General features: G+C 43.3%; 4 protein-coding genes across 5 annotated transcripts; 1 reads left to right on the top strand and 3 right to left on the bottom strand.

The window, feature by feature from the left end:
• Positions 1-244: 244 nt before the first annotated feature.
• On the bottom strand, positions 245-20,856 carry impa1 (inositol monophosphatase 1). The gene is made up of 9 exons (XM_078398506.1): positions 20,788-20,856; positions 15,820-15,907; positions 11,847-11,980; positions 10,641-10,745; positions 10,416-10,461; positions 8,707-8,815; positions 5,049-5,157; positions 3,736-3,887; positions 245-760 (listed from the first exon to the last, which is right to left on the bottom strand). The coding sequence occupies exons 2-9, from the start codon at positions 15,898-15,900 to the stop codon at positions 645-647; spliced, it is 852 nt and encodes a 283-aa protein (XP_078254632.1). The 5' UTR covers positions 15,901-15,907; positions 20,788-20,856; the 3' UTR covers positions 245-644.
• Positions 20,857-22,653: 1,797 nt separating this feature from the next.
• On the bottom strand, positions 22,654-44,315 carry zfand1 (zinc finger, AN1-type domain 1). Its single transcript, XM_078398505.1, has 8 exons — positions 44,240-44,315; positions 38,422-38,464; positions 38,291-38,330; positions 35,545-35,672; positions 35,372-35,463; positions 32,846-32,964; positions 29,390-29,545; positions 22,654-23,039 (listed from the first exon to the last, which is right to left on the bottom strand). Exons 1-8 carry the CDS (start codon positions 44,292-44,294, stop codon positions 22,869-22,871), a joined length of 804 nt encoding a protein of 267 aa, XP_078254631.1. The 5' UTR covers positions 44,295-44,315; the 3' UTR covers positions 22,654-22,868.
• Positions 44,316-44,534: 219 nt separating this feature from the next.
• On the top strand, positions 44,535-65,481 carry LOC144593071 (putative charged multivesicular body protein 4B-like protein CHMP4BP1). Its single transcript, XM_078398504.1, has 5 exons — positions 44,535-44,838; positions 57,695-57,872; positions 59,676-59,790; positions 61,562-61,682; positions 63,272-65,481. Exons 1-5 carry the CDS (start codon positions 44,589-44,591, stop codon positions 63,334-63,336), a joined length of 729 nt encoding a protein of 242 aa, XP_078254630.1. The 5' UTR covers positions 44,535-44,588; the 3' UTR covers positions 63,337-65,481.
• Positions 65,482-67,245: 1,764 nt separating this feature from the next.
• Positions 67,246-100,573, bottom strand: snx16 (sorting nexin 16). 2 transcript variants are annotated; one of them, XM_078397265.1, is made up of 8 exons: positions 100,425-100,573; positions 90,765-91,169; positions 79,365-79,451; positions 78,354-78,502; positions 76,210-76,279; positions 72,429-72,565; positions 71,019-71,135; positions 67,246-68,703 (listed from the first exon to the last, which is right to left on the bottom strand). In XM_078397265.1, the coding sequence occupies exons 1-8, from the start codon at positions 100,506-100,508 to the stop codon at positions 68,619-68,621; spliced, it is 1,134 nt and encodes a 377-aa protein (XP_078253391.1). In that variant the 5' UTR covers positions 100,509-100,573; the 3' UTR covers positions 67,246-68,618. The 2 variants fall into 2 exon arrangements, with proteins under 2 accessions (XP_078253391.1, XP_078253392.1); XM_078397266.1 differs by having other exon boundaries at positions 90,765-91,166.
• Positions 100,574-121,896: the final 21,323 nt, after the last annotated feature.

Raw genomic sequence — 121,896 nt, 5'->3', positions numbered from 1 at the left:
AGAGTGTCTCACAAGTGGGTATCATTTCAAAGTTGCTCAGGAAGAAAATTAAATATTAAATAAAGCTGAACCAGGTAATAGATTAATTATGGAATCAGAGCTCAAGATCAATGAGCTGAGATTGCAAAAATGTCCTGCAAGCTAGAGTTGATAGAATTAAAGATAAATTAGTTTTAAAAAAATCAATTCCCAGGTTTTCAAACTTATATTATCTGATAAAAAATACCAAGTGATTTTGACCTTGCATTAACTTTTATTATTACATAATGTTTGTGTTCATATTGATTCAAGACTACACATTAATTTTATATACTTATTTCTACACATTAAGTATCCAAAAATAGTTTTTTTTTCTACACCATTGAACTATTTAAAAAAATCCTGTACAGCAACCGGTAGTTACGGGCCAAATTTTGATTATATTACTCTAATCCATCATTTTGAGCAAGAGTAGAATTTAATATAGTAAAATACTGATAAAATTTATAATATTTAATGACGTTTTGATACAAGCACAATTCACATCAGTTACTGAACCTGACCATTTATTGGGTCCAGATACGTTCTGAGTACATATGCAAACAATGAAGATCTATTTAAACTGGATTAGTTATAATACTCTTGAGAAATATGTTTTATTCTCACTATTCCTGATCATCCCTCTGATATGGGATTATTTGAACTTCGTGTGCAATTCGGTTTGCAATTGCTTTGCTACTTGCAGCAATGACTCTGCGCGACATCAGGTCAAATGGGTCTCCTAAAGAAGAAATTAAAGAGTGTTAATGGCAACAGAAGGGATATTCACACAATTACATACTTTACAGCAGTATTTCCGTCAACCTTTAAACTATGAAGGAAATAAATATTAGTCTTATCGAGCAAGAACAGGAGCTACAAATCCAATATGAAATTGGAGTAGGAGGGAAATGCTCAGCGGGTTAGGTAGCATCTATGGAAAAAGCACAGATGTTACCTGACATGCAAAACAACTCCAGGATTTTCTAAATCTGTTAATTTACTCCAGGATAGACACAAAATGCTGAAGTAAATTAACAGGTCAGGCAGCATCTCTGGGGCAAAGGAACAGGTGATGTTTCAGGTCGAGACCCTTCGTCAGACTGAGAGTACAGGGTTTTCTACTTTTATTTAGTCTTAATTCTACACACAGTGTGTAAACCTATCAGACAATAAATCTCCTGAATGTTGATGTTCCTGAATTGTCATATTTTGTTGAATTTGATAAGCGAGCAACAATGTACAATTGATACCTTTAAGATAAAACATCTCCAGGCATTGCATACAAACCGTAGCAAAAACAAACCGAGACGAGTAATATATTAGAAGTGTCCTGAAACATGTACAGAGATTAATTTTTCAAGTGTTTTCACAAGTTATAAGAGTAGAATTAGGGCATTCGGCCCATCGAGTCTACCCCACCATTCAATCATGGCCTCCTAATCCCATGGTCGATCCTGCCTTCTCCCCATAACCATTGACACCCGTTCTAATGAAAAATTTGAATAGGAGTAGGCAGCATGGAAAAGAATCTCAGAGATAAGGGCTCCAATGCTGTAATCATGGATGCAAACTGTGGGACAAAGGGACGAGGCTGAATCAGAAATATGGAGGGAATAGAGATGATGTACAATTGAAAGTATTTAGAGAGGACGCTGAAACCATGAGGATATTTAAATACCAAATGCTGGAGTAACTCAGCGGGGCAGGCAGCATCTGCATAGATGGGATGGGTAACGAGGATCTTGATCCAAAACATCACCCATTCCTTCTCTCTAGAGATGCTGCCTGTCCCACAGTTACTCCAGCATTTTGTGTCTATCTTTGGTATAAACCAGCATCTGCAGTTCCTTCCTACTCAAGATATTTAAACATCTCCCCCCTCACCACCTCTCCAGAACCAGGCTGACATCACACACATAGCCCCCCCCCCCCCCCACCCCTACACTTGTACCGTTTACAATAAATGGACAATTTGCTACTTTTTTTATTCCCGAGCTTAACAATTCACAACTCTTTACCCTCTCGGACGCACATGTTTTTTTTCAGCCCTGGCCTTTGTCCATCACTCTGTCTATCGAATAACCCCCTCGCCTGTGTTTGCCGATTACTGCCCATACTCTGTCCTGCCCCTTCGCTATCCCGGCTTTCTTTCCTGTCCCTCCCCCTCCACCTCCACCCCCCCCCCCCCCCCCCCCATCAGTCTCAAGAAGGCTTATGACTAAAAAAAAATCACCTATCCATGTTCTCCTGGGATGGAGTCTAACCCACTCAGTTATTCCAGAAATTTATGTTTATCTAAGATATTTAAACACGTGGATTAGAAATTTAAACTTGAGGTATAAAAGAGCTGGAACAACCATTCCAGAGTGTTTGACACCACTGGGCCTATATTCGCTGGAGTTTAGAAGAATAAGTGAAAGGCTTGGATAGAGTGGATGTGGTGAGGATGTTTCCCCTAATGGGAGAGTCTAGGACAAGAGGACATAGCCTCAGAATTAAAGGAGATGAGGAGAAATTTATTTACTCAGAGGGTGGTGAATCTGGGGAATTCTTTGCCACAGAAGGCTGTGGAGTAAAGGCAGTGGATATATTTAAGGCAGAGGTAGATAGATTCTTGATTAGTATGGGTGTCAGAGGTTATGGGGGAAAAAACAGGAGAATGGGATTAGGAGGGAGAGATACGGCACGGTAGCGCAGCGGTAGAGTTGCTGCTTTGCAGCGAATGCAGCGCCGGAGACCCAGGTTCGATCCTGACTACGGGTGCTGCACTGTAAGGAGTTTGTACGTTCTCCCCGTGACCTGCGTGGGTTTTCTCCGAGATCTTCGGTTTCCTCCCACACTCCAAAGACGTACAGGTATGTAGGTTAATTGGCTGGGTAAATGTAAAAATTGTCCCTAGTGGGTGGAGGATAGTGTTAATGTGCGGGGATCGCTGGGCGGCACGGACTTGGTGGGCCGAAAAGGCCTGTTTCCGGCTGTATGTATATGATATGATATGATATGATACATCAGCCAAGATTGAATGACGTAGTAGACTTGATGGGCCGAATGGCATAATTCTAATTCTACTACTATCTCTTATGAACTTATGACCTTTTGACCATTCAACAGCAAGAGCAGGGCCAATGAATAAATAGGGCATGGAATGGAGTAGAACATGGGAAGCAGAAACTTGGAAGAGGTGGTATTTGGTGTGCTAGGCAGACCAACCAAGACAGCCTTGGTATAGACAACTGAAAAGGAAACAAAAAACTACATGAGTTGGAGTGCTGAAATAAAAATATTCAGCAGGTCAGGGAACATCTTTGGAAATAGAAACAGAGTTAATGTTTCTGGTTACAGATTTCATCTCCTGGTTGTAAGTTCTGAGGAAAGATCTTCCTATTTTTATCATTTTCTCACCCCTCCCTAGCAAATAATGTGTTCAGTTTCTCCATAGTTTAACTATGAGAAATTGCAGATCATCAGATATTGGACATAGTTAGAGTAGACACATTGAGAAAGGTGGCAGGCAGAATAGAGAGGGATGTTGTCAAATAATAATATCGATTAAGATTAGAGATCCAAAAGATAGTAAATTGGGAATGTGGAGATAATCGCACGCAGAAGAATATTCTAAATCCACTCCAGTAAAAGACATCCTTTTACTCGGAAAATTATGATCTGAAAATACGTTGCTAATACTCATATACAAAACGTTTTATTCAAAGCTACCTGATATATCCAACACAATGCCGCCAGCCTCTGTGACAATGAGTGCGCCTGCTGCCATATCCCAGCAGTGAATACCCATTTCATAGTAGGCATCTGCACCACCAGTTGCCACCATGCACATGTTTATAGCTGCAGATCCGAAAGCTCGAACTCTGAAACACATTCACAAAATATTTTAAAGCTTGATTTAACGTAAACAGTTCACATACCACTAGCTAAAATTTCTCTACCTACACTGGCTTTCAAAACAGTTCATCAGCAAGACCAGTAAATTATTACAGTGCCACATAAAATTGCCAGTAAATCCATCATTGCGCTCCAGCAACAAATGCTGTATGGAATTCAAACGTGAAACACCATCATAAAGTTTGCACACTCAATCAGTTGAATGGAAGATTTTATGGCTTTGAGAAAAATTATTTTAGTGTTTAGATTAATTTATTTTTCCTTTTTTTGGTGACGTTATTTAATCATTTTTTTACTGTCAATATATATTTTTTAATACTTTTGAACTTTGGGAACTTCCAGAAGCATTAAAATACATGTGAATGTTGAGAGGGAGTAAAGTTTGGAGTTATCGAAATTGGGGTTTGTTTTCAAGACTCCATTCCATCATGCAAAGCCTTGTTGGCTTCATAGATCAAGGCCATTAGGCTTTCAGTCGTAGTCATACAGTGTGGAAACAGGCCATTCGGCCCAACTTGCCCACACCTTCCAACATGTCCCATCTACACCAGTTCCACCTGCCAGCATTTGGCCCATCTCCCTCTAAACCCACCCTATCCATGTACCTGTAAAAGTTTCTTAAACGTTGCGATAGTACATGCAACCTTTTGGTTTTTTTTAAGTTCTTCTTTACGGATACATAAAAAATTGTAAGATAAATTTAGAACTGTGAATCTCAGCAGTCACTTGCACTTGGAAAATCCCGTTAATGTTTCACATTCTACTCAGTTAATTTACTGGGAATCAAGTTTACAGACCATCTAACATTCCTCTCATAATCTGAAAGATGGATGTCATGTACTAATTTTCCCCCTGAAGTATTAATTCTCTCCACTCTATTATCTTTAAACCCATGCACAAAACATTGGATTTGATGCTGGAAAAGCAATTCAAAAGAGGACCTTTTCTATCAGTGACTAAATAAAACAAGAGCCCATTAGTTAAGGCTAGTTTTGAAAAGTGGTACCACTCCTCAAAGCATTCTGAGTGTTTTTATCAAGGAAATTATACAGGCTAGCCATGACAAAGAAGTATAATCAAAATGAATAGTGAATCAGTTTCCTATTTACCTTGTGAAAGACACCTACCCATGGCTTGGAATAGAAATAAGTTTTTCCATATTTGAAAGTACTGTCTTCACAATTTCTGGCGTGCGATTAGATCCAAGCTCAGTTACAATGAGAGCTTTGCTTATATCTGTAAAATTTAAAGTAATACAATGGGAATGATCAAGGTATATAACAGTAGTCATGCATTAATACTAAAAACATGAGAAGTAAAAAGCACTTCTAGATGACATTTCATTTCCTCAAATTCTGTTTGGATTATTGAATTTTTTTCTTTAGGATTGTACGTTTATGACCACAAGCATCCATGACTGGCAAGAGTAAAAAATACTGTCCAAAGCTTGTCCAAGCTGTGGCAAATGCTCCTTTATTTCCTCTCTTTCCATCATTCATGAGCCCAAATATTCCTTGAAGGTGAAATAGTGACTTGTACATTTTTGAACTGAGCATAACATTCCTTGCTCACAAAGTGATCTCCTCTACAATAGGAAACCCAATGTTGAATTGGTTGACACTTTGTAGAGCATGCCTGTTTAATTTGCAAGAGTGACCCCGAACTTTGATTTGCCTGGTATTTTAATCTCCATTCCTTTTACACTATTCTCTTTAGCCCCCTTCACTGCTCCAATTAAACTCAATGCAAGCTCAAAGAGCACTGCCGCATGAATAATGAATTCATCCAGTTTTGATAATCAAACTTTCATGTCATGGTTTCTGGAGAAAAAGAATAGGTGACGTTCTGGGTCGAGTCTGAAGAGGGGTCTCAACCCGAAACGTCGCCTATTCCTTTTTTCCAGAGATGCTGTCTGACCCACTAAGTTTGACGGCACTGGTGCTGGAGTTTAGAGGAATGAGGGGGACTTCATTGAAATGTTCCGAATAGTGAAAGTTGGATAGAGTGGATGTGGAGAGGATGTTTCTACTAGTGGGAGAGTTTAGGACTAGACGTCAGAGCCTCAGAATTAAAGGACATTCCTTTAGGAAGATGAGGAGAAATTTCTTTACTCAGAGGATGGTGAATCTGTGGAATTCTTTGCCACAGAAGGCTGTGGATGCCAAGTCAATGGATATCTTTAAGGAAGAGATAGATAGATTCTTGATTGGTATGGGTGTCAGGGGTTATGGGGAGAAGGCAGGAGAATGAGGTTAGGAGGGAGAGATAGATTAGCCATGAATGAACGGCGAAGTAGACTTGATGAGCCGAAAGGCCGAATTCTGCTCCTGTCACTGATCTTATGACATGAGTTACTCCGGCATCTTGTGTCTATCTTCAGTGTAAACCAGCATCTGCAGTTCCTTCCTACGGATTTCTAGTCATGATGCTGCCCAACTGAATATTTCCAGCACTTCTGTTTTTTTTAATCTCTCTGTGTTCACAAAAAATGACTGCAAAGAGTGAATTATTAAATTTAGCTCTTACCCTACTAAGTAAATCTATAACCAAATAAAGCAGTAAATATGTGCCTGCCTCTTGCTATGCAATCAGATATCAGCTAGTGCTACAATTTGAGAGTAAACTCGTATAGTAATTTTAGCCAGAGTTCTCACGCCTGCCAAAGAGGTATACAAAGCTGATTAAATTGGATTACAAAGCTTTCAACTATCAAGTAGTTCCCTGAAATGCTAAGCGTGCACATGAAGCTCCCCATATCTATAAGATACTGGGAAATTGCCTATATTCATGGTGTCATATTCCAGCATCAAAAAACTGAAGCATAAAATGGGATCAAAAGGGCGAATAATTAAACTTAAAAAAAAATGCTATTAATTTACCAATTTAAAAAAAATGTAATGCTCTTATTGGAGCAGTCTGACTTTGTCTGTGATTTAATATAACAAACAAAACATTAAAGAAAATCCCCAGATTAACCAGTCATTTAACAAGATACTGTTTGTAAATTGTTGCCATGTGTCCATTGAAGAGATATCCAGTCCTAAGTCATGTAGTGGCCAAGTCGCTGAAATATTTCATTGGCATTAAAGGATTTTGGAATGTCGTGAGGTTGCGAAAAGTTTTACATAATCCTACATTTCTTCATCTCTTAATGCACTGAGAAAATGGTAGTGATCTGTTTAAACTGCTGCAGTTCTTATGAAGATGAGTTCCCACAATGGGATTTTTAGATAGGAAATTGCACTTCAAAAGGACTCGAAAAATCACGAACACATAAAACGTATTACATTATATATTTCTATCAAATTATGATTACTATTTGAGGAAAAAAAGGGTTTCTGAAGAATAAAAATGGTGTTCTGTCCATAGGCTTAACTATTGCCAGAGAAATTACTTTATATTCATGAATGCAGGGCCCTGGTGAGACCACATTTGGAGTATTGTGTGCAGTTTTGGTCTCCTAATTTGAGGAAGGAATCCTTGCTATTGAGGCAGTGCAGCGTAGGTTCACGAGGTTAATCCCCGGGATGGCGGGACTGTCATATGAGGAAAGATTGGAAAGACTGGGCTTGTATTCACTGGAATTTAGAAGAATGAGAGGGGATCTTATATACAAGTATAAAATGATAAAAGGACTGGACAAGCTAGGTGCAGGAAAAATGTTCCCAATGTTGGGGGAGTCCAGAACCAGGGGCCACAGTCTAAGAATGAAGGGGAGGCCATTTAAAACTGAGATAAGAAAAAACTTTTTCACCCAGAGAGTTGTTAATTTGTGGAATTCTCTGTCACAGAAGGCAGTAGTAGGCCTATATGAATCACTGGATAAATTTAAAAGAGAGTTAGATAGAGCTCTAGGGGCTAGTGGAATCAAGGGATGTGGGGAGAAGGCAGGCACGGGTTACCGATTGTGGATGATCAGCCATGATCACAATGAATGGCGGTGCTGGCTCGAAGGGCCAAATGGCCTCCTCCTGCACCTATATTCTATGTTTCTATGAATCATTGTTTGAAAGGATCTCAGCAATTTATCGAAAATCATAAAAACCCAGTAATCTTTATAGATAAAAATGAATGAACATTAATAAATTGGAATTTATATCATGTGAAACAAATTCACACACATCTCATTCTGCAGGAATATCATAGTATAGATAGATCCCCCCTTCCCCAACTCTCTGTCAATGTTGATTTACACATGATCATTGTGCACATATCCAGGTTTCAACGTGGATATCTAAGATTTTCATATATAATTTTTTTTTTACATTGCAAAAAGCCACGAGATAAAGCAATAAAAGCGATAAAAGAATGTGCAGGTTTACTTCAATGTAAATTAGTAGTAAGAGCTTAAACCCAATCTGAGTTACCAATTTAAATCAAGCAAATCCAACAAATTAATTGTGTGTTTTTTTAAAGTCCAGATTGTGCTGGCCATTATATCAGTGGGATATTTATAGTCATACTGAAATAAGCCCTTTGGCCCAATTCGTCTGTGCTGACCAAGATTGCCCATCTAAGCAGGACAATTGTTTGGTGCATATCCCTTTAAACCTTTCCTATCCATTTTCAAGAATTTTCTTTTGAATATGCTTCATGCAACCAACATAAATATCCATTTCTCTCTTCACTAATTCAATGTCACAAAAGGACATCTGTACTTCTTATGGTGTTTTCTTCTAAAGCCCTGCATAGCAAGGAAGCCTCAAGCTCATTTCATAGTTGCCTGCGAAAGCCCAAAGATTAATATTCACGCGACCGTAAAGCTAGTTGAAGGCATTAACTTACTTTCCTGTCCAGAAACACTCAACTGGTGGCCATTGCAAAATGCCCCCTGCCCTCTTCGAGCTGTGTACATCTTGTCCTCCACGCAGCTATATATCACACCAACTTCACTCTAGGTGCAATGTACAGAAAATAAGATAATCAGCGCACTATAAAACTTTAAAATGACCAATTCAAAAAACAACATTTGAGGTTCACAACATGCATTCATAGTGCCACTTTAGCAAAATTAAACGCTGCAAGGTACTTAGTCATACAAAATACGGCACTATCCAAAGGAGATGACATTATCTATCTATTTATTTTTCCGGTCAATTCAATACAACAGATTAACCATACAGTTGTGAAAGTTAAATAATATGAAATCATTATATCAAAAATAAAACAATATAATCACACATATTCTCTGACTGAAATAAAATGTGTAGGCAGAAGCCAAAGCTTATTGTGCCTACCCTTAATACTTAACAAAGCATTACCCTAACTAGCCAAAATAGCAGTGAAACAAAACAATTAAACAAAATATAATTAAAAAAACACAACATCATAAGTCAGAAGCAGATAAACAAAACATAGAAAGAAACACAAATATAATTAAGAAACATAATTTCTGTCATGTCAGTCATTTCTCAGTGCTGATCACATATTTTGTATCTTTCAAATATAATATTTTTGAACATTTTCTTGAATTTACACATATTACTACACTCTTTTAATTCATTGTTGCAACTATTCCATAAATTGACCCCTTTAACCGTCACACATTTTTCACATTTGTCTTACCCTCTTTTTTTCAAACATATAATTTCCCCAGAGTGGATACCTGCTCTCCCTCACTGAAAACAAACCTTGGATACAGTGAGGAAGTGTTCTTTCTTTTGCTCTAAACATTATTTGTAGAATATTAAAGTCTACTAGGTCCATAAACTTTAGGGCATATGATTTCATAAATACTGGGTTGGTTGGGTCATTATAACCAGACTTATTGACAATTCTTATGGCTCTTTTTTGCAGATAAAGATTGAATTAGTGCTAGTTTTGTAGGTGTTTCCCCATACTTCCACACAATATGTAAAGTATGGAACAATGAGTGAGCAATATAAAGCAAATAGTGAATTTTGATTCAAGATGTCCTTAGTTTTGTGCAGTACTGCAATGGATTTAGCCAGTTTTGATTTGATATGTTTTACGTGATTTGATACGTGAGGTTTCCAACAGAGTTTTTGATCTATTATCACTACCAAGAATTTATTTTCATACGCTCTTTCAATTTCTACATCATTAATCATAAGTGTTACCTCAGAATTTATTTTACGATTTCCAAACACAATAAATTTTGTTTTACTTAGATTTAATGACAATTTATTGGTATCAAACCATGACATTATGATTGTGACAAAATGAATGGTCAAAGAGAGACATTAAATAACACCTTAAAAGGACGAGGTAGAATAGGCTGTTTGTGAAGAGCTTCAGAGCTGGATGACTAAAGACATGCAGAGGTAGAACAGTGCAAGGATAAGTATTTACATTTCTATAATTGCTGGTGTAATAGGGAGACAAATTTAATGATAAATATAACTGAACATTATCGGCAATCTAATTCTAGGACAAATGCAAACGTCACAACAGTCTTATTCTTTACAAATGTTTATAAGTTATGGAATAATAAAAAATGAACAATTGTATTCTGTTCATTACATTTGCATTACCTGCTTATTTACATAAAATCCAATAGAAACAGCTACAAAAGGAAACCTGTAAAATAAAAGTCTGAATTGAGCAAACAATTTTCATTCTATTAATTTCACATTCTTTTTTATGTGACTTCAAAATGTAATTGAATTTTTTTGTAATTACCACAAAGCAGTCCTAAACAGTTTGTATATGTATATGTTTATCCGTGAAAATAAACCTATTCCAGCCAAAAGCCATACCTGTGGACAAAATTAGTGGTCCCATCAATGGGATCAATTATCCACGTGGGATTATCTGTAAGTATACTTGTTGCTCCATCCGCCACAGACTCTTCACCGATAAAACTGAAATAAATAACAAATTATAGCAGAATGACGAAAGTTAAATCTTAACATTATCCGATAATCAGTCAAAGTAGGGTCCCGACCTGAAACGTCACATATCCATGTTCTCAAGAGATGCTGCCTGACCAACAGAGTTACTTTGTGTCTTCCAAAAAAAATAAATTGTTTTATGTTTTAATTTTAGAGATCCAGCGTGGAAACAAGCCTTTTGGCCCACCAAGTCCGCATTGACTTATACAATAAAATTGTGGTTATCTGACACTTCCCAAATAGTGCACTCCTGTATACAGTAAATTAGAGGGATAATCAAGGGGGAGTACTGATGCAGTACACTTGCCGACACTGAATTAAGCAGTATATTTGATTAACTGATACCAGTTGAATCTAGCAGACCACTCTTTTATAATAAAGGATGAACAATCTGCACCAAAGTAATGTTTAGATGAATTTGAAGTGAGATCGGCAGCTGGCCCTTCCATACAAGAAATGCGTCAAACCTCATTTTTATGGGAAACGCACTTTCTTCCTACAGTTAAATCATAGTAATTTATAGTGCAGAGGGAACATGCCTTGCCTAACCTTCAAACTATCTTTATTTGGATTTCACTGGACTTTATCTTGCACTAAATGTTACAGCCTTTACACTGTGGACAGCTTGATTGTAATCATGTATAGTCTTTTCACTGACTGGATAGCATGCAACAAAAAAAGCTTTTCACTGTACCTTGGTACACATGACAATAATAAACTAAACTAAGGGAAAACAATTTATTTGGACTATTTCCACTCTTGTTCCGCAAATTTTAGCAGTTTATTAAACACGAGGACTTCTTTCTCCACAACATTTTCAGATAGTGAAATCCAGATCCCCACCATTCTTTGTGGGGAAAAATCCTGAACTCTTATCCTTCTACCAACGACCTTAGTCTTTTAATATGATGGAAAAGACTAGCCATAAAGTCTAAACCAAATATAGATCATTGTGTTTTAAGGGATCAGTAAACTATTGTAAACAAAGCTCAATTGGAAGTATATTTTCGTGTTGCGATAATGTTGTGCTAAAGTGTACATTGTATTCAGATTACTTCAATAATCCTTTACCTGTGTGAAGGAAATTTTTCCTTTAGAATGCACAGAATCATTTTCTCTACATTTTTATCAGTCTCGGTCACCAAGTCTGCCGGAGAACTTTTAATCAAAACAGTCTGTTCATTTTTCAAAGCTTCGCGAATAACCTGCAGAGAGAATAGGGTGGATTTATCAAAGAGAACTGAATCCAATTGAACATTTCTTTAAACCTATAATTTCCATTTCTCTACCATTTAGCTCAATGTTGACTGATTAGAAAAAAATGTTCTTCTTGATTATTTCGGTTCTCTAGTACTGTAATAATCTTCTTAATCCGTTTTGATCTATTTTCTACTGCTTATGTGTTACTTCGCTGTGCCAAAATATTTAATTCTCCCCCACAAAACACAAGCAAACTTCCTGGGAATTTAACAATCTCAACTCTGTTGAGATGCTCCTTGGCCTGTGTAGATGCCACCTCGCTCAGCACTGGACCAAATGTCCAAGGAACCTTAAACCCGTCTTCCTGTACCATCTCTGCAGTGCACGTGCATCTGTACTACTTTTTTTATTACTGTAGTCACTGGTATGTGGCAAAGGAAGTAATCCAGAGCTCATCATCTTTAAGGTCTTACTTCAGAATCTCTTTCTTAACTCCTTAAAGATATGCCCACAGAACTTAAACCCCTTAAAAAAAAGATCCATTATGAAATGGGCTACAACTTTAGCTTCTTAGCTTCAGTTTTAGAAATGCAGCATGGAAACAGACCCTTCAACCCATCAAGATCATGCCAACCATTCACACTAGTTCTAAACTTATGCCAGTTTCACACCTGCTCCCTACACTTTAAGGACGTTTTTAAGCACAAGCCAAATAACCAACAAATTTACACATCTTTGAGATGTGGGAGGAAATCAGAGCACCCAGAAGAAACCCACAGTTGCAGGAAGAATGTGCAAACTCCACACAGGCAGCACCCACGGTCAAGATTGAACCCGGGACTCTGGCACTGCGAGGCAGAGTCCAGAATGTGATGCAGTTGATATCCTTACCTCTGACAGGAAAGAGCATCTGAAATCATGTCTGCAACTTCAGAAACAGTCGTCTGGTCAGGATAAAATACTGATCAGAGAGTAAGATGCCCTGAGGATCCTCCTGAACTACTTTCCTGCCCTTAAAAAATATTTCTTTGGCTGTCACATATTCCCTGTTGGCCTGAACTCAAGTTGCAGGGTAAACATCTCCTGCATTTGCCATTCATGAAACACTCATGTTCATGGATCACCATCACTCCCGCTCCTTGCCACCCAACGTCCCTTTCGTCATTAACCAACCTTTCAGTCATCTGCACCAACATAGGTCTATAATGCTTCATTGTGTATTAGGAGATTTGTGATGCATTACAGGACCGTCAAATAATACCTCAACATAATTTACATTTGCAAACTGACTTCACTTTTACTAGGTCTCCTTGATGTACAATCACTCCATTGCTTCCTAATATCAAGGGCAATCATCCTCTCCTCATCTCTGGAATTCTGTTGGACCAAGGCTGTGATGAGGAAAGAAGGTTGTAGCTCATCGGGTAAATGACAAAGAATATTTTTCTATTATCAATGAAACTGCAATATGATTCATTTATCGGAAACTCAAGTATAACAACTTTGGGATTAGAGAGGTACATGGATAGGACCGGTTTGGAGGGATATGGGCCAAACTCGGGCAGGCGGGACATGTTGGCTGGTGTGGGTAAGTTGGGCCGAAGGGCCTGTTTCCACACTGTATCACTCTATGAGTATGAGAAACTGCGACCAACGGTAATATGCCCACTGTAGAATTGAATAAAAAGGTAAATGGGCTGCTGTGAGCCAGGCAGTGGTGCACTGAGGAATCAATCCTTCAAAAGAGAAGAAATTATAAGGAGCCAAACACTAAGTGAATACTGGAGTTGGAGAAAGTATGAAAACAAAATAAAATGACTGCATTTCCTAGAAAAGTAAAATAATCCATCTTCCCACAGCAAATATAAACATAGCACAAAAAGTAAGGAAATTTGTGTTTGGTAGATTATTTCTTTGTTGTAACAATGCTTCTTGGCAATAAATCTTATACCGTTGGAAAGCCTGTTTATTTCCCTTTTAAATGGTGCCACATTTGTAAGGAACATGCATTTGTGGGATGAGCAGCAGAGCTGAGTATATGGGTTGCGCCCATGAAAAATTTGCCAAATCTTCTCTGCCAATGCCAAACAACTTATTCTGCTGTTGCTATTGACTCTTGTTTTGAGCTTCTGGTACCCCCAGGTGCTGACAATCAGGTGCCTGATTGGCACCTGACTGGCAGCATCGGTGAGCATGGGCCCTGCTACAGTGGTCAGTAGGTGTCTGCTCCAAGAATCGGCATGCCACGTTTGACTGATCTGGATAGGGCCCGTGCGATAGGGCAACTTCAAGCTGGTGTTCCGCAAAACCAAGTTGCGGCATTATTTGGAGTGAGCCCTAGTACCATCTCCAAAGTGAAGGCCAAGTTCCATATAACGGGGGATGTCAGGGACAGGCCGCGAAGTGGGCGTCCCAAGAAGACGACACCCGAAGAAGACCGTTTCCTCATCCTGTCAGCACTTAGGAACCGTAGGCTGTCTTCTACAGATTTGCAGTCAAGGTTTGCAGGACGATATGGCCGACGGCTCTCTGCCCAGACAATTCGGAACAGACTGCACGCAGCCGATCTCCGGTCTCATAGGGCTGCCAGGAGGCCTGCCATGACTGCTCTTCACCGTCAGGCCCGTTTGCGCTGGTGTCGGCAACACGTGCACTGGAACCTGAACACGTGGAGGAACGTTATGTTCAGCGATGAGTCCAGATTCTGCCTACGGCAGTTGGATCATAGGGTCAAAGTGTGGAGAAGACGCGGAGAACGCTATGCTGATTGCTGCACCGATAGAGTAACATCTTTTGGTGGAGGCAGTGTGATGGTGTGGGGCGGCATCTCCCTCACTGGAAAAATGAGGCTTGTCACCATTGGAGGCAATCTCAATGCAGAGATATCGAGATGAGATTCTGCAACCAGTGGCAATCCCATATCTCCACAGTCTGGGACCGAACTCTATCCTCCAAGATGACAATGCTCGCCCCCACAGAGCAGGGTTTCTCAGAGACTACCTCCAGAATTTGGGAGTGGAGAGGATGGAATGGCCTGCCAGCAGTCCTGACCTCAACCCCATTGAACACTTGTGGGATCAGCTTGGGCGTGCTGTTCGTGCCAGAGTGACCAACACAACCACGTTGGCTGACTTGTGACAAATGCTGGTTGAAGAATGGGATGCCATCCCACAACAGTGTGTGACCAGGCTGGTGACCAGCATGAGGAGGAGGTGCCAGGCTGTTGTGGCTGTGTATGGTTCTTCCACACGCTACTGAGGCTCCTGTTTATTAAATGAATAAATTGTTAAATTGCCAATATGTCTTGTTTCTTCAGACTTCAATCATCCAATCCACCAAACAACACCGAACAAGAGTCAATGGCAGAATAAGCTGTTTGGCATTGGCAGAGAAGATTTGGCAGATTTTTCATGGGCGCAACCCACATATTCATCTCTGCTGCTCATCCCACAAATGCATGTTCCTTACAAATGTGGCACCATTTAAAAGGGAAATAAACAAGCTTTCCAACGGTATAAGATTTATTGCCAAGAAGCATTGTTACAACAAAGAAATAATCTACCAAACACAAATTTCCTTACTTTTTGTGCTATGTTTATAACCAATTATCTTTACTGCACGCATGGTCATTTATCTTTGTTTTTTAAAGATATTCTCTCTTCAAAAACAATGAAAGCTTTCAATGCATTTTCTAAGGATTAATTATACACCAATTTAGCAAAATGAAATAAGTAAAAGCTTAAATTTAAAATTATTTTTCATGCCAAATTCTATACGATTAAAATATCATCTTTTAAAACAAAGTCAGAGGGATGTAGAAATTCAATTTCCATGATTTACTCACTGCACCAGCTTTCCGAGCAACGGCAACTGCTACTTCCATACACTCTCGCCATGGATCGGAGGCCCCACGGATATTTTCCATCTTCCTTCTGAAAATCCCCATGTCAAAAAGACATGGCAATATTAAAGAATTGTTTTGCTTTTTCCATATATATAACTCTAGCATCAAAGATTCATGCTAAATGATGTATGGTATTGAAACAGAAGCATATCTGGCCTAGAACATTGAAGCTTAGCCCAAACGTTGCAAAATGTGACTGGTAAATGTTAAGTGGTTCAGCAAAAACTATGCTCAATAACGCAAAAATCATCACCTAATACGAATACATTATTTACACAGTGTTACTGGTTGCCTCACGGCCTGGTACATCAACCCGAAAGCCTAGAAACGAAGGATATTATGCAAAGTGGTGGACACCACATGGTCCATCATGGGTACCGACCTCCCCACCGTTGAAGGGATCTACAGGGGACATTGCTTTGTAAATACAGACAGCATCATCAAAGTCTCGCACTACACTGGCCATGTTCGTATTTCAATCCTACCATGGGGAGAAGGTGGAGGAGTCTGAAAACAGTGGCCAACAGGTTCAAGAATAGCTTCTTCCCAACAACAACCATGTTCCTGAGCACTACATGACACTAACCGCAACTATGAACTGTTTTTTGGTTGCATAAGGATTTACTTTACTTTTTCATAAGTATTGGGGTTAATAATATATAATTTTTAAAAAATCAATAAATCATCTTTGTGTACAGGCCTGTTCATGCTGCAAGTAAGAATTTCATTGTTGCGTTGTTAGTACATGACAATTAAACTCTTGTTTCTATTTCTCAATACTGACTCTTTTCACAGATTTTGAGCAGAGTAAGCCATTTTCACCAGTTCTCTGATTGAACAGAGTAACAAAGCTACAGGACAAAATATACTGGCTACAGTGCCCTCCATAATGTTTGGGACAAAGACCCATCATTTATTTATTTGTCTCTGTACTCCACAATTTGAGATATGTAACAGAAAAAAAATCACATGTGGTTAAAGTGCACATTGTCAGATTTTATTAAAGGGTATTTTTATACATTTTGGTTTCACCAAGTAGAAATTACAGCTGTGTTTATACATAGTCCCCCATTTCAGGGCACCATAATGTTTGGGACACAAGGCTTCACAAGTGTTTGTAATTGCTCAGGTGTGTTTGTGCCTCCTTCAAGCAGGTATAAGAGAGCTCTCAGCACCTAATCTTTCCTCCAGTCTTTCCATCACCTTTGGAAACTTTTATTGCTGTTTATCATGAGGACCAAAGTTGTGCCAATCAAAGTCAAAGAAGCCATTATGACACTGAGAAACAAGAATAAAACTGTTAGAGACTTCAGCCAAACCTCAGGCTTACCAAAATCAACTGTTTGGAACATCATTAAGAAGAAAGAGAGCACTGGTGACCTTACTAATCGCAAAGGGACTGGCTGGCCAAGGAAGACCTCCACAGCTGATGACAGAAGAATTCTCTCTAATAAAGAAAAATCCCCAAACACCTGTCCGACAGATCAGAAACACTCTTCAGGAGTCAGGTGTGGATTTGTCAATGACCACAGTCCACAGATGAAACACGGTGGTGGGGGTGTTATGGCCTGGGCATGTATGGCTGCTGAAGGTACTGGCTCACTTATCTTCATTGATAATGCAACTGCTGATGGTAGTAGCATAATGAATTCTGAAGTGTATAGACACATCCTATCTGCTCAAGTTCAAACAAATGCCTCAAAAATTGGCTGGCAGTTCATTCTACAGCAAGACAATGATCCCAAACATACTGCTAAAGCAACAAGAGTTTTTCAAAGCTAAAAAATGGTAAATTCTTGAGTAGCCAAGTCAATTACCCAATCTGAAGCTAATTGAGCATTCCTTTTATATGCCGAAGAGAAAACTGAGGGGGACTAGCCCCCAAAACAAGCATAAGCTAAAGATGCCTGCAATACAGGCCTGGCAGAGGCATCACCAGAGAAGACACCCAGCAACTGGTGATGTCCATGAATCGCAGACTTCAAACAGTCATTGCATGCAAAGGATATGCAACAAAATACTAAACATGACTACTTTCATTTACTTGACATTGCTGTGTCCCAAACATTATGGTGCCCTGAAATGGGGGGACTATGTATAAACACTGCTGTAATTTCTACATGGTGAAACCAAAATGTAAAAAAAAGGCCTTAATTAAAATCTGACAATGTGCACTATAACCACATGTGATTTTTTTCTATTACAAATCTCAAATTGTAGCGTACAGAGGCAAATAAATAAATGATGGGTCTTTGACCCTAACATTATGGAGGGCATTGTAGATCCTATGACTTTTAGCTCGTATAGGCTTAAAAGGCCAAGTTCCCTGCCATGAGGAAAATTTCTAATTTGAGAATTCTCTTGATATCATATCATTTCTCAAGCATTATCAACACAGAAACATGACCTGGAGGCCTGCGACTAATGGTGTGCCTCAGGGTTCAGTGCTGGGCCCATTGCTATTTGTCATGTATATAAATGCTCCTGGGACACAAAGATGGGGGCAAGGAGAGGGACGATAGTTTGTTGGAACTGGTCCAGTACATTGAGAGTGCAGGCTGACAGGATTTTGGACTTTGAATAATAGTGCCAAAAATGGCGGCACCCACATGCGTAATATATACAAAATGAATTTCACTGTACAGTTGCATATGTGACAAATACAGCACTGTCGAATTATATTGAAATGATGTGGATGAGAATGTATAAGGCAAGATTAGTAAATTTGCAGATGACACTAAATTGGGTGGTATTATAGAGAGCGAAGATGGTTATCAAAAATTGCAGAGGATCTTGATCGGTTGGGCAGGTACTTGAGGAAATGGCTAATGGAGTTTAATACAGAGAAGTGCGAGCTGTTTCATTATGGGAAACCAAACCAGGGCAGGATCTACACAGTGAATGGCAGGGCTCTGCGGAGTATTGTAGTGACGAAGATTTCGGAGTGCAGGTATACACTTCCTTGAAGCGTTACAAGTAGATAGCGTGGTGAACAAGGCTTTCGGCACATTGGCCTTCATTGGAGTATTGAGTATAGAAGTTGGGACGTCATGTTACACTTGTACAAGACATTGGTGAGGCCACATTTATAGGTGTTCAGTTTTGGTCACCCTGTTTTCGGAAAGATGTTGTTAAGCTGGATAAGGTTCAGAAAAGATTTACGAAGATGTTCCCAGGACTCGAGGGAACTGAGCTACAGGGCTAGGACTTTATTTCTTGGAGAGCAGGAGGATGAGGGTAGAGGTGTATACAATCATGAGAATGAATAGATAGGGTAAATGGACAGATTGATTTACCCAGAGTAGGGGAATCAAGAACCAGTCATAAGTTTAAGGTGAGGGGGGCAAGATTTAATTGGGACCTAAGGGACAATGTTTTGACGCAGTTACACAATGGGTGGTAGATGTATGGAATGGGCATCCGTAGGAGGTAGTTGAGGCAAGTACTATTACCACATTTAAGAAACATTTGGACAGATACGTGGATAGGATAAGTATAGAGGGATATAAATAAGCCAAACGCAGGCAGGTGGGACTCGTGTAGATGGGGAATGTTGGTTAGGATGGGCAAGTTGGGCCAAAGGGCAAGTTGGGCCAAAGGGCCTGTTTCCGCGCTGTATGACTCTAACTTATTTTCAAAAGCATGCCATCGGCAGAAACAAGCTATGTTGGAATACTCCTGCATTAGAACAGTGATTAAACTTCATTGACAGTAAGGTGTGTTTACGAGACATTCTCGTCTTGTCTAAACTTATCTGGTTAATTATATCAAATGTACTAACTGGCTGCTGTGTTTTTCTGCATTCTCGTAACTGTGAAAAACATGCAAACAATTTAGATCGTTTCACTCAAGATTCGAGTATCTGCAGTCCCTTGTGTCTGCTTTCTTTCAACGCAAATTTATCACGTCGAAAATTGGCCAACAAGCCTCAAGGTCGGTGAGATGGACAAGGTCAGCTGCCTCTCCGAGATGATCCGCACCAGAGGGCGGGCAAGGGGGGGTGAGGGGCAGGGGTGATCTCTGTCCTTCCCCCTTGACCTGTTCACCCACAACCCAAGTCCCCTTCCCCAACCGCCTCGTCCCCCTCTCCTGTCACCCCGCCCGCCCACATCCCCTCTGCTCACCAGTCCCCCGCTCCACTCTCCTGTCACCCTACGCAAGGTCCCCTCTCTGAACCCCCCTTCCCTTCCTGACCCCACCCCCCTTCCCTTCCTGACCCCACCCCCATCCCCCCCCTGACCCTACACAACCTAGTCCCCTCCCCGACCCACCTATCTCCTCCTTGACCCACCATCCCATCCCCTCCTCTCCCTTACCCCCCCTCCCCTTCCCCTCCATTCTCCCCTCCCCCTCTCTAATCTTCTCTCCCTGCACCCTCCCTGTCCCCTCCCCCTCCTCTCCCTGACCCCCCATTCTCCCCCTCCTCCCTAATCTCTCCCTCACCCCCTCTCCTTCCTGGTCCCCGACCCTCCTTCCCCTCCCTGACCCCCCCCATTCTCCCCTCCCTTCTCCCTCCTCCTTAATCTCTCCCTGACCCCCTCCCCTTTCCCTCCCTGACCCCCCCCATAATCTTCTCTCCCTGCCCCCCCCCCCTTTCCCTGACCCGCCATTCTCCCCCCTCTAATCTTCTCTCCCTGCCCCCTCCCCCTTCCTGACCCCCCTCCCCGACCCCTCCATTCTCCTGTCCCTCCTCCTCCCTAATCTCCACTCCCTGCCACCCCCCTTTTCCCTACCCATCTACTCTCTCCCTCTCTCTCCCCCCACCCCACCCCACCCGCAACCGCAACCCAACCACCAGACACCCGCAGGGCCGCAGGGCCGCAGACCCCAGCAACGTCAGACAGTGCCGCTGCCCGCTCGCGGCTGCAGCCTGGGCCCGGGGTCGGAACGCGCGAGGCTGGGACTCACCTGCACCGCCCGACCAACCGCCTCTCCTCTCCTCTCCTCTCTCTCCTCCCTCCCGGCGCCGCCCACTGCCCATGCGCGCACACCCGGGGACCGTCTCCAAACGGGCAGGAAGCGCAGAACGGGGGGGGGGGGGGGGGGGGGACCGTCTCCAAATGGGCCGCGAACGCGAAGCGAAGAACCCGGGGACTGTCTCCAAATGGGCCGTGAGCGCCAAACGCAGAGCGGAGGGACCGTCTCTACATGGGCAGGGAACCCATTTGATCAGTACGGATGTCAAGGGTTATGGGGAGAAAGGGATTGAGACGGACAGATAGATCAGCCATGATCTGAAGAAGAGTCTCGACGCGAAACGTCACCCATTCCTTCCCACCAGAGATGCTGCCTGTCCCGTTGAGATACTCCAGCATTTTATGTATATCTTCGGTTTCAACCAGCATCTGCAGTTCCGTCCTCCACAGCCATGATTGAATGGTGGAGTAGACTTGATGGGCCGAATGGCCTCATTCTGCACCTATCACTAATGAACATGAGCACTATGCGGTAAAGAGGGCAGCCTGCACACACACAGGTCACTTACACTGTGCTTCAGCCGGTACCCCCCATCACCAATCCCAGGCTTTGTCATCTTAGACCACATTGAACACAAAAGGTGGTGAACACTGCCTAGTCCATCATGGATTCTGCATCAAAAAAATTTACAGGCGTTCCTGCCTCAAAAAGCCAACCAGCATCATCAGTGACCCACACCACCCTGGCTCTGCTCTCATTTCTCAACTACCGTCGGGAAGAAGATATGGGAGCCTGAAAATTGCAAAGTCCAGGTTCGGGAACAGCTTCTTCCCTACAGCCATCTGGCTATTAAACACTAAAACCTCCAAATAAGTTCTGAACTACATAGACTTAGGGGCATAGGTTTTGTCTTTTTGTGCGTGCGCGTGTGTGAATTTCATTGTTCTATCTGGGCCATGTGACAATAAAACCCTTGAGTCTTGTCTTAATGTGCAACTCTCAGCTCTGAAGGAAGTGCAGAACCCTGCAACCCTCCCCTTCCGTCTAGCATTCATCTTTGCAAGGTAGAAAGTTTGATCCTGTGTTCCATGCTAACTTCAAGGAGAGCAATTCCATTAGTCCACCCGCCTTGTAGAACATCTGTAATTTCTTACATGTCCATCAACGTCCTTTAAAAAAAATAGATACAAGGTGCTGGAGTAACTCAGCAGATCAGGTAGCACATCTGTATCATTTCTTTCCCCACAAACTTTCATTGAGGGTTATTTATTAAGGCCAGTTACCCTTCCAGCCTGACATTGAGATGGGAGGGAGTGAAATGGAGAGTAAAGTGGAACACTCAACAGAAACTCTTGCAATCACAAGGAGAGCAAATAAATTCCATGAGATAGCGCCCCAAAAAAGGTCAAATCTGGGTTTCTGGAGCTCTGAAGTAGCAGCACTAAGGGTATTGTCAACAATGCCCAGAACAGAATGGCCAAGCAGTAGTGATGGTGGCATAGTGGTACAACAGTTACTGCTACTACTTCAGAGCACCAGAAACCTGGATTTGACCTTGAAGTTGGGTGCTATCTCTAGGGAAAAGACTGATCTGGTAGCAACATTGTAAGACACATTGGGATAATGAGCAGTATAATCACTCTGCGTCACTGTTCAGGAAGGATTGAGCCTGGAACGCACTAAAATGGAACGAACAATCATGGCATGTTCTGAGACGGTGGTTCATCAGGATTTTCCACTGTTGGTACGGAACGATAATCATCAGTTTATAATATCCTGTAACAGGTGCCAAATTAAAGATTTGAAAAAGTGCACTAAAACTTGCAACAGAAATAAGCGCGTTCATTTTTGGTTCCAAATAATAGTTTAATTTAACTTGCAGTTGCCCATAACAAAGTTAACAATGGATTAAAGGCTTTTTTTAATTAAAAGGCACTAACCTGGTCATACAATGACATATTATTTACACCTTCTTTTTGACAAAGTTATAATACATTAAATATATAAATCAGTTACACAAATTTTCTTGAGGACTTCCCTATTACAATATGTTTTGTTCATTGTTGTGATTATCATTCCATGTACGAGCTGGTGGTTCCCAATGTTAAACAATCATTGTCTAAATACTCCAGGATAACTGTTGTACCGTTTTTCAGTAGGCAGTCAGTCCTTGTAATACACCATTCCAAAGTATTCTCCATGGGTAATACAGCTCCAGATTCGCTATGACACAGTCTCAGTTTCTGAGGAATTATAAAGATCAATAAGATGGGGATAGAAAAAGAAATCATTCATCTCTCTAAAACTGGTTCCCGTCGCATAATGTGCCACAAAATGGCAGTCATTAGAAAGTCTATACATATTTTCAACTTTATCACTTTGATGATTCCAAAGCACATATAGAAAGTTAAAAAGGGTTTTACTTGATAACTTTTAATTTTCCTTTTTAATAATTTCTTTCATTCAACTGCAATCTCTTTGAAGCAATCAATTTACCCTGTATACATTAAGATTTTATACATGTTATAATGCCTCAATCAACCTCTTTCTAAATTACAGCACTTCAGTTTCATTAATATTTCCATTTAACTTAATGCCTCTGCTCTTTGATGATGATGCATCCCTTTTTTTGGCAATTTTTTTTTGCTTAACTTGTGCTACTGGCTGAACGGAGAATCGTGCCTCTATTGCATTTTCAAGGTCTCTTTAGCTCATCATTTAATAATTTAACCCACCTCATTGTTTATACAATTTCCCGCCCCAACTAATCAACTTATAATATTTCAAATGAATCAAAGTCTATTTGCAATTATACTTTACCTGCTCAATTTCATAACAGAATGAAATATTTTTGGACTTTCTTCAATGATCATTTGTTTTTATCTTTAAAGCAATCAGCAGTAGCAGCAGTAGCAAGCAGCACCTAGCTGTGTTGCTTGGGAAGTAGTGTGTGGGGATTGTGTGGGGATTGTGTGGGGATAGTAAGGAGTAAGACCTGTGTGATCTCCCGGACTAGTTTCGATCGCCTAGCTTGGGGTCGGAGAGGAATTTCCCGGATTTTTTCCCAAATTGGCCTGGGTTTTTTATCCGGTTTTTCGCCTCTCCCAGGAGATCACTCAGTTCTTTTGGGTGGGCGGTTGGAGCGGTTGGAGTAGCGGCCGGGCGGTAGGTTTAGTAACCGAGCGCGGGGCTTTGTTTGGAGAGTATGACTGCCAGGGCAGTTTTTTGTTCTGGGTGTCAGATGTGGGGAATCTGGGAGTCTGATAGTCTTCCAGACATCCACATCTGCGCCAGGTGTGACGAGATGGGGCTCCTAAGGGACCGTATTAGGAACCTGGAGCGGCAGATTGATGACCTCCGTCTGATCAGGGAGAGTGAGGAGGTTATAGATAGGAGTTACAGGGAGGTGGTCACTCCTAGACCACGGGAGGTAGACAAGTGGGTCACTGTTAGGGGGGGGCAAGGAACAGAGGCAGGGACTAGGGAGTACCCCGGTGGCTGTACCCCTTGGAAATAAGTACTCCTGTTTAAGTACTGTTGGGGGGGACAGCCTACCTGGGGGCAACGACGGTGCCCGGGCCTCTGGCAAGGAGTCCGGCCCTGTTGCTCAGAAGGGTAGGGAAAGGAAGAGGAGAGCAGTAGTAATAGGGGACTCTATAGTGAGGGGGTCAGATAGGCGTTTCTGTGGACGCAGTCGGGAGACCCGGATGGTGGTTTGCCTCCCTGGTGCCGGTGTCCGGGATGTGTCTGAGCGTGTCCGGGATATCCTGAAAGGGGAGGGAGAGGAGCCAGAGGTCGTGGTACATATAGGTACCAACAATATAGGTAGGATAAGGGAAGAGGTCCTGAAAGGAGAATTCAGGGGGCTAGGAAGAGAGTTAAAAAAAAGGACTTCCAAAGTAATAATCTCAGGCTTACTGCCTGTGCCACGCGATAGTGAGAATAGGAATGGAGTGAGGTGGAGGATAAATACGTGGCTGAGGAACTGGTGCAGGGAGCAGGGTTTCAAGTTTCTGGATCATTGGGACCTCTTCTGGGGGAAGTATGACCTGTACAAAAAGGACGGGTTGCATCTGAACCCGAGGGGAACCAATATCCTGGCGGGGAGATTTGCTAAAATAACTGCGGAGACTTTAAACTAGTACGGTTGGGGGGAGGGACTCAAACACAGATAGCTAATAGGCAGTGTGTGAGGCAGGAGGCAGAAAAGGGAAACACTCAGACCCAATATGTAGGAGAGAAAGAAGGGAAAAGAAATAAACTGAGAATAAGAAATGATGGGTCCCTTAAATGTGTATATTTTAATGCTAGGAGCATTGTAAGAAAGGTGGATGAGCTTAGAGCCTGGATTGACATCTGGAAGTATGATGTTGTGGCGATCAGTGAAACATGGTTGCAGGAGGGTTGCGATTGGCAATTAAATATTCCAGGATTTCATTGTTTCAGATGTGATAGAATCGGAGGGGCAAGAGGTGGGGGTGTTGCATTGCTTGTCAGGGAGGATATCACAGCAGTGCTTTGGCAGGACAGACTAGAAGGCTCGATTAAGGAGGCTGTTTGGGTGGAACTCAGAAATGAGAAAGGTTTAGCAACACTTATAGGGGTGTATTATAGACCGCCAAATAGGGAACGAGAATTGGAAGAGCAAATATGTAAGGAGATAGCAGATATTAGTAGTAAGCACAGAGTGGTGATTGTGGGTGATTTCAATTTTCCGTATATAGACTGGGAATCACATTCTGTTAAAGGGCTGGATGGTTTGGAGTTTGTAAAATGTGTGCAGGATAGTTTTTTGCAGCAATACGTAGAGGTGCCTACCAGAGAAGGGGCAGTGTTGGACCTCCTGTTAGGAAATGAGATGGGTCAGGTGACGGAGTTATGTGTTGAGGAGCACTTTGGGTCTAGTGATCATAATGCCATTAGTTTCAATATCATTATGGAGAAGGTCAAATCTGGACCAAGGGTTGAGATTTTGGATTGGAGAAAGGCTAATTTTGAGGAGATGAGAAAGGATTTAAAAGGAGTGAAATGGAAATTGTTGTTTTATGAAAAGGATATAATAGAGAAATGGAGGATATTTAAAGGTGAAATTTTGAGAGTACAGAGTCTTTATGTCCCTGTTCGGTGGAAAGGAAAGAATAATAATTTGAAAGAGCCATGGTTTTCCAGGGAAATTGGACACTTGGTTCGGAAAAAGAGGGAGATATACAATAAATATAAGCGGCAGGGAGTAAATGAGGTTCTTGAGGAATATAAAGAATGTAAAAGGAATCTTAAAAAGGAAATTAGAAAAGCGAAAAAAAGATATGAGGCTGCTTTGGCAAGTAATGTAAAAGTAAACCCCAAGGGGTTCTACAGATATGTCAATAGCAAAAGGATAGTGAGGGATAAAATTGGTCCATTAGAGAGTCAGAGTGGACAGCTATGTGCTGAGCCGGAAGAAATGGGGGAGATATTAAACAATTTCTTTTCTTCGGTATTTACCGAGGAGAAGGATATTGAATTATGTGAGGTAAGCGAAACAAGTAGAGTAGTGATGGAAATTAGGAGGATTAAAGAAGAGGAGGTACGGACACTTTTGAAGAATATAAAAGTGGATAAGTCTCCAGGTCCTGATAGGATATTCCCTAGGACATTGAGGGAAGTTAGTGCAGAAATAGCAGGGGCTATGACGGAAATATTTCAAACGTCATTAGAAACAGGGATGGTGCCGGAAGATTGGCGCATTGCGCATGTTGTGCCTTTGTTTAAAAAAGGTTCTAAAAATAAACCTAGCAATTATAGACCTATTAGTTTGACGTCTGTGGTGGGAAAATTAATGGAAAAGATACTTAGGGACAATATATATAATTATTTGGATAATCAAGGCCTGATTAGAAACAGTCAACATGGATTTGTGCCTGGAAGGTCATGTTTGACTAATCTTCTTGAATTTTTTGAAGAGGTTACCAGGGAAATTGATGAGGGCAAGGCTGTGGATGTTGTCTATATGGACTTCAGTAAGGCATTTGACAAGGTTCCACATGGAAGGTTGATTAAGAAGGTTAAATCGTTGGGTATTAATAGTGAGGTTGCAAGATGGATTCAACAATGGCTGAATGGGAGATACCAGAGGGTAACGGTTGACAATTGTATGTCAGGTTGGAGGCCAGTGTCTAGTGGAGTGCCCCAAGGATCTGTGTTGGGTCCACTGTTGTTTGTCATTTACATTAATGATCTGGATGATGGTGTGGCAAATTGGATTAGTAAATATGCAGATGATACTAAGATAGGTGGAGTAGTTGATAGTGAGGTAGATTTTCAAAGTCTACAGAGAGACTTGGGCCTTTTGGAAGGGTGGGCTGAAAGATGGCAGATGGAGTTTAATGCTGATAAGTGTGAGGTGCTGCATTTTGGTAGGACAAATCAAAATAGGACGTACAGGGTAAATGGTAGGGAATTGAGGAATGCAGTGGAACAGAGGGATCTGGGAATAACTGTGCATTGTTCCCTGAAGGTGGAATCTCATGTGGATAGGGTGGTGAAGAAGGCGTTTGGTATGCTTGCCTTTATAAATCAGAGCATCGAGTATAGAAGTTGGGATGTAATGTTGAAATTGTACAGGGCATTGGTGAGGCCAAATCTGGAGTATGGTGTGCAGTTCTGGTCGCCAAATTATAGGAAGGATGTCGACAAAATGGAGAGGGTACAGAGGAGATTTACTAGAATGTTGCCTGGGTTTCAGCACTTAGGCTACAGAGAGAGGTTGAACAGGTTGGGTCTTTATTCTTTGGAGCGTAGAAGGTTGAGGGGGGACTTGATAGAGGTTTTTAAAATTTTGAGAGGGACGGACAGAGTTGACGTGGGTAGGCTTTTCCCTTTGAGAGTGGGGAAGATTCCAACAAGGGGACATAGCTTCAGAATTGAGGGACAAAGGTTTAGGGGTAACATGAGGGGGAACTTCTTTACTCAGAGGGTTGTGGCTGTATGGAATGGGCTTCCGGTGGAAGTGGTGGAGGCTGGCTCGATTTTATTATTTAAGAGTAAATTGGATAGGTATATGGATAGGAGGGGATTGGAGGGTTATGGTCTGAGTGCAGGTAGATGAGACTAGGTCAGGGAGAATGGTCGGCGTGGACTGGTAGGGCCGGACAGGCCTGTTTCCATGCTGTAGTTGTTATATGTTATGTTATATGTTATATTATTGCATGGAAAAATAATATCAAGTTCAAGTTTAGAAAGTCAGTGCAAGGTAAGTTAAGTCCAGTAGGAAGAGTGAGCAGAGAGAGGAAAGGGAGAACGAAAGGGACAGTGGCCTTAACTGCATTTACTTTAATGCAAAGAACCCCATAGGCAAGACAGATGAGCTATGAACATGGATCACCACAGAGGATTATGAAGAAACAAAGAACTGCAAATTCTGCTTAATACAAAAACACCACACAAAGTGCTGAAGTAACTCAACGGGGTCAGGTAGCATCTCTGGAGAACATAGATAGGAGACGTTTCAGGTCGAGGCCTTTCTTCAGACTGATTGTAGGAGAGGAGAGAAGAAAGCTAGAAGAGGGGGCAGGCAGGACAAAATGTAGCGGTAATAGGTGGACACAGGCGAGGGGGTGAGACAGGATTGTAGAGTTGGAAGTGTTGTGACTTGTGAAGCCCAAGGGAGGAAAGTAATATGTGTGTGTGTGGGGGGTTAATAGGTAGGAGTCCAGGATACATAGTTTAGGGAATAGCAAATAGCAGGAATGGCAACTCGACATTTATAGGTGTCACAGTTTCAGAAGTGACAGAGAAGGGCTGATTAGGGAAAACGTTTCGACAGGACTGAAGAACATCCTTGAGCGATTGGTCAATGAGGCTACAAGGGTAGAATTTAGCAATAAGAGGGGGATGGATCACTTTGATGGGGTTTATACTGTAGGCCCCCCAGTAGTTAGCGGAAATTAGAACAGATGTGTCGGCAGGTTGCAGAAGGGCGTACAAGCAATAGGATTGTATTAGTGGGAGATTTTAACTTTCACAATTTTGATTGGGGTTGCCCGAGTTCAAAGGGGTTAGATGAATGAATGCTTTATTGTCATATGTGACAAGTCTCGGTGAAATTATTTGCTTGCATACCCAAGGTAGTGTAATAAAGGGCGCTTACAAAGTTACAAAGTACCCCCACGCCAGATCTCCCTTTGTTCTCCCCCTTCATAATTTGTAAAATATACTGAAGAGGACTTTCTGAGCAGTACGGAGGGAGTCCTATTTGGAAGGGACCTGCACATCGGATTGAGGAAAATCCTAAAACCTTTTATTAGTATATTAGAAAATATAGGGTAGCAAAGGAAGGAATAGATCTCATCAGTGACAAGAGGGATTATCTATTTGTGGAACAAGGGAATCTTCAATGAATATCTCATCAATATTCACCAGGGCACTCTATATTACTGCACCACTTTGTTAGGTTTCTGTTTTTCTATCTGAGACTAGATAACCTAAGTTTACTAAAACATGAAGCAAAACAGTGTAATGTGTTAGCTAAATAATGAACATTAACAATAAATGTAAAATTGGTTCAATATAAATAAGGTAATGTACAACTTTTATATGTTAAACCAGGTATTACCTTGCATGCCAAAATATTATTGTTGTTCCTCAGGTTCAACATTGAGGCTGCTTTGTCCACCATTTTCCCAATACTCCATTTGGAACAGAAGAACATTGGTCTGCTTTTCTCTTTATTTCCTTGCGGCAAAAAAACTTGAAAATAGACACGTTGATTCTGCAAAAAACAGTACCAGTTCAATAATGATTTATGGTGCACAAAAGGACACAAAGGGGAGGGGGGGGAGGGGAGAGAGAAAGTGGAGTTGTGGGGGGGAAAGGAGGAGTGGGGAAGTTAGAGGTTACCTAAAATTAAAGAGTTCACTGTTCATACCATTGGGAAGTAAGCTACCCTAAGCAAAATATGAGGTGCTGTTCCTTCAGTTTCTGTGTGGCCTCACTCCGGCAATGGAGGAGGCCCAGGCCCAAAAGGTCAGTATGGGAATGGGAAGGGGAGTTAAAATGGTTAGCAAACAGAAGATCCATTTGATTTGTGGCCATTGGCACATTCACAGTTTAAATTTATGTTTGGCTTTTTAATGTTTTTTTAACTAAGATGGCACAGCTATCACAAAACATACATACCAAGAAAGTTTCCTTACTTCGTATAGTTTAACTTAACTTAAAGATGCAGATTGTCTTAACAAACTCTCATAAATAAAATTATATTTACCTACTTCACACACACAATATTAACACAAGATTCTGATACTATTTCAATCATAGATATATGGTTTAGGGAATAGCATGTCTGGCAACTCAACTTTTATAGGTGTCGCAGTTTTAGGAGTGACAGAGAAGGATGCATGGAAGGGGACTTGGAAGAAGAAGGTGTGATGGCTAAGTTTCCTTAGCTCATGTAGTTTAACTTAAAGATGCAGATTGTCTCATAAATAAAATTTTATTTACCGGCTTCACACATACAAGATAAAAAGCCTTTTGCCAAACCCATTTGATAATTGAGCTCCGCATGTTTGCATTCTAGCTTACTGATGGAATTGACCTTTTGCTACTTTGCTCAATGCTAAATCACTTTCAATTATGTAAATATACAATTATCACAAAGAAAATTTGCACAGTGGCGCAGCGGTAGAGTCAAGTCAAGTCAAGTTTATTTGTCACATACACATACAAGATGTGCAGTGAAATGAAAGGTCACACACAGTCCAGCAATAGAGCAATAAAAATAAACAATTTCACATACAATCACAACCAACACAAAAAAAAAAAAAGAAACATCCATCACAGTGAGCCCCTCCAGTCACCTCCTCACTGTGATGGGAGGCCAGAATGTCTTTTCTCTTCCCCTGCCGTCTTCTCTCGCGGTCAGGCTGTTGAAGTTGCCACGTTCCAGGCCGCGCCGGACGGTGAAAGGTCCGCAGCGAGCCGACCCAAGCCCCGCGATCCAAGCCCCGCGATCCGGGGCGGGCAAAGATGCTGCCGCTGCACGTCGGGGCTCCCGACATTGAAGCCCCCGCCGGGCGGAGAAAATCCCGCAGCCTATTTCAGGCCACTGCCTTACAGTGAATGAAGCGCCGGAGTCCCGGGTTCGATCCCAACTACGGGTGCTGTCTATGCGGAGTTTGTGCGTTCTCCCCGTGACTTGCATGGGTTTTGCAAGTACAGGTATGTAGGTTAATTGGCTTGGTAAATGTAAAAAATGTCCCAAATGGGTATAGGATAGTGTTAATATGCGGGGATCGCTGGTCGGTGCAGACCCGGTGGGCCGAAAGGGCCCGTTTCCGCGCTGTATCTCTAAACTAAAAGTGATTTAAAGAATAACTTGTTCAGCAACTTCTTACCAACTCAATTCTCTCCAAAGTTAAGATGTTTAAAGAAGCAGGTGATGTTTATTACACTAAACAGTTAATAGAGGTAAATTCCACAAATAGCAAAGTAAATTTCCACCCTTGTGTTGCAATTCCTTAAACTCTGCTTGAACTCCACTTTCTCAACTCAAAATTTGTACCATCTACTGTGACTTGAAATATGAAGTTTGATTAAGCCTGTGTCCCTCAGTTTATTGTGAAAATGATGGGTCACTATATTTGGTACACAGCACTTAAATCTTCTTATTTTACTTGTATGAATGATAGATTGGCTAATGTCATCATTGTACCCAAGGTAGGGAAGAATCCTTAAATCCAACAATTCTGACGTGCAGTGACCTCGACAGCAAACAGGGTGTATTGTCTCTAATATGTAGCCATTTTGCAGTCTGCTATATCACCATTACTCTCTTCTTGATGAAATACTGCCTTCACGTGCATTGCAGGTGCCTGTTATGTTGTGGAAACTGCAGAGTCAGCAACATCTGTTCTCCTGCACAGTGCCGGTTCATCCAACTAGCTAACATTGTGCTTCTGAAGGTCAGCAAAGCTAAAGCTCCCAGTGTCTCTGAATTCCCATCTCGGCCGTTCTGGATATGTCATCTGCCTATCCAATTCCAGGTTCCCCTGTTCCTTAAGTAAACTTTTGAAAATCATTGCAATTTAGTATTATTTTTCTGTAATCTTGCTGCCTTGTCCATAGCTCAGCCTCAAATGTTATGAAGTGTATCCCCCAAATCACATCAGCCAGGTGATTTTGCCTATGATGCATTGTGTTCTTTTTCAATCGATGCCTTCTTACACCAAAAGGTAGTAATACCCAAAATGTCAGTTATCCAACAACCCAAGAATTTTAAATAATAACCAAATACATTTCTAAAAGCTGCATTTGCACACAGCATGGAGAGACCATTTATTTTGAAAAAAATGATAATAACTTCACACCACATTTCAAGAGGGGAAAATTGTTAGCTTATCTTTTGTAAACATATATGTCTTTTGTCTATATATATGTCTTGTTTGATTTAAATCAAAAGCCAAAGCCAGACACAAAAAGCTGGAGTAACTCAGCCAGTCAGGCAGCATCTCCAGAGAAAAGGAATTGGTAATGTTGTGTGTCTCAACATTAAAGAAGGGTCTCGACCCAAACTGACACCTATTTCGTTTCTCCAGAGATGCTGCCTGACTCGCTGAGTTACTCCAGCTTTTTGTGTGTGTTTGGTTGAAAAACCAGCATCTGCAGTTCCTCCTTACACTAAATCAAACGCCAAACATGGTTACATGAATTCACACTTATACAGTTGTTTTCTTCAGTAGGTGGTCTCAGGAAGAACAAGCTTAACAATGTTAACAACGAAGTAATTTCAAATTGATACTTCTCTGTTCATTTAAATGTTATGAAACTCTCACCATTTGAGGCAGGAAATCCTGCTGCCTACCCAATGCACGTAAAAAAAGAAAGTAGCACAAAATGGCCAGCGGCCAAATGACACAGCTGATTTTTACACTACATCTGCCTGTTTCAAGAAAATAATAAACTTTAAAAAGAATCAGGTATTACCTCAAAAGAAAGTAACTGCGCCATTGGCATTATCTCCATTGAGCCAACGTCATTGAAAATTTCACTTCAAATAGATTGACTCACATACCTGTGGAATAGACTTGTCACCAACAGCATGTAGCTTCAGTTTCATCAGGGCCACTTTTGCAGCTGTTGCGTCATTCTTTGCTCCACTTCTTCCTTTCTTCACCGGGACTGTTTTCTTGGCTTTTGATTTAAAAGAAAATCAAGCAAGACATATAAATGACCCTGGGATAAGCTAATTGTCCTCTCCTTTTAAAATCACTAAAATTATTAGTTTAGTTTAGTTTAGAGATACAACGCGAAAACAGGCCCTTCGGCCCATCAAGTCCACACCGACCAGCGATCCCTGCACATTAACACTATCCTACACACACTGGGGACAATTTACATTTATACCAAGCCACTTAACCTACAAACATGTACGTCTTTGGAGTGTGGGAGGAAACTGATCTTGGGGAAAAAAAACACGCGGTCACAGGGAGGACGTACAAACTCCATACAGACATCACCAATAGTTGGGATCGAACCGGGACTCTGGTGCTGTAAGGCAGTAACTCCATATTCTTGTACAAATATATTCTATTTCCACCCATCCCGATAAACTCCCTAACCGTGCTCGTATTGTGCATGTTAATAGTGGGAGAGATCGTGCACAACTCAATCTTTTTGCGCCAACCTTTTACAGTCACATGGCTCCCAACATCTTGGAAGTACCACACGGTTGCAGCCATTCTACAAGATGGACTAGTCCACAAGTGGGATTGAGACCTGCACACATGGACTGTCATGATAACATTCTGAAAGCTTAATGTTAATTAACTTACACAAGTAATTTAAATCAAATATTATTTATTAAAATATTATCTAATAACTTTGATTATTTAAATGCATTTCAAATATATCTAAGTATTGCTGATGGTTGGAGGTATTTTGAGATGGTGGCAATGGTATTTAGTTCATATTACTTGTTAACTATTATTATTAATTTTAGGATTTAATGAAACCTCTTACCTTCCTATTTTTAATATGAGCCCATTGAAACTAAATGGGGGCCATGCTCAATTGCTGAGGGGCTAGATACGAAGTGCATCTAGACCTTCGGCTAGATATGTAATGAAACTGCCGTGGTAGGTCAGGTGAACTGCCTGTAACATCCAGTGCACAATTTGGCCACAGAGTAATTAGAGTATAGGAAGCGTAGTTAGGGGGCTGAGAATGCTTCCTTGTAAGGCATCAGTGTTGAGCATTCTAATGGGGGATTTTTTGTCACCTATTCTTACTAATTCTCCCAGGGAGAATGCTCGTGGGGATTCTCCCGGGGAGCCGCGCGGGCACGGTCCACCCGCCAAACAACCGCGGTGCCCCGGTAGGCCCGGCTCGCCCCACAGGCCTCCCAGGGGACTGCGGAGAAGCCGGGCGGAAAGGACTGCCTGGGTCGAAGGAGTATCAGCGGCGGCAGCGGGAGACTCGGCGGCAGCTTGAGCCTCGGTGGTGATGGGGCCTCAGCGGCAACGGGAGCCTCGTTAGCAGCGGGAACCTCGGCGGCAGCGGGATCCTTGGTGGCGGTGGAACGTGAGGGGGCGGCGAATTACAATGGAGGACCCGGTGTGGGGGGACTGGATTGAAGAACAATGGAGGGCCCGGCGTGGGGGGACTGGCGCAAAGAACAATGGAGGGCCCGGCATGGGGGGGGACTGGATTGAAGAACAATGGAGGGCCCGGCGTGGGGGGACCGCCGTGAAGAACAATGGAGGGCCTGGCGTGGGGGGGACCGCCGTGAAGAACAATGGAGGGCCTGGCGTGGGGGGACCGCCGTGAAGAACAATGGAGGGCCCGGCGTGGGGGGACAGTTGGAGAACAAAGGGCGACCCGGTGTGGGGGAGGGGGTCACTTTAGTTTTAGAATCCTCTGCTCAGGGGATAAACCTGCTTTCGTTTGTTTGTTTGTTTGTTTGTTGTTCGTTTCGGTTCGTTCCAGTTTAGACGCTGTGCACACGGCAGCCAGCCGTCAGTCGCTTGTCCTTTTCTTTTTTTTTGCACTTTTAATTTCAAGTGCAACACACCTTCTTGTGACTATTGACAGACCAATTTCCCTCCGAAGATGAATAAAATGTTATCGTATCGTAATTGCAGTCAATGGGCTACCGAGTCCTAGGTCCGGGATGAGAGAGAAGACTCTGCTGTAGATAGCAGACGATTTTCCAAGGTGCTTGAAAAATCAGAGATATCCAGCCCATTATCAATAAAACAATAATTAAAGAGATTATGTAAGTATTGTTCCTGTCATGACACATATGGGATTGAATTGGATCTCAGCCAGACAAAAGCAGAGTAGTTCTAAAAAATGTTAGGAAATGGTTAATCTGTAGATGCCATAAATCTACCAGCAGTTCGCCTGTATTTAGTTCAAAAACAAAATACCTCATCCGAAAGGGAGTGTCTGGCCTCACCTTTTGATCACTGATCAGCACGCAAGACATTCCCAACCAGAAAATTGCGGTAACTTCCTGCTTAACCACAACATGGAATTTATAATTATTATTTTAGTTTAAACTACAATGCCATTTACGTATAGAATGACAAATACTTGCCAGCACCCTCTTTTATTGATTGCTGAATTGCAACCGAACGGGATTTAGACACCTCTTGATTTTCACAGTCATGGTCTGATTGGTGCCGATGCCTATGTAAAGAAAAGGTCAACACATTGAAGTGTAAATCATACCAATGTCTGCATCAAAATTTAGCTTCTGCAAATACCCACCTCAGACAAAAATGCTTATTACAATCCGCGCAAATGATTGGCACAAGTTCAATTGCCTTACAGCTTTGGTGACTGCAACTGTAGGATGAGGTCCCTTCTGACTGAACTGGTTCTTTTCTTAAAAGCACCTGAAATTTGAAATACAGATCTTAAGTATATAACTCCCTTATTTATAGTACTGTATTTAGTTTTAAGTTTTTGAGATACAGGTCATTTGGCCCACCGAGTCCGCGCCAACGAACGATCTCCGCACACTAAAGCTGTCCTACACATACAAGGAACAATTTACAATTATACCAAGTCAATTAACCTACAAACCTGTATGTCTTTGGAGTGTGACAGGAAACCAGAGATCCCGGAGAAAAGCCACGCAGGTCACAGGGAGAACAGGGTCACGGACAAGCACCCGTAATCAGGATTGAACCCAGGTCTCTGATGCTGTAAAGCAGCAACTCTACTCCTGCGCCCCTGCGTTATGGTGTTAAAATAAACTAGCTCAACTTAGAATGAATGACTCGTTGTAATTAGGCACATTGATAAGAGAATAATATGGCTCGATCATGCTCGATTCAATCCATGCCAGCACATCCCCCACTACTACTGCCCTTAACTGCAGTGGACTGTGTGACAAGACCAAGCCAAATGCGTCCATTCTGAAGCCCTGTTGGCAACTTGCCTCAAGAATTCCAGGCTTTGTCCCCAGCAAAACCTTAAGTCTTTGACAACTCACTGTTGTCAAAGGTATATTTCACTGTTAAAAGTCTCTGAAATTAGGAGACAATTAAAACCAGTCCAAATTGATAATAAAAGCTTTTTCAAAAGGCAATTAAAATAGTGAAAAGCATATTAACTTTAATTAAAAATCTAAAGAAAAAGCGAACTAAAGAAAGGTAGACTAAAATAATGTGTAAAAAAGAACTGCAGATGCTGGTTTATGCCAGAGATAGACACAAAGTGCTGGAGTAACTCAGCAGTCAGGCAGTTTCTCTGGAGAAAAAGGATGGGTGACGTTTTGGGTCGAAACCCTTCTTCAGACTGAAAGTAGAGGGAGGGAACTAGTGGTAGGAAAAGGCCAGAACAAATCAAAGTTCTGTTGCCGCCCCCGAATAGTTCTGGGCTTTTCCTACCTCCAATTCCCTCCCCTCTACTTTTAGTCTGAAGAAGGGTTCCCACCCAAATTATCACCCATCCTTTATCTTCAGAGAGGCTGCCTGACTCGCTGAGTTACTCCAGCACTTTTTGTCTATCTTAGACTAAAATCATCTCAGCTAAACTGACCTTTTCAATTAAAGTCAGCAACTCCAGGGGTTGCCACTTTCATGCTAATTTGTGGTGTTCTTAAAGCTGGGAGCACTGTGTGAAAAGTGCTGACTTATTCACTTTGAAATGTCTGACTACTTCATTATATACTTCCAAACTGCTGTATGCAGATGTGAAAATCAAGGACGCATTGAAAAGCAACGAGTAAGTGGGCAAGTATGATCTGGGCAAGTATGATCTAGCCAATTATGACTACCGATAATAAAAATCAAACTTTTATTAAATGAGATTCAATATTATTTCCAGTGCTAAAGCAATTCCATTCAATAATTTTATCAATTTCTCTGTGAAAATCATAAATATTTGGTCTTTAGCTTCTATCTCTTCAAACTGAAATATCAGAGCAAGCTTGAGCTAGATATCTTTAACAATACTAGTGGGAAGAACTTTCAGTTGGATCAGTCTTTGGCCTATCTAGTCTCTTCAATTGAATCAGCAAATAGAATCTTTTATAAATTCTCTTAACTGGAAAGGTCAGTTTTATTGTACGTCCTAGTTTTGAGAGGGTGATGGTAATGAATACTTCCCTTAAGTCTTGATGTTCCTTGTGCACCAAGCCAATTAAATGGTCCAGAGGTTTGATATAATTGGGTATAAAGTTATGAAGCTCGGTTGCATTACAGTGGGATACATGTGGATTCTGCAACATGATATGAACATCTTTGGCCTTGGAAGACCGTGGATTAAAGATTTTTTGAGAAAATGGGGTAGAATACAAGATTCATGCAGTGCATCCTGTAAATGGCCATGCACAATTTAAAAAAAAATGTATACTTTAGTTTCCCAATTCAAATTTACATTAAATTTTTACGAGGTCAGTCAGTATACCATTGCATAGTATTCATTTTCGCTGCTTATTTTTACGATCACAATTTAAAAAAATGTTCTTGTTATAAAAAAGTCCACTTAATGTTTTTTACAGCCTGCGTTATTTGTCAGTGAGTGTGAGATAATGACTTTTCATCTTCCTGCTAAATATTTCCTGTTTCCCTTCAGCAGATTTTGAAATGAAACAAGAAAACTTTCCTATTAAATTTAGATTGTGGGGGCATCTTCTCATCTTCATTCATTTATCATATAGATACGTAGTTTATTTTGAAAGAGAGGATTTTATAAGAAAAGGTAATGTTACTAATAAAGTGTTACATTTCATTTCCCAGGAAAAAAAATTTGGTTTAGTTTCGTTTCGTTTTTAGTTTAGATATTCTGGAGTAACTCAGCGGGTCAGACAGCACCTCTGGAGAAAAGGAATAGGTGATGTTTCGCGTCGAGACCCTTCATCAGTCTCTGCGATGTCTGAAGAAGTGTATTGACCCGAAACGTCGCCTATTCCTTTTCTCCCGAGATGTTGCCTGACCCGCTGAGTTATTCCAGCATTTCGTGTCTATCTTAACATGCATGCTTATTGGTTTAGTCCATAACTCACCCCAGAACAACCATGAGCATCTTTATTTCTATGTTCAAGGCTAAAGAAAGAGGAAAGTTATAGTAGTTTGCATGTATGAAAGCGGAGATTGCAACAATTTGGAATATGTAGTAAAAATTAGTATACTGTACCAATAGGTTCCTGAACAGGCATCACACACAAATGGTAGAAAATCTGAAAGATGGTAAAGAATAAAGTTAGTTGAGCAAAACTCAGTTATTTTATTCACACATATATAATAGTGAATAAAGCATCAAAGATATATCCATACACTAAACCTCTTGTTTGTTTGTTTGTTCCTGAACTACAACTAAAACAGTACATGATAGCGCGACAATTTTAGGCCCATCTTACTCACCGTCGTCCCTTTGGTGCTAATGGAAGGTTTCATTGAAATCGGTGTTATATTTTAAAAGTTATTCACATTTTAAAGTTTAAATCTATCTCCGAGGGAGGGAGGGGGGGGATGGAGCAAGGGGGGAGAGAAGGGGAGTGGGGGTGAGTGGGGGGGGGGGAGGGGAGGGGAGGGGAGGGAAGGGGAGGGTGGAGTGGGGGAGAGAGGGGTGCTGCACCAATGCAGGAGAGGTTTGGGGCCAACTTGGTCTAGTTGACACTTAAAATTACTTCAGCATTTACCTAGAATGTTTGGTCAATGTATTTTCCAAAGGCAAAGATACAACTTGATCACAACTTCATTTGAAGGTGTGATAGAAAAAAACATTTTTCATGAAATCTGGACCGCAGGTAAAAGGCCAGGCATAATTTTGATGAATGGCAGAGTAGGTTCACAAAGAAACAAGTAACCTCAATTCATATGGTTTCATTTTGTTATGTTACCAGAATCCGTATGGTAAATTGGGCTTTAAGAGTCAGCCAGGGTATAGATATTACTTAAAGGATGTGTGTTCATAGTTGACACCATTTACTCAGAGATTTTAACATGATATTCTCGGCTATACGTCCTTCGGGCATATAATGTTCAACCACTACAGATGCCATCATTTACAAGGCATCACACTGAGACTGGGAGATTGCTGCAAACATAGAAACATAGAAAATAGGTGCAGGAGTAGGCCATTCGGCCCTTCGAGCCTGCACCGCCATTCAATATGATCATGGCTGATCATCCAACTCAGTATCCCGTACCTGCCTTCTCTCCATACCCCCTGATCCCTTTAGCCACAAGGGCCACATCTAACTCCCTCTTAAATATAGCCAATGAACTGGCCTCTTCTGTGGCAGAGAATTCCACAGATTCACCACTCTCTGTGTGAAAAAATAAAAGTTCTCATCTCGGTCCTAAAAGACTTCCCCCTTATCCTTAAACTGTGACCCCTTGTTCTGGACTTCCCCAACATCGGGAACAATCTTCCTGCATCTAGCCTGTCCAATCCCTTAAGAATTTTTGTAAGTTTCTATAAGATCCCCCCTCAATCTTCTAAATTCCAGCGAGTACAAGCCGAGTCTATCCTGTCTTTCTTCATATGAAAGTCCTGCCATCCCAGGAATCAATCTGGTGAACCTTCTCTGTACTCCCTCTATGGCAAGAATGTCTTTCCTTAGATTAGGAGACCAAAACTGTACGCAATACTCCAGGTGTGGTCTCACCAATGCCCTGTACAACTGCAGCAGAACCTCCCTGCTCCTATACTCAAATCCCCTCGCAATGAATGCCAACATACCATTCGCTTTCTTCACTGCCTGCTGCATCTGCATGCCTACTTTCAATGACTGGTGCACCACAACACCTAGGTCTCGTTGCATCTCCCCTTCTCCTAATCGGACACCATTCAGATAATAATCTGCCTTCCTGTACTTGCCACCAAAGTGGATAACCTCACATTTATCCACATTATACTGCATCTGCCCACTCACCTCACCTATCCAAGTCACCCCGCAGCCTCATAGCATCTTCCTCGCACCTCACATTACCACCCAGCTTTGTGTCTTCTGCAAAATTGGACATGTCACATTTAATTCCCTCGTCTAAATCGTAATATATATTGTAAATAACTGAGGTCCCAGCACCGAGCCCAAGTCACTGCCTGCCATTCTGAAAAGGACCCGTTAATTCCCACTCTTTGCTTCCTGTCTGCCAACCAGTTCTCTATCCATGTCAAAACCCTACCGTCAATACCATGTGTTCTATGTTTGCACACTAATCTCTTGTGTGGGACCTTCTCAAAGGCTTTTTGAAAGTCCAGATACACCACATCCACTGGCTCTCCCTTATCCATTCAACTTGTTACATCCTCAAAAAATTCTAGAAGATTAGTCAAACATGAATTCCCCTTCATAAATCCATGCTAACTTTGACCAATCCTGTCACTGCTTTCCAAATGTGCTGCTATAATATCTTTAACAATCGACTCAAGCATCTTCCCCACTACTGATGGCAGGCTAACTGGTCTATAATTCCCCGTTTTCTCTCTCCCTCCTTTCTTAAAAGGTGGGATTACATTGGCTACCCTCTAGTCCACAGGAACTGATCCAGAGTCTATAGAACATTGAAAAATGATCACCAATGCATCCACAATTTCTAAGGCCACCTTCCTTGAGTACTCTGGGATGCAGACCAACAAGCCCTGGGGATTTATCTGCCTTCAGTCCCAACAGTTTACCTAATACCATTTCCTGACTAATGTGGATTCCCTTCAGTTCCTCCTTCCCACTATCCTCGGTCCCCTTGTATTTCTGGGAGATTGGTTCTGTCTTCACAAAGGAAGACACAAATAACTCGTTTGACTGTTCTGCCGTATCCTTGTTTCCCATTATAAAATTACGTCTCTGATTGCAAGGGACCTACATTTGTCTTCACAAATCTTTTCCTTTTTACATATCTAAAGAAGCTTTTAGTCCGTTTTTATATTCCCCGTAAGCTTTCTTTCATGCCCTTTCCCCCCCTCTTAATTAAACCCTTTCATCCTCCTCTGTTGAGTTCTAAATTTCTCCCAATCCTCCGGTTTTCTGTTTCCTCTGGTCAATTTATGATTTTTCCTTGGATTTAACACTATCCTTGATTTCCCTTGTTCGCCACAGTTGAGCCGCCTTCCCCGTTTGATTTTTTCGCCTGATGAACAATTTTTGGAGTTCATCCATGCGGTTTTAAATTTTTTGCCATTTCATCTCCACCGTCAACCCATTAAGTATAATTTGCCAGTCCATCCTAGCTAATTCCCGTCTCATACCTACAAAGTCTCCTTTCTTTAAGTTCAGGACCCTAGTCTCTGAATTAACTGTCACTTTCCATCCTAATGCAGAATTCCACCATATTATGGTCACTGTTGCCCAAGGGGCTTTGCATGAGAACGCTGACTAATCCTTCCTCATTACACAATACCCAGTCTAGGATGGCCTGCCCTCTAGTCGGTTCTTCAACATATTGGTTTAAAAAACCATCCCGTCTATAATCCAGGAAATCCTCCTCCTCAGCGCTGCTCCCAACTTGCTTGGCCCAATCTATATGTAGATTAAAGTCACACGTGATAATTGCTGTACCTTTGCTACACGCATCCCTAGTTTCCTGCTTGATGCTATCCCCAACCTACTGCTGCTTGGGGGGTCTGTATACAACTTCAACAAGCTTTTTCTGCCCTTGGCTATTTTGCCGTTCTACAGCATCCAAGATAACGTCTCTCCTTGCTATTGCATTAATCTCTTTAACCAGCAATGCCACCCCAACTCCTCTTCCTTTCTGTCTATCCTTCCTGAATATCGAATACTCCTGCACTTTTAGCTCCCAGCCTTGGTCAGTCTGGAGCCATGGCTCTGTAATTCCAACTATATCATATTCCTTAACTACTAACTGCACATTCAATAGTGCGGGCCTCAGCGTCGACACAGTGTGGGAGTAACTCAGCGGGACAGGCAGCATCTCGGGAAAGAAGGAATGGATGACATTTCAGGTTGAGACCTATCTTCAGACTGTGTCAGAGGAGAGGGGAGTTTAGAGAGATGGAAGTGTAAGGCGTGAAAACAATAGATCAAAGCGGACAATGCTAAGGAAACGCAGGTTGGTTCATTGTTAGCTGAGAAGGGAAGGTGACAACCAGGCATACAAACATTAAAATTAATCAGGAATACAGTGAAACTAGTCGGAGAACTGGGGTGGGGGAGTGACGGAGAGGGAAAGCAAGGGTTACTTGAAGTTAGAGAAATCAATATTGTAAGGAGTTAGTGGTGGACTTTAGGAGGAGAGGTACACCCCTGTCTCCATCAATGGGGTGGATGTGCAGTTTACCAGGGAGTACAAGTAGGTTGGAATGTACCTGGACAGTAAACTGGACTGGTCCAGGAATGCTGAAGCCCTGTACAAGAAGAGACAGAGCCGGTTGCACTTTTTGAGAAGGCTCCGCTCCTTCAACATCTGCAGCACGATCAACAAACTCATCAGGAAGGCTGGCTCGGTCCTGGGAGCAGAGTTGGATTCATGGGAGGTGGTCTTGGAGAGGATGATGCTCTTCAAACTGCGGAGCATCCTGGACAATACAGCTCACACCCTCCATGACAAACTGGTCAACCTGAGGAGTACCTTCAGCAACAGACTGGTTCCACCAAGATGCAGCACAGAACGCCAAAGGAGATCCTTCTTCTCTGTAGCTATCAAACTGTACAACTTCTCCCCATTCTGTTGTAGGGTAGACTGAGACTGACTGACATAATCAGTCAGCACCTATGTCAGTAGCTCCCCTCCCCAAATTTGCACATCCCCAATCCTTTCCACTCGTCACTTTAATTTCATGTTTCATGTATTTTGTGTTTTTATGACTGAGCAGATCAATTTCCCTCCTGGGATAAATAAAGTTCTATCATATAATATAAGGCTGGGTTGTAAGCTGCCCGTGAAATATAAGGTGCTGTTCTTTCAATCCGCATGTGGCCTCCCTCAGACAATGGAGGAATCCCAGGACAGAAAGGTCAGATAGAGCTCTTGTTAGATAGAGCTCTGGGGGCTAGTGTAATCAAGGGATATGGGGAGAAGTTGGGCACAGGTTACAGATTGTGGATGATCAGCCATGATCACAATGAATGGCGGTGCTGGCTCGAAGGGCCAAATGGCCTCCTCCTGCACCTATTTTCTATGTCAGTGTGGAAATGGGAGGGGAGTTAAAGTGTTTAGCAACCAGGAGATCAGGTAGGTTTAGGCAGACTGAGCAGAGGTGATCAGCAAAACGATCGCCGTTATATAGGAGACACCACCTGTAACAGCAGATGAGGTGCATGAACCTCTGACTCACCAGCGATAAGGTGAGGGTGGAAAGATTTAATAAGAATCTGAGGGGTACCTTTTTCATGTTAAAGGCTGGTGGGTGTACGGAACAAGCTGCCAGAGGAGATAGTTGAGGCAGGGACTATCACAACGTTTAAAAAACATTTAGGCAGGTACATGGATAGGACAGGTTTAGAGGGATATGGGCACAATGTCGGCAGGTGGGACTCGTGTAGATGGGACATATGGGTCGGTATGGGCAAGTTGGACCGAAGGGCCCGTTTCCACGCTGTAAGACTCTGAGCTGAAAGGACTGTCGGGGTCCCTGGACAGAATTGAGGAGGTATAGGGGCAAAACAATAGGTATAGGGACAGGTGTTGTATCTCCTTTGGTTGCAGGGGAAGGTACCTGGGGAGGGTATTTATTCACAAAATACTGGAGTAACTCAGCAGGTCAGGCAGCATCTCAGGAGAGAAGGAATGGGTGACGTTTCGGGTCGAGACCCTTCTCCTGACCTGCTGAGTTACTCCAGCATTTTGTGAATAAATAACTTCGATTTGTACCAGCATCTGTAGTTATTTTCGTACAGTACCTGGGGAGGATATACTGCTGTGTATTGATTCAACAGCTGATACAGGGACAGTGGACTCCTGTATCCTTCCACATATTTCACAGTAGCAATCATCTTCCTCACATTGTCAATGAACACGACGATGAAGCCCTATCCCCGGGTCCATACCTAGCTGCCGGCAATGTTGTTCATCGCACCGCGCACCCAACTCCAGCTCCGCCATTTTGTTTCCGCCCCGTCCCCATCTTTCGTCCCCCCCCCCCCCCCCCCCCGTGGTCCTCCAGCCCCGCCCCCTGCTGTGTGACGGGTGGTCCTCCAGACCCGCCCCCAGGTGTGTGACGGACAGCTCTCCAGTCCCCGCCCCCCCCAACCCTGGTGAATAACAGGTGGTCCTCCAGATCCCGCCCCCTCGTTCAGTAACGGGTGGTCCTCCAGGCCCGCCCCTTGTTGAATGACAGACAGACAGACAGACAGGCGGCCGTGAACCGCGAGCAGCTCGCGCTCGCGCTCGGTCGTTATGAGTAAATTTTCAAACTGGTTCGGGGGCGGCTCGACCTCGGTCTCCGGTCCGGGTCGGGGTCCTGGCTCGTCCTCGTCCCCCTCCCGGTCCCGCTCCAAGAAGCCGGGCCCGGGTCCGGGTCTGCAGGAGGCCCTGCAGCGTCTCCGCGACACCGAGCAGATGCTGAGCAAGAAGCAGGAGTACCTGGAGACCAGGATCGGCAAAGAGCTGGAGATCGTCCGCAAAAACGGCACCAGGAACAAGCGAGGTAGGACACGGGGACTTGGGGGGCACTGGCACACTGGCACTGCCACTGGCACACTGGCACTGGCACACTGGCACACTGGCACACTGGCACTGCCACTGGGACGGTTGCTGCAACATGTCACTCTGTCTGTGCCAGGTAGTAGTACCCGCAGTCAGATGCGGGTTTAAACCGAAGACGGACACAAAATGCTGGAGTAACTCAGCGGGACAGACGAGCATCTCTGGAGAGAAGGAATGGGTGACGTTTCGGGTGGAGACTTTTCTTCAGACTACAGCACTGTTTCTGCCAGCAACAACAACAACGCTGCTGGACGCCGCACCTCCCCTGATGCGGGGTATCGACCCGAAACACCGACCACTCCTTCCCATCCACAGGTGCTGCTCGACTTGCTAAGTTCCCCCAGCAGGTTGTTTTGATGCTCCAGGTTCGAGCACTTGCAGTCTCTTATCTCTGCGTTGATCTAGGGACAGGGTCATTCATTGCACTGAACTTGGGGCAGGGTCGCTATTAGGTGTTACACTGTGCATTGTATTAGGGGCAGGGATATTACACTTACACTACCAGGGGCAGGGACATTGCACTGTTACACTGTACTAGCGGCACTGTACCAGAGGCAGCAAAATTGTACTGAACTAGGGGCAGGAATGTTGCACTGTACACTGTGTTAGGGGCAGGGATGTTACACTTGCACTACAGGGGCTCTTCCACATCCCGCGGCTCCGCTCTTGCTCCCCCTCCTCCCACTCGTAACAAGGACAGAATCCCCCTCGTTCTCACCTTCCACCCCACCAGCCAGCGGATCCAACAAATCATTCGCCAACATTTCCGTCACCTACAACGGGACCCCACCACTGGCCATATCTTCCCATCCCCTCCCCTTTCTGCGTAACTCCCTGGCCCACTCGTCCCTTCCTACCCAAACCACCCCATCCCCAGTCACTTTCCCCTGCAACCGCACAAGATGCAACACCCCCCCCCCCCCCTTTACTTCCCCCTTCAACTCCATCCAAGGACCCAAACAGTCGTTCCAGGTGAGACAGAGGTTCACCTGCACTTCCTCCAACCTCATCTATTGCATCCGCTGCTCCAGATGTCAACTTATTTACATCGGCGAAACCAAACGCAGGCTCGGCGATCGCTTTGCTCAACACCTGCACTCAGTCCGCATTAACCAATCTGATCTCCCGGTGGCTGAGCACTTCAACTCCCCCTCCCATTCCCAGTCTGACCTTTCTGTCATGGGCATCCTCCAGTGCCACAGTGAGTCCCACCGGAAATTGGAGGAACAGCACCTCATATTTTGCCTGGGCAGCTTGCAGCCCAGTGGTATGAACATTGACTTCTCCAACTTTAGATAGTTCCTCTGTCCCTCTCTTCCCCTCCCCCTTCCCAGATCTCCCACTGTCTTCCTGTCTCCACCTATATCCTTCCTTTGTCCCGCCCCCCTGACATCAGTCTGAAGAAGGGTCTCGACCTGAAACGTCGCCCATTCCTTCTCTCCTGAGATGCTGCCTGACCTGCTGAGTTACTCCAGCATTTTGTGAATAAATACCTTCGATTTGTACCAGCATTTGCAGTTATTTTCTTACTGTATAGGGGCAGGGTCACTGTTACACTACGTGGGTAGGGACATTGCACTGTAACCCTGTACCAGGGGTAGGGATGTTGCATTATTACACTGTACTAGGGGCAGGGATATTGGACTGTTACACCGTACTCGGGCATAGAAACATGGAAGGTGCAGGAGTAGGCCATTCAATATGATCATGGCTGATCATCCAGAATCAGTATCCCGTTCCTGCTTTCTCCCCATATCTATTGATTCTGTTAGCCGTAAGAGCTATATCCAACTCTCTCTTGAATACATCCAGTGATTTGGCCCCTACTGCCTTCTGTGGCAGGGAATTCCTCAAATTCACAACTCTTTGGGTGAAAAAGTTTTTCCTCATTTCAATCCTAAATGACTTATCCCTTATTCTAAAACTGAGACCCCTAGTTCTGGACTTCCCTAACATCAGGAACATCATTACACTGTAGGCAGGATCATTGCACTACCAGAGGCAGCAAAAAATTGCACTGTGGTAGGGGCAGGGTCAATGCACTGTTGTAGGGACGGGAATATTGCACTGTACACTTTATTAGGGGCATACACTTGCACTGTACAGGGGCAGGGACATTGCACTGTTATACTACCAGGGTAGGGACATTGCACTACACTGCACAGGGGCAGGGCACTGTTATCCTGTACTAGGGGCAGAGACATTGCACTGTTACCCTGTACTGGGGTAGGGATGTTACACTGTACATTGCACTAAGGTAGAGGCATTGCATTGTTACATTGTACTAGGCAGGCATATTACATTGTACACTGTATCATAGGCTGGGACATTTTGCTACACATAAATTTAGTTTAGAGATACTCTTTGGCCCACAAAGTCCATGCTGACCATCGATCATCCATTCCCACTATATTATCCCACTTTCTCACCCACTTGCTACACACTAGGGGCACTTTACAGAGGCCAATTAACCTCCAAACCCACTGTGAAAGGAAACCAGAGCACTCTGAGGATTTTATTATCTGCTTGTGTTGCATTTACGGTCAGCTGTTCAGCTGCTTCAAGAAAGACTTTCATTGTTCCGATGCCGGTACATGTAACACACTCTCTTGACTGTACTGGGATAGGAACATTGCACTCTCCATGACCCAGGAACATTGCATTTTTTTAAAGTTCCATCTTTGTTACATCAATTTTCAGTCTCTGTTATTCAAAGCAACCATTGTTAAAGAGTGAGTCAATTCACACAATTTCTTGTAGTTACTTTCAATTACCATGTGTAAATAATTTATCAATAACATTATATTACTATTAAAACACAACGTACGTGCTATAACACCAAGCTAAGCGCTCAACTGAGGAAACCAAGCCCAATATCTGAACTGCTGAAACACACTTATGCAATAGAACTCACTCCATATTCAGTAATAAGCTACCTTCATGTTAACAAACACACTAGCTAAATGTTTAAACAAGAAACCCAATTCCAATGCTACATGAGATTCTAAGATGCTTTTTCAACTGTGGGACAGGAAGAAATTTGTGCTAAACTAGAATAAACCTAAAAAATAATAATATTTCAATCAAACCATGCTGTCTGCGACAACATAATGTATGGATTATTAAGAGTCTGCTACTTCTATCTCCTATCACCAAGCCAATATTGTATCCAGTTAGCCAGCTCATCTTGGATCCCATGTGCCGTAACCTTCTGGACCAACCACCATACAAGACCTTGTCTTATTAAACTCTTTTAATAATCAGAAATATTTGACCAGTGGCCCACACTGGATCAGTGCTGAGACTCTTGTTGTTTGTGATTTATATTTAAGGACTTGGGTGTGAATAAAGGAGGTATGATTAGAGAGTTTACAGATGAAACAGAAGTTGATGGTGTTATGAACAGTGAGAAAGTTGCCTACGGTTTCAGCAAGAAATAGATCAGATGGAAAGTTGGGTGGAAATTTGGCAGGTGGAATTTAATCCCATCAAGGTTAAGGAGACTTATTTTTGGAAAATGAATAGGGATAGGACTTGTATAGTAACTGATAGATCGATAAGAAATGCTGACGAACAAAGTGACCTTGGGGTTTAAGACATTTATTCACAAAATGCTGGAGTAACTCAGCAGGTCAGGCAGCATCTCAGGAGAGAAGGAATGGGTGACGTTTCGGGTCGAGACCCTTCTTCAGTCTGAAGAAGGGTCTCGACCCGAGACGTCACCCATTCCTTTTTCTTCTCTCCTGAGATGCTGCCTGACCAGCTGAGTTATTCCAGCATTTTGTGAAATAAATACCTTCGATTTGTACCAGCATCTGCAGTTATTTTCTTACATTACATCAGGCCATCATCATAATACAATAGTGCCATCTTTATCTACAATACACTCGATTCCCCCCCCACCCCCACCCCCCATGGCGACCAAAGTTCATGGAAGGCTTCTAGAGTCCCTGTGGACACTGTGTTCCCTCTCGAGGGACTCGCGAGCATGGACGTAGGCCCAGAAGAGGGACAGGCTCTGGTGTGACCAACTACCCGCTGCCTGGGCTCGTGAATGGCCATCTTGGCCAGGCCCAGGAGCAAACCGACAGGGAGATCCAACCCTCCCGATTGACCTTTCTCACTCCCTGCCTTGTGCCCAAATACCAAAATAGTGGGACAAAAATGCAACCAGAACTTGAGGAACAGCCCCTTCAAATGTTCGTACAGGGGCTGCAATCTTGCACACTCCAAATACACGTGAAACACTGTCTCTTCCTTGCCGCAGAAGTTACAGGTGGCTGGCGAGTCTGTGAACCGACTCAAGATATTCATTACACACCACAGCTCTGTGCAACACTTTCCACCCCAGGTCCCTGATGTAAAGGGGGAGGACTCCCTTATAGAGAGACCTCCACTGGGGATCTGTCCTGCTGTCGGTGGTAACGCAGATCGCCAGGGCGTGTCTGGATGGAAGACGAGGGCGAGGAAGTGTAGAGTGTGCAGGAGCAACCTGTACAGTAAACGTCTCTCTGCGTCAAGGAACGACATGGAGTATTGTGTGTAGTTCTGGTCTCCACTCAATGGGAGGGAGGCGGCTGTGTTGGAGAGAGTGCAGAGGAGATAACGCCTGGATCATACCTGGATTGGCAGCTGAGTTATGGGAAGAGATTGAGTAAGCTGGGCTTGTTGGGATGTACTGCGGATGGGGCCAGGTGGTGAGGGAAGGGTGGAGTTGGGAGACAGGCATGTGGGTGATATGTGGAAAAAGTGAAGGGGAAAAAAGGGCAAATGGAACATGATGGGGGAAGGGGGGGCAGTTGCTGGACGGGTTAAACAGACACAAAGGCTACCAGTGCTGGAATCTGATAAGCAAATAAGGTAATAATGGGAACAGTTAAGAAAGTGATGGTGAACAGGTGGAATCATATGGGGGAGAGAACTGGTCCAGGTAAAATGTGTGACTGGCAGGTGAATGAAACTAGGAGAACATGTGTGATGGAAGCTGGAAGAGGATGGGAATGGGGTAGGGAACAAAAATGGAAGCAGTGGTGGATTGGAAGGAAAGGTGTGGGGAGGTAAGGGTTACCTGAAATTTCATCCTGCCTCTGTCTCCCAACCCCTCCCCCCTCCCATTATCTCATCTGCCCATTAACCACCTCTGGCCCTTGTCCCACCCTTCTCCCTCGTCTCTTCATGCTGGCGATCTTTCCACCACTCTCACTCTTGATGCTGGGTCTCGACCCAAAATGTCGGCAGTTCCTCCCCCTCCCCCACAGTTGCTGCTCAACCTGCTGTGTTCCTCCAGCAGTTTTTTTTCCTGCTCCAGGTTCTAGTGTCTATGCTCTCTTATGTCAGTCATTTTGGTAGCACAGAAGAATGGTCCCAACACACATTACAGGCAAATATTATGCCAACATTGTGACCAATATGTTCCACTTTCCAATGGTCCCTTGCAGAAAGAAAGAGTGGTCCTCAGGAATAGTTTGTAACGGGGAACAAAAACTCTAGTCTTGGTTTTCCCAGTCTGGAGGAAAACTTCTGCTGATGCAATGGTGTATGTTGGAAAATATAACTGACAGCTGAGAGATGATGGAAGATTTTGTGAAATTCTACTGTAATTTGGATGCTGCAGTGCAGCAATTTGTGGATGAAAAAAATAGATGGAGACCAAGGCTAAATTCTAAGAAGACACCAGGCAAAACGATAAGAAAAGCCTCCGCAGTTGATTCTCTGGCTAGGAATGAATAAATAAGAATAGACTCGTGTTTGCGTGTTCCCATCTAGCTGGGCAATGGTGGAGATGACAGGTGTAGAAGGCCAAGTGAGATTACACGTTAAAACGGATGGTGATGAGTATGAGAGTATGAATGAGTGTGATGGCAATGGCCTAATTCTGCTCCTATCACTTATGAACTTATGAGAGGGCAATCTAGTTGGTGAAAAAGATTAAGACGATAGAAGGCCAGTCCCCAAACATAGTTTAGTTTAATTTCATTTAGAGATACAGGGCCTTCGGCCCACTGATTCCACGCTGACCAGCGATTACCCTGATTACTAGCACTATTCTACACTAGCGACAATTTACAATTTTTACCAAAGCCAATTAACCTACAGACCTGTACGTCTTTGGAGTGTGGGAGGAAACTGGAGCACCCAGAGAAAACCCACGCGGTCAAGGGGGAAACGTACAAACTCCGTAGAGACAGCACCTATTGTCAGGATCGAACCTAGGTCTCGGGTGCTGTAAGGCAGCAACTCTGCCGCTGCGCAGTGGTGCAATATGTCTGCATGATCAGTTGAAATCATTAAGGATGAAAAGTTAAAGAAAAGAGATTGAAGGAAAAAGGAGTGAATGTACCTAGGAGGGAAAATAATGTACTTTGCTGAAAGGGAATGGGTGTTTTGTATGAGAGGTAAAAATGATAGAAAAAAGATAAATTGTTCAGATTCAGTTATGAAGTAGTCTACTTTTTGTGCCCCACTGACTCCCTTGTCAAACATTGTCAGTGAAAATAATGTCCTTTATTTTACTTCATTCAACAATCTTGCTGCAGATTAAATTCCTCAACTGTTTCCTAGTTCCTGTCCCTTAACCTTTTTGATGTTACTACATCAACATTGCTGTTAGTTTGTTTATGTTGCATTTTCGTAATTGTTTTGTGTAGTTTTAAATTCTTTAATTTCCTATTTGTTTCAGTAAGCTGTGGCACTCATTTGCCAAATGTATAATCCTTCAAATATTGATTAACATTTTAGAGCATAACTTCCTTTGATCAACAAGATATTTTCCTATTTGCACTATTAAGCATCCATTTACTTTCTTGATAAAGGACAAGTTTGGTATGGGAAGTGCTTCAAAGATTTTGTGGCCAGGGTGAGAGGGGTCAGAGATGATCTTGCCCGCTCGCTTCCTGGCCCTTGCAGTGTACAGTTCGTCAATGGGGGGATGGTTGCAGCCAACAACCTTCTCAGCTGATCGAACGATCTGTTGCAGCCTCCGGATGGCGTGCTTGGTGGCTGAGCCAAACCAGACCATGATGGAGAAGGTGAGGACGGACTCAATGATAGCAGTGTAGAATTGGACCATCATTGTCTGTGGCAGATTGTGTTTCCTCAGTTGCCGCAGGAAGTACATCCTCTTGGACCTTTTTGACTGTGGAGTCAATGGTGGCCCCCCATTTAAGGTCCCTGGAGATGATGGTTCCAAGGAACTTAATTGACTCCACAGATGTGACTGCGGTGTAATTGATACTGAGCGAGGGGAGGGGGAGCTCTTTGAAAGTCTACAGTTAGTTCTTCTGTCTTAAGAGCATTGAGCTCCAGGTTGTTGCGATGGCACCAGGATGCCAGTTGTGTCACTTCCCATCTGTAGGCAGATTCCTCCCCATCGTGGATCAGTCCAATCAGGGTTGTGTCGTCCGCAAACTTGGGGAGCTTGACAGAGGAGTCTGTGGAGGTGCAGTCGTTGGTGTAGAGAGAGTAAAGGAGAGGGGAGAGTACGCAGCCTTGCGGTGCTCCTATGCTGAGGGTCTGCGGGTCCGAGATGTGCTTTCCCAGCCTCACACGCTGCTTCCTGTCTGTCAGGAAGTTGATGATCCACTGACAGAGGGGTCCAGGCACAGTCAACTGGGAGAGTTTGTTGTGTAGTAGCTGTGGCACAATGATGTTAAATGCAGAGCTAAAGTCCACAAACAGAATCCTGGCATAGGTCCCCTTGCGGTCTAGGTGCTGGAGGATGAAGTGCAGGTTTTGTATCTCTGTCCACAATATTACACATATAGAGTCATACAGAAATGAGCCCTTTGCCCCAACTCGTCCATGCTGATCAAAATGTTCCATTTGCTCTCATTTGGTCTATATCTCCCTAAACCTTTCCTATCCATGTGTCTTTTAAATGTTATTTTTGTACCTGTCTCAACTACGTCCTCTAGCAGCTCATACCATTGACATTTGCAAATATATTAGGATTGTATGCTACTTGCATCAACTACTTATTGACCCTGTCATGAGTTGCTTATGTAATTTGCAATCTATTTCTATTGTATTTTTAAGGAAATAGAATTTGCAACTATGATTTTTTAAGTTTTTGAGAACCATCAAAATACCTAACAGTCCATATAGGGCACTTGACATTTGTTATACATTTATAAGGTGGAAAGCTTGAAAGTCAATTTGCATTCAACAAAGCTTTGCAAACAGTGGTCATAAATAGAAACATAGAAACAGAAAATAGGTGCAGGAGTAGGCCATTCGGCCTTTCGAGCCTGCACCGCCATTCAATATGATCATGGCTGATCATCCAGCTCAGTAACCTGTACCTGCCTTCTCTCCATACCCCCTGATCCTTTTAGCCACAAGGGCCACATCTAACTCCCTCTTAGAAATAGCCAATGAACTGGCCTCAACTACCTTCTGTGGCAGAGAATTCCACAGACTCACCACTCTCTGTGTGAAGAAATGTTTTCTCATCTCGGTCCTAAAAGACTTCCCCCTTATCCTTAAGCTGTGACCCCTGGTTCTGGACTTCCCCAACATCGGGAACAATCTTCCCGCATCTAGCCTCTCCAACCCATTAAGAATTTTATATGTTTCTATAAGATCCCCCGCATGGGCCGCATGGTGGCATAGCAGTAGAGTTGCTCCCTTACAGTGCCAGGGACCTGGGTTCAATCCTGACTACAGATGCTGTCTGTATAGAGTCTGTACTTGACTAAAGGTAGACACAAAATGCTGGAGTAATTCAGCAGGATAGGCAGCATCTCTGGAGAGAGAGAATGGGTGACATTTTGGGTCGAGACCCATCAGATTTACTCTAGCCCTTGACTGAGTTGTTCAAGCCTTTAGTGAAGTAATGGAGACTATTGATGTTATGCTGTTTGAGGACTTCAAAAAAAGCGTTTGATAAAGTAAAGCTTAAATAGGCACATTATCAAAATTATTTCCCATGGGATTAAAGGGACACCGACACCATGGATACAGTTTCAGCCAGGAACATAAAAGAATCATGAAGTATTGTTTTTCACAGGAAATATGTCTCCCGGTGGACAGTATTTAGAACCACTCCTCATTATTATAAATTGGTGACCTGAGTTTGGATATGTAGGCCACAATTTGAAAGTTTGCAGAGGATGTGAGATTTGTAAACTTAGTGAACAATGAGGTGTATAGAAGAAGTCATAAGGAAGGCGTAGGTAAATTGTCAAAATGGGTAGGTACAGATGAGCTTTAATGCAAAAAAAGTGCAAAGTACATTTTGATAAGAAGAATGAGCAGAGACAATATAAACTAAATGGCATACTTATAAAAAGGTGCAAGGGCAGAGCACTGAATATGTTTTGGACAGATACAGCATGGAAACAGGCCCTTCGGCCCACTGAGTTCATGCTGACCATGGATAACCCATCCTACCCAGCTACGCCACTGTGAATGTAGTAAATCTTTGAAGATGGTAAAAAACAAATTGAAATTGGTGAATTCCCCACAGATTTGCACTTTATTAATCCCAATTTCTCAGACATTCATCCCATCATAGGGTTAAAGTCATACAGCATGAAAACAGGCCCTTCGGCCCAACTTGCCCACACCGGCAAACATGTCCAAGCTACACTAGTCTCACCTGCCTGCATTTGGCCCATATCCCTCCAAATCTGTCCTACCCTGTCATCAGCTTTGTGTTCGTGAATCAAATTATTTCACAAACTCTCAGAACCCTTAACTTTATTAGATAATCATGTGATCTGCATTGGATGACAATGTTAAATAATTTTGTCGACCTCTCAACACCAGGTATTGCCTGTCACACAACAACTAGATACTGTATTTCATAATGTAATACGAAGGAACTGTACTTGCTGGTTTACACTATAGGTGGATGCAAAGTAACTCAGCAGGTCAGGCAGCATCCCTGGAGAAAATAGATAGGTGACATTTTGGGTCTGGACCAGTTGTTAGAAAAGGTTGCAACCCGAAACGTCATCTATCTATTTTCTCCAGTGATGCAGCCTGACCTGCCGAGTTACCCCAGCACTTTGAGTCCAACGAGCTATTTCTTCTGGCTTGTTAAAGTCATGTGCTATAACTTTGTGTTAATCGTCAACTACTTTAAAATTTCTTAAATTCTTCAACCTTTATTGTTTTTCTTTCCCTTCTCTTTATCCCCCCATTGTTCACTTTTCTTTCTAATCTGGAATCCCAATCACTTCTCTGGTGGTAATATTTCCCTGACACATAAAAGCAAGAGAAGTTTGTAAATACAGTGAATAATTTAGCAATAGGTGGAGTGATGAAATAACAGGGATTGCAAAAGTTGTGAAAGATATAATATGCTATAAATGACTCTTAAGACTTGTTTGGCTGTAAGTGGATAGTTTCTTGGGACCTTTTTGGCAGGCTTTGTAAAGATCCCTCCCAGTTAGAAGGGAGTAATGATGTTTGGCTGGGCTTCCGAGACTGTGCGTCTCCTAATTTTGTGCCTTTAATTATATGGATGAGTCCATGTAAACCAAATCTAATAACCATAAGATTATTTCAATTTATATGTCTGGAAAATGCCTCAAATGCAAATAATAAAGTAAATATATTTGGTTAGTTGTGGCACAATTAGTTGTGCCTCATCCTAAAATAATTATTCAGCATGTTATTTTCAGCATGAAATTACTAATCTAGTAATGGTTTTAACATAGAGCACTACAGCACAGGAACAGGCCTTTCAGCCCACAATGTCTGTGCTGAACATGATGTCAAGATAAACTAATCTTATCTGCCCACACATGATCCATATCCTTCCATTCCCTGCATATCCAAATCTAAAAGCCGCTTAAATGTTACTTTCCTAAAAGCCGCTTAAATGTTACTGTCCGAGCAGTAACAACATTTTACATAGAACAGTACAGCACAGGAACGAACCCTTCGGCCCACAATGTTTGGCTCGAAGATGATACCTGGATGAATGGAAGGATCTCGTCTTCCTGCAAGTGTTCCATATTCTATTCTCCGCAAATCCATGTTCCTATCTAAAAGCTTCTTAAACACCACTATTGTATCTGCCTCCACCACCATCCCTGGAATAGATTCATTCCCTAATTACTTCACTTTAGTTCAGTCGGAACACTCCAGAAAAGGCGTGATCATTGGGCGTATGCCAACTAATTTACTGAAGGTGGAAAGGTAGTCTTTAGTTGTCTGCATTTATTGAAGAATGTAAGATTGGGTAACAGCAACATTTTAGAGTGTACTTCACCCAGAATCAACCACATTTGGAATTGTACTAAAGACTCCATAAACGTGCAATAGCGCCTATTAAAACAAAAAGCATTTATTAATTTTATTTTAAAAGCTGTTTTATAAATCAAATACATATCTTGATGTATTGCCGCTATTAGAGATTACATCTGTTAACTGCAGATGCTGGAAATCTGAAACAAAAACAGGAAACAGTCAGCATTAGTGGAAAAATAAACAGCGTTAATGTGTCAGCTCAAAGACTATTCACCGGACGGAGTACGTAGTTTAAAGTTAACTGGCTGGATAGAGCTGGAAGAGCTGTTGCCCCGCAACTCCAGAAACCCGGGTTCAATCCAGATCTCTGAGCTCTCTGTGTAGATTCTCCATGACTGCATAGCTTTTCTCCCACGATCCATTACCTCCGCATTCTAAAGACATGTGGGTTAGCGGGTTATTTGCGCAATTTACATTGCCCCTAGATTAAAAATGAGTGGTAGATTCTGGGAACATGGGGAGAATGAAATGGGATTTACGTAGCATTTGTGTGAATGGGAGCATGATAGTCAGTGAGGATTTAGTGGGCTGAAGAAGGGCTTGTTTCCTTATTGTATGATCTGAAAAAAATCTAATGTTTTATCACTACCATATCTAAAAAAGAAAAATCAGACGATGAAATACCAAGCAACTGAGTTAATTTAATTATAATTGAACAGTAATGCTTTGTTTAGTCTTTACAGAGTGCTTTTCCATCACTTTTGGAAGATGTGACACGTGCAAAAAACAGTCCAGTTGGGAAATGTACCATGCGATACTGAATATTAAATAGAAATTAATATTCTATTTAAAGAAAATGTTTCTTTATTTAAGTTAATGACTATATAATTCCCAACTCCAATTTTATAACTACATCTTGTTTCCAAATATATGGGAGAAAATAAAGGGTGCCTGCTGAATTTTTAATTATGCTTGGTTACCTTCTGATTTGATTTTGCTGGTTTTAATTTGATTCTTACTTTTATCTTGACAGATCATTTCAAGTTTATTCACTTTCTTCATACTTGCAAAAAGAACATCTCCAAACTTTTTCCGTTTCTCTGGCCTGATCTGTGATACATGCTACGTAAACCTGTAATCCTTCTTTCTGTCAGATCATCTTGCAACTTGTAAGTCTCATTTGGTGAATGGTTTGAACTCTGGGTCTATTTTTCTCTTTTCTAGAAACTTTTCATTTTCATTTTTTTAAACATAATGTACATTGAAATAATAACGCATAATTCCTCAAGTTTTTGATCTGATTTCCAATATTTTTCGTTGTTTTACTGTTTACGGAGAACTGCTCAATGGCTGCAGATCTCGTCCATGCAGTTCCAATGCATACATTTACATCATCCCACCGAGTTGTACTTTTTTTCTTAATCTCTACTTATCTGGTAATTTGGATATTATTCCTTTCGTACTTTACTCCGATCATCATCTGGTGGGTGTTCAGAAATGTTGATTCTCAAATTGTAATCAATTGAGCTAATTCATTTCATTGTATAAGAAGGAACTGCAGGTGCTGGTTGAAACATTTCATTATTTACTCTTGTTAGTTGCTCTACAAGCACTGAAGCGGAAGAAGAGGTTGGAAAAGCAGTTGGCACAGATCGATGGAACTCTCTCTACGATTGAATTCCAACGAGAAGCATTAGAAAATGCAAATACAAATACCGAAGTATTAAAATCTATGGGCTATGCTGCAAAGGCTATGAAAACAGCTCATGAGCACATGTAAGTGATTCATTGTTGTCATGTACTTGTGAGTATATTCCCTAAAGAGTAATCATTGGACCATAATGTTATTAAAAATAAATTAGTCTGTATAATATGCCCCAGCAATGATGCATTAACAGTTGGAAAAGTAGGAAGAAAAAGATTTAGTTTGAACTGTGATTCACCACACTATTGGAAAACATCATCTATTTACCTTTCCCATTATTTTCATTAGCTTATCACTTCCTGCAACCTTTTAGATAAAGGTTTTAAAGCATTAAAATATACAATGTCTAAATGTCACCTTGTTGCAGAAGATGCAACCCATTATTATTACTGACTTTATGTCCTTATTGTTTCTATTTTTTAATTGTGAACTGTTGTTTCTGGAGATATAACAGAATCATGCAGTGCAATTAGAATTAGATGAGGTATATCAATTTTACTGTAATTCCTTGGATCTGAAGCTCAATCCTTCCGTTCTGTCCGAAAATGATAGAAGCACAATATGTGTGGTAATGTGGTAGATGTGAATTAAACAGTCTTCAAGTTGGTTAAGGCCAGCAGATGTCCACTATGTATTGAACTTTGGATCACCTCATTTAAGTAAAATTGATTTACAGTGGATGCCTGCTAAGCATCCCTGGGGAGCACACTTGTGATGAGCCTTTGCATGTTAGGATGTGATGTTGCCTTCAAGCAAGGATTGAGCATAAACTGGAAGCAGTTCAGTTGGGCATCTTGGTGTCTTTTTGTTGCTCATGATTCTAATATAGAATATGCTCTTCCCAGCTTCAAATTCAGCCTGCAGTCATTGCTTTAATATATGCCCCAGTCAAGTCTTCCATAGATGTGCCACCTGCATTCATCATAATTCAACTTTAGCACTGGAAAATGTATTTGCTTACATAAAGGACGTAACAATTTTGGGGTATGAGCTCTGCAAGATTTATTTCTCTTATTCCAATACCAGAGTTCTCCCTGTGACCACGTGGTTTTTTTTCTCCAGATTCTCCATTTTCTTCCCACATTCCAAAGACGTGCAGGTTAATTGTCTTCTATAAATTGTCACTAGTGGTACGATAGTACTAGTGTACGGGTGATCATGGTCGGCAGAGACTCGGTGGTACAAAGGGCATGGTTCCATGCTGTACATCTAAACTAAAGGAGGTTTATTTCCAGCAAATTCCTCCCAGCCATTTTGGAATAAAGACACAAAGTGCTGGAGTAACTCAACGGGTCAGGCAGCATCTCTGGAGAACGTGGGCAAGTGACATTTTGGGTTGTGACCCTTCCTCAGATTGAATTTGTTCAGAATTGAATCTGAAGAAAGGCCCTGACCAGAAACATCAACTATTCTTGTTCTGCAGAGATGCTGCCTGATTTGTTTAATTACTCCAGCTCTTCATGTCTTTTTTAAACCAGCATCCACAATTCCTTGTTCCTACCATTTTGGAATATTGGGAACATTGAAAAAATCTGCATTTTAGCAAATGGATTATGACTTCCTTATATTAATTTTATTTTATACTTTATTTACAGAAAACCTCTGGTATTATGGGTTTATTGTAGTTCTAATTGTGTTCTAAAACACAAATCAAATTAAGTATGACATTTTAAAAATCTGTAGGAAGGACATGAAGCCTAAAACAGTCATGAACTTGCTATATTTCATAAAGAAAAAAAACTGCATTAAAATTGTTCCCTTGGTAAGTATGCCATTTGAATAAAATGTGAGCCCACAAAAGTTAAAATCAGAAATGGCTTAAAGGAAAAAAATTGTTTGTAAATTATTGGCAGTATTATTATTTTTTTCTTCAGGGATTTGGATAAAATTGATGAAATGATGCAAAATATCTCGGAACAGCAGGAAATAGCACAAGAAATATCTGATGCAATATCCCGACCAGAGGCTTTTGGTTCAGAATTTGATGAGGTACATAACAAAATATTCAATTATTTATATAACAAAGTTGGAATTCATTTGCGAAGGGGAGAAGATATACACTGAAAGAAACTTTAAAAATCTACTAGACGACCCGTGGACCCGTTGGGTTCCCGTTGTTACCAAAGGTTCTTTAGTAACTTGTCAGTTTCTTTGTTGAACTAAATTATGGTGCATGTTGCAATCAAAAGCGTGAACAATTGGTTGGGCAGAAAGCAGCCAAAACGGTACATGATAGCGCAACAATTTGAACGAAACACGACCCGTTGGGTTCATGTTTTGACAGCGGGTCCCACTCCAAAATCCCAGGGTATATCCGAGGCTGTGGTGGCCAGGGAGTCTCCCCCGGGGATGGGCGGGGGGGAGAGGGCGGCCATCGCGGCGGTCAGCAGCAGGAGAGTGGCTGCAAGGCGCTGCCCCATGTTCGTCCTGCCGGTGGCCATCTTCTTTGACTTTCTCTCTGCCGCCGCACTGCACCACAGGAGGAAGGTCAGGCGTGAGGCACGCCGGGACGGGCGCCGGTTCCCCCGGTGCTGCTGCGAAGGGCCCGCCGCCGCCGGGCCCGGCAACCCTCCCTCAACTACGCACGCGCAGGTACTGGGCCCAGCAACCCTCCCGAAACTGCGCAGGCGCGGCTGCTGCGCCCGGCAAGTGGGAAAGCATTGTGCAGGCGCGACTGCCACGTTGAAACTTGGCCCATTCACAGTAAAAAGTTTATTAACGTTTATAAAGTGAATTACTTTTAAAATATAACGAAACTTAATTCTGCACACCGCAGGTGAATGGTGAGTAAGGTGCCCCTATAATTGTTGTGCTATTGTGTACCGTTTTGGCTGTGTGTGTGTGTATATATATATATATATAATTCATTTGCATTTTATATTAATAGCTCTTTTAGTTGTCGAGCTAAAATGTTCTATTATTGATGCATGTTGGCTACCTCTGTTTATTTTTAATCATCGGCTCTATGTTTTACGGTGATAATGACGTGGGTAAAATATAATCTATAAAATGTTTTTTTATTTTTGGGTTACCTAGAAACATAGAAAATAGCTGTAGGAGGAGGCCATTCGGCCCTTCATGCCAGCACCGCCATTCAATATGATCATGGCTGATCATCCAAAATCAGTACCCCAGTCCTGCTTTCTCCCCATATCCCTTGATTCCGTTAGCCCTAAGAGCTAAATCTAACTCTCTCTTGTATATGTTGTCCATAAGATGAATACAGAACAGCAGGTAGCAAGCAGTGTATTTCTCTCGAGTTGTTATTGGCAGGGAAATTGAATGGTATTAATGCAAGGAAGGATATGAATTATTTCATGCAAGTTGTTCCTTGTATATACCTGAATTGATCTGAGATTCATTTTCTTAATCAAAATAGATGATGTTATGATGCTTCAAATTATTACTTCAAATGCTTATTTCAAAGTTAGACACAAAATGCTGGAGAAACTCAGCGGGACAGGCAGCATCTCTGGAGAGAAGGAAGGGGTGACGTTTCGGGTCGAGGCGCTTCTTCAGACTGAGAGTCAGGGGAGAGGGAAAAGAGTAATATGGAAGGGTAAGGTGTGAAAACGAGAGATCAAAGGGGACGAAGTTCAAAGAAAATGTAGAATAGATCATTGTCACCAGCATCTGTCGTTCCTTCCTCCTTATTTCAAAGTATTGTCCTTCTGCCCTGTTATCACATTTTGTAAGCTGTGGGTAAATCTGAACAGTTTCTGCGTGCCATCAAGAATTTATTCACATATGTTGTTTCCAGGATGAATTGCTGGCAGAATTAGAAGAGCTGGAACAAGAAGAATTAAATAAGAAAATGACCAAAGGACTGCCAAAAGTTCCAACCACCAATCTCCCAACCACCAACCTCCCATCCAGACAAGGTGAGCTAATGAGAGCTGGGTTGAGGTTAATAAAACAGAAAAGATGAGTGAAAATCCATTTGGAAAATGCGTTTTGTAAATTTTCAAATTGCTTGGATGTCGCCCAGTTCTGGATGAGCAGAAACTTCTTGCAACTAAATGTCAGTTAGAACTGTTACTTCACTTGACATCAAGATCAACATTGGACCACATATCCGCACCATTAGTGCGATCTCTTATTTCTGATTCCGTAATACTGTTTGTCTCTGTCCCAGCTTCGTCTTATCTATAGCTACATCCCTTACAGACATCTTTATTAGATTAGAGTGCATTAGAGTAGCATAATCCAAAGGCAGTGAAGATGTATAAAAGGAATTTAACAAAAAATATGTTGAGGCTGGGATAGAGGGAGAGCGACAGTTGTCTAGTCTCTCATCTTTTAACATATAACGGCATGGTGGCACAGCGGTAGAGTTGCTGCCTTATAGTAAATGCAGCCCCAGTGACCCAGGGTCGATCCTGACTACGGGTGCTGTCTGTATGGAGTTTGTACATTCTCTCCGTGACCTGCGTGACCTCCCACACTCCAAAGACGTACAGGTATGAAGGTTAATTGGCTTGGTAAATGTAAAAATTGTCCCTTGTGTGTGTAGGATAGCATTAATGTGTGCGGGGATCGCTGGTTGTCGCGGACCCGGTGGGCCGAGGCAGATCATCCATAACTGCTATCCATGCCCTATCTTGTACCATCCCATTCATTCACCGTCCCCTTGCTGCTGATGTACATTAGCTCCCAGATAAGTTTTGTTTCAGATCATGTATTTTCCTATTTTTATGATCACCCCCCGATGAGATATCTCTCTTCCTTCTCATTCACTCCAAAAGTTTTATTTCAGCACAAATTTCCCTGATTTGCAATCTAATGTAAGCGTGCAATGTAAGTTTCACACCAAGATATCTAATTTTGGCATTTTAAAATACTGTATTTTACTTGTATTTGTTTATTTTTTAAATAACATATTCTGCCTGTAGAGAAGCCATTTTCAAAAACAAAGCAGACTAATGCCTGCACATATTTCCCATGTCCCTCAGACCATGTATGTTCTAACAAGGCCCTGGCTCTCCCGAGCACAACTTTCTCCTGCCCTCCCAATCTCAAACGCCGTTTGCCCTCTGGCTCGGTTGAAGCCACAATGAAAGTCAGTCAAAGATAAACGTGAAATGCTGGAGTCGGCAACTGCAGATGCTAGTTTACACCAAAGATAGACAAAATGCTGGAGTAACTCAGCAGGGCAGGCAACATCTCTGGAGAGAAGGAATGGGTGACGTTTCAGGTTGAGACCCTTCTTCAGTCTTGTCCCGAAACGTAACCCATTCCTTCTCCCAGAGATGCTGCCTGCCCTGCTGAGTTACTTCAGCATTTTGTCGATCTTTGGTGTAAACCAGCATCTACAGTTCTTTCCTACACATTAAAGTCAGCCACTCGCAGTTGGAGCAGGTTTGTTATGGAAGAGCTATTTTTACCATTTGGGCAATGGGGTTGGAGAGAATGGAGGTAAAAAATATATAGACTCGCCAGACTAAAATAACTTTAACTTTCTTCTTTCCAGCTAAAACTAAAAAGAAGACGCGTGATGAAGATGCAAGTAGAAAGCATTTGACTGCCTGGCTGTGATGATAAATAGTATTGCAACATATTATGTATAGGTCTGAGGCATCTGAAGTATGGTAGGCTATCAATATTCACATAGAATTCTAATCAGAGATTTGATCTTTGTGTATTACACTACATTTAACTTAAACTACATAGTGATTAGGTTTGGAAAATAAAATTTCTATTCCAGTCATATCTTATTCTGTATTTTGCCTGATAGAATATTTTGAGCAAAGAACTGATGACTGTCTTAAATTTAAAAAAGGCCTCGCCATTTAGTGCAAGAACCTTTGTAAAAACTAAGTAACAAAAAAGTTGGCAGTTAATTTGAAAGGAATCAGGCTGTCATTCCAATATTCCTTGGATTATACTCGTACAGCTTGGAAACAGGTCCTTCGGCCCATACTAACCAACCTGTCCCATCTACACTAGTCCCACCTGCCTGCGTTTTGTCTTTTTCCCTCCAAACCTGCCCTATCCATGTACCTGTCTAAATGTTTCTTAAACGTTGCGATAGTACCTGCCTCAACTCTCTCCTCCAGCAGCTCGTTCTATATATCCACCATCCTTTGTGCAAAATTTACCCCTCTGGTTCCTGTTGAACCATCCCCTCCCCCCTTAAACCCATGTCCTCTGGTTTTCAATTCCCCTATTCGGGGGAAGAGACTCAGTGCATTTACCTGATCCATTCCCCTCCCGATTTTGTACACATTTATATTTGGTCCTGAAACTTACAAGACTACAAGGTTGGCTGTTTCTCACAAGATGTTATTGTAACAAAGCAGATTGATTAATACAGTATGGAAATCAACCCTTTGGCTACTGAGTCTATGCTGACCAGCAATCACCCGTTTACACTAGTTCTATGTTATCCCAGTTTCACCTTGACTCACTGCACAGTTTACAGGCAAATTACAGAGGGCCAATTAACCTACAAATCTAGGATGGACACAAAATGCTGGAGTAACTCAGCGGGATAGGAACATAGAAAATAGGTGCAGGACGAGACCCTTCGAGCCAGCATCGCCATTCAATATGTTCATGACTGATCATCTAAAATCAGTACCCCATATCCCTTTAGCCCCAAGAGCTATATCTAACTGTCTTGAAAACATCTCTGGAGAGAAGGAATGGGTGACTCTGGGTCGAGAACCATTCGTACACATTTAACCCTCAAATCTGTAGGTCTTTGGGATGTGAGAGAGTCAGTGAGAACGTGCAAACTCCACACCAACAGCACCTGACGAACCCATGTCTCTGGTCCGACGAGGCAACAGCTCTATCAGCTGTGCCACTGCACCCACTGTTTTATAATTAGAATGGCTCTAACCCTCCATTTACTGTCATTTTTTTTAAAGCACAATATGTAAAGTTTCAGTTATTGTTCCACAATTCCTTCAACTGGAAAAAAAAGTCAATGTAACAGAGGCCATTTTGGGAACATCAGGTGCAGTAGGTGAGGTGCTTGTGAAATATCAAGTTGCAGCTTTGAGTTCATTGTATTCTTCAAGATGAACTGGCTCACTTATTGTTCCACAGTAAACTAGCCGGCATCCAGATCTTCACCATGTAAAGGTGGATGAAAATTAGTACTTATATTTCACATTAGAAGCAGAATAGCCTGTGGAGAAAATATATATCACTGCACTTTACATCACTGACCAAAATATTACTGACAAGAGCTTACCAAGAACATTTACACCAAACTTTATTCTATTGTCTTTTGTATCAGGAATTTGAATTTATTTAATACGCGAGAAGATTGAATACATGATTTACTCTGAGTAGATAGTTCTTGTTAAACCACTTGATTTTGTTTTTGTCAAATTAAACTATAATTTAAAACCAGGGAAAATCAAGCTTGTAAAGGTCTGATGAATTGCTTTTGTTTCTGTAATGATGCATTTAAACAATTAAATCTACTGTTCAAAAACAGTTTTAATTTACTTGATTATGCCCGAGTACTTTAAGCAGAGCTTCCAGTCTTTAAATAGAATCATTGTACATATTGATTTGGTTGTGTAGCTGATTACTGAAGATAAATGCCTGTATTTGGGGAATACAGAAATGCATTTTGTAAATAAAAGCATTTATTCAAGTCTGTGTCAAATATTACATTGTGTAAATTAAAGCAAAATGTTGAATAATGTAACAGGTGGATTTTTGGAAGACGAGCTATTTTGCTGATTAAAGTGGAATAGCACTAATCAAGGGTATTTCAGTTGCGTCTGATCAGATCATACACACATACATGGCAGCCTGAAAAATAATGATGCTCTGAAATTCTGGATTGTTTTCCATTTCCTGAAGCAGCACATGCAAGATTGCCAACATATTTCATACAAGGTGGAGATCGTAACTTGAATTTCCGTTGTTGGTATAGTTTCTCGAACAACGGTACAGGAAAAGGCCATTTTGGCATGCCTTGTGGTTCCTGCCCATGATAGACTTTAGAGATACAGCATGGAAAGCCCACTGAGTACATGCAGACCGGCGATCACCCCTGTATACTAGCACTATCCTACTACACACCAGTGTCAATTAACCTACAAACCTGTGTAGGAAAGAACTGTAGATGTTGGTTTCAATCAAAGGTAGACACAAAATGCTGGAATAACAGGGCAGGCAGCATCTGTGTCTTCTCTCCAGAGATGCAGTCTGGCCCGCTGAGTTACTCCAGCATTTTGTGTCTACCTTTGGTTTAAACCAGCATCTGCAGTTCTTTCCTACACAAGATATTGCTGACTACAGCTTACCAAGAAAATTTACACCAAACTTTATTGTCTTTTGTATCAGAGGAATTGGAATTTATTTAATACGCGAGATTGAATACAAATCAAATTAAACTATAATTTAAAACCAGGGAGTGTGGGAGGCAACTGGAGAAACCCCACATGGTCACAGGGAGAACAGACAGCACCCATAGTCAGGATCGAAACTGGGTCTCTGACGCTGTAAGGCAGCAACTCTACCGCTGCGCCACTGTGCTGCCCATGTAATGGAACACTTATAGGTTTAGAGGTGCAGTGAAAAGCTTTTGTGTGCTAACCAGTCAGCACACACGAGTGTCAGAATCTCTTTATCTGACACTCATGTGTGTGCAGTTCTGGTGTAACTTCCATTAAAGCCAATAAGTAGAACTGCTGCTATTTACTCCTATGCTTTAGGCTTTTAGATAGATCCAAGTGAACAACTTTGTTGAAACACCAGGTTTCAGATGTGCATTCTCAAAAGCAACCACCAGGGTTCAAGTTTACTTGATGACTGACCATAGAAATGAATTAACGCTCATTGTTCTGTCTGCAGACATAGCCGAAGCCTTGTATTTATTACAAATTGTGGTGTCAAATCATGCACCTCACAGCCAGCAGTTGCCATATTAAAAAATGGCAGGGTTGGTCCCTTCATCCACAATGGATTACTGACTGCTGCTTTGAATTCCTCACCACCCACCTTTGTAATTTTAATTTAAGTTATTAGAACAGTTAATTACAATGAAAGATAAAGTGCCCGAGTAACTCAGCAGGCCAGGCAGCATCCCTAGGTGATGTTTTGGGTTGTGGCCCTTCAGATGTTTTTAGATGGAAGCAGGCAGTGAGCAATACGACTGTTAGCTAACCAATTTCCCACCTGGGCTAAATAAAGTGGAGGGCAGATCTCCAGAGGTAATGAGACCCGCAGCAGTTCAGGAGGTGACGTTAGAGTTGCAGGCTGGGGAACGATAAGTTTGGAAACTGCAGGGCATTTATTTTACATAGAAGCAGGTAGTGCAGGGCTGGGGAACTAAGGTAATTATAATGATCAATGGTCCAGTGATCATCTTTCACTAGTCTAAGCCCCATTGTTTGCCTATGCCTTGCAGAAAGGGAAGTTGCAATTAGTTTTAAGAAAATGGCATTTTAAATAAACAAAAGCAAGGATCACTGAACATCAAATGAAAAAAATCTTTATTTTAAAATAAACCATCCTTCAATTGAAATACACATTTCAAAAAGCTATTTGTTTCCACACAAATGATCTTCACGTGGTGACAAGACATATAGTTGCCTGTAATTTAAGTCATGCAGTAAAATCTTCACAAATTTGGCACACAATGTAAATTAAAACATGACCCAAGACTTCCAGTGGAAGATTACAACCCCTCTCCAGTTAAAGGTCCATCTTTAGGGGCTTTGCAACTCAGTCTAAACTACTAGCATAAATTAAAAGAAATTCCTTTTTTTTTAAAAACAGGCAGTTCTGGTACTCTAAATATCCTATATCCTGGCTTTGTAATTAGCCAATAATAAATTCTCAGCAACAAATATTAATTGAAGCAGAACGAATGAAATAAGAGCAATTGACAAATGTGGTTACAGCTCCTGCAAATCCAGTAAAACAAGGCACTTAGCATAACCAAGACATGCAACCTTAATGAACCAACATTAATGAAGCAAAACTAGTTACTCTGATTGTAACAACAGTTAAAAGGCACCATATATCTAAAGTGTCTTCTACCAACAATACTTGATAGAACATTCAAACACAAAGTGCACTACAAGACCTGGTTCCTTTCCTTGTCAGAACAACCTACTGCCACATATATTGGGATTGTCGATTCTAACATCTTTTGACATTAACCTAGCTAGTTTGGGAAATGTGACAAATTTCACAACATTTGCTTACTACACAAATTCTGCAAGGTTCAGAGGAACAAAACTAAAACAAAACCACCTGCTGCACTTATTCCCGTTATCTGAAGCAACCCAATTGCTTAGATGACGTTCAAACATTCAACTTCAATGCAGGTCATACTGAGGCCCATTGAAATCCGGCACTTTGGCTTGGATGAAATCCCAATATCATTGGAAGTATACCGAACATTCAAACTCTTCCACTAACATTTTCCTGGCAAATAAAAACAACTTTGCTTTTGTAATATTCTGCAATGCAAATTAACATACTTATTTCTGCACATATTTCCAGATGCACACTGAAATGTACCTTACTGAAAACTGAAATGTTATAAAACAGAATGCATTCACGGTAGAACCAACAGCCCAATTAGTGAATAAGTGATTGAGCTATTCTTAATTGCACAAGGTAGCCTAGCAGAGCAGATCGATAAAACCTGTTGCATTAAGCAAACGTACTGAGATATCTAATTATGGAAGAATGGCATATCCTAAAGACATACACAAATAAAACCCAGAGACAAAGCCTTTATGCTGTATTCCAGCTACAGCTATTGTTATAACGTATTGCCAGCAAAGTTAACCATCAGCATCAACGTTTGCATGCCGTTCTATGTCTTCTTCAGCAGCTTAGGCTTCTTCTACGGACGAAGTTTCAGTTACAGAGCTGTTGTGGCAGGCTGCAGATTGCTCTTTATCAGACTCCATTCCCAAACTGAAATACAGGCAGTAATAAATGACAAATTAAGAACAGCAACGCAAGTCTCTTTTTGTTCAAAAAAAGGTTAAAATGAATCGAGCCAAAATTCACAAATGTTCCATTCTCCACTTACACTGACTGTTCTCTCTTACGTGTGTAAGGACATGTTCCATCTATCCGCTTCAAGCGGCATTTTATAAACGTATTTCCAATCACTAGGGCAGCACAGTGGCGTGGCAGCAGAGTTGCTGCCTTACAGCACCAGATTTCCGGGTTCAACCCCGACTATGGGTATTGTCTGTATGGAGCTTGTACGTTCTCCCCGTGACCGCGTGGGTTTCCCCCGGGAGTTCAGGCTTCCTCCCAAACTGCTAAGACGTACAGGTTCGTAGGTTAATTGGCTTGGTAAAATTGTAAATTGTCCCTAGAGTGTGTAGGATAGTGTTCTTGTGTGGGGATTGCCGGTCAGCGATCTTACATCAATTTTGAGAGCAAACTAATCTGCATCGCAAATTCATGGGTAGTGATGTGAATTCTGTCGGCAAATTTCCAAAATACAAAAGGCGACAACCAGGGGTTGCACATGGTTTACATACACTGTCCAAGATAATCACCAATGCCTTACAGCGCCAGAGACCCAGGTTCAATCCTGTCTGCTTGGAGTTTGTATGTTCCCCCCGTGACCACGTGGGATTCCCCCGGGTGCTCCGGTTTCATCCCACATTCCAAAGATGTGCAAGTTTGTAGGGTAATTCGACAGGTAAAAAATTTAAATTGTCCTTAGTGTGTAGGCTAGCGCACAGGGATCGCTGGTCGGTTCGGACTCTGGGCCGAAGGGCTCGTTTCCATGCTGTATCTCTTAAATTTGTAGTCAAATCTGTGGGCCGAAGAGCCCGTTTCCGCGCTGTATCTCTAAACTAAACAAAGTATGTCCAGCAGGAAGATATACAATCACCCACGTGTAGGTTGGGGACCTGGGAAAGGCTTGGGTGTGATCCCAATGTTCAGTCAGCTTGGACCCGTTGGCTTTTAACAGGATATTATTGCATGTTCTCCAAATATTATGTTTTGGGGTAGGAATCCCAAAGGAAGTTCCTTGACCAACATAAATACAGATAATTTCCCAAGAATACAAACGGGAGTGACCAATTTTGCTCATCAGCTTTCATATTTAAAAATCCAGACATCTTCAACTTTCCTACACAATTCCTATCCCAAAACACTCAATATTTGTGCCCAAAACCTCAGCCAAGAATTAACTGAATACCTGAACATCTACAGGTGTCACTTTGGAGAGAATGGCAAAGATTCATAAACCTAAAAAACCTAAGTGAAGAAAAAAGGCGCCACAGTGGAGTCGCTGCCTCCCCGTGACCTGTGTGGGTTTGCACTGGGTGCTTTGGTTTCCTCCCACACTCCAAAGACATACGGGTTTGTAGGCTAATTGGCTTCGGTAAAATTGTTAATTGCCTCAGTGTGTAGGATAGTGTCAGTGTGTGAGATCACTGGTCGGCACGGATTTTATGGGCCGAAGGGCCTGTTTCTGCACTGTATCTATCTAAACCTTTCATCTTATTCCTAAATGGACAACCTGTACCTGAAGAATTCAAATTATTAGAACAGTTAATTACAATGCAAGATAAAGTACTGGAGTAACTCAGCAGGTCAGGCAGCATCCCCAGGACAAGATGAATAGGTGATGTTTTGGTTGGGGGCCCTTCTTCATATTTTTTTAAAGATAGAAGCAGGCAGTGAACAATATTCATCTCCTTGCTCTAACCAGCAGGTAACACTATAATCAGCAGATCACCCTCTCCGAGCATCAATTCTATCAAACCTACAAGGACTTTTTTTTTTTAAAAAGGCTTGTATCAGAGATAACCTCTCAACTCGAGAATAGGCTCAGTTTGCATGCTGATTGGTTAGATTGCTCGCTCTTCATCCTCACAACTAAGCCTATGAATCACTGCTGTGAGTCCTTTCAAATATTCATTTTTGAGGAAAGTGGGTGTGGGCAGCATGGCACGGTGGCGCAGCGGTAGACCTGCTGCCTTACAGCGCCAGAGGCCCGGGTTCCATCCTGGCCACGGGTGCTTGTCTGTAGTTTGGGAGTTTGTACATTCTCCCAATGACCTGCGTGGGTTTCCTCCCACACTCCAAAAACGTACAGGTTTGTAGGTTAATTGCCTTGGTACAATTGTAAATTGTCCCTAGTGTGTGTAGGATAATGTGCGGGGAATCGCTGGTCGGCGCAAACTCGATGGGCCGAAGGTCCCGTTTCTAAATCTCTTAACTAAAACGCAAGTGGAAAGATCTGGGGCAATGGCTACCTGTCATCCTCTATGACAGCTTGGTCAGCTTCTACTGCAGAAGACTCAACTTCTCCACTATATTCACTCTCCTGGCCTGAAGGTCGCCGGGTATTTTCTTGTTCCAAGGCCAATTCCCTATAAAAAGACACAAAACGCATTTCAATACACTAATTAAGGCAATTTGCCGGTTCTTACTGCACACGTTGTATTTTTCCAATGAAGCAAAAAAAAAAAATACAAAAAGATGTAGCAAACTAACCAGAACAACTGAGAATTATCAAGGATAGACATAAAGTACTGGAATAACTCAGCAGTTAGGCAGCATCTATGGAGAAACTGGATGGTTGATGTTTCGGGGCAGGACCCTCTTCAAACTGAAAGTAATTGGTAGGGAGCCGAGGGTAAGAAGAGGCCAGAACAAGCAGGACCAGCCGAATTATCAAGGGATGGTTTTTCAATGAACTTGACTCATGGAATAAGGTGACACTAGTGGCAAGATGGTTAAGAGCAAATCAACTAGATTCCAAAATGGACATTACATGTAATTCTCTGTGGTTATTTTGAGAATTATTTTGAATTTGAAAGATTTTCTGTAATTATGTAGTCACGAGAAAGGGTAAAATGTGGTGACGCGGCCAGACTTCCTTTAAAACAGCGACTGGAAGTTATTAGCAGCCAAAAAAGGAGCAATATTTCCTCAGAGTTGACCTTGAAATTGCTGGACATAGCTCAAACTGATGAGAGCAAGTGTCAAACAGTCCCGGTATCCCAAACGTAAGAAGCCGACTATGTAAATTAACCACTTACAGATAAAAAATGGATAACCAAGTTGTTTAAACAGACATTAAAATCACCATCTGTGACATTTATAAAACTTTAAAAAAATCACAAGACTGAACAAGTGCCTTAATATGAAGGTAGACACAAAATGCTGGAGTAACTCAGCGGGACAGGCAGCATCTCTAGAGAGAAGGAATGGGCGACGTTTCGGGTCAAGACTCTTCTTCAGACTGATGTCAGGGGAGAGGGCGATACAGAGATAAAATGTAGTCGGAGACAGTAACACTGGAGAACGGGGAAGGCAGAGGGGATGGAGAAAGAAGGAAAGCAAGGTCTATCGGAAGTTAGAGGTCAATGTTCATACCGCTGGGTTGTGTAAGCTACTCAAGCGAAATACGAGGTGCTGTTCCTCCAATTTGCATTGGGCCTCACTCTGACAATGGAGGCGGCCCAGGACAGAAAGGTCAGATTGGGAATGGGAGGGGGAGTTAAAGTGCTGAGCAACCGGGAGATCAGATAGGTTTAGGCGGACTGAGCGGAAGTGTTCAGCGATACGATTGCCGAACCTGTGCTTGGTCTCGCCGATATACAGGAGTCCACACCTGGAACAGCGGATACAGTAGATGAGGTTGGAGGGTGCCTTAATACCTTATTCTACTTTCTAAAAATTCTATATGAAGATGTTTTTCATCCAGTAATTTCTTCAAAGCCTCTACTTCCTTCTGTTTATCAGCAAGTTCCTTCAGCAGTCTGTAGTTAGTTTCTTCCAAAGTTTCACAGAATGCCTATGGAAGACAACCAGAGATTTAAAACTCAACATTTTTCATCAAACACTGCTTCAATTGGTCATAATTGCAGAGTATTATTCCAAGATATGTCAAACAGAAAACAATTAGCATCTGGAGAACTGAAACTGAAATTAAACAATGGTATAATTCCAGTGTTTAGGATGTTTTAACTTTACTGTAGTTAACTTTCCTATATTGAAACCATCAATTACACAGTCTCAATCTGCAACCATATGACTGTTAACAAATTGTGAGAATAATTCTGAGTCCGGTTGCATGTTACATTTGTTACACCCACGAGAAGCCCTTAATTATAACCAGAGTTTTGAAGTGAGGTTATAATTCAATAAAAGCATGAAGCAGCAACCACCAAACACTGAAAACAGTTTGCGTAGTAGTATGTAGAAACGAGGAACTGCAGATGCCACCTTACAAAAAAATTACTGGAGTGCTGGAGTAATTCAACGGGTCAGGCAGCATCTTTGAAGAAGGGTCTTGACACGAAACGTCACCTACCCATGTTCCCCAGAGATGCTGTGTGACCCACTTAGTTACTCCAGCGCTTGGCTTCTTTGGGTAAACTAGTATCATCTGCCAGTTTCCACCCTTCATGATCAATACCTGCATTCCTTGTACACCAAACAAAATTAGGTTTGCTACACTTACAAAATGCCTGAACAGTGAATATTTTCTATAATGTCAGGTTTTCATCGATGCATAAAACTCTGAAAGATCATGTCTGTGCATACAATGGAACACTGACACAATGCAAACAAAATTCTTAATGAAATGTTGATTATTACTGGAACTTGGTTTCGAATTTTAAAGAGTACTTTTTGAAATCATAAATATGGCTTCTTAAGTGAAAGGACTCTTCTTTAGACTGCCACTGTGCTCATAGCTCCTGAAAACAGTAATAAGTACACGGCCACCACAGATTTTCTTGCAACTGACCTCCTTTAATCCAGACAAAATTATGAGCGCGCACTTGAAATTCCGACCGCAAGTCCCTCGGAAAATGTGGTGCCTAGGCCGGGTGAGGCAGCCGATTCCCACCTCACTGGGACTTCCGCGGCAGGTCAAATTTGCCGCCTGCGGCCAGGGCTCTAGAACTCAGCACCGGTTGGGGCTGGCGGATCAGTCCTCATAGGAAACTTCCGTGGCACAGATCTCGGCCTCCGCAGACCGTTCCACTCCTCCCGGAGACCGTGACCTCTGTTGGTCCGGCAAAACAGATCATCCAGAACGATTCTGGAACCAAGGGCGTCAGAAAATCAGTGGCGGTCCTGGAAACAAGGAACCGCAGTTGCTGGTTTCCAAAAAAAAGACACCAAGTGCCGGAGTAATTCAGCAGGTCAGGCTGCATTCCTGGAGAACATGGATGGATGACGTTTCAGGTTGGGACCCTTATTCAGACTCTAATCAGTTGACTAGAGACCTGATCAGTTTCTGTTGATGCTGATTAAGGAATAAACATTGGCCAGAACATGGGGGAAAATAACTGTATCATGTCATGGGATCTTTCACCGCCACTCAAGAGTACAAGCAGGACCTTTGTTTAATGTTTCATTGGAAAGACCAGCCCAGACAGTACACCCACTTCCGCAGAGCTGGACTGGAATGTCAGCGTGGATTTGTGTAACAGAAATGCTTTGAAGATTTTATGTGCACTCTATACTGCAAAGCAAGGAGCAGAGGATTAGTGCCAACATTACCACATGGTCGAAGGAGCACAGATTTCTTTCATATGTTTGGCTGGAGAACAGTGCATACACTTTAATGGACGAGGGAATTAAAGGGAATGCTTTTGGAAATAGAGAATTGTTACAAATCAGATAGGACTCGGGGTCTCTCAAATTCAACGTAATCAGATTATGTACACTCTCTCAGAGCACAGGTACATTGTAATTTCCAGTCTGGACATTGGTGCTGCGATAGGAAGTGCCAAATTATAAATCATTTTGAAGTCGTTCTTCAACCCCTCGAGTTTAGTTTGGGCTAGTTTAGAGATAGTGGGGACACAGGGCCTTGGCCCACCAAGTCCACACTAACACCACCCTACACACATTTACACCAAGCCAATTAACCTACAAACCAGTAGGTCTTTGGAGTATGGGAGGAAACCGAAGATCTCGCAGAAAACCCACCCAGGTCACAGGGAGACCGTACAAACTCCATACAGACAGCACCCGTAGTCAGGATCGAACCGGGTCTCTGGCGCTGTAAGGCAGTAGCTTTACCGCCACGCCACTGTGCCGTCCTGATAATTGGTTTTAACTTCCCTCTTTCCCATATACGGAAAGGAAACCAGATAGCCACACAAGTACAAAATTGAATTGTAAACAAAAAGCGATCAATACCAGTTGGACCAAAGGGCCTGTTTCCATGCTCCATGACACCACTGCTGCATTCTTCTGACCGGACACCCCCCACCCCAACAGTATCCAAAGAGGCATACCTTTTGTCAAGGGGAATGGCCACAGGGGGCTCCCAATACTATGTGACTACTGCTCCTCCTGGTGGTCACCCATCCATTTTCTGCCCCTACCCCAGGAACGACTATCTCACAGTAACTCTTTATCTATGACCTCCTCAGCCTCCCAGATGATCCAGAGGGCATCCAGCTGCTGCTCCAGCTCCATGATGCAGACTCTCTGGAGCCGCACGTGGACACGCCTCACACGGGTGTAGGCCTTGGGGACACGTGGTCACCCCGACTCACCCTATCCTGCAGCAGGAGCAGACCACTGCCCTAACCGCCTCCTTTACTGTGCCAAGGAAAGTTTACGAAGAAAGATCACCCCTTATCCCACCGGCACCCTCTACGCCGAAGCCTCTCAAGCCAAAGTCTCACACGTACTCTCCACACCGCACTTACCTCCTCCCGGCCGTTCCGCTTGCATCTACCTTCCTTTTATACACCCGCTAAGGAACTGTCACCCAAGGTTGTTTACAGTTTTACAGCCTTCAGACTGTCCACCAGGGCGGCGCAGTGGTAGAGTGGCTGCCTTAGTGCCAGGGACCCGGGTTCGATCCTGACTACGGGCGCTGTCTGTACAGAGTTTGCACGTTCTCCCCGTGACCTGCGTGGGTTTTCTCCGGGCGCTCCGATTTCCTCCCACACTCTACAAAGATTTGTAGGATAATTAGCTTTGGTAAAATAATAAATTATCCTTAGTATGTGTAGGATAGTGCTCGTGTGCGGGGATCGCTGGTCGGCGCGGACTTGGTGGGCCAAGCCATATCCCCAAAAACTAAATTAAAAAAACACGTCAGCCGGTAAACTGTGGGGCTTCATAAACAGGCTGGCCTCTATTAAAAGTCCCGCCCTGCTGCAACTGTTTTTAGTTTTGATTTTAGCTTGTCTGACTAAAACTCACCTTAGCTCGTTTAACTGTGAGTGGGTACCGAGATGGAGTGACAATACAAGCTCGAGTTAACATTCACAGTAACATTTCAGCCTTTTGCTTCCCTACAAAAACCTGGCAACGCCTATGACTCATGTAGCCCTGTGCATGGTTAAATTAGAACCCATTGTTATCAACCCCACCCACGCCTACATTCCTCAACGTGTAGAAGAATAAGGCCACTGCTGCAGGAAAACCACGCACACACACCCAGATAATTAAAACACAACTCACCCTGCTCTCTTCTAGACTGTCAAAGGGACCCGGCGGCTCATCCAGACATAAAAACTGTCTCACCGAAGTGCTGAAAAGACAAACAAATAATCAAAAATGTGAATTTTATTGCAGAAATGTACAGGATGCAGGTTCCATAGTAATTGACGCTAATTCTTTGAAAGCACCTCAAGCCTGGCAGGTCAAATATTCCAAGCGGAGGGCAGGATACGGCTACAAGTCACCCCCCAAGTCAGAAATATACATCGTGCTGGAATAACTCAGCAGATCGGGCAGCATCTCTGGAGAAAAAGAACAGGCAACGTTTCGGGTCGCGACCCTTCCTCAGTCCCGAAACGTCACCCATTCCTCTTCTCCAGAGATGCTGCCTGACCCGCTGAATTACTCCAGCCTTTTGTGTCTATCTTCGGTGTATGGCAGCATCTGCAGTTCCTTCCTACACAAAAATACACAAGTATACTGCTCCACTGATAAAGGGGCAAAATCCTCGAGCTTACAATCCGAGAGTTGTGTGCAACCCAAACTTCAGTGTAACGTTTCTTGTGCGTGGATTTCCTTTAACATAGAAAGTCTATTGTACACCAGCAGTTCACAAGAACATTGTCAGTGCAAAGGCTTGGCCAAGTACCAAATGGGTCTATCAAAGCCAATTAACCTACAAACCCACGTGTCTTTGGAATGTGGGAGGAAACCCACGCGGTCACAGGGAGAACGTACAAACTCCATACAGACAACACCCATAGTCAGGATCAAACCTGGGTCTCTGGCACTGTAAGGCAGCAACTCTACTGCTACGCCACTGTGCCACCACTCAATAGACAATAGGTGCAGGAGTAGGCCATTCGAGCCAGCACCGCCATTCACTGTGATCATGGCTGATCATTCTCAATCAGTACCCCGTTCCTGCCTTCTCCTCATACCCCCTGCCCTTCTTTACTGGTTGATCCACATAACCCGAGGGGTGGGGATTGTCAAGAGATGTTATAGTTGTCAGAAGAGAGCAGTGATCAGGCACTACACTGATCAACATTTTCTAATCATAAGGTCATAAATGATCGGAGCAGAATTAGGCCATTCGGCCCATCAAGCCATTCACTCATGGTTGATCTATCTCCCTCCTAATCCCATTCTCCTGCCTTATCCCCATAACCCGACACGTACTAATCAAGAATCTATCTATCTCTGCCTTAAAAATATCCATTGAGTTGGCCTCCACAGCCTTCTGTGGCAATGAATCCCAGATTCACCACCCTCTGACTAAAGAAATTCCTCCTCACCTCATGCCTAAAGGAACGTCCTTTTATTCAGAGGCTGTGACCTCTGGTCCTAGACTCTCCCACTAGTGGAAACATCCTCTCCATATTCACTCTATCCAGGCCAAGTAACCAGCAGCTTGGAAAACTCGTCCCAAGTTATTCCCAACTCGTCCCAGCTTGAAAGTTATTTTTAAAAATTCAGCACGTGCCATAACCAAGCAACAGCGTGTGTTTTTCATGCTTTTTATTTGTCGGTTGTAGGTGAACAAATTTAGTTATCCTGGCCCAGCTGATCATTCTCTACTTGTTTATTTCACAAAATGCTGGAGTAAACTCAGCAGGTCAGTCAGCATCTCAGGAGAGAAGGAATGGGTGACTGAAGTCTGAAGAAGGGTCTCGACCCGAAACGTCACCCATTCCTTCTCTCCTGAGATGCTGCCTGACCTGCTGAGTTACTCCAGCATTATGTGAAATAAACACCTTCGATTTGTACCAGCATCTGCAGTTATTTTCTTACATTCTCTACTTGTTTATCATTTACATGTTTCCATCTCTAATTTGCTCTGGACACACATTGAAATGCAGCAGTGCAAACTTTATGGAATTACCTGTCGAACATGGTTTCAGATTTCACATGCAATTCATGATGATTCTTTGAATCAATTAACAATGCAAATGAAAAACGGAACAGATTAAAAATGTTAAGCATGGGTAAAACTGAGGCACTCTGGAGTTGAATTATGCACAAAGGGGAACAGGGTTTGTGCCACTAATGTCTCAGTTAAATCAAAACGGCAGAGACCCGGGTTCGATCCCGACCACGGGTGCTGTCTGTACGGCGGTTATACCTGCACCACAAGTATACTTGCACAAAAGGTTTTCACATACCTGTTAGCGATATCTTTGTGAGCTACAAGATTTTGCAGAAATGCCTGGAGTCCGAGCTGACGTTCCTCCAGAAAGTTGGGGTCGTAATTATCCTTGAACCAACGTTTGGGAGGGAGCGCGAGGCGGAAACCAGGAAACATCTCCTTCAACTGGAAGAAATTAGAGGGATCATTTTATTTCCCAAAATTGCTCTCCAAAGCCCAACTCAATGATCAAAATTTTGGCCATCCACTCTGTTTTTCTTGAGCACCTCTCGCAAATTGTTTGTCAATGAAGATCTTTGTATATTTCACCAAACAGACTGTACACTTAAGAGATATCAATGTCAGCTAGTGAGATTTTTAAAAAAACCTTTAAGCTAAGATTTCATTTTAAATTGTGGGAACTGGCGGGGACAGTTCCTTCCCAGCTGTTATCAAGCAACTGAATCGCCCAAACACAACTAGAGAGCAGTGCTGAACTACTATCTATCTCATTTGTGACCCTCGTACCATCTTTGATCAGACGTTCCTGGCTTTACCTTGCACTAAACCTTGTTCCCTTATCACGTATCTGTACGCTGCCAATAGCTCGATTGTAATCATGTATTGTCTTTCTGCCAACTGTATAGCATGCAACAAAAGATTTTTGACTGTACTTCGGTACACGTGACAATAAACTAAACTGAGGATCTCTCATTGACAGGCTTGCCAGAGATCATGCCATCAATTCAGTTGGCAAGGAACATGGATAGGACAGGTTTAGAGGGATATGGGTCAAACATGGGCAGATGGGACCGGTGTAGCTGGGACATATTGGCCGGTGTGGGCAAGTTGGGCCGAAGGGCCTGTTTCCACACTGTATCACTCTATGACGATGAGGGGGAAAAATTGTATAGAAGTGTATATTTGGGAGATAGGGTACTTGCACCTACTCAGCAGTATTGTTTCTGATAAAATTAAATATGAACTAACAATATCTCTGTACTTTTTGCAAGCAAATAGAAAACAATTGTAAAAATGTGTTACCTACCTTATCATTTAGTCGTGAAAAATCTGTGTATCTCCTGAAAACCACCCAGTTTTCTTCCAGATGATTTTTCACAAGTATCTTGTAAACCTATGGCAAGACGACACAAACGTGATAAAATTGTAAACTCCCGTGCAGCATTTACAAACATAGATCAAGCACTAACGGCACTGCGGTGCAGAGGTAGAACTACTGCCTCACAGCCCCAGAGACCAGGGTTCGATCCTGACTATGGAGTTTGCACGTTCTCCCTGTGACTGCGTGGGGTTTCTCCAAAATCTTTGGTTTCCTCACACTCTCCAAAGACATACAGGTTCGTCGTTTAATTAACTTGTAAATGTAAAACATTGTCCCTAGATTGCGTAGGGTAGTTTTAATGCACGGGGATCGTTGGTCTGTGCGGACTCGGTGGGCCGAAGGGCCCGTTTCTGTGCTGTATCTAAACTAAGTCATGTCCAAATGATTGTTACGGAAAAATATTGAAGCCAAGATTTCTCTCTTGAATTAAACTAAGTAAAGCAGTTAAATAACCAGGCACCCTCCTCTGCAAATTCCACAAATTCGCCACCCAAGATGGCGTCGCAGCTGTTCCTGACTGTGCAGTTGTGAGTAAAGAGAGTAGAACAGGGGATAGGCACAAGATACTGGAGTAACTCAGCGGGACTGGCAGCATCTCTGGTGAGAAGGATTGGGGGACTGAGTATACAGCCTTAAGGTGCCCTGTATTGATGGTCAATGAGGTTTTCTTTTGCCAATTTGTACCGGTTGGAAAAAATGCAGCCACTGTATTGCACCATTGCAACACTATTAGATCAGGAACAATTTTTTTGGTTTGTACATTCCACTGCAGCCTTACAGTGGAACGGGATGCTATTGTAAAAGTAGTTTCCAATCATCTCTTGCATGCTTTTTCTGACAAAGCAAACTTCTTGCCAGGCAGTGAAGAAAGCTAATGGAATGTTGGCCTTCATAACAAGAGGATTTCAGTATAGGAGTAAAGAGGTTCTTCTGCAGTTGTATCGGGCCCTGGTAAGACCACATCTGGAGTATTGTGTACAGTTTTGGTCTCCTAATTTGAGGAAGGACATCCTTGTAATTGAGGCAGTGCAGCTTAGGTTCACGAGATTGATCCCTGGGATGGCGGGACTATCATACGAGAAAAGAATGAAAAGACTAGGCTTGTATTCACTGGAGTTTGGAAGGATGAGAGGGGATCTTATAGAAACAAATAAAATTATAAAAGGACTGGACAAGCTAGATGCAGAAAAAATAAGAGAGAGTTAGATAGAGCTCTGGGGGCCAGTGGAATCAAGGGATATGGGGAGAAGGCAGGCACGGGTTATTGATTGGGGACAATCAGCCATGATCATAATGAATGGCGGTGCTGGCTCAAAGGGCCGAATGGCCTCCTCCTGCATCTATTTTCTATGTTGCCAGAAGTCATCTGGGAACATCCAAGTGATTATTCCAAAAGTGAACCCAAGACATCTAATCAAGTCATAGAGAGTGAAAACAGGCCCTTTGGCCCAACTTGCCCAAGTCGACCAATCTACACTAGTCTGAAGAAGGGTCTCGACCCGAAACGTCACCAATTCCTTCTCTCCTGAGATGCTGCCTGACCCGCTGAGTTACTCCAGCATTTTGTGAATAAATCTACACTAGTCCCACCTTCCTGTATTTGGCCCACATCCCTCTAAAGAGGGAGAGATAGATCAGCCATGATTGAATGGCTGAGTAGACTTGATGGGCTATATGGCCTAATTCTGCTCCTATCACCTGGAGCTGTCTAAATGTTTCTTAAACGCTGCAATAGTAATCCAAGAACAAAAGCAATCACAAACGTGAAAGACATCTCCAGCTGAAATTTCTTCAACCAGTAGAAACCCCGGGGAACTTGTCATTTACAATGGAAGCTGTGATTGCAAAAATCAAATCTAGTCAACATTGATTTTTATTTTCAAGTCAATAATTGTACAATTAGATATTGAAACCAATTTGCAAGCATAATCCAGTTCGCTGTAAACCCCAAATGCTTGCAGTTCACGACTAAGAAAAGCACAGAATATCAACTTGTAAACACACCACTAGACAATTTCTCATAAGTTTCTGTAGGATAGCATTCCAACATTAAATTGCAGCTCATCACACATTACAGAAGGAAATCGGATGAAGCGCCACATGACCAGGACAGTTAGATCCCTGTGTAGGAAGGAACTGCAGATGCTGGTTTACACCAAAGATAGACACAAAATGCTGGAGTAATTCAGCAGAACAGGCAGCAGCTCTGGAGAGACGGAATGGGTGATGTTTCGTGTCGAGACCCTTCTTCGGACTGAGAGTGAGACTGAGATCCCTGCTTGATCAATGTAAAATAATGCGCACACAGGTTTTGGAGCATTGCACGCACACACAACTGCAGTGGACTGACACAGAAAGGATTAATTATTTAGCCTGAAAACATGTACCAAATACAGAATTATATCAGAGATAGACACAAAGTGCTGGAATAACTCGGCGGGTCAGGCAGTATCTCTGGAGAAAAAGGATGGGTGCTGTTTCAGGTCGGGACCCTTCTTCAGACACGAGTCTATGGTCCCAATCTTTCAAATATTCAGAGTACATTCAAAACATGTTAATTCTTTACAACTAAAAATCTATTTAAGGGATAATGGGGATTTAGGGAAAGTTTCACTGAAGTAAGAACGGCCATGACCTTGTGTAAATTGTAAAGCAGGCACAAGGGGCTAAAAATTCTACCATTTACTTACGTTATTCCATTCTCACATATCCTTGATACCTGGGGACTTCAGTTGACATGACAATGTGAACAGTTGAAAATCAAATCCACAGATCGAGAAAGGAAAATATTTATAAACCAAATGAGTTTTGCTTTTGGAAACAAAACACATTAGATTAGATTAGTTTAAAGTCATATACATGAGAGCAATGAAATGTCATGTTCACCTGAAGTTCATGGGTTAAACAGCATACAATAGTGTAATAAAAATAAATGCAAGTCTAAAAAAGCAGTGGTGAAAGATTGTAGTGGAAGAGAATATTAAAGTGCATTAATGGGAAAACCAAATGAGGTGGAGTTAGGAGTGCATGGCACTCCTTCAGAGATGGTGTTTAGGGGGCAGGCCATCCTAAACTGGGCATTGTGTAATGGGGAAGGGTTAGTTAGCGATCTTGTTGTGCAGACCCACATGGGCAACAGTGACCATAGTATGGTGGAATTCTGCATTAAGATGGAGAGTGACACAGTTAATTCAGAGACAAGGGTCCTGAACTTAAAGAAAGGTGACTTTGATGGTAGGAGACGGGAATTGGCTAGGATAGACTGGCAAATGATACTTCAAGGGTTGACGATGGAGATGCAATGGCAAAGATTTAAAGATCGCATGGATGAATCACAACCATTTTTCATGCCGGTCCGGCGTAAAAATAAAGCGGGGAAGGCGGTTCAACCGTGGCTAACGAGGGAAATTAGGGACAGTGTTAAATCCAAGGAATATAAATTGGCCAGAGTAAGCAGCAAACCGGAGGACTGGGAGAAATTTAGAATTCACCAGAATTCAAGGGGTTAATTAAGAGGGGGAAAATAGAGCATGAAAGAAAGCATGTGGGAATATAAAAACTGACTGTAAAAGTTTCTTTAGATATATGAAGAGGAAAAGATTAATGAAGACAAATGTAGGTCCCTTACGGTCAGAAACAGGTGAATTTATAATGGTGACAGTGACAGTATCGGTCAATCTTTGACAAATCTTCTGGAATTTGAGGATGTAACAAGTAGAATGAATATGGGAGAGCCAGTGGATGTGGTTTATCTGGACTTTCAAAAAGCCTTTGACAAGGTCCCACACAAGAGATTATTAGTGTGCAAAATTAGAGCACATGGTATTGGGATAGGGTATTGACATGGATAGAGAACTGGTTGGCAGACAGGAAGCAAAGATTCAGAATTAACGGGTCCTTTTCAGAATGGCAGGCGGTGACTAGTGAGGTGCCGCAAGGCTCGGTGCTGGGACCCCAGTTATTTACAATATATATTAACGATTTAGATGAAAGAATTAAATGTAACATAGTCAATATTTGCGGAAGACACAAAGCTGGGTGGCAGTGTGAGCTGTGAGGAGGATGCTATGAGGCTCCAGGGTGACTTGGATAGGTTGGGTGAGTGGGCAGATGCAGTATAATGTGGATAAATGTGAGGTTATCCATTTAGGTGGCAAGAACAAGGCGTCAGATTATTATCTGAATGGTGTCAGATTAGGAAAAGGGGAGGTGCAACGAGACCTGGGTGTCCTTGCACATCAGTCACTGAAAGTAAGCATGCAGGTACAGCAGGCAGTGAAGAAAGCAAATGGCCTTCATAGCGAGGGGATTTGAGTAAAGGAGCAAGGAGGTCCTACTGCAGTTGTACAGGGCTGGTGAGACCACACCTGGAGTATTGTATGCAGTTTTGGTCTCCTAATGTGAGGAAGGACATTCTTGCTATTGAGGGAGTGCAGCGTAGGTTCACCAGGTTAATTCCCGGGTTGGTGGGACTGACATACGATGAAAGAATGAATCGACTGGACCTATATTAATTGGAATTTAGAAGGATGAGCTTAGTTTAGAGAAACAGCGCGGAAACAGGCCCTTCGGCCCACCGGGTCCTCGCCGACCAGCGATCCCCGCATATTAACACTATCCTACACACACTATGGACAATTTTTACATTTATACCAAGCCAATTAACCTACAAACCTGTACGTCTTTGGAGTGTGGGAGGAAACCGAAGATCTCGGAGAAAACCCACGCAGGTCACAGGGAGAACGTACAAACTCCGTACAGACAGCACCCATAGTCAGGATTGAACCCGGATCTCCGGCGCTGCAAGTGCTGTAAGGCAGCAACATATAAAATTCTTAAGGGTTTGGACAAGCTAGATGCAGGAAAAATGTTCCCGATGTTGGGGGAGTCCAAAACCAGGGATCACAGTTTAAGGATAAGAGGTATGCCATTTAGGACTGAGATGAAGAACCACATTTTTACCCTGAGAGTTGTGAATCTGTGGAGTTCTCTGCCACAGAAGGCAATGGAGGCCAATTCTCTGGATGTTTTCAAGAGAGTGTTAGATATAGTTCTTTAGACTAACAGAATCGAGGGATATGGGGAGAAAGCAGGACCAGGGTACTGATTCTGGATGATCAGCCATAATCATATTGAATGGTGGTGCTGGCTCAAAGGGCCGAATGGCCTACTCCTGCACCTATTTTCCACATGCCGGACTGCCAGTTGCCAGAAAATCTGTGGTGGACGTGTACTTAATGTTTCCAGGAGCTATGAGCACAGCAAAGAAGAGTTCCCACCCGAAATGTCACCTTTCCATTTTCTCAACCCATTTTCTGTTTCTATAAGATGGACTGGATGGAAAGAGGTGGCGTGCCTGCGATGGACAGGCCTGCGTTCACACTCTGTAGGTTATGGCTGTCAAGGGCAGAGCAGTTGCCATGGCAGGCTGAGATTCATCCTATCATACTATAGCACATCAGCTTAGAGAATCCTTGTGGACATGCTAAACCCTCTGAGGCCCACATAAACACCCTGATACACAACAGATAAACACCGACGTCACCCAAGCGTTTCTCAAGCTGCTTTGAACAGATTTGCGGTCTTGACTTTCATTCTTGGCTCCTTGTAAAGTTAAAGTTTACATACAAAAACTTCAGTCACAACCCAAAAATATGTTCATAACAGGATACATTTGCAACGACACCACTGAGTATTTTAACCATTTAAAATATGTCAATATCTCTTAAAAATTGTGTTCTGAAGGGAGGGGTGGCACGGTGGTAGAGTTGCTGCCTCACAGCGCCAGAGCCCTGGGTTGTACTTTCGTACGGAGTCTGTACGTTCTCCGTGTGACCTGCGTGGGTTTTATCCGAGATCTTCGGTTGCCTCTCACACTCCAAAGACATACAGATCTGTAGGCTAATTGGCATGGTATAATTTTAAATTGTTCCTAGTGTGTAGGATGGTGTTAGTGTGTGGAGATCGCTGGTCAGCACGGACTCGGTGGGCCATAGGGCCTGTTTTCGTGCTGTATCTCTAAATTAAAATCACACCAGAACTAATGCAGAATTATTGAAAATAAACACAGCACCTGGCATGCTCAAGTCTGTGCTGGCTCTCATCCAATTCCATTTTACAGTTCATTCAGTGGAACACTTCCCTTTTCGTGCAAGTATCAATTCCCATTAGTCTTCTTCAATTACTCTTTGCGGCAAATTTTCGTACCCATCTAAAAATATCACAAGCTCTAGGGAAACATAGGACCCTAACTTTTTAAGTCTGAAGAAGGGTCTCGACCCGAAACGTCACCCATTCCTTCTCTCCCGAGATGCTGCCTGACCTGCTGAGTTACTCCAGCAATTTTTGAATAACTTTTTAAACACGTCTCTCTGTTTAACTCTTAATCATTTGCCGACAATTTAATGAGCTTGTACACCACTTTTCATCTCAGACACCAAATGCTGGAGTAACTCAGCAGGACAGGCAGCATCTCTAGAGAGAAGGAATGGGTGACGTTTCGGGTCGAGACCTTTCTTCAGACCAGTTAGGGCGAAGAAGGGACTTGTTCGGAAACATCACCCATTCCTTCTCTCCAGAGATGCTGAGTTACTCCAGCATTTTGTGTCTATCTTCAGTTTAAACCAGCATCTGCAGTTCCTTCCTATACTCTTCATCTTTACCATTGCGCGATTCTCCAAGTATCAAACTGCAACTTGAAGTTTGATTAGAAGAAATCAGAAGAGCTTATTGTTTTTGCATTCAATTTTAGACTAGCAGTGCGGAAACGGGCCCTTCGTCCCAGCGAGTCCGCGCCAACCTGCGATCGCACCGTTCACTGACACTATCCCACGGACTGGAGACAATTTACAATTATACCAAGCCTATTAGCCTAAAAACCTGCACGTCTTTGGAGTGTGGGAGGAAACCGGAGCATCCGAAGAAAACCCAAGCAGGGAGAACTTGCAAACTCCATACAGACAGCACTCATAGCCAGGATGGAACCTGTCTCCACACATAAAGCCCCTTTGCTCTTCTTCACAATTTTTACAAAAGATATTTAACTTTTCTTTAAACTCTATCTCACACATTTCCTCGTGTGTCATTTTCTCTACCTTCCATAGACTGTCCATTTGTACCTGCTAAATTGCTGCTGCAAAAGACAAATTTAAATGTTACTTCCCAGAGCACCCATTAATGGTCAATTCTCAACCATGACTGGCTCGGCTGTAAAGCAGGTTAGGGTGAATATGTGAGGAGAGCACGGATTGCTGCAAGAATAACGTGGCTTCAATGGCAGGCAATTTCAACTTTCCTCAGATTGACCAGCAACACCATATAGCTATGGGTGTGTACGAGGGAGAATGTGTTAAATGCATTCAGATAAAATCTATACACAACTTGCATATAAATCAGGTCATCTCCCTGTTATCAAGAGGGCGGCACGGTGGTGCAGTGGTAGAGTTGCTGCCTTACACTGCGAGAGACCTGGGTTCGATCCTGACCTCGGGTACTGTTTGTACAGAGTTTGCACGTTCTCCCCGTGACTGGGTGAGTTGTTTTCTGGGTGCTCTGGTTTCCTCCCACACTCCATGGCTGTACAGGTTCCTAGGTTAATTGGCTTCAATAAGTTGTGTAAAAAAAATTGGTCCTAATGTATAGGACAGTGTTAGTGGTCGATCGCTGGTCGACGCGGACTCGATGGGCCAAAGGGCCTGTTTCCATGCCTTGTCTCTAAAGTCTAAAGAGTGGTAACTGAAATGTACAATTTGGGAAAGCCTTACAAACAAAATGAAAAATGCATCCATATTAAATAGGTTTTGAGTTTGACATGGAGTTTGTATGTTCTCCAAGACCATGAGGGTTACCTCCCAGTGCTCATGTTTCCTCCCGCATCCCAAAGACAGGCAGGTTTGTAGGCTAATTAGCCCCTAGTGTGTAGGGAACGGATCGGAAAGTGGGATAGCATAGAAGTAGCGTCAACAAATGGTCGGCTTGGACTCGGTGGGCCGAAGGGCCTGTTTGACATTAAAGCAAGATGATATGTATTACTGAAGTTAAAGATCCAATTGTCAAGGGCTGTTTGAATAAGATTTCTTTCTTCACAAATACATGTGTCTATGTTTTTCAGTCAGCATGTCAGATTTTCTCGATGCAATAGTCCTGGCTGAGTGCATGCTTGTATATTTTACTGCTTAAATTGCCAACCATGTTGAGAGAGTAAATGCTTGACACAGTGGATTGAGAGCGCAGCTAATTTACTGTCAGTCATGGTGCAGAGGACTAAAACACACATCTGTATTACCTTAGACACTACTGACATTTTCAAACTTATGGAATCAAATCAAAGCTATGCTTCAGAAATTATTTCAACAACAAACGCACCAGGCAACATACTCTGGTGCTGAAGAACGTCTGTTGTCCGTTCCCTCCACATGTGCTGCCTGACCCACTGAAGCCAGAGGATTGGGACTCTTTTAAACAGCAACAGAAGATAACTAAAAAGGCAATACGGGGAGAAAAGATGAGGTACGAGGGTAAGCTGGCCAATAATATAAAGGAATCCTGCACCAGCACTCCAAAGTCCCTTTGTACCTCTGACTTTTGCTTTCCCTGCTTTCTCTACACTACCTGCCCCTCCACCTATTTTTGTATCATCCACAAACTTTTTTGATTTAGATTTAGAGATACAGCGCGGAAACAGGCCCTTCGGCCCACCGAGTCCGCGCCGCCCAGCGATCCCTGCACATTAACACTATCCTACATACACTAGGGACAATTTTTTAAAAACATTTACCCAGTCAATTAACCTACATACCTGTACGTCGTTGGAGTGTGGGAGGAAACCGAAGATCTCGGAGAAAACCCATGCAGGTCACGGGGAGAACGTACAAACTCCATACTTTGCCACAAAACGTTCAATCCCCTTGTCCAAATCATTAATATACAATTATTATTGTATATACAATTACTATTCTAGAGAGATATAGAACAAATGAATGAAAGAAATGCAAAAAAAGTACTGATAAAGGAAACTGGCCATTGTTGGCTGTGGGCGAGGTGAAAACTCCATCGGTTTACAAATCAAACCATGAGCAAAAATGAAAATGCAAGCTAGCAAGAAAGAAACCACAAGGATTTCTTGAAATACATGTAAACAGAACAATGGTCCAGCAGCTAATGTCAGCTGCATTTCTTTTGTTAATGCTTTCTCGTCACACCTCCGCAGAGGTCAAAAGTGGGTGGGAAGCCTTGGAGGGATGCTGCACATTCTATACCAACCACGAGGAAAGCAGAGCCATGCTTAGAAACGTGAGCCAACCAATGACAAACAAAGCAAGCAGGTTTTGTAAGCAAGAAGTTACAAGAACACACCAAAATATGCACTCCAACCAGGATCTGAAAAAGCTAATTACCCTAACGAGTTGCCAGGATTTGAGGGCCTGAACTATAGAGAGAGGTTGAGTAGGTTGGGACTCTTATTCCCCAGAGTGCAGGAGGATCATATAGAGGTGCATAAAATCATGAGAGGAATAGATCGGGTAGATGCACAGAGTCTCTTGCCCAAAGAACCAGAGGACATAGGTTTAAGGTGAAAGGGGAAAAGATTTAAGAAACTGAGGGGTACCTTTTTCACAGTGGTGGATGGATGGAACGAGCTGCTGGAGGAGGCAGTTGAGGCAAGGACGACCCCAACGTTTAAACAGCAATTAGACAGGTACTTGGACAGGACAGGTCTAGAGGGGTATGGACTGAATGCAGGCAAGTGGGACCAGTGCAGATGGGACATGCTGGTCGGCGTGGGTAGGTTGGGCCGAAGGGCCTGTTTCCACACTGTATGACTAAGTGTAAGGGCTCAAATTCAGCGTAGCCATGTGGGTTTTATTGCAGGGGTGTTAAAAAGGTGTAAAAGCTCCAGCTCGATTATGTTGCCAGGACATCCTGTTTATGGCTAAGGGTATCCTTTGATATGGGCAACTGGCTTTAAGGCTTTGATGGTTAGCCATCCTTTGAAGTGTTAAGAAGAACAACTTGCCATATGGACTGCCCTCTGTTCCCAAGAAAGAAGAGGTCACGATGGACACAACGGACACGGAGGTCCCGAAAGACACAAAGATTTATAGGACATTGTAAAACTTGCCATATAAGGTAGCAACAGGAAATGTACTGACACATGTATTTCGGGTATAAATATGTGTAATTGTTAGCATTCGGGAAGAGAGACTACACTAGCTTCCTAAGCGTTTCTAAACGCTTCGGTTTCTAGACTCTCTCCCACCTGGGTGAGTAGAATAAAGAGGTTAAACGAATTCGGTTGTCTGCCTGTTTTTTCTAATAGGCCACAGACTACAACATAAGTTTGGCATATTTTGCTTGGGCAGTTTACAACCCAACGGTATGAACAGTGATTTATCTAATTTTAAGTAACTCCAGCATTCCCCTCCCTCCCACCCTACTCGTCCTACCAGTTCCATTGTTCACATCCATGTATCTCTTGTTACCACACCGTCCCCAGCCAACAATGGGCCATTATGGGCTCCACCCTTCCCGAGGTCATCTGGTGCCAACCCTGATTTGTTCTGGCCCTTTCTCACCTCCAGTTTATTACAAACTTAGCCCGTCCAATTCTTCCCATAACTAAAGTTCTCAAATCCAGACAACATCTGGTGAACCTCCTCTGCACTCTCTCTAATGCAATCACATTCTTCTGTCCAGATGCTGTTTAATCAATGTTTTACCAAGTTTCCATCTAACAGGGCGGCACGGTGGTGCAGCGGTAGAGTTGCTGCCTTCCAGCGCTAGAGACCCGGGTACCATCCTGACCACCGATGCCACCTGTACAGAGCTTGTACGTTCTCCGAGATCTTCGGTTTCCTCCCACACTCCAAAGACTTGCAGGTTTGTAGGCTAATTGGCTTGGTATAAATGTAAAATTGTCCCCAGTGTGCATGTGGGATAGTGTTAATGTGCGGGGGTCGCTGATCGGTGCAGACTCGGTGAGCCGAAAGGCCTGTTTCCACGCTGTATCGCTAAACTAACCATCCCAACTTTTATATACAATGTCCACACATATTATTTGCCTTCTACACCATCATATCTTCCCGTGTTGCCACTATCATGGTGCAATGAAACCATGTTCTCTCTGTTCATCAACATTCCTTTGTACCGTACATTTTGCAGTATCCCAATATATTTTTCTTGTACTTGTTGGGATTAAATTCCATCTGCCATCACTCCATCCATCAGATTTACAGTTTACAATAGCCTTAGACAACCACATTTCCAATCCACGGCATTATCAATTTTTCATGTCAGCCACAGATTTAATTGTTAAATGAATCTTACTGTGAATTTTGCTCTTTCTTCCATAACTTCATATCCCAACATGGTAGGCGTGGGTGGTCTCTCATCCCAACTTGTTGAGTCAATCTCTTTCTCAGACTCCACAGGTCTGGAGGTGTATTCAATTGTTGGGTTTGTACCATTGAGCTTAGTTCTCAACAAGGGACTGTTGTTATTGAGCAAGTTTGTGGAAGCAAGGTGCTCGGACGTAACAGTCTTTCTAAACGCGCCAGAATGTAAACTGCCCACTTGACCTTTCGACGAGTTTGAACTGGTGGACGCACTGTCCAAAGACTGAAGGGAAGAACTCCTCCGACTTCTGTTTGCAGCTGTCCCAGAGGAGGAAGTCCCCACGGGGATTGGTATAGGAACAAACGAAGTCGTCATCCTTTCACCAGTTTCTCTCTGCTGGGCAAAAGAGAATACAAGTTATAATTAGCTTCTCCTCGCCACAAAATAAAGAATATACAAAAATGTCTACAGATTTACACCACGTTGCCATATTAAAAGATTAACACCGACATAGTTCTCCCTCCATGTATATATATACACACACACACACACACACACACATATATACAGTGCCCTCCATAATGCTTGGGACTAAGACCCATCATTTATTTATTTGCCTCTGTACTCCACAATTTGAGATTTGTAATTGAAAAATAAAATCACATGTGGTTAATGAGCACATTGTCAGATTTTATTAAAGGCCATTTTTATACATTTTGGTTTCACCATGTAGAAATTACAGCTGTGTTTATACATAGTCGTTCCCCCCCATTTCACGATGACCAAAGTTGTGCCAATGAAAGTCAAAGTAGCCATTATGAGACTGAGAAACAAGAATAAAACTGTTAAGAGACATCAGCCAAACATTAAGCTTACCAAAATCAACTGTTTGGAACATCATTAAGAAGAATGGGAGCACTGGTGAGCTTACTATTCGCAAAGGGACTGGCTGGCCAAGGAAGACCTCCACAGCTGATGACAGGAGAATTCTCTCTAAAATAAAGAAAAATCCCCAAACACCTGTCCGACAGATCAGAAACACTCTTCAGGAGTCAGGTGTGGATTTGTCAATGATGACCACCGTCCACAGAAGACTTCATAAACAGAAATACAGAGGCTACACTGCAAGATGCAAACCACTGGTTAGCCGCAAAAATAAATGGCCAGGTTACAGTTTGCCAAGAAGTACTTAAAAGAGCAACTGCAGTTCTGGAAAAAGGTCTTGTGGACAGATGAGACGAAGATTAACTTATATCAGAGTGATAGCAAGAGCAAAGTATGGAGGAGAGAAGGAACTGCCCAAGATCCAAAGCATACCACTCATCTGTGAAACACGGTAGTGGGGGTCTTATGGTCTGGGCATGTATGGCTGTTGAAGGTACTGGCTCACTTATCTTCATTGATGATACAACTGCTGATGGTAGTAGCATAATGAATTCTGAAGTGTATAGACACATCCTATCTGCTCAAGTTCAAACAAATGCCTCAAAGCTCATTGGCCGGTGGTTCATTCTACAGCAAGACAATGATCCCAAACATACTGCTAAAGCAACAAAGGAGTTTTTCAAAGCTTAAAAAAAAGTCAATTCTTCAGTGGCCAAGTCAATCACCTGATCTGAACCCAATTGAGCATGCCTTTTATATGCTGAAGAGAAAACTGAAGGGGATTAGCCCCCAAAACAAGCATAAACTAAAGATGGCTGCAATACAGGCCTGGCAGAGCATCACCAGAGACGACACCCAGCAACTGGTGATGTCCATGAATCGCAGACTTCAAGCAGTCATTGCATGCAAAGGATATGCAACAAAATACTAAACATGAGTACTTTCATTTATAAGACATTGCTGTGTCCCAAACATTGTGGTGCCCTGAAATGGGAGACTATGTATAAACACTGCTGTAATTTCTACATGGTGAAACCAAGATGTATAAAAATGGCCTTTTTTAAAAAGTTAACAATGTGCACATTAACCACATGAATTTTTTTTCTATTACAAATCTCAAATTGTGGAATACAGAGGCAAATAAATAAATGATGGATCTTTGCCCCAAACATTATGGAGGGCACTGTAAACACACACGTGTATATATATATATAAATAAATCCAGCATATATATATCTAAAACCTATATGTACATACATTTGATAAAACCTATATGTACATTATATTACATTAATATAATGTACATATATTTTTACATTATATTATATATGTTACATATATATCATAAAAAACTGATAGAACTATATCAGTGTTGATCTCTTAATGTACGTGTGTACACATGTGTGTACGTGTGTACACATGTGTGTACGTGTGTACACGAGTGTACGCATGTACACATAAAAATTTAGTTTCGTTTATTGTCACTTGTACCGACCGAGGTACAGCGAAGTGCTATTTGCTGCTTGCTAACCAGTCAGCGGAAAGACTGTACATGAAGAGCTGTGCACAGTGTACAGACACATTTAATTTTCAAAATCAATGCAAACCACGGCCCCATAGCAGAAGGGTCACATTGCAGGGCTGGAAACTGGAAATGTCCTGAGCTAATTCTGCTGCCACCATCATCTATTGTACAAGTGTCGGCTCCCACTGGAAGCTTGCGACCTTTTCAGGACGGACGATGACAGTGATGTAACATTTGAAATAGAGAAGATGGACACGAAAGAAGAAGAATGCAAACTATCAAAATACACATTAAATAATGGTTAAATAAATGCTCAGAAATTTGAAGTGTTTTGACATTGTTTGACAAAGAAACAATGGTCCTCCACATCTTGCACTTGACATGGCTGTGGGTTCCTCTGACTAACTGAGAAACACAGGGATGAATGCCCTGGGAGGTTGACGAGTAGAAAAAGTGGTACATCGGAGTAGAGCACTTTGATTCACAGCCAATATTCACATTTACAACTGGTAGATTGGAAAAGAATGAACATTATACAGTCACAGATAAGTATAGCACAGAAACATACCTTCCAGCCCACTGACTCCATGCCGAATGCAACAATTCCCTTGATTCCACCACTCACCTACACGCTTGGGAAAACTTAGTTGCCAATTAACCGACCAACCTACCTTTCTTTTATGTAGAAAGGAACTGCAGATGCTGGTTTAAACCGAAGATAGGCACAAAATGCTGGAGTAACTCAGCGGGACAGGCAGCATCTCTGGAGAGAAGGAATGGGTGACGTTTCGGGTCGAGACCCTTCAGGCCGAAGAAGGGTCTCGACCCGAAACGTCACCCATTCCTTCTCTCCAGAGATGCTGCCTGTCCCGCTGAGTTGCTCCAGCATTTTGTGTCCACCTTTTTTTGTGCAGAGAGGAAACACAGGTATAATTTGCCAACTCCAAGCCGAGTTTTGAGCCCTGGTACTGTGAGGTTGCAGCTCGACTAGGCTGCCCCAATGCACCATCCATGTATACTTCAAATCAAACTTATCAGAGTTGGCAGTTGCAAGATGGCGCTGGAATGTGGCACCCTCTGCGTGCTGTTCCAGATGAGGGTCTATTGTACTCATGCGCCGTATGATTTCATTGCATGCAGAACAAGCTCATCACTGTATCTCCATACACATGACAATAATAAACTCAATTAAACTGATCTTTTATAGAACATTGAGGGGAGGGCAAGCAACTTCCTGCTGACCTATTTAAATTGCAAGGGAGAAATCAAAATAGTGCAAAATGGCCAGTCAAATCAATGTGATCTACATAGCACTTTCATGTAGCAAAGCACTTCACAAAGCACAGAAAGTAATCCAAACTCCACCAATTTTATTTGCTCAAAACTCTTGAACATGTTTTTTTTTTAAGCTTTCAAATGCATTTCCATGTTTCCTACAAAGTGGTAGATGGAAATCTTCAATGCTGCCACCAGAAAAAAAAGAGAATCATGTACCCAACCCTGCCACAGCAGCCCAGCGGAGGATTTCCCACCTTAGTGTCAGAGACTCAAGTTCGATCCTGACTACGGATGCTTTCTGTACGGAGTTTGTAAGTTCTCCCTGTGACCGTGTGGGTTTCCCTCCCGGAGTGCTCCGGTTTCCTGTCCCATTTCAAAGACTTGCAAGTTTGTAGGTTAATTTGGCCTCAGTAAATTTCCCCCAGTTTGTAGGATGCAAAACTGGGATAATATAGAACAAGTTCACAGGTGATCGTTGGTCGGTACAAACTCAGTGGGCCGAAGGGCCTGTTTCCATGGTGTATCTCTAAACTAAAATCAAGGACAGAGATAGATAGATTCTTGATTAGTACAGGTGTCAGAGGTTATGGAGATGAAGCAGGAGAATTCAAGATTCAAGATAGCTTTATTTGTCATCCAATATTGGACGAAATTCAGTCACCCACAGTCCAACAATAAAAGCATTAAATAGGCATTAAAATTACACAACCCCAAAAACACACAAAAAAAGAAACATCCATCAAAGAAACATCCAGTCTCCTCCAGTCCTCTCCTCACTGTGATGGAAGGCCACAATGTCTTTTCCCTTCTCCTGCTGTCTTCTCCCGCAGTCAGGTTGTTGTGGTTGAAGGCCGCGCCGGACGGTCCGCAGCGGGCCGAGCCTAAGGCGAGTCCCAGCCGCTCCCGCAGCCTCCTTAGACGGCCGGCTCCGCTGATGATAAGTCCGATCCGGGGCGGGCGAACACGCTGCTGCTGTTGCTGCACGTCGGGGCGGTCGTGGCTCCCGACATTGAAGCCCCCGCCCAGCAGAGAAATATCCCGCGGCATATCTTAGGCCGCGCCGGACGGTGAAATGTCCGCGACCCAAGCCCCGCGATCTGGGGCGGGCGAACACGCTGCCGCTGCCGGAGCTCCCGATGTCGGCATCCACGCAGCCCGAGCCTAAGGCGAGTCGCAGCCGCTCCCGCAGCCCCCGAGGACGGCCGGCTCCGCTGATGGTAAGTCCGGTCCGCGGGCTCAGCGAACCGGAGCCCTGGAGGCCGCCAGCTCCAGGAGTTGGGCCGATGGTAGGCCGCAGCAGGAACGGAGACAACACCCAGAAAACAAAGGTCGGGTCTCCGTTCGGAAGGGACACATATTTACAATTTTACAGTTCCCCCCCTCCCCCCCACATAGTACACAAACACAAAAACACGACATCACAACTACAATTAAGACAAAAAAACAACAAAAACACTAAGACAAATGGACCGCAGGTAAGCCGCAGCTGCTATGGCAGCGCCGCCATTTTGGAATGGGGTTAGATCAGCCATGATTGAGTGGCCGAATAGACTTGATGGGCCGAATGGCCTAATTCTACTCCTATTCCTTATGACCAAATCAGAATTGATGCTCGGCACCATGAGCAAACTCAGAGACTCGCGCGGCCCATGTTCATCTACACCAGTGGCTCGGGGCAGTGTTCGGAGAAGGATCCCCAGCTCCCCACTATTACTTCAGCTCTTTGCGCAAACCAGCATCTGCAGTTTGTTTCGAAGACACGACACAAAAAACTGGAGTAACTCAGCGGGTCAGGCAGCATCTCTGGAGAAAAGGAATAGATGACGTTTCAGGCCGAGACCCTTCTTCAGACTGAGAATCAGGGAAAAAAGAGATATAGACGATGATGTAGGGAGAAGTAGAAGAAACGAATGAAAGATATGCAAAAAAGTAACAATGGTAAAGGGAACAGGTCATTTTTCACTTTATCATCATTACTTTTTTGCATATCTTTCATTCATTTGTTATATATCTCTCTCTCTATATCACCGTCTATATCCCTCGTTTACCTTTCTGCCACTCTCAGTCTGAAGAAGGGCCTCGACCCAAAACGTCACCTATTCCTTTTCTCCAGAGATGTTGCCTGACCCGCTGAGTTACTCCACCATTTTGTGTCTATCTTCGGTTTAAACTGGCATCTGTAGTTCCTTCCTATACATTTTATCTGCAGTTTGTTTCCTTGTTCCCACCAGATCAGTAATGGACGAGCAAAAATCACCAACTATGGAGCACAATCAAAGCTGACCACAAATTCCTCAAAGCCATTCTTTTCCCTGGCAACCACAAATCTGAACCTAACGATTCCCATCTGTGGTCTCATTACGGCACGTGACAAATCTTCTGACCACACCCATGCCAGATTACCAAACCATCATTTTGGGTCACTCGCTAACAAAATTCTTAACCAAGTCTTGATTCCAAGTTATGCTATTCAAAATAAATACAGTAAACACGAGTATAGGTCTTTCTCCAGTCACTGTATAAAATTCAATACTTTATCTTTTCTCGTTCGATGCAGAACAGCAGTGCAGCAGGTAGACCTGTTGCCTCACAGCGCCAGAGACCCGGGTTCAATCCTGACCTTGGGTGCAGAGTTTGCACATTCTCCCTATGACCGCACAGGCGGCACGGTGGTGCAGCGGTATAGTTGCTGCCTTACAGCGAATGAGACTCAGGTTCGATCCTGACTACGGGTGCCGTCTGTACGGAGTTTGTACGTTCTCCCCGTGACCTGCATGGGTTTTCTCCGAGATCTTCGGTTTCCTCCCACATTCCAAAGACGTACAGGTTTGTAGGTTATTTGACTGGGTGAAATGTAAAAATTGTCCCTAGTGTGTGTAGGATAGTGTTAATGTGCGGGGATCGCTGGGCGGCGCGGACTTGGTGGGCCGAAGGTCCTGTTTCCGCGCTGTATTTCTAAATCTAAAAAAAATCTAAAACCCACATCCCATAGACGTACAGGTTTGTAGTTTAATTGGCTTGGTATAATTGTAAATTGTCTCTAGTGTGTGTGGGATAGTGTTAATGTGCAGGGATTGCTGGTCAGCGTGGACTCGGCGGGGCTGAAGGGCCTGTTTCCGCTTTGTATCTCTTAACTAAACGACTATTGCAGTAAAGCCCTGCCTGATCTTTCACCACCACTCACCACACTATTGAGGTTAGCCAAAATTCTATCACTAACTCTCACTGAATTTGGTTTGCTCATCACTTCTATTCAGTTCAGCAGCTATTTTAAAAGTGCCCTACTTATTTAAAAACAAAGGTTACTTTGAACTGTTACCAGTCTAGTTTAGATACAGCACGGAAACAGGTCCCTTCTGCCCACTGAGTACGTGGTGACCAGCGATTCTCGCACACTTACACTATCCTACACAGACATGGGACAACTTGTGTTTATACCAAGCCAATTAACCTACAAACCTGTATGTCTTTGGAGTGTGGGAGGAAGGTAGTTCCTTTACATTAGCAAGCAGAATTATATGGGACTCAAAATTGTATCAGTGCTATTAAACTTATTTTTTATTATAGTACTGTCAATGTTGCAGTTACCCAAGAACAAACAAAATAATCTATAATCCCAATAAATTTTAATTATTGTCGAGTCTACGAGGGTACCTCAATTCCTGGTTTAGTTTAGAGATACAGCATGAAAACAGGCCCTTAGGCCCACCGAGTCTGCACCGACCAACAATCACCCACACATTAGTTTCTATGTTATCCCACTTTCGCATCCTACACACGAGGCATTTTTTACAGAAGCCAATTAACCTACAAACCTGTACGTCTTTGGAGTGTGCGTGGAAACCAGAGATCCCGGAGAAAACCCACACAAGTCACGGGGAGAACGTACAAACTCCGTACAGACAGCACCCATAGTCAGAATCGAACCAGAGTCTCTGGAGCTGTAAGGCAACAACTCTACCGCTGCGCCACCATCTCTAGTCACTTTTCCTTTAGCCCAAGAAAACCTTCACAAAAACAATTGACAATTGGGGTTTCAACTGCTGAAGTTCTGAACTTTGGAATTAAATACAAACATTGCATGTAGGATACAGCTCAAAACCTCTTGGATCAGGCTTTAAGATATGGATCCTTGAGACAACTTTATTTTTAAACAGAAGGAAACTAACCATATTAATAGTTAGGCACGGTAGCGCAGCGGTAGAGTTGCTGCTTTACAGCGAATGCAGCGCCGGAGACTCAGGTTCGATCCTGACTACGGGTGCTGCACTGTAAGGAGTTTGTACGTTCTCCCCGTGACCTGCGTGGGTTTTCTCCGAGATCTTCGGTTTCCTTCCACACTCCAAAGACGTACAGGGTATGTAGGTTAATTGGCTGGGTAAATGTAAAAAATTGTCCCTAGTGGGTGTAGGATAGTGTTAATGTACGGGGATCGCTGGGCGGCACGGACTTGGAGGGCCGAAAAAGGCCTGTTTCCGGCTGTATATATATGATATGATGATATGATATAATAGCCCCACAAACAATTATACTGTGACAGTAAGCAAGACTTAGAGATAGAATTGCAAATATTAGCAATGAGAAAACAACAAAAAAAGCAGATTCCAGAGATCTTAAACGATAGAAAATGCTAGGAATAGCAAATTCTTTGCTCTGATGAAAGACCCATAATGTTAACTCTCTCCCCACCGCACACAGCTGCTGTCTGGTGAATATTCCAGGCATGTTTTAAATGCAGGACTCGGTAGGCGGAAACAGAGCCATCAACAGCGCAACTATGGGTCAGATGAAAAAGGCCTCAATTGGGAGGACATTGCAGAGATAAAGGGCAAAGTTACTGATTTATTCGGTGAGGGCACTATCTGGGGCTCGGTTTTGATGCCTCAACAGATGGCACCTCCAACAGAACTTCCAGGGTCTTTGCCATCCTTATCTCGACCCGGGTGCAACAGTGAACTACTGAACAATTCTGTAAATAGTCGATGGTGTCATTTGTCACCAAATTCAAAACACCAAGCCACCTGCACTCCGCCCAACTGCAGATATGTAAATACACGCCATCTTTCAAACCTTCGGTTAAGTTCCAGCAGGGAGTAAGTAACTTGTGCAAAACACACACACGTTAAGTGGGTCAAATCTTTCTGTGCCCAATCCAAAAAACCCAAAGATTAAAGAGGTTAACGTGCCAAACAAACACAATCGCCGCGTTAAATGAGTTTGCATTCAGTCATGCAAACAGTTTTGTTACATTCCACAATTGTCATGCAGGGCTTCTCTGTTTAGGAAATCTTGCAACAGTAAGAGTACAAGGAGAGGCATAAAACGCAGACTAGTTATGTAAACATTGAACGAGGTTATTACCCAGAGCAGTTACGTGTGTGTGTGTGTGTATATATATATATATATATATACACATACGTCTTTGGGTTACTGTGGCCCGGCCTAGACCACTAGCGGCTCGCGTGGCTGCGGGTTTGGAACGTGGCCCGGGGGGGGCGATAATAGAACGTGGCCCGGGGGGGGGCGATAATAGAACGTGGCCCGGGAGCCCCGGCTATGGAACGTGGCCCGGGGGGTGGGGGCGATAATAGAACGTGGCCCGGGAGCCCCGGCTATGGAACGTGGCCCGGGAGCTACGGCTATGGAACGTGGCTCGGGAGCCCCGGCTATGGAACGTGGCCCGGGGGCCCCGGCTATGGAACGTGGCTCAGGGGAGGGGGCGATAATAGAACGTGGCCCGGGGGCCCCGGCTATGGAACATGGCCCGGGAGCCGCGGCTATGGAACGTGGCCCGGGAGCCGCGGCGCGAGCTGTGGAACAAACAGCATCACGCGCACTGCCTGGGGCAACAACAACAACGGGGGCCACATCCCAGCCTCCGGTGCAAAGGCACCGTCAATCCCGGCGCCCTCTCCTTCTCCCCACAGGAGAGGGAGAGAGTAGAGGGGGTATGCATTACTTACCGCTGAAAGCGGGCTCCCGCAATCACCTCCCGCTGCTGCGTCAACGCATCCAGCAACAGTGCTCTGGGTGGCCTGGGCTTCCATTCATCGTGTGACCTGCCTGCTCCAAAAAAACATAAAAACGCTCCTGCTGATTCGCTGCTGCTCGCCAAACTCTGCCACTGTGAGAGGGAGGTGTTGAGAGCAAGTTGCCGCCCACTCGAGGCGCACAACCCGCTTATTGGATGCAAAGAAGAAACCAACGCATCAACCCCCTCCATCGTTTTCCTGGAGCGTCCCAATTTTTTTAAAAAAGAATTATATTCCTTGACGTTATTGTGAGTACTCTTTGGAAACCATCACGAACGTATATCGTTTGAATATTTTTTTTAACGTTTAGTTGGAGATAGGTGGAAAGAATTGGCTGGGTGGTTAAGGCAGGAGATCATGTGATTAAACTTCCAGGAATACAATCAGCTCAGTGAGACACTGAATCTCATAATAAAAAAAATGCCGCAAACGATATGGCCACGTGCTGCACAAATCTGCTGTACAATAATCAGATGAGATTATGAAAGATAGCGAATCCAGCCGTTTGGATCAATTAAAGATGCAAAGTGCTGGAGTAACAGCAGGTCAGGCAGCATCTGTGGAGAACATGGCTAGACGACGTTTTCGGATAGAGACCCTTCTTCAGATATTGTATGAAGGGGGTGAAAGCTGGAAAAGGGTTGGGGGTGGGACAAGAAGAGGTCGCCTTTCCATGTCCTCCAGAGATGCTGCTGAGTTATTCCATCGCTTTGATTTATTTTTTGTAAACTAGCATCTGCAGTTCTTTATGTCTACATCTTGGATCAATTAGTCTTGTGAATCTATTTGGTGCTTTGCACGATTTTCCACATGCCTGGCTTCAATTAACCCTTGAGTAGCTTGCAACCCATCCACTCCCTACACACCAGAGGAGATTTACAGAAGCCAATTAATCTGCAAACCCGAAGATAGATACAAAAAGCTGGAGTAACTCAACGGGACAGGCAGCATCTCAGGAGAGAAGGAATGGGTGACATTTCGGGTCGAGACCCTTCAGACTGTCGGGTCGAGACCCGAAATGTCACCCATTCCTTCTCTCCAGAGATGCTGCCTGTCCCACTGAGTTACTCCAGCTTTTTGTATCTATCTTCGGTTTAAACCAGCAAGCGCAGTTCCTAACTACACAATCTACAAATCCACATGGCTTTAAATTGTGGGAGGAAACTGACACCTGCAGAAAACCTGCGGTGGAGGCCCGGGTTTGATCCTGACTACGGGTGCTCCAGATTCCTCCCACATTTCAAAACCAAACAGATTTGCAGGTTGACCCAAAATGCTGGAGTAACTCAGCGGGTCGGGCAGCATCTCTGGAGAAAAGGAATAGTTGACATTTCAGGTCGAAACCCGAAGAAGGGTCTCGACCCGAAATATCACCTATTCCTTTTTTCCAGAGATGCTTCCTGACCCGCTGAGTTACTCCAGCATTTTATGTCTCTTTGGTGTAAACCAGCATTTGCAATTCCTTCCTACAGATTTGTAGGTTAACTGGCTTCTGTAAATTGTTCCGAGTAGGATAGTGCTAGTCTACGGGGTGATTGCTGGTCGGCGTGGAGTTGGTGGGCCGAAGGGCCTGTTTCCATGCTGTGTCTCCAAAGTAAAGTCTAAACTTGCAAATTCCAGACAGACAGCGCCCAGGAGGTGAGGTCAGGACCGAACCCAATATTCTGGTGCTGTCAGGCAGCAGCTCGACCAGCTTGTGCTGCCCTTTTAGTTTAGTTTAGAGATGCAGTGTGGAAACAGGCCCTTCGGCCCACTGGGTCCGCGCCGACCAGGTGATCCCTGCACACTAGCACCATCCTATACACACCAGGGACAATTGTCTTTCTGCCAATGTCCCTCTCTTCTCCTCGCCCGGCCATCTTTGTGTCCCAGTTGTCGACCTCCTGCAGCTGACCTTGAAGGCACTGGAGGCATTGCCCCGGTTCATCCTTCCCACTGTTTTTCAAGGGAACAGGTTCAAGGATCTGAATAGTAGAACAAAAAAAGGCACACTCGTCCGTTTAGTTACAAAGCAGATTTACTGGCAAGAGAGAGAACAAAAACAATACCTGTTTCGGTATTGCGCGGGGCCCGTTTTACAGCAGCACACCTCCCTCTCTTTCTCTCTCTCTCCGCCTTTCTCCAAGATGGTGCCTGTCCCGCTGAGTTACTCCAGCATTTTGTGTCTATCGTCGAATGAGTTAATTGGGTTCTTGCAAGCTCCTTATGTGCTTTAGCCAGAGAGACAAACAGCTGGCAACATCCCATTTGTTCCTCATCAACTTTGAGCAGTAATGGTGCAGGAATTCCTCCGGGTCAGTTGGGGTGTTTCATATTTCCAGGCAGGTTTTGTGGACGTACTGGAAGAATGGAATGGAATACTTTGTTGTCACATGTGACTGGGCACAGTGAGATTCTTTGCTTGCGTACCCAATGTCTACAAATAGCGGCCACCTACGGCGCTAACAAGGTTACAAAGCACGGCGGCTCCGCTTTTTGACCCCCCCACACGGTTGTTCTCCTGCCCTCCCCATTGTCCATTGTTCTTCCTCGCCCCCTACGCTCTCATTGACCGTCGACCCACAAGGCATCACCGCCGCCATGAGGTTTCACAGCTGCCGAGTCCCCGCTTCACGTGTCCGTCTCGTCCGTCCGTTCATCGACCGCTGCACCGACCTCTCCACAATGCTGCCGACGCCTCCCTGGTGCCGACCCGGAGTGTGGATGGTGTCCGTTGGTTTGCGTAATGGCTCCTTCAGCCGCTCCGTGACCCGGGCTCCGCCCCGCGAGATGAGCCTCCTCCGTCCGACCCCGGGCTTCTCCGCGCCCATCCCCGAGGCATCGAGACGGCGGCGCCTCGATGAAGCGTTCCGGCCGCGTTCCCAGTCCACAGCTGCGGCGCCGCGTTAAGCCGTCTGCCGCTCGGCTCGCCGGGGCCATCACGCAAACCAACCTCCCTTCCACTGACATCATCCACACTTCACGCTGCCTCGGCAAGACCACCAGCATAATCAAGGACCGGTCTCACTCCCTCTTCCCTCCTCTCCCATCGAGCAAGAGGTACAGAAGTGTGACAACGCACACCTCCAGATTCAGGGGCAGTTTCTTCCCAGCTGTAATCAGCCAACTGAACCGTCTTTATTCTCGCTGTATCTGTAACCTAAACTAAATCTATCCTTTAAGGTCCATGCCTTTTTTGATCCCACGCTCGTCCAAGAATATCTTATACCTATGGTTTCATCAAACTAGTCTTGGTGTTTTCTTGAAGAGAATCCAATGACTTTGATTCAGAACTGATTATAGCGGAGAGAGGTGACATTTTACAGGCCACATGCAGGAATACACTTGTTTTCTCACGTTTTGACCTTTTAAAGTTGAAATCTGCAGCCAGTACAGCAACAGTAAAGGCCTGTCCCACTTAGGCGATTTTTTAGGCGACTGCCGGCGACTGTCATAGTCCTAGCAGGTCGCCGAAAAAACAGTGACTGGACCCCGCTACAACAATGTCTACGACAAGCTACCACCTAGTCGATGTCAAGCTACGGCAAGCTACCGACAACCGGCGGCCCAATCGTCGCGACTCAGGATGTCCACCTACGACCACGCAGACGACAACCTACGACAGCTAAAGTCAACCATCGTCCACCCGCGACAAGCTACAAGCTACGACCCTGTCGGCAACAACTGAAGACAATTCACGTCTTTTTGGCCTCCAGTTTTGGCGCCGGTACCTGTCGCCGGTTGACGTAGGTTGACGTAGGTAGTCGCCAATGGAATTCACCAAAGTCAGCCCCGGCGACAACCTACGTCACCTGGCCACAACCTACGACAGCACCTACGTCAGGAGACGTCAAGCTACGATCACTGGCGTCAAACCAACTGTCGCCGAAAATGTTTAAACATCTCAAAATCCAGCGGCGACCAGAAAAACGCTACGACTCATTGGAGATGACTCACGACCACACAGGTGACACCCCGGCGACCGTGTGGCGACAGCCTAGTCATCTGTGGTCGCCTAAAAAACTGCCTAAATAAGGAACAAGCTTTTGAGTCATTGATTTGTGTTGCCGATCTTACTATTGCCCAGTGGATCCAACAGACACAGTGGAACCGACCCCCCTTGGAATGCAAGCTCAGCTCCTGAATGTAGGGAGGTCTCCGTTGTGCGTGAAAACTTGGTCGCCTGGAAGGTCTTCAGGAAAGACTGAAGTATTGGAGCATTTCGACCCCCAACCCCTCACGAGCATCCTTCTGGCCAATGTACAACTCATAGGATTAGGATAGGGGCAGAGTTGGATTCTTGGGAGGTGGCCTTGGAGGGGAGTATGCTCCTCAAACCGCAGAGCATCCTGGACAATACACCTCACCCCCTCCGTGACACACTGGTCAACCTGAGGAGCACCTTCAGCAACAGACTGGTTCCACCAAGATGCAGCACAGAACGCCACAGGAGATCCTTCTTCCCTGTGGCTATCAAACTGTACAACTCCTCCCCTTTCTGTCGTGGGGTAGACTGACTCCCCCCCCCCCACCCAAACCCTTCCATCGCCCGGTGCGGCGTGGCCGCGGGACACCATTCTGCTTTAGTTAAACATTTTGTTCAAGATGGCCGCGCCGTTGTGTTTTGCTGCCTGCCACTGTATGTTTCTTTTTTTTTTTCCTAATCAGATGTGCAGCACTTTGGTCAACGTGGGTTGTTTTTAAATGTGCTATACAAATAAAATTGACTTGACTTGACTTGACTTTAATTTTGTGTTTCATGTATTTTGTGTTTTATGACTGTTGACTGATCAATTTCCCTCCTGGGATAAATAAAGTTCTATCGTACCGTATCATAGGAAGAAGAGCAAGGTTTTATTTACTTTAGGTTCGTTTAGAGATACAGCATGGAAATAGGTCCTTCGGCCCACCCAGCCTGTGACGACCAGCGATCCCCGTGCACACTGGGCCTGTATTATCCCAGTTTCTCATCCTACACCCTCGGGGCAAGTTACAGAAGCCAATGAACCTACAAACCTGCACGTCTCTGGAATGTGGGAGGAAACCGGGGCACCCGGAGAAAACCCACGCGGTCACGGGGAGAACGTTCAAACTCCGTACCAGTGTCGACTCTGTTTCACGGAGACATGGCTGACCCTCAACACTCCAGACATGGGGCTCCAGCACGATGGTTTTTCCATCGTCTGTGAGCAGTTTTGGGCACCATATCTGAGGGAGGATGTGCCGGCTCTGGAGAGGGTCCAGAGGAGGTTTGCAAGAATGATCCCAGGAATGATTGAGTTAACATATGATGAGCGTTATATGTTAATATAACATATATGTTAACCTTTTGTAGGTTAATTGGCTTGGTATAAATATAAATATATATATATACAAAATGAACATACAACACCTGAGCCTGGACTTGCTGAAGTTTTTCAGCATGAGGGGGGACCTCATTGAAACTTACCGAAGAGTAAAAACCGTAAATAGAGTGAATCTGCAAGGATGTTTCCAATAGTGGGAGAGTCTAGGACCAGAGGGCATATCCTCAGAATAAAAGGACATACAGTACATTTAAAAAGGGGATGAGGAGGAATTTCTTTAGGCAGAGAGTGGTGAACCTGTGGAATTCATTGCCACAGTCAGTGGTGGAGGCCAAGTCAATGGATGTTTTTAATGCAGAGATTGATAGATGCTTGATTAGCACGGGTGTCAGGGGTTATAGGGAGAAGGTAGGAGAATGGGGTTGAAAGGGAAAGGTAGATCAGCCACGATTGAATGGCGGATTAGACAATGGGCTGAATGGCCTAATTTTGCTCCTAGAACGTATGAAACCTGTGGCGACATCAGGAAAAGGAACATGCGGTGGTGTCTGTTTGATGATAAACTCATCGTGGTGCTCGGACTTGGTAGTCGTGTCCCACTCCTGCTCCCTCGACAGGCTACGTCTGGAGGTTAAGTGACGACTGTTCTACTGACTGCTGGCGTTCTCTGTCTTCACCCTAGTTCAGTCTACATCCCGCCTCAGGCAGGCGCCATGCTCGAACCTTGAGGAACTGGGCGGCCAAGGTGGCACAGCGGTAGAGTTGCTGCCTTGCAATGCCAAAGACCCCGGTTCGATCCCAACTACGGGTGCTGTTTGTACGGTCTCCCCGTGACCGCATGAGTTTTCTCCAAGGTCTTCCCACACTATCCTGCACACATTAACACTTTGCCACAGAAGGCTGTGGAGGCCAAGTCAGTGGATATTTTTAAGGCAAAAATTGACAGATTCTTGATTAGGTTATGGGGAGAAGGCAAGAAAGTGGGGATGAGAGGGAAAGATAGATCAGCCATGATTGAAAGGCGGAGTAGGCTTGAAGGTCCGAATGGCCTGATTCCGCTCCTGTAACTTATGGTGTATGTTGTACCGAAGATTGTGTCTTGAATGTGAGGTTGGGAGGTGGAGAGGCTATTGGTTAAATGCACAGTTTCTAACTACGTGGTAGTGCTGAGATGACCCGAACACAAACCACGAGCATTCTTCTTCATGTCTTCAACACTGATGTAAAATCTGGGCAACTGCCAACTCTGAACAAGGCTAGGGAGTTTTAATGCAACAGGACTCCTTAAAAGGGTCCCAAACGTTCAATTCAAGAATTCTTTTAAATCTCTTTGTGTTACTCATGGGTATTTGTTTCCCTTGCATATACAAATATTTTGTAGTTAAACATGCTGTCCTTATTGGCATGTTTACTGTAGGAGTAAAAAATGGAAAGGCCATGCAGAGTTGGTGTTCGAAGTAACAGGCGATTTATTAAACTGCCAGGAGGCCAGCCGAAGCCGACCTGTCAAGTGTGACTCTGGTACATTTTTATATTCTCCGATGACAAGATTACTCAGAAACTCGATTAACAATACAACAAATTCTTAATTACAGAATGGAAGTCAGAGAGAGAATAGGATGATTGCCCACATTTGTTCAGTCGATCCAAATTTCTGTTACAATGATAGGGTGCAAGCGTAATCAATAACATTCCTGTTAGACTTTGTCTGCCGTTTCCTGCCACCATATTAACACAATCTACATCCCTATTCACTAATTATTAGCTCTCACTATTGGTCACCCTACAACATTTACAAATCATCATTTTAGATTCTAAAATGTAAAAAGATTTAATCATTCTTGATGGATATAGCTGAAAATTATATTCCAGTGCTAATTGATATGAGAAATCAATATTGATTTCTCTAACTTCAAGTAACCCTTGCATCCCCTCTCTCTCCATCCCTCCCCCTCCCGAGTCGTTGTACTATTTTCAAAGACGTCTTGTTGAGTCTCACTGTCTGTAACTCGTTTTCACCTAGCCCACAGCTAACAATGGCCTGTTTCCTTTATCGTTGTTATCTTTCATTCGCTCTATGTCTCTTTATATCACCATCTATATCTCTCGTTTCCCTCTCCCCTGACTCTCAGTCTGAAGAAGGATCTCGACCCGAAACTTCATCCATTCCTTTTCTCCAGAGACGCTGAGTTACTCCAGCTTTTTGTGTCTATCTTGAGATGTTAGGCGTGTCATTTATGGTGCGGGTCTATTTATTACTGCAGGTGAAAAGCCCTGATTAACCTTCTTGTTAATGAATGCTGAGTGCTGTTCTATCTGCTGAATTTGATGATTGGTGTTATGCACGCATTTAGTCATAGAGTCACACACTGACCAACCTGTCCCATCTGTACTACTCCCACCTGCCCTGCATTTGGCCCATATCCCTTTCAACCCGCCCTTCCGTGTACCTGTCCAATTGCATCTTAAACGTCGCGATAGTACCTGCCTCAACTACCTCCTCTAGCAGCTCGTTCCATATACCCGCCACCTTCTGTGTGAAAAAGTTACTGTTGTGTGTACCTGCCTTGCACATGCCGTTGAAAAGAAAAAGACTACAGAACAAGACTATAATGAACTAGAATATTTTTATCTGTGCCTGAATCTAACTTTCACCTCAAGTAGGCACACAGTTTTTGCTGCAGTATATCCATTGAGAAAGAAAGAAAGAAATCTAATACGACTTCTAGTTTCTCAAAGCTGCACCATTTCCACTACAGGTTATTTGAAGATAATTTATTTTCAAGTTCCGGAGAAAGCTGCTTGGCAGAAAAGGCAACTAGCAAATTCCTCTCGTCTCATTCCACACCACGCTGAAGCCAGACAAAAATGAAATTGGAACAACATTCTCGATTCAGTTGTCCAAACAGTGCTTGTGGGGAGCATGGCTCCCTGCTGTAAGCGATGGATTATGACTGCACAATATGTCGAAAATAACCTATTTCGTGTAACCTGTTGTATTCCAAACAGATCTTCCCAGTGTAACGAGTTGTGAAGGTATTGTATTTCACTTTGGTCTTTATAAGACTACACAGTGCTTTGACAGAAAAGTGAGCCCATAAAAATCATAGAACATCCAAAGGAGCACTCATTGGTAAGGGAATGGAGGAAGGTGGAAAATAACTTGATGGTGAGACTTGTGTAAAATTGACCTGCCCTGGTCACATCAGTACCAGAACACAGGACAATTATACCATAGTGACACACACTGGAAGTAGACTCAGATGCCAAATAGTGAAAGGCCTGGATAGCTTGGATGTGGAGAGGATGTTTCCACTAGTGGGAGAGTCTAGGACCAGAGGCCATAGCCTCAGAATAAAAGGACGTACTTTTAGAAAGGAGATGAGGAGGAATTTCTTTTGTCAGAGGGTGGTGAATCTGTGAATATTCATTGTCACAGACGGCTGTGGAGGCCAAGTCAGTAGATATTTTGAAGGCGGAGATAGATAGATTCCTGATTAGCACGGGTGTCGGGGGTTATGGGGGGAAGGCGGGAGAATGGGGTTGAGAGGGAAAGTCATGATTGAATGGTTGATTGAGTACAGTGCCCTCCATAATGTTTGGGACAAAGACCCATCATTTATTTATTTGTCTCTGTACTCCACAATTTGAGATTGTAATAGAAAAAAATCACATGTGGTTAAAGTGCACCTTGTCAGATTTTATTAAAGGGTATTTTTATACATTTTGGTTTCACCATGTAGAAATTACAGCTGTGCTTGTACACAGTCCTCCCATTTCAGGGCACCATAATGTTTGGGACATAATGTTTGGCTTCACAGGTGTTTGTAATTGCTCAGGTGTGTTTAATTGCCTCCTTAATGCAGGTATAAGAGAGCTCTCAGCACCTAGTCTTTCCTCCAGTCTTTCCATCACCTTTGGAAACCTTTATTGTTGTTTATCAACATGAGGACCAAAGTTGTGCCAATGAAAGTCAAAGAAGCCATTATGAGACTGAGAAACACAAATAACACTGTTAGAGACATCAGCCAAACCTTAGGCTTACCAAAATCAACTGTTTGGAACATCATTAAGAAGAAAGAGAGCACTGGTGAGCTTACTAATTGTAAAGGGACTGGCAGGCCAAGGAAGATCTCCAAAGGTGATGACAGAAAAATGTTCTCTATAATAAAGAAAAATCCCCAAACACCTGTCTGACAGATCAGAAACGCTCTTCAGGAGTCAGGTGTGGATTTGTCAATGACCACTGTCCGCAGAAGACTTCATGAACAGAAATACAGAGGCTACAGTGCAAGATGCAAACCACTGGTTAGCCGCAAAAATAGGATGGCCAGGTTACAGTTTGCCAAGAAGCACTTAAACGAGCAACCACAGTCTGGAAAAAGTCTTGTGGTCAGATGAGATGAAGATTAACATATTAGAGTGATGGCAAGAGCAAAGTATGGAGGAGAGAAGGAACTGCCCAAGATCCAAAGCATACCACCTCATCTGTGAGACACGGTGATGGGGGTGTAAATGCCTGGGCATGTATGGCTGCTGAAGGAACTGGCTCACTTATCTTCATTGATGATACAACTGATAATGGTTAATGAATTCTGAGGTGTATAGACACATACTATCTGCTCAAGTTCAAACAAATGCCTCAAAACTCATTGGCCCGTGGTTCATTCTACAGCAAGACAATGATCCCAAACATACTGCTAAAGCATCAAAGGAGTTTTTCAAAGCTAAAAAATGGTCAATTCTTGAGTGGCCAAGTCTATCACCCGATCTCAACCCAATTGAGCATGTGTTTTATATGCTGAAGAGAAAACTGAAGGGGACTAGCCCCCAAAACAAGCATAAGCTAAAGATGGCTGCAATACATGCCTGGCAGAGCATCACCAGAGAAGACACCCAGCAACTGGTGATGTCCATGAATCACAGATTTCAAGCAGTCATTGCATGCAAAGGAGATGCAACAAATTTCTAAACATGACTCCTTTCATTTACTTGACATTGCTGTGTCCCAAACATTGTGGTGCCCTGAAATGGGGGGACTATGTATAAACACTGCTGTAGTTTCTACATGGTGAAACCAAAATGTATAAAAATGGCCTTTATTAAAATCTGACAATGTGCACTTTAATCACCTGTGATTTGTTCTATTACAAATCTCAAATTATGGAGTACAGAAGCAAATATATATGTAATGGAGGTCTTTGTCCCAAACATTATGGAGGGCACTGTAGACTTGATGGGCTGAATGGCCTAATTCTGGTCCTATCATTTATGAACCGATGAACCTATCACCACTATATACACTCACTCTCTTACTAAAGAAGACTACCACATACCGTTAAGCAAAGCTGATAAGTCGAGTTTTTTTGTAATAGTAGAAAAGTGAAAACAAGTATAAATCAGCATTTTAGGCATCGAGGTAACAACTGCTTTCATGTGCCAATGGAAGCTATTTTTGGCGATCAGTATAATAAACGTTTGCAGGATGCTTGGCCATTCAGTTGCAGCATCTTTTACTGATTTATAAATCATGAAAGGGCTTCTTTGACTCTCTTGCCAAGAAATCATATCACATAATACCATCTTTTTGCGCATAGCCACAACCCAATTTCCATGCAACAAAAAAAGGTTTTCACTGTACCTCGGTACACCTGACAATAAACTACACTAAACTAACCAAAAGTGGAATCGCATATGGGATCCATGATTGCGATGGGTAGTCAATGCAGCTTGCAGGATACTCCAGCACAAGTAACGTGTGGGGTTTGCTGTTACATGAGTTGCATGCAAGCTGGGCAACACGGAGTCAAGACTGCTTTATTGTCAAATGTCCCAGATAGAACAATTAAATTCTTGCTTGCAGCAGCACAACAGAATATGTAAACATAGTACCCTGTAAACAATATAATAAACGAGAGAGAAAAAAAAGTCCAGTGTGTTTATATATGTACACACACCCACAAATACACATACAGATAGATTACTAGACCAAGTGGACCCGTTGGGCCCAAACCTCTCCTGCATCGGTGCAGCACCCTCTCCTCCCCCCTCCCCTTCCCCCTCCCCTTTCCCCTCCCTCCCCCCTCCCCTCTCCCCCTGTCCCCCCTCCCCCTCCCTCCCTAGGAGATAGATTTAAACTTTAAAATGTGAACAACTTTTAAAATATAACGCCGATTTCAATGAAACTTCTTCCATTAGCACCAAAGGGACAACGGTGAGTAAGGTGGGCCTAAAATTGTCGCGCTATCGTGTACCGTTTTGGCTGTAGTTCAGGAACAAACAAACAAACAAACGAGAGTTTTAGTATATAGATAGTTTGTACTCTTCTACTTTCTAAATGGGATGCTCACAACCAAGTCGAGTGCTTGTGTGCTGCACCGCAGTTGTTCCAAGTGTCAAAGTAATCTCTCGGTGCAAGGATCTTCAGCTGACAAATGTGCCAGGCATTGCAGTGTTAAATTGCACGACTGGCAGCAGCTGAATATTTATTTCCATCCCCAGCTGCCTCTCGATACAGTAAGTCGCTCAAAACCTGAACCAGCAGATGCCAGACCCCCCACATTAAGGAGTAGAGCACGGCGGCACGTGGAAGGTTGGACAGGAAGAAGTCAAGCTTCCTCCCAACTCCAATGATCATCTCATTAAAACAAAAGGTCACAAACGTGCAAAAAAATAAGACACCAAATGCTGGGCTGGTCATCCGCGACTCACGGCGCCAGGCGGAAGAGGGCTCTGCCCGAGCCAGCTGCCTACCCCTTTTCCGGGGTTACATCCGTGCCCGGGTGGTGCTGGAGAGGGACTATGCGCTGTCCAGGGGAACCCTGGGGGATTTCCGGGACCATTGGGCACTGCGGGGGATTGGATGCATCCTGGATAGGGATTGTAATATAGTTGTACAATAGTTTCATTTGATATATTTGTTTGTATTGTATTCTGGTGGTGGGTTCTGTTTTGTTTTATTGCATTATATTGCATTACTGTTTTTAAATAATTGAATACATTTTTTCATTTAAAAACAAAGTGCTGGAGTAACTCAGCTGGTCAGGCTGTATCTCTGGAGAACACGGATAAGTGACACCAAAGATAGACACAAAACTGTGGAGTAACTCAGCAGGTCAGGTCGCAGGAAGCATCTGAGGAGAAAAGGAATAGGTGAGAATTCAGGTCGGGACCCTTCTTCAGACTGACTGAAACGTCACCCATTCCTTTTCTCCAGAGATGCTGCCTGACCTGCTGAGTTACTCCAGCATTTTGTGTCTTATCGTCAGGGTAAACCTGCATCTGCAGTTCCGTCTTACACATGGATAGGTGACAGTCTGAAAAAGGGTCCCGCCTTGAAACGATTTAGTTTTAGTTTAGTTTATCATTGTCACGCGTACCAAGGTAAAGTGAAAAGCTTTTGTTGTATGCTATCCAGTCAAAGAAAAGTCTGTACACGATTACAATCAAGCCGTCCACAGTGCACAGATAAAGGATAAAAACTACATTTAGTGAAAGATAAAGTCCGATTAAAGATAGTTCATGGGTCTCCAATGAGGTAGATGGGAGGTCAAGACCACATTCTAGCTAGACTGGGGACTGAATCGAGACGTATTGGTTTTCAAACTTCTGTCCCTCTTGCCTGACGAGAGAGCAGTGAAGAAGGAATGAATGTGTGAGACCCATCCTTGATTATGCTGGTGGCTTTGCCGAGGCATCAGAAAGTATATATGGAGTCCATGGAAAGGAAGTTGGTTTGCGTGATGGTCTGGGCTACATCCATAACTTTCTGCAAATGCTTGCGGTCTTGGTTGGAGCTGTTTCCGAACCATGCTGTGATGCATCCCAATAAAATGCTTTCTACGGCGCATTTGTAGATGTTAGTGTGGGTTGTCGGGGACATGCCGAACTTCCTAATGCCTTCTAAGGAAGAAGAGGCGTGGGTGTTCTTTGGTGGCCATTGCTTCGATGTGGCTGGTCCAGCACAAGTTGCGGGTAATAATTAATATACATGTTGTTGTTGTTGTTCGTCCTTCGGGTTCGAAGATGACCATGACTTCACTTTCAGTTGGAGGATTGGTGACTATGGGTCCGGAAGTACCTGGTGAGGCCAATCCGGGCCCGGAAGGCACGCCCACACGTAGGACACAAGTGGATGTGTGCTGCAGTGGAAGTGGAGGTAGCCCGGGCCTTGCTCGCGGTGCGTTTCCTCTGGGCCTCTGCAGTGCGTCTGTTCTCTGCTGCACGGGCTCCTGTGGTGAGCTTGCTACACCAGGTTGGACGGTCCAGAGCAAGAGACTCCCAAGTGCTGAGGTTGATGTCCAAGTCTTTGAGGGACACTTTGAGGCTGTCCTTAAACCGTTTCTTATTAATATTCTTATTAAACCTATTAATATACATAGCACCTTGATTAATACGGGTGTCAGAGGTTCTGGGGAGAAGGCAGGCGAATGGGGTTAGGAGGGAGAGATAGATCAGCCATGATTGAATGGTGGAGTAGACTTGATGGGCCGAACGGCCTAATTCTACTACTATTCCTTATGACCTTATGAGCACCAACAGTGTCAGTTGGTTAGGACAGAACGCGACTGGTTTAATAGCCTCAGATGTAACTCAGGATGGAATGAAAGGGTTAGGCTTGAGGCGAGTGGAAAGCCAATTTGTTGCTGGCACAGTGAATGATATAAATTCCTGGCCATGGATGGCTGAGGCTCCATTTGTCTGTTGGCTGAAAGAAGCAGGAAGTGGTTGCTGCTTGGTGGGTCGGATGGAATGTCAGACAGTGGCTCAGAACAATCATGGATTGTCCCCACTTCGATCCAGGTGCCCACATGAAGAATCCGGGCCAGCTCCTAGGAACCTTGCGAGCAAGTAAGGCTCAAACAAGAAGAGAGTGGCACCTTTCAGAACATCAGAAGATAGACAAAATGCTTGAGTAACTCAGCGGGGACAGGCAGCATCTCTGGAGAGAAGGAATGGGCGACGTTTCGGGTCGCGAGTTCTTTCCTACACATTTCATAACTTCAGGATGTCTCAAAGCGTTTTTCAGACAATTCTTTATTAAACACTTAATCCGCCAGTCACGTCACTGTTCACTGTTGTGACGTGAGAAACTTTTTCTCCAGAGATGCTGCCTGACCCGCTGAGTTACTCCAGCACTCTGTGTCTGTCTATAAGTGACAGGTCGATACACATGAGGGGGTTTGATGGCAAACAGAGGTTGGAGATGAAACGAGACAATAAAGAGTCCAAAGGAAACAAAAGGAGATAGAAAGGAAACAAGGAGACAAAAGATGTCGGATAAGGCGAGAAGAAGTGCAAATTGTAAAGGTAGAGGGAAGGATGGGGAATGAGATGGGAGGGAGGGGGCAGGATAGTGGGAGAAATGGGTGCACTCGGGGGGGGGGGAGGGAAGAGAAGGAGAGGGCAGCACGGTGGCACAGCAGTAGAATTGCTGCAGTAAAGTGCCAGAGAGTAACAGTTCAATCCTGACTATGGGTGCTGTCTGTATGGTTTGTACGTTCTCCCGATGACTGTGTGGGTTTTCGCATGGGGGCTCTGGTTTCCTCCCACACTCCAAAGATGTACAGGTTTGTAGGTGAATTGGCTTTAATAAAAAAACATTGTAAATTTTCTCTAGCGTGTAGGAGTGGAACCAATGTACAGGTATTGCTTGTGGGCACGGACTCCTTGGGCCGAAGGGCCTGTTTCCCCGCTGTATCTCTGAACTAAACAAAAAGATGTCTCCTTTACAGTGAATGCATTGGTGGATACTTGATTTGATTCACTCCATTAATGGGTAAAGTAGAAAATAAGTGAAATGACTTAGCCGAGTTTGAAATTGGTTTATATAAAGAGATTGAACAAAAACTCTCCCCGGATCACTTGCAATGTGGAAGAATTTACAAGCATCTGGGCTATTTCCTGTGTGATTCCTTGCCAGTTATAGAGAGCAAGAATTTCCCAGATCAGCAGAGGAGTTAGATGAATCAGTAGATGGCAGCATTTAGCTTTAAAAGCTGCATTTGTGGCACTTTGGGACACAAAATCAGCAATGAAACAAACTTAGACAACTTTTTACCTTTTGAGGTCAGTTGATCATAACTCACGTTATTAGTTTGGGAATGGGTTTGCAACAATAAAAATGAACAGAAGGTGTTTTTTGTTTTAATTTTATTTCCTTAAAGGTTACCATAATTTGGTGCATTCCATAGAGTTCGCTCGGTTCAAAGGTTGAAAACAGATTTCAAAATTGACCAAAACATTTGACTTTCTAAAACTTAATGTGAGGTCACAAAATATTGTAAAACTTTTCAAGCTCCTGCAACTGCAGCCATTCGGCAACAAATCAAATCATAAGATCATAAATAATAGGAGTAGAATGAGGTCATTCGGCCCATCAAGTGTATTCCGCCATTCAATCATGGCTGATCTTTCTCTCCCTCCTAAACCCATTCTCCTGCCTTCTCCCCATAACCTCTGACACCCATACTAATCAAGAGTCCATCTATCTCTGCCTTAAATAACAGGCAAAGCATGATTTTACTGTGTTCAAAATATGGTTATGGTAAATGCAACCAGAGATGTATGGGATGTTTTTTTTACACAGAGTGGTGGTGTCCTAGAATCCATATTATAAATTTGTGTCCCTGATCTTTGAGCTATCCACCAACCAGAATATCTTTCTTTTATCTCTCTCTCATCTTTCATCTATCTCTCCCGAGATGCTGCCTGTCCCGCTGAGTTACTCCATCATTTTGTGTCTACCTTCGATTTAAACCAGCATCTGCAGTTCTTTCCTACACACGTCTTTCTTATATTTACTTTACACCTGAACCAGTCAGAATTTTACATCAACTCTCTTCACAACTTTGTTTGTTTTGAGGACAACTTTCCCAGCCTCTTTTTTATAACATCGTGGATGAAGCTCCTTATCTCTGGGATCACATTGGTAAATCTCACCTGCTCGCACTCCCCCCTTTCCGAAAATGAAGCAAACAGAATTCGATGCAACTCTCTACTCATGACCTAACCAGTCTTACGTACAGCTTCAACATAACTTGCATGTGCTTGTGTTCTGCATTAATATTTATGAATCACAAGATCCATTATTAACCACTTCTTCAACATGCCCTGCCATTTTCAAGGGTTTATGCCCCTACTCACCCAGCTTACTTGGATCCTGTACCTACTTTTGTTCGCTGCCCTTTGGTTTATATTTACTGCCATTCTTTTCTGCAGAAATATATTATCTCAACCCTAGTCTATATTAAGTTTCACCTGCTGCCTGTCTGTCTATCGAAGTCTCTTTGCAGATTATTACTCTCCTCCTCACCGTCCACCACACTTCCCAGCATTGCGGAATCTGCAAACTTTCCCCACATTTAAGTCAAACACATGCAGAAGGCCGAGGATCCACAAACTTGTCTTCATCGATGGTTCATAAGGTCAATCAAGGCAGATCTATCTCTCCCTCCTGACCCCATTCTCCTGCCTTCTCCCCATAACCCCTGACACCTGTGTTAGTGTTGGAAAGCGTCAAAAGCTTCAGGTTCCTGGCCGTGCATGTCCCTGAAGATCTGACCTGGACTCAGCACACTGATGCAATCATAAAGAAAGCCTCTTCTTCCTTAGAAGATTGGGGAGATCTGGTATGTCAAAGAATACTCTCTTGGACTTCTACGGATTTACAGTAGAGAGCATATTGACTGGTTGCATTCCGGCCTGGTTCAGTAACCCGAACGCCCAGGAATGAAGAAGTTTGCAAAGAGTGGTGAACATTGCCCGATCCATCACGGTACTGACCTCCCCACCATCGAAGGGATCTATAGAAAGCGCTGCCTCAAAAAGACAGCATCCTGAGAGATCCACACCACCCTGGCCATGCACTTCTGCCATCGGGAAGAAGGTATAGGAGCCTGAAAACTGTAATAACCAGGCTAAGAAATAGCTTCTTCCCAACAACCATCAGGCTATTGAACACTACGATCTACAGTTAAACTCCAACCTACAAACTGCCTTGTCTGCACTGGGGACGGGGCACATGGTTATTGTCTTTGCACTATAGTGTCTGTTGTTTTTATATATTGAACTTATTTTTGTTATTTATTATGGTGTCGATGAGTACTATGTTCACATATGTGCTGCGCCGCTGCAAGTAAGAATTTCATAGTCCCATTTCGGGACATATGACAATAAAACACTTTTGACTCTTGACTCTTGAGAAGTGGCATTGATCCTGGCAATGAACCTTTATTTTCCCAAAGCTCTATTTGGCTTTTGTCTTGTGGCTTTTTCTTCTTAACTTAGATTGAACTAGCCTCAGAATTCCTAGTTTCAGAAGAAGAAAGTATTCAATAGACAATAGACAATAGACAATAGGTGCAGGAGTAGGCCATTCGGCCCTTCGAGCCAGCACCGCCATTCAATGTGATCATGGCTGATCATTCTCAATCAGTACCCCGTTCCTGCTTTCTCCCCATACCCCCTGACTCCGCTATCCTTAAGAGCTCTATCTAGCTCTCTCTTGAATGTATTCAGAGAATTGGCCTCCACTGCCCTCTGAGGCAGAGAATTCCACAGATTCACAACTCTCTGACTAAAAAAGTTTTTCCTCATCTCTGTTCTAAATGGCCTACCCCTTATTCTTAAACTGTGGCCCCTGGTTCTGGACTCCCCCAACATTGGGAACATGTTTCCTGCCTCTAACATGTCCAACCCCTTAATAATCTTATACGTTTCGATAAGATCCCCTCTCATCCTTCTAATTTCCAGTGTATACAAACCTAGTCGCTCCAGTCTTTCAACATATGACAGTCCCGCCATTCCGGGAATTAACCTAGTAAACCTACGCTGCACGCCCTCAATAGCAAGAATATCCTTCCTCAAATTTGGAGACCAAAACTGCACACAATACTCCAGGTGCGGTCTCACTAGGGCCCTGTACAACTGCAGAAGGACCTCTTTGCTCCTATACTCAACTCCTCTTGTTATGAAGGCCAACATTCCATTGGCTTTCTTCACTGCCTGCTGTACTTGCATGCTTCCTTTCAGTGACTGATGCACTAAGACACCCAGATCACGTTGTACGTCCCCTTTTCCTAACTTGACACCATTCAAATAATAATCTGCCTTCCTATTCTTACCACCAAAGTGGATAACCTCACACTTATCCACATTAAACTGCATCTGCCATGCATCCGCCCACTCACACAACCCGTCCAAGTCACCCTGCAACCTCATAGCATCTTCCTCACAGTTCACACTGCCACCTAGCTTTGTATCATCGTCAAATTTGCTAATGGTACTTTTAATCCCTTCATCCAAGTCATTGATGTAAATTGTAAATAGCTGCTGTCCCAACACCGAGCCTTGCTGTACCCCACTAGTCACTGCCTGCCATTCTGAAAGGGACCCATTTATCCCCACTCTTTGCTTTCTGTCTGTCAACCAACTTTCTATCCATGTCAGTACCCTACCTCCAATACCATGTGCTCTAATTTTGCCCACCAATCTCCTATGTGGGACCTTGTCGAAGGCTTTCTGAAAGTCGAGGTACACCACATCCACCGGCTCTCCCCTGTCAATTTTCCTAGTTACATCCTCAAAAAATTCCAGTAGATTAGTCAAGCACGATTTCCTCTTCGTAAATCCATGCTGACTCGGAACGATCCTGTTACTGCGATCCAAATGCTCCGCAATTTCGTCTTTTATAATCGACTCCAGCATCTTCCCCACCACTGATGTCAGACTAACTGGTCTATAATTTCCCGTTTTCTCTCTCCCTCCTTTCTTGAAAAGTGGGATAACATTAGCTACCCTCCAATCCACAGGAACTGACCCGGAATCTATAGAACATTGGAAAATAATTACTAATGCGTCCACAATTTCTAGAGCCACCTCCTTAAGCACCCTGGGATGCAGTCCATCAGGCCCTGGGGATTTATCAGCCTTCAGTCCCATCAGTCTACCCAAAACTTTTTCCTGCCTAATGTGGATTTCCTCCAGTTCCTCTGTCACCCTAGGATCTCTGGCCACTAGAACATCTGGGAGATTGCTTGTATCCTCCTCAGTGAAGACAGATCCAAAGTACCGGTTCAACTCTTCTGCCATTTCCTTGTTCCCCATAATAAATTCCCCTGCTTCTGTCTTCAAGGGACCCACATTTGCCTTGACTATTTTTTTCCTCTTCACATACCTAAATTCATCAACCACAAGCTCCCTGAAGATTGTAGGAAGGAACTGCGGATGCTGGTTTAAACTGAAGATAGACACTAAATGCTGGAGTAACTCAGCGGGGCAGGCAGCATCTGTGGAGAGAAGGAGCGGGTGACGTTTCGGGTCGAGACCCTTCTTCAGACCCCGAAGATTGTTCAGCTGCCACTAAACAAAAGTAATGCACCCAAAAATTACCTGTGTGTTGCTCATTAAATACGCGCGTCATTTACATTTGACCAGGTGAGTGCTCCTTTCTATATTGCTGGAACTATTTCTTTCCTATCAAATATTGTCCTGCATTTCTGGGTGGGTTAAAGTGAAAGTCCTAAACAATGCAAGAGAGAAAAAATAAATACGGTAGATGCTGGAAATCTGAAATAAATACAGTATAAGACGTTGGTGAGACCGCATTTAGAATATTGTGCTCAGTTCGGCACCATGTTATAGGAAAGATATTGTCAAGCTTGAAAGAGTTCTGAGAAGATTTACGAGGATGTTGCCAGGATTAGAGGGTGTGAGCTTTAGGGAGAGGTTGAGGAGGCTAGGTCTCTATTCATTGGAGTGCAGGAGGATGAGGGGGAATCTTATAAAGGTGTATAAAATCATGAGAGGAATAGATCTCTTGCCCAGAGTAGGGGAATCGAGGACTAGAGGATACAGATATTTATCACATATGCAAATTGCACAGTGAGATTCATTTTACATTTATTATTATTAAATTATTTCTCTTAAGATGTTAATGGCTTCATAGCAAAATAAAAAAATATACAATTTCAGAATTTCAAGTTATTTCAAGAATTTCAATAAATTATTCTTATTGTTATTATTACTTTCTTTCTCTTAAGATATTGCAGGCTTCATGGCAAAAGAAAAAAAGATACAATTTCAGAATTTCAAATCATTTCAATAATCATGTACAAAGGTGCTCCTCAGCTTACGATGGATGGGGTTCCGTTCTGAGAAACCCATCGGAAACCGAAAGTATTGTAAGTCGAAATGCATTGAATACGCACGATCACGTGGCCGGAAGCGAGCGGCGGCTCGCTAAGGGTCGCAGCCGTTTGCACCATCGCAAAGTCGAACTATCGCAAGTCGAAACATAGTAAGCTGGGGAACACCTGTATTGATAGAACGGGAGTCAGGGGTTATGGGGAGAAGGTAGGAGAATGGGGTTAGGAGGGAGGGATAGGTCAGCCATAATTGAATGGCGGAGTGGACCCGATGAGCCAAATGGCCTAATTCTGCTCCTATCACTTATGAATTAATAATACTAATAATAATAATATTATTATTATTAATTCATAAGTGATAGGAGCAGATTTATTATTATTACTATTGTTGTTGTTGTTATTCTACTTCGTCTTTTGGTATTATAATTCCAATATGACCTTATCGACCAAAAGTGAATACTCACAGACCATAATAGGCACCCTCTTGCTTCAAGTTGTAATTCTTTGTTATCATGCTATGGCCTTATTCCGCCCAAGAAGCAAGGAAGAACGTAATCTGAAACAGGGCTTGTGTATCACCACTCCCAATTGCTGTTTGACTGGGTGTCATCTTGTTTTTCTTACCTTGCCCCGCTTCGCAAAAGGAGGATAAACAAACATCAAATCTGATTGTTTCGTGGACTTCGGGATATGGAAGGGAGATATTCCCTGAAGACACATTTGATGAAAGGTGTGCTTTAACCATCTGTTCTGAGAAGGCATCTGTGCATTTTCTATGCTAAGTGAACCTGCAGTAGAGAAACACATTTTCCAATGAGAGGTGATTCTTAATGAGTTTCACGGAACAATCCTGAGCCATCTCAGCTACGTCCTGACCTCTTTTCTTGAATCCTCCTGACAGTCTCATCCTCATGAATATCCACCATAACTCCCGAGATAAAAATAATGTCACGTACTGTAGAAGCCTTGACA

The sequence above is a fragment of the Rhinoraja longicauda genome, chromosome 4, assembly GCF_053455715.1.
Source record: "Rhinoraja longicauda isolate Sanriku21f chromosome 4, sRhiLon1.1, whole genome shotgun sequence".
Taxonomy (NCBI): Eukaryota; Metazoa; Chordata; class Chondrichthyes; order Rajiformes; family Arhynchobatidae; genus Rhinoraja; species Rhinoraja longicauda.
Note: the sequence above shows the minus strand (reverse complement) of the source record. Positions and strands in the feature narration are given on the sequence as shown.

What these genes read in the sequence shown, in the direction of transcription:
- LOC144593071 (XM_078398504.1), top strand. Translation starts at nt 44,589, where the DNA reads ATGAGTAAATTTTCAAACTGGTTCGGGGGCGGCTCGACCTCGGTCTCC. An exon ending in CGGCACCAGGAACAAGCGAG is followed by an intron (nt 44,839 to 57,694) that starts GTAGGACACGGG and finishes TACTCTTGTTAG; the next exon opens with TTGCTCTACAAGCACTGAAG. An exon ending in AAAACAGCTCATGAGCACAT is followed by an intron (nt 57,873 to 59,675) that starts GTAAGTGATTCA and finishes TTTTTTCTTCAG; the next exon opens with GGATTTGGATAAAATTGATG.
- impa1 (XM_078398506.1), bottom strand. Translation starts at nt 15,900, where the DNA reads ATGGAAAATATCCGTGGGGCCTCCGATCCATGGCGAGAGTGTATGGAA. An exon ending in TTGCTCGGAAAGCTGGTGCA is followed by an intron (nt 11,981 to 15,819) that starts GTGAGTAAATCA and finishes TTCTCTCTGCAG; the next exon opens with GTTATTCGCGAAGCTTTGAA. An exon ending in ACCACTAATTTTGTCCACAG is followed by an intron (nt 10,462 to 10,640) that starts GTATGGCTTTTG and finishes TTTATTTTACAG; the next exon opens with GTTTCCTTTTGTAGCTGTTT.
- zfand1 (XM_078398505.1), bottom strand. Translation starts at nt 44,294, where the DNA reads ATGGCGGAGCTGGAGTTGGGTGCGCGGTGCGATGAACAACATTGCCGG. An exon ending in ATGCTCATGGTTGTTCTGGG is followed by an intron (nt 35,673 to 38,290) that starts GTGAGTTATGGA and finishes TTCAAATTTCAG; the next exon opens with GTGCTTTTAAGAAAAGAACC. An exon ending in GTGACAAGTCTATTCCACAG is followed by an intron (nt 29,546 to 32,845) that starts GTATGTGAGTCA and finishes TGTTTTTTGCAG; the next exon opens with AATCAACGTGTCTATTTTCA.
- snx16 (XM_078397265.1), bottom strand. Translation starts at nt 100,508, where the DNA reads ATGGAAGCCCAGGCCACCCAGAGCACTGTTGCTGGATGCGTTGACGCA. An exon ending in GCGGGAGCCCGCTTTCAGCG is followed by an intron (nt 91,170 to 100,424) that starts GTAAGTAATGCA and finishes TCTTTTGCCCAG; the next exon opens with CAGAGAGAAACTGGTGAAAG. An exon ending in ACAGTCTAGAAGAGAGCAGG is followed by an intron (nt 72,566 to 76,209) that starts GTGAGTTGTGTT and finishes TGTCTTCCATAG; the next exon opens with GCATTCTGTGAAACTTTGGA.